We start from the raw sequence: 144,179 nt of genomic DNA, 5'->3' as shown, positions 1-144,179 counted from the left end.
TAAGAAGAAATACCATTGGAATTTTGTTGATTGTAGCTGATTTTAAGATGTCACAATGAACTGAGTAAGATCATTTTGAACATCATCTTTCTTATGACTATACTTATATTCTCACAAAAGTTCTATAAAATATATTTGTCAATTTAAAATTTTTGTACCAAAATGTTTGGAAAATTAGATGCTTCTTTTTAATGTGTGTTGGTATGACTTGAATTATTATTTTCTAAAATTAAAAGCCTTGTATCTATGTGTAAATCGTTTCACATAATATCATTTAATCCTTTGTGTTATTATTGTTGATTTAAAGCTTAGTTATTATTTACCTTTTCTTTATAAGGATTCCATCAACATGCATGCTTTTATGTTTTCCAGAAAAAGATGCGTTTGGATGAAAGTATAAGAAAAAATAAAATCTTTCACTGTCAAAAAAAAAAAAGAAAAAAAAAAAAGAAAAAAAAAAAGAAAAAACTACTACTCATAGTGTGTGCAGAACAATGACATGGGATTAGAAGTCAACCTTACTTGGGGCGCCTGAGTGGCTCAGTTGGTTAGGCATCTGACTTTGGCTCAGGTCATGATCTCGTGGTTTGTGAGTTCAAGCCCCACATCAGGCTCTGTGCTGACAGCTCAGAGCCTGGAGCCTACTTCAGACTCTGTGTGTCTTTCTCTCTCTGCCCCTCCCCTGCTCATGCTCTGTCTCTTTCTGTCTCTCAATAATAAATAAATATTCAAAAAAATAATAAAAAAAAAGAAGTCAACCTTACTTTCTTATGGGACATTAGGAGCCAAGGCCACCTGCTACACCAGATCAGTGGTACCTCCTTGGAGAAAGGGGATACATCAGAGGAAATAACTTGTCCTTAAATTTGGAGTATCATCAACAAAACAGATAGTTTCATACCCAGCTGTATAAGAGAAGCTCCTCACTCCCAGTTGATAAGACTCACCCATGCCCTAAGAGCCTTACTGTATTATTTTAGTGCCTCACTGCTAAATATAGCAGATAATCAAGGATCTAGAGACATTTAAGGAAAATCTGCAAGATGAAAGAAAAAAAAATGTGAGAAAACATAATGCAGACAAAAAAAAATCACACTAAGAGAAAAAAGTGTACAAATATACTTGTAGAGATAGATAAACAAGAACAGGATGTTATAAAGTAAGAATAATCTGATAACTAGAACTTTTAGAAGTTGAGATGCTTAGAGTCAAAATTAATAAGAAAATGGAAGGGATAGGGTGCCTGGGGGGCTCAGTCAGTTGAGTGTCTGACTTCAGCTCAGGTCATGATCTCATGGTTCATGAGTTCAAGCCCTGCATCAGGATCTCTGCTGTCAGTACAGAGCCCATTTCAGATCCTCTGTCTCCCTCTCTCTCTCTGCCCCTCTTTCACTTGCATGCTCTCTTTAGAAAATAAATTTTAAAAAAATAAAGAAAATGGAAGGGATGGAAGCTACTGTAAATAGAATCTATTAGAAGATAAATGTAAATGATAAACAGGTGAAAGACCCTGGTAGATCAAACCACAAAGGTTTAAAAAGCCAATTATTGGGGCACCTGTGTGGCTTAGTCAATTAAGTGGTTGGCTCAGGTAGTATCTCCTGGTTTGTGAGTTCAAGCCCTGCATTGGGCTTGCCGCTATGAGCCTGTCAGCATTGTGCCTGCTTCAGATCATATCTCTCTCTCTCTGTCTGTCCCCCATTCACACACTCTCTCTCTCAAAAACTAAATAAAACATTATAAAATTTAAAAAGTCAATTATTAAGAGATTGAGAAAAATAAAACAGAGGAAATGGGTGAGGGGGGCAAAAATCAAAGAAATCATATTAAGAGGTTTTTCCAGTACTGGTTAGCATTCTTTTTCAAATTAAAATGGATCCTTGAGGGGCGCCTGGGTGGCTCAGTTGGTTGGGTGTCCAACTTCAGCTCAGGTCATGATCTCACGGTTCTTGAATTCAAGCCTCATGTCGGGCTCTGTGCTGACAGCTCAGGGCCTGGAGCCTGCTTTCAATTCTGTGTCTCCCTCTCTCTCTGACCCTTCCCCGTTCATGCTCTGTCTCCCTCCATCTCTCAAAAGTGAATAAACATTAACAAAAATTTTAAAAAATGGCTCCTTGAGTATCCATGCATAAAATAATCATATTGTTTTGAAATTTTAGGGCCAGGGAAGAAGTGATCTTATAAGCATCCAGAGAAGAGGAGAAAATTAGCAAAGAGAAAGAAATCACATAGAAAGGAACAAGAATATGGATGTCCTTGTGTTTCTCAAAAGCCACATTTGATACTAGAAGGATCACTGACATAAATTTTTCAACCTAGATAAACTATTAATCAAGTGTGAGGACAATTATAAACACTGTCCAGCATGAAAGGCTCAGGAAATTTATCAGATGATGCTTTTCTCAGGGAGCTACTGGAAGAGGTACTTCTGCAAGTCAAGGAAGTAAATCAAGACAGAGAAAAGATATGGGATCCTAGAAATGAGGGCACTGACACAGGTCACTCAAGGAAAAGTTCTGGATAGATGACCTTGTAGACCTAGTGAGAAACCTGTCCAACTTATGTCAGGAGAATTGACAACCTGGAGGACAGTTTTCAGAAGAGACAGAGATAGAGACAGAGAGAGAGAGAGAGAGGCAACTGATGGCTCAGTCGGTTAAGCGTTCAACTTTGGCTCAGGTCATGATCTCACGGTTTGTGAGTTTGAGCTCCACGTCAGGATCTGTGCTGACTGTGTGGGGCCTGCTTGGGATTCTCTTTCTCTCCCTCTATCTTAGCCCCTCCTCCACTTGCATGTACGTATGCGAGTATGTACATGCACATGCACACGCTCTCTTTCTCTCAAAATAAAGTTTTTAAAAAAGAGAGAGACTCATAGGATTGATGGTTTGATAACATATGTAATGGAGTGTTCAGATACACCAAACAATAAACAAACAAAAAATATGAAAAAACATAGGCAATTTTTAAATCATGAAAAGAAAAAGAAACAACATATAAGAAGATAATCTTGGAACAGTCCCTGACTTTGCAGTGAAGAGCGCGAGCAAAGCCATAAATCTGTAAATTGAACGGTTTACATTAAAGTGTGATGAACTATGTTGATAGAAAGGAGGGACAGGAAGTGGAGAAAAGATGTAACATAACTAGATCTGCAACTGTCATAAAAGAAAATGGACAAGGTCTAAAACTGAAAAATCAAGAAATTGCAGTATAAGCAGGTTTAAAGAGATGCAGGAAAGACTGTCCAAATCACTGAAAGTAGGTGCTTCTGAGAGAGGGACGGGATGGAGACAGCAGTTGTTTAGGATTGTTGCTTGGATGCACTGGACAAAAGCCCAAATTGCAGTGACTTAAACAAGAGTCTGCTGTGTGTTTTCTATTCAGAGGAAGGTGACAAGGTCATGGTGTCGCTGAGGCCCCAGATTCTTTCAATTTTTTATATGCAGTCTTCCTTGGCACACAGTTTTTGTTTTCATAGATTCAAGATGGCTTTCTTTTTCCTTATTTTTTAAAAAAATGTTTCTCTATTTATTTGGAGAGAGAGCACAAGTGGGGAAGGAATAGAAAGACAGGGAGACGGACAGAGTCCAGGGCAGGCTCCATGCTGTCAGTGCAGAGCCCCACGCAGAGCTGGGACTCACAAATTCTGACATCATGACCTGAGCTGAAATCAAGAGTCTGATGCTCAACTGACTGAGCCAGCCAGGTGCCCCAAGACATCTTTTGTACCCTCAGGTTCTTGCAGTTGCATTCCTGGCAGGTAGAAGAGAAAGAACAAATTCTAAAAGGCACATGTCAATGATCTTCCTTTTTTAAAAATAAGAGCCTAAAAAAATAATAGTTTTATTGATACAGTGTTAGTCACAGCCTTTACAGTTCAGCTATTTAAAGTATCTCATTCAGTAAAAAAAATATAGTATGCATGCAGTTCAAAAAATTTTAATATATTCGTGGAGTTGTGCAACCATTGCCACAATTAATTTTAGAACATTTTCATGACCACAAACGTTCTAGTGGGGAACATTCTGTGCCCACTAAAAATCACTGTCCGTTTCCTCCCAAATCCTTGGTCCTACGTGACCAAGTACATACTTTCTGTCTGCGTAGCTTCTTTCTCTTGACATATGTTTAATAATCATTCCTATAGGGGCACCTGGGTGGCTCAGTCGGTTGAGCATCTGACTTCAGTTCAGGTCATAACTTCGTGGTTTGTGAGTTCTAGCCCTGCATCCAGCTCTTTGCTGACAGCTCAGAGCCTGGAGCCTGTCTGGGATTCTATGTCTCAATCTCTCTCTGCTCCTCCCCCACTCGTGCTCTCTCTCTATTTCAATAAATGAATAAACATTATTTTTTTAAATTGTCCATGTAATTATATATGTCAGTGATTGGTTATGTTTTATTATTGAATAACATTTCATTAGGTTGACATACCACAATTTGTGTATACACTCAGCAGCTGGTGATTTTTGGTTTGCTTCCACTTTTTGGCTCTTATGAACAATGCTGCTGAGAAAGTCCATGTAGAAGTTGCAGGCATGGAAGCCTACCTACCCTGAATGAGTGGGGTTACATGCCCTCAGCTTACCATGCCACAGGTAGAGACAGGAATTTGTCCTCTGCAGCTTGGAATTGAGGGGGTGATGAGGAATACTGGCTTCTTGTCCCTTCCCTTTCTTGGGACATACTATATGCCTGGATTGAGAGATGAGGGTAGAGGGGGCCATATTTTCTTGACTTCATTCACCCAGACTGGAGCTTTCCTCCTGCCGGGGAGGAGACAGGGCGGATAGGATGGGTAAGAAGGAAGTGTTTCTGGCTTGAGGGTCACAGATTCTCACTGTTCCTATGAAGATTTAGTGGACTGGGCACCTGGGTGGCTCAGTCAGGTAAGCCTCTGACTTTGACTCAGGTTATGATCTCAGGGCTCATGAGTTTGAATCCTGAATCAGGCAAGCCTGAGCCCCACTTCAGGTGAGCACTGCTTCTCTCCCTCTCTCCCTTTCTCTCTCTCTCTGATATTCATGGGATTCTCTCTCTCTCTCTCTCTCTCTCTCTCTCTCTCTCTCTCTCTCCATCTGTCTCAAAAATAAATAAATAAATAAATAAATAAATAAATAAATAAATAAATAAAAGATTTACCGGATTTTCTTGAGTAAACCCTTCTTTGTTTGCTATCTACCTTTAGGACAATTTTCAGAAACTTTTATTTTTGTAATATATTTTTAAAGTGTATTTATTTATTTATTTATTTATTTAATTCATCTCTGCACTCTGGAGAGGGGCAGAGAGAGAAGGAGACACAGAATCTAAAGCAGGCTCCAGGCTCTGAGCTGTCAGCACAGAACACAACATGGGGCTTGAACCCACAAACTGTGAGATCACGACTTGAGCAGAAGTCGAAAGCTTAACCGCCTGAGCCACCCAAGGAAGTGCCCCAAGTGATTGTTGTTTTTACAATTTTTACCAGTTGTGGTTGTTTGTCTTGAGAATGGGTCTTTGGGGCTCCTCGCAGTACCATTCTAGAAGTGAAACACTGTAAATTTTTTTTCCCCTTATAATACTCATGGTATTTATTAGACCATTTAATTTTTAATCATAATCTTGAAACTCCTTGCATGGAAAAGCAAAATCTCAGTGTAAAGCAAAACTTCTGCTTCTGGCTATGATGAATAGCAAATGTCAGACAAAATCTTGCACCAAGAGGGACTCTAAAAGCTTGATTTATAAACACATGGCTGTTTGATGGTCAGCGAACAAGGCAGGCAGGACTTGAAGGGCTGAGATCCTGACCAGAAGGAATCACCAGGAGATGAGCCTAGCATTGTTAGCCACTTTCCTCCTCAGAGACATTTGCTGATTTGCAGATGGTGCAGCTTAGAGCATATCCAGTGTCCTCATGGTCTGGTTCTTTTGCAGCCTCTCAGCTCATAGGGGTGCAAACCGCAGTGCTCTGTCCAGTCCCAACCTTCCATCATCTATCAGTTGGTTTCTTATAAAGGATACAGATGGACAGCCAGATGAGGAGGTCCACAGGGTGAAGTCCAGCAGGTCCCAGTGCAGGAACTTCTCTGCATGTGGAACATACATAAGAGCTTTCTAAAAAGGAACTCAAGAACTTCGGCTACAATGTCCTGGGCCAAGGTTGTGACAGACAGATGGCAGCTCCTGTCTGTGAAGGAGGCTGGGAATGAGCACCTTAACCTGATATATAAACACCCCACATAGAGATGGTAGAAAGTGGGTTTAACTAGTATTGTTCCCACATAAGGGTTAGACTACTGCGTGCTTCTTAAAATCATGTGTATAAATGATTACAGTGGAATTTAATTTCAAAAGTATGAAAACAAATTCAGTTGCTGTGTCATTTTACAATATTTTCTCTTTTGTTACAGGTTGGCTCTAAGTTTTTACTTTAACAAGGTTGTGTGTGTGTGTTGGGGGGGGGGTTTCCCCTCCTTTTCCAAAAAAAACAGGCATTGGGATGGTATTTTTAAGGTTCTTATGTATTTAAAAATGTTTTTCTTGACTACTGTTTGCTTAAATGAATTGACTGAATATATACAAGTCTTCTTCATTTTTTTTTTTTTTTTTTAAGTAGGCTTTATTCCCAGCACAGAGCCCAGCGCGGGGCTCGAACTCACGACCCTGAGACCAAGACGTGAACTGAGACCAAGACTCAGCCACCTGACTGAGCCACCCAGGTGCCCCTGCATATACAATTCTTAAGCCAAACTTTGCTGTAAGATTTCGGTTAAATGATGCTGAGATTTTGATCAAGTGTGTGGGCAACTTGATTGTTATCCTTTATAAATGCCTTTAGCTGTTTGCTTTTGCCTATTGGATTATTTCTCAGTCTTTGAAAGATATGACCAAATACTGTACATCCTGAATCATTTTTCCATGAGACATATTGTGCCTTTTCAATTGGTAGATTTAAGCATGACTTTATTTTAGGAAAGTTGTCTTTAATTCTTTGATTTGTTTTGAAGTTTTTTTCTATTGCATTTGCTCTTGTCTTCAGGGACAAAATTTATGTATATATTGGATCTCTTTTTTCTCCACATCCTCTCCAACACTTGTTGTTTCTTGTCCTGTTAATTTTAGCCAATCTTGGGGCGCCTGGGTGGCTCAGTCGGTTGAGTGTCTGACTTCAGCTTAGGTCATGATGTCACAGTTTGTGGGTCTGCGCCCGCATCAGGCTCTGTGCTGACCACTTGCTCACAAAGAGTAATGCAAACTCACAACTTTATTTTCCAAAACTCATTTGTCTTCATGCAGCAACCCCCCCCCTCCCTGCCACATCACGTTTCTGCCAGGTGTTTTGCTTCAGTCACTTGCAGTTTACAGTGTAGTTTTTCCAGGAAAGCCTAGAAACCTTGGCACTCTGTGACTCCTGTCTCTTCCCTTCTCCCTCATAGAGGGAAGGTGTGCAGCTCCTGGTCTTCCCTCCATCTCAGCTACTGGTCTCCTTCCCAGTTACGTTGGGCACCATGTCCTCATTCCTCTCTGGCCCCTTGGGACTTCTGGTTTTCCTAGAATGTATGCTCTCTCCTTGGGCCTGGGCCACGAAGGGTTTGTGAATATGTCATGGTCTGCCCACCTGGCATCTCCCACACCATTTCCTAGTTTCTGAAAGGGGATTTCTCTGAGGGCTGTGTGCTCTCTCTGGCCTACATTTGGGATAGCGAGGCATGCTTTCTTCTACTTTCAGATCCCTCCACCTACTAGTATCTTCTGTTAATTCCTCATCATGGGAAACAGAGTCAATAAGATATGTGTGTATATATATATATATATATATATATATATATGTAAATACATGTGTATATATAAATACTATATACATATATCAATGCTATAAACTGAATGTTTGTGTTCCCCCAAAATACATATGTTGAAACCTGATCCCCAGTGAGATGGTATTTGGAGATGAGGCCTTTGGGAAGTGCTCAGTTGATTAGAATGTATTTAGAGCTCTGGTATAAGATCTCAGAGAGATCCCTCCTTCCTCTTGCCATGTGAGGACAGAGTAAAAAGATGGTTTTCAATAAACCAGAAATAGGTCCTTATCAGACACTGAATCTGCTGACTGCATCTTCGACTATACAGCCTCCAGAACTGTGAAAAATAAATGTTTATTTTTTTCAACCACCCCTTGTATGGTATGATATTTTGTTATATCAATCTATATGTATTTATTTACCTCTCTCTCTCTCTCTCTTGATTTTAAGGAATTGGCTCATGCAATTGTAGAATCTGTTAAGTCCAAAATCTGCAAGGCAGGATAGAGACCCAGGGAAGAAGTGATGTTGCAGTTTTCAGTCTGAAGTCAGCTTACAGGAAGAATTCCTTCTTCCTTGCTTTTCTCTTAAGACCTTCAACTTATTACATGTGGCCCACCCACATTGTGGAAGTAATCTGCTTTCCTCAAAGTACTGATTTAAATGTTAATTTTGTCTAAAAGATACATTCACAGCAACATCCAGACGGTGCTTCACCAAATATCTGGGTACCATGGCCTTGCCAAGTTGTCACATTAAATTAACCTTTATGGGATTCTCCATTTCTCCATTTCAGTTTCACATTAAAATATTCATGTTCTTTAAAATTGTTCTTACATTACCTCACTGTCTTCCCTGTGTTATAGTATATGGGGCAAAATTTATTTTCTGAATTCATGAATGCTCATGCTTTTGGGAGCTCAACAAAGCTTTTCTCTTTCAGAAAAACCTATTTTCTGTCATAAAAGATCCTTTGTTTAAGGGCCATCATTCTAACTTGAAATTCAGAGTTGGCTGGTAACTCCTTATTTTGTGGCCATGTTGCCACAGGGAAACCTATGAGGATTAAATAGTAAAGGCATGGTAGTGGCTGATAGCAGGAGTGTTATATATAAATAAATATAACATAAATAAATAAATAAATAAATACAAAAATAAATACATATTTATTTATTTTATTTATTTTAGAGAGAGAGTCCGAGTGGAGGAGGGGGAAGAGGGAGAAAGAGAGAGGATCTTAAGCAGGCTCCACACTCAGCACGGAGCCCAATATGGGGTCTGATCCCATGATCCTAGGATCATGACCTAAGCTGAAATCAAGAGTGGGATGCTCACCTGACTGCACTACCCAGCAGGAGTGTTCTTGAGAAATATTTAGCAATCCTTGGGCACATACATCCACCCATTATCACAGCCACAACCTGTCAGCAATGTTGCACCTGTACTAGTGACTCTTAGTTCAGTGTCAACTCCAGGGAAATGGAAACTCACAGAGAAGACTGGTCATGTCTGAAAGATGGCATCTATTATGCCTGTGGCCTTTGGATCTCAGGAACAGAAAAAACATATCAAATTGGCTTAAATATTGGGGCATTTTATTGTTGGGCTGGTTGCTCCAGTGCACACGCTCTTTCCATTTCTGGCTCTGCCATCCTTACTGTTTCATGCTCTCTCATAGCCACAAAATGACCTCGATAGTTCCAGGCATCATGCCCCAATGTAAGCTCCTCTACTGGTACAGGACCACACATTACCAAAATTATTTTTTAGGAGCTCAGACTTTGTTTTCTTTTTCCTGTGATCTTGGTCTTCACAGGACCTGTTCACTAGCCCACTCCTTAAAAAAATCATACTTAGGAGAACAGGGTCTGATGATTGGAATATATAAACTGGAATACACCCTTGGAGTTGCAGGACAGAGCTAACTTTTCCTGAGTCTTGTGGGGAAAAGGTGGATACTTGTGCAAAACTGGGGTCCTGTTACTAAGGGAGAAGTCAACCAACAGATGCTGGTCTAACCATCTCAAGGATTGCTCCAGTCCTGTGAGTTCTACCCTCATTATAGGGTAGAATACATACTTAGCCTTTTATAGTTCATGCCTCGACATGGATTAAAAAGTGTGGGAGAAAGAATTAGCACCTACTGGGGAAAGAGAAAAAAGGCCATTATTAGATATGGGACTGGAATACTGATGGAGGCTGGAAAAGTGGGGAAGCCCTGCTACCTCTATCATCTTATTGAGGCCACCAAAGTTGCACTAACTTGATACATGGGTTAGGTAACACACTCTATATTGTATTGTATTGTATTATTTAAAAATTTTTACTTTTTAAGTAATCTCTACATCCAACACAGGGCTTGAACTTATAACCCTGAGATCAATTTCACATGCTTCAGTGACTGAGCCAGCCAGGTGCCCTTTTTCTTTTCTTTTCTTTTCTTTTCTTTTCTTTTCTTTTCTTTTCTTTCTTTCTTTCTTTCTTTCTTTCTTTCTTGAAAAATTAAAAATTCCTTAACTTTTTTATTCCTGGTACCACTACAACAAAGCACATGGCAATATACCTGATGTAATGAAAAGAAAAAGAAGACAACATTACAACAGACAAAAGACCTTGAGAATGTACATCTAATTGACACTACATTGCGTTAATCAATACATTGCACTTCTTGCAAACAAAAAGGGTTTCCTGTTTAAGCTGCAGTAACCTTTCTGACTATGGATCATTGCTCCTTGTGTGACAGATTTCTATAGTTCCTCTAATGCATCTGAAATGACTGTCTCAAAGTAACCTGAAGCTTTCCTGACAACTCCCAGCTCCCTTTCCTGATAAGAACTATAGCCCTTCTCTTCTGAAAAATTTTAAAACCTTCTGCTACCATATCCATCACTTCCACCACCAGATCCATAACCACTGCCACAGGGACTGCCCAAGCTTCTTCCACCAAAACTAACCCTCTTCATGGCTCCATGATTGTTGTTGTACACTATAGTTTCCAAAAGCATTATAGTTCCCACCACCACTATGGTTACCATCTCCAAAATTTCCTCCTTCATTGTAACCATCATATCCTTCAACGTCACCACCATAACCACCTCTTTGGTTTCCATATCCTGGTCTACCACCACCATAGCCTCCTCTACTACTATAACCCTCCATAGTTGCCACCATTACCTCCAAATACATTATATCCACCATCACCTCCTCCATAACTACCTCTGCTGTCATCACCTCCACCACCATAGACTTTTCTTCCACCAAAGTTTCCTCTATGACCCATAAAGTTGCCAGATCCACCTCCACAACCTCTTTGTGATCCAGCAGACTGCATTTCCTGTTTAGAAAGGGCCTTTTTCACTTCACAATTAGGCCCATTAGTTGTGTGGTATTTCTGAACAATTTTATCAACTGTCTCATGATCATTAAATCCTCTCTTTTTTCCACTCTGCCTGTCCTCCATAACTTTTATGGTTTCAGTCTTGCCATACTTTTCAAAGTAGACTCTCAAGTTATTTTCTTCTATATCTTCTTTAATACCACCAATGAAAATTTTCTTCACAGTTAGATGGGCACCAGGCTTTGCAGAATCCTCTCTAAATCAGCTATCTTTGGTTCTACTACACATCCATCAACCTTGTGCGTTTGAACACACATTGCTGCATTCACTTCTTCCACACAAGAGTAAGTCATAAAACCAAAACCCCTAGAAAGTTTTGTTTGGGGGCCTGTCATCACCACACAGTTTGTAAGTGTATTCCATTTTTCAAAATGTTGTTTTAAACTATCACCTATAATTTCAAAGCTCAAACCACTAATAAACAGTTTTCTCAACTGCTCTGGTTCCTTTGGATCATGGTCCTCCTCCCTCTGAGGGCTGGAGTTGAGCTGGGTCCCACTGGGTGGTGATTTTACTTCCATTCTGAGACCAAACTCACCTTTTACAACTCAAGTTCAATATGGGCTCTTTTTTTCTTTTTAAATTACAAAGTTATATATGCTTGTTGGGAAAAAAAAAACCCAATTAATAAAGAAATGTACAAAATAACAGCATTCTCAATTAACATGCAAAATAAATATCCTCTGTATTATTTTACTTCATGTTTGTAGTTTCAAATACAGTTCTTCCCGATTTGTCTACACATGTACTAGTAAGTGCATGTTTATATTAAAAAAAAATAAGTAGTACCAAATATACTTTCAGCTATTTACCTAGTGTCTGATAGAATAATAATTCCATCTGTCATGGATCATTGTTCCTTCTGTTGCAGATTTCTACAGTTCTTCTAATGCATCTAATTTTTTAAAAGTTTTTAAAAATTTTATTTATTTTGAGAGAGAGACAAAGTGCAAGTTGGGGAGGGGCAGAAACAGAAAGAGATAGAATCCAAAGCAGACTCCACACTATCAGCACAGAGACTGATGTGGGACTTAAATTCATGAAACATGAGATCATGACCTGAGCCGATGCACCCCTGGATCTAATTTTTTAATGTTCTCAACCAAGAGAAGTTCCAGGCAGCCCTTCCAAGTAATCAGACCAGGGCTAACAAATAAAACTGTGTGGTTGATGCACATGTCCTATTTTGTGCTCTCCTGACATGTGGTTATTGAGTCCTCAAAATGCCACTAGTGCAGCTAGAACTGACGTGATAATTTTAATTAATTTAAAGTTGAATCAACCAATACCACAGGAATACAATTATGAGAGAATATTATGAAAACCTATATGTAACAAATTGCACCACCTAGAAAAAATAAATGAATTCCTAGAACATATAGACTATAAAAACTGAAATAAGAAGAAGTAGAAAATTTTGTACAGACCCATAACCAGCAAAGAAATTGAGTCAGTAGTCAAAACACTCCCAAGAGGCACCTGGGTGGCTCAGTTGCTTAAGCATCTGACTCTTGACTTTGGCCCAGGTCTTGATCTCATGGTTTGTGAGATCCAGCCATGTGCTGGGCTCTGTGCTGACAGCATGGAGCCTGTGTGGGATTCTCCCTCTTCCCCTCTCTCTATGACACTCCCCTGCTCATGCTCTCTCTCAAAAATAAAGAGTTCCTGAAGATGGTGGCATAGGAGGATGCTGAGCTCACCGCATCCTGCTGATCACTTAGATTCCATCCACATCTGCCTAATTTATCCCGATAACGACCAGAAGACTAACAAAACAGACTGTCCAGAGCCAAGTGTAGACGAGAGTCCTACAGAAGAGGGTAGGAAGGGCAGAGAGGTGGTGCGCGCTACATGGACTGGCGGGAGGGAGCCAGAGCAGTTGGAGGGGCAGCCAGCCCACCCAGCAAGGCAGAGCCCCGAGTCTGGCTTGCAAAAATGGAGACGCCAGACAGAGTGTGTTCTGACAGCCAGCGGGACTTAACATCTGGAATGTTGTAAGTCAACAGTCTGCTCAGAGAGTGGGAGGGAGAGTTGTTGAGCCCTGGAGGACAGAGGTCAGCTTGGCGGGAAACAAAGATGCTGGGAAGCGTCTACTCCCTCGCCCATCCCTCAGCCAAAATCCCAAAGGGAACCAGTTCCAGTCACAGAACTTGCTTGCACAGTGCAAACACCTAATGCTGTGCTTCTGAGGATCCATCCCTCTGATGGGTCTGCCTCCCACCTGGTGCTGCAGGTCCCCTCCCAAAGCAGACACCCAAGGCAAAGAGAGCTGAGCCTACCCCTCCCCAACCCCTGTGCACCTTGTGGATCCACCCCAGCTAATATGCCAGATCCCATTGAAGCAGTACCACAAGACTGACAGTGTGCAAGTAGCCCCGACAGAGGCCACACCAGTCCACAGTGAGTTCTGCCCCTGGGAGAGGGGAAGATAAGGTACACACCAGTGGACTGTGGCCCCAGGGGTGGGCTGGGGGCAGACATCAGGTCTGACTGCAGCCCGCCCACCAATGTAAGTTACTCAAGACAGCACAGAGGAAGACCCCTGCAATACCCCGCCACTCCAGGGACTATCCAAAATGACAAAACGGAGGAATTCTCTTCAAAAGAAACTCCAGGAAGTAGTGAGCTAACGAACTGATCAAAAATGATTTAAGCAACATAGCAGAAAACGAATTTAAAATAATAGTCATAAAATTAATCTCTGGGCTTGAAAAAAGTATAGAGGACAGCAGAGAATCTATTACTACAGAGATCAAGGGACTAAGAAACAGTAAGGAGGAGCTAAAAAAGGAATAAATGAGCTGCGAAATAAAATGGAGGCGACCACAGCTCGGATTGAAGAGGCAGAGGAGAGAATAGGTGAATTAGAAGATAAAATTATGGAAAACGAAGAAGCTAAGAAAAAGAGAGATAAAAAAATCCAGGAGTATGAGGGGAGACATAGAGAAATAAGTGACATAATTAAACAAAATAATATATGCATAATTGGGATTCCAGAGGAGGAAGAGACAGGGAAAGGTGCTGAAGGTGTACTTGAAGAAATAATAGCTGAGAACTTCCCTGAACTGGGGAAGGAAAAAGGCATTGAAATCCAAGAGGCACAGAGAACTCCCTTCAGACATAACTTGAATTGATCAGCATGACATATCATAGTGAAACTGGCAAAATACAAGGATAAAGAGAGAATTCTGAAAGCAGCTAGGGATAAACATGCTCTAACATATAAAGGGAGACTGATAACACTCGTGACGGATCTGTCTACTGAAACGTGGCAGGCCAGAAAGGAATGGCAGGAAATGTTCAATGTGATGAACAGAAAAATATATGCAGCCAAGAATCCTTTATCCAGCAAGGCTGTCATTCAGAATAGAAGGACAGATAAAGGTCTTCCCAAACAAACAAAAACTGAAGGAATTCATCCCACTAAACCATCCCTACAAGAGATCCTAAGGGGAATCCTGTGAGACAAAGTACCAGAGACATCACTGCAAGCATGAAACCAGCAGACATCACAATGACTCTAAACCCATATCTTTCAATAATAACACTGAATATAACTGGACTAAATGTGCCAACCAAAAGACATAGGGTATCAGAATGGATAAAAAAAACAAGACCCATCTATTTGCTGTTTACAAGAGACTCATTTTAGACCTGAGGGCACCTTCAGATTCAAAGTGAGGGGATGGAGAACTATCTATCATGCTACTGGAAGTCAAAAGAAAGCTGGAGTGGCCATACTTATATCAGACAAACTAGACTTTAAATTAAAGGTTGTAACAAGAGATGAAGAAGGGCATTATAGAATAATTACAGGGTCTATCCAACAGGAAGAGCGAACAATTATAAATGTCTATGTGCCGAACACGGGAGCCCCCAAATATATCAAAAAATCACAAACATAAGCAACCTTATTGATAAGAATGTGGTAATTGCAGGCAACTTTTTATTTTTTATTTATTTTTAATTTTTTTTAACGTTTATTTATTTTTGAGACAGAGAGAGACAAAGTATGAACAGGGGAGGGTCAGAGAGAGAGGGAGACACAGAATCTGAAACAGGCTCCAGGCTCTGAGGTGTCAGCACAGAGCCCGACGTGGGGCTTGAACTCCCGGACCGTGAGATCATGACCTGAGCTGAAGTCGGATGCTTAACCGACTGAGCCACCCAGGCGCCCCTGCAGGCAACTTTAATACTCCACTTACAACATTGTATAGATCATCTAGAAACAGGATCAATAAAGAAACAAGGACCTTGAAAGATACATTGGATCAGATGGACATGACAGATATATTTAGAACTCTGCATTCCAAAGCAACAGAGTATATTTTCTTCTCGAGTGCACATGGAACATTCTCCAGGATAGACCACATACTGGGTCACAAAACAGCCTTTCATAAGTATACAAGATTTGAGATCATACCATGCATACTTTCAGACCACAATGTGATGAAGCTTGAAATCAACCACAGGAAAAAGTCTGGAAAACCTCCAAAAGCATGGAGGTTAAAAAACATCCTACTAAAGAATGAATGCATCAACCAGGCAATTAGAGAAGAAATTAAGAAATATATAGAAACAAATAAAAATGAAAATACAACAATTTAAATGCTTTGGGATGCAGCGAAGGCAGTCCTGAGAGGAAAATACATTGCAATGCAGGCCTATCTCAAGAAAGAAGAAAAATCCCAAATACAAAATCTAACAGCACACCTAAAAGAAATAGAAGCAGAACAACAAAGACACCGCAAATCCAGGAGAAGAAGAGAAATAATAAAGATCAGACCAGAAACAAACAATATAGAATCTTAAAAAACTGTAGAGCAGATCAACGAAACCAAGAATTGTTTTTTTGAATAAATAAACAAAATTGATAAACTTCTAGCCAGGCTTCTCAGAAAGAAAAGGGAGATGACCGAAATAGATAAAATCATGAATGAAAAGGAAATTATTACAACCAATCCCTCAGAAATACAAGCAATTATCAGGGAATACTATGAAAAATTATATGCCAACAAACTGGACAACCTAGAAGAAATGGACAAATTCCTAAACACCCACACACTTCCAAAACTCAAACAGGAAGAAATAGAAAGCTTGAACAGACACATAACCAGCGAAGAAATTGAATCAGTTGTCAAAAATGTGCCAACAAATAAGAGTCCAGACCCGAAGGCTTCCCAGGGAAATTCTACCAGACATTTAAAGCAGAGATAATACCTATCCTTCTCAAGCTATTCCAAAAAATGGAAAGGGAAGGAAAACTTCCAGACTCATTCTATGAAGCCAGTATTACTTTGATTCCTAAACCAGACAGAGACCCACTAAAAAAAGAGAACTACAGGCCAATATCCCTGATGAATATGGATGCAAAAATTCTCCATAAGATACTAGCAAATCGAATTCAACAGCATATAAAAAGAATTATTCACCATGATCAAGTGGGATTCATTCCTGGGATGCAGGGCTGGTTCAACATTTGCAAATCAATCAATGTGATACATCACATTAATAAAAGAAAAGATGAGAACCATATGATCCTGTCAATCGATGCAGAAAAGACCTTTGACAAAATTCAGCAACATTTCTTAATAAAAACCCTCGAGAAATTCGGGATAGAAGGAACATACTTAAACATCATAAAAGCCATTTATGCAAAGCCCGCAGCTAACATCATCCTCCATGGGGAAAAACTGAGAGCTTTCTCCCTGAGATCAGGAACATGACAGGGATGTCCACTCTCACTGCTGTTGTTTAACATAGTGTTGGAAGTTCTAGCATCAGCAATCAGACAACAAAAGGAAATCAAAGGCATCAAACTTGGCAAAGATGAAGTTAAGCTTTCACTTTTTGCAGATAACATGATATACATGGAAAATCTGATAGACTCCACCAAAAGTCTGCTAGAACTGATACATGAATTCAGCAAAGTTGCAGGATACAAAATCAATGAACAGAAATCAGTTGCATTGTTATACACTAATAATGAAGCAACAGAAAGACAAATAAAGACACTTATCCCATTCACATTTGCACCAAGAAGCATAAAATACCTAGGAATAAGCTTAACCAAAGATGTAAAAGATCTGTATGCTGAAAAGTATAGAAAGCTTATGAAGGAAATTGAAGAAGATATAAAAGAAATGGAAAAACATTCCGTGTTCATGCATTGGAAGAATAAATATTGTCAAAATGTCAATACTACCCAAAGCTATCTACACATTCAATGCAATTGCAATCAAAATTGCACCAGCATTCTTCTCAAAACTAGAACAAGCAATCCTAAAATTCATATGGAACCACAAAAGGCCCCAAATAGCCAAAGTAATTTTGAAGAAGACCAAAGCAGGAGGCATCACAATCCCAGACTTTAGCCTCTAATACAAAGCTGTCATCATCAAGACAGCATGGTATTGGCACAAAAACATAGACCAATGGAATAGAATAGAAACCCCAGAACTAGACCCACAGAAGGATGGCCAACTAATCTTTGACAAAGCAGGAAAGAACATCCAATGGAAAAAAAGACATTCTCTTTAACAAATGGGGCTGGGAGAACTGGACAGCAACATGTAGAAGGATGAAACTAGACCACTTTCTTACACCATTCACATAAACAAACTCAAAATGGATGAAGGACCTGAATGTGAGACAGGAAACCATCAAAACCCTAGAGGAGAAAGCATGAAAAAACTTCTCTGACCTCAGCCGCAGCAATTTCTTACTTGACACACCCCCAAAGGCAAGGGAATTAAAAGCAAAAATGAACTATTGGGACCTCATGAAGATAAAAACCTTCTGCATTGCAAAGGAAACAATCAACAAAACTAAAAGGCAACCAATGGAATGGGAAAAGATATTTGCAAATGACATATGGGACAAAGGGCTGGTATCCAAAATCTATAAAGAGCTCACCAAACTCCACACCAGAAAAACAAATAATCCAGTGAAGAAATGGGCAGAAGACATGAATAGACACTTCTCTGAAGAAGACATCCAGATGGCCAATAGGCACATGAAAAGATGCTCAATGTCGCTCCTTATCAGGGAACTACAAACCAAAACCACACTCACATACCACCTCATGCCAGTCAGAGTGGTTAAAATGAACAAAACAGGAGATTATAGATGCTGGTGAGGATGTGGAGAATTGGGAACCCTCTTGCACTGTTGGTAGGAATGCAAACTGGTGCAGCTGCTCTGGGAAACAGTGTGGAGGTTCCTCAAAAAATTAAAAATAAACCTACCCTATGACCCAGCAATAGCACTGCTAGGAATTTACCCAAGGGATACAGGAGTACTACTGCATAGGGGCACTTGTACTCCAATGTTTATAGCAGCACTCTCAACAATAGCTGAATTATGGAAAGAGCCTAAATGTCCATCAACTGATGAATGGATAAAGAAATTGTGGTTTATATACACAATGGAATACTACGTGGCAATGAGAAAGAATGGAATATGGACTTTTGTAGCAACGTGGATGGAACTGGAGAGTGTTATGCTAAGTGAAATAAGTCATACAGAGAAGGACAGATTCCATATGTTTTCACTCCTATGTGGATCCTGAGAAACTTAACAGAAGACCATCAGTGAGAGGAAGGAAAAAAAAAGTTAGAGAGGCAGGGAGCCAAAACATAAGAGACTCCTAAAAACTGAGAACAAACTGAGGGTTTGTGGGGGGTGGGAGGAAGGGGTGGGTGGGTGATGGGTATTGAGGGCACCTGTTGGGATGAGCACTGGGTGTTGTATGGAAACCAATTTGACAATAAATTCATAAATAAATAAATAAATAAAAACAAAAACACTCCCAAGAAAGAAAAGTCCAGAACCACATGGCTTCACAGGGTACACTACCAAACATTTAAAGAAGAGTTAATACCAATTCTCAAACTTTTCCAAAAAATAGAAATGGAAGGAGAACTTCCAAATTCATTCTATTATGCCAGCATTACCTTGATACCAAAACCAGACAAAAATTCCACTAAAAAAGACAATTATTGGCCAATATCCTTGATGGACATGGTATTTCTCAACAAAACACTTGCAAATCTAATCCAATAGTATATTAGAAGAATCATTAACCATGATAAAGTTAGATTTATTCTCTGTCTATAGGGCTGGTTCAGTATTTTCAAATCAATCAACTTGAAACACCATATTAATAAAGGAAAAGATATATTCCATATGATTCTTTCAATAGATGCAGAAAAAGCATTTGATGAAATACAACATCCATTCATGATAAAAATCCTCAACAAAGTAGGGTTAGTAGGAACATACCTCAATATATAAAAGCCATATATGAAAGACCCACTGCTAATATCATTCTTAATAGGGAAAAACTGAGAGCTTTCCCCATAAGTTCAAGAACAAGACAGGGATGTCCACTCTCTCCATTGTCATTTACCAGAGTATTGGAAGTCCTAGCCTCATCAATCAGACACAACAACAAATGAAAGGCATCCAAATCGGCAATGAAGAAGTTAAAGTTCCATTATTTGCAGATGCCATAGTACTCTCTGTAGAAAATCCAAGAGACTACACCCCAAAACTGCTAGAATTAATACCTGAATTCAGTAAAGTTGCAGGCTACAAAATCAATGCACAGAAACCTGGTGCATTTCTATACACCAATAATGAACCAGCAGAAAGGGAAATTATGAAATCAATCTTATTTACAAAATCACACTCAAAATAATAAGATATTTAGTAATAAACAAAACCCTGAAAACTGTAAAACACTGATGAAAGAAATTAAAGACGACACAAAGGAATGGAAAGACATTCCATGCTCGTGGTTTAGAAGAAAAAAAAACATTGTTAAAATCCCTGTACTACTCAAAGCAATCTACACAATGCAATCCCTATCAAAATACCAACAGCACTTTTCACAGAGCTAAAACAAACAATTCTAAACCTTGTAGGAACCACAAAAGACCCTGAATAGTCAAAGAAATCTTGAAAAAGAAAAGCAAAGCTGGAGGCATCAAAATTCCAGACTTCAAGCTATAAATCTTCAGTATGATCAAGATAGTACGATACTGACACAAAAACAGACAAATAGATCAATGGAACAGAATAGAAATCCAGAAAGAAGCCCATAATGAGATGATCAATTAATCTTTGACAAAACAGGAAAGAATATCCAATGGGAAAAAGTCTTACCAACAAGTGTTGTTGGGAAAACTGGACAGCAATATGCAAAAGAAAGAAAGGGGATCACTTTCCTACAGCATACACAAAAATAAATTCAAAATGGATTAAAGACCTAAATGTGAGACAGGAAACCATCAAAACCCTACAGGAGAAAACAGGCAGCAACCTCTCTGACCTTGGTCACAGCAAATTCTTACTTGACATATCTTCAGAGGTAGGGGAAATAAAAGCAAACATGAACTATTGGGACCTCATCAAGATCAAAAGCTTCTGCGTGGAGAAGGATACATCAACAAAACTAAAAGGCAACTGACGGAATGGGAAAAGATACTTGCAAATGACATATCAGATAAAGGGTTAGTATCCAAAATCTATAAAGAACTTATCAAACTCAACACCCCAAAAAACAAATAATCCAGTGAAGAAATGTGCAAAAGACTTGAATAGACACTTTTGCAAAGAAGACATCCAGATGGTGAACAGACACATGAAAAGATGCTAAACATCACTCATCAGGGACATGCAAATCAACACCACAATGAGATACCACCTCACACCTGTCAGAATGTTACCAACTAAGGAAACAACAGATGTTGGTGAGGATGCAGAGAAAGGGGAACCCTCTTGCACTGCTGGTGGGAATGCAAACTGGTGCAGTCAATCTGGAAAATAGTATGGAGGTTTCTCAAAAAATTAAAAATCAAACTATCCTGTGATCCAGCAATTGCACTATTAGGCATTTATCCAAAAGATACAAAAATGCTGATTTGAAGTGGCTATTACACAGTGTTAATAGCAACTCTATCAACAATAGCCAAATTGTGGAAAGAGCCCAAATGACCATCAACTGATGAATGGATAAAGAAGATGGGGTGTGTGTGTGTGTGTGTGTGTGTGTGTATATATATATATATATATATATATATATATATATGACTACTACTCAGGGATGAAAAAGAATGAAACCTTGCCATTTGCGACAATGTGGATGGAACCCGAGGGTATTATGCTAAGCAAAATCAGTCAGAGAAAGACAGATATGTGATTGCACTCATATGAGCAATCTGAGAAACTCTACAGATGAAGATAGGGGAAGGGAGGGGAAAATAAGATAAAAGCAGAGAGGCTAACGGCTAACTATAAGAGACTCTTAAATACAAAAAAGAAACTGATGGTTGCTGGAAGGGAGGTGAGTGGGGGGATAGGCTAAATGGGCAATGGCAGGAAGAAGGGCACGTGTTGGGATGAGCACTGGGTGTTATATGGAAGTCATGATTCACTGGAATCTACTACTGAAGCCAAGGCTACGCTGTACGTTAGCTAACTTGAGAATAAAAAAAGAAGAAAAGAAAAGAAAAGAAAAGAAAAGAAAAGAAAAGAAAAGAAAAGAAAAAGTGCTCAACATCACTCATCATTAGGGAAATACAAGTCAAAACTACAATGAGATGCCACCTGACACCTGTCAGAATGGCAAAAATTAACAACAGAGGAGACAATAGGTGTTGGCGAGGGTGTGGAGAAAGGGGAACCTGTTGCACTGTTGATGGGAATGCAAACTGTTGCAGCCACTCTGGGAAACAGTATGGAGGTTCCTCAAAAAGTTAAAAATAAAACTACCCTATGACCTAGCAATAGCACTACTAGGTATTTACCCAAAGGATACAAAAATGCTGATTTGAAGGGGCATCCCGATATTTATAGTAATGCTATCAACAATAGCCAAATTATGGAAACAGCCCAAATATTTATCAACTGATGAATGGATAAAAAAGGTGGTATGTATATACAATGGAATATCATTCAGTCATAAAAAAGAATAAAATCTTGCAATTTGCAAAGACGTGGATGGAAGTAGAATATTATGCTCAGTGAAATAAGTTAGAGAAAAATACCATATGATTTCACTCCTTTGTGGAATCTAAGAATAAAACAAACTAGCAAAGGAAAAAAAAATGAGAGAGAGAGAGACCAAGAAACAGACTCTTAACTGTAGAGAACACACTGATGGTCACCAGAGGGGAGGTGGGTGGGGGATGGGGTAACTAGGTGATGGGTTAAGGAGTGCACTTGTGATGAGCACCGGATGTTGTATGTAGGTGTTGAATCACTGTATTGTACACCTGAAAGTAATAGAACACAGTACATTAACTAACTGTAAATAAAACTTAAAAAAAACATGCTCAGGAAAGTGGGGAAACCTTTTGAATTTCAGTAGACACAGGTGGCTAGTGGCCACTAGAATGATCAGTGGAGAGCTGACAAATGAAAAGTAGCACAGTCGCTGCAGACTAAGACAATATCTCTTCCAGGAAAGCAAAGTGCTCTCTCATCATCCATGTAGAAGTGAAACTGGGGATGAGAATTTTTTTCAGAATGCAGAATAATGCTCAGAGCACAGTGATATTTTTCTTGTCTAGTTTTAATTTATGATTAAAGTATCTTTCCAAAATTCTGGAATGATAGTTGAACAATGTACTTTGCATTTCTCTTTCAGGTGTTGTGTTTTTGAGCCTCACAGCAAAGAGCGTGGGCCAGCTCAGAGGTACAGCGTGAACTGAGAGTCAGAGTGGTGAAGTCTGGAAATCATATCTGTTCTTCTTGAGCCTCTTGGTGACTAATGTCCTTAAATCATTGTAAGTGGTTCAACGGCATGGATTTTCAAAATACCTCTTTGTTAATTTCCTTAGTGCATTACACACCTGTTACAATGGCTTAAAGAAGTAAAATGCAACTGATTCTGGCAAGTGCTGGGAGGGAGGCAAAGGAACTGGAACCCTCATGCATTGCTAGTGGCATAACCTCTTTGGAAGACAGTTTTGAAGTTTCTCATGAGGTTGGACACAGTCTTGTCACACAATCCAGCCATTCCACTCCTAGATACTCAAAAAAAATGAAAATATACACAAAAACCTGTATGTGAATGTTTTAGTGGTTTTATTAACAATTGCCCAAACTGGAAACGACCCACATGTGCTTTGTGTGGGAAAAGAACAAACACAGGGTGGTTTGTGCACAGCATGGAATACATCCCATCAGTAAAAGGGAAAGAGGACACAGCAACAGAAGCGAATCTCACATGTGTTCCAGTGCGTGGAAGGACCTGGATACAGAAGGCTGTGTGCCCTGGGGTTCTGTTTATGTGACGCTGTTGAAAAGGCTCAGCTTTAGCTATAGAAAGCAGGCCAGGGTATGCCAGCGTCTGTGGGTGGGGACACAGTTGATTAAGAAGTGGCACAAGAAGGATGGCAGATGTTGGAAGTGTTCTCAGTGACCGCTATGGTGGTGGTGATGGGACCACACATGCCTGTCAGCCCTCACAGCCTTTTACAAGAAGAAAGCATGCGTTTTTACCGTATGTAAATTAACCTGATTCACTCACTCAATTTATGTGAATAAAACAAAGGAAAAAATCCTCAGTCAACAGATCTAAAGAATAAACTACAATTCAATATAGCCTAACCATTTGTTATGTCAGAAAAAATCTTTATATATCTATATCTTTATGTATATATCTATATCTATATCTATATCTATCTATCTATATATATATACCTACATATATACATATACAGATACATAAAACACTGATAGGAAAGCATGAAAAGTACATAATTATTCAAGGAGGGAAATATTCACAATTAGCTGTTTTCATCACCTTAAAATGAAAAATGTTTTTTTTTCTTTCTGCGTTATTTTTAAATTTTATTTATTTACTTATTTAATTAATTTATTTTTAAATTTACATACAAGTTAGTTAACATATAGTGCAATGATGATTTCAGGAGTAGAATCCAGTGATTCAAAACAAAAAAAAATATTCTTGTCCTAGAAGTCAGAAATCTCAAGTTCAATGTCAATCCCACCTTGGCTGTATCTTTAAAAATGCCTAAATCCACCCTGTTACTATTCCTTTATCTGTAAAACTATATTTAACTTGTCTGCCTCTTTCACAGGCAGGTTCTGATAATCATTTAAATGTGAAGGTTTCCTGGGGCTTCTGGGTGGCTCAGTCCGTTAAGCATCTGACTCTTGATATTGACTCAGGTTGTGATTTCATGGTTGTGGGATTGAGCCCATAATCCAATCCCACATTGAGCCTTGGGTCAAACCCCTGCACTGGGCACAAAGCATGCTTGGGATGCTCTCTCTCCCTCTGCCCCTCTCCCCTGCTGACGCTTTCTCTCTCTCTCTCTCTCTCAAAATAAATAAGTAAATAAACATTAAAATAATAAATGTGAAGGCTTCTTTTAGATGTATTATGAAGTAGTATTTAGCTTATTTATTTCTTACTCATGAGTAATGTTTATGGCAACAAAATATAATTCAAATAGTACAGAAAGAATTAAAGGAAAAAGGAGGGGCACCTGGGTGGCTCAGTCGGTTAAGCATCTAAGACTCAGGACATGATCTCGTAGTTCATGAGTTCAAGCCCCACATTGGGCTCTGTGCTGACAGCTCAAAGCCTGCAGCCTGCTTCAGATTCTGTGTCTCCTTCTGTCTCTCTGCTCCTCCCCCACTCATGCTGTCTCTCAAAAGATAAATAAATGTTAAAAAAAATTAAAAAAAAGGAAAAGCTCATTCATACACACACATACGCGCGCGCGCACACACACACACACACACACACACACACACACACTCCTGTACCTGGTTCAGCCTTATCTGTTTGAGCATGATTGATCTGTGTAGCCTGAGTGTCTGAAGCCCTTGATGCTCCTAATGACAGGCAGAGCTTGAGGCTCAGGTCTGCCATTCTTCCCTTGCAGGATATAGTAATAGGTACCACTCTTTCCTGTCTCAGAGCATTCTGCACACAATTATAACAATGGTAGTAACAGGTGTTAACCACTGACACCAGCTTCTCCAAATCAGGTTCTGTTCAAGAGGTCTCACATTTATTCATTTGTTCAATTCTTACAATCCTTACAAAAACCCTCTACGATCGGTGCCATTGTTTCCCTCATTTTACAGGTGAAGAAACTGAGGCACAGAGAGACAAAGTCATTGGCCAGTGGCTCTCCTCTGGATTTGGACTCTTGTCCTTCTTGCACCAGGGTCCCTGAACTTGCCTGGGGTGCTGAGCACCTCTCATTCTTTACGCTCTGTTAGACCCATGTCATTGTCACTGGTTCTGCAGCCACTGCAAGTACTGGAGAAGGTGGTCTGGGTGTTTATCCTCCAAGGTCCTCTTGGGTAAGGCAAGGTGCTTTTCAACTTTGTGTTATTGCCTGGTATGCACCAGGTGCTCCATAAGTGTTAGGAGAACAAGTGCCTAAGTGAGTCAGGGAGTAGAGTGTCTATCCAGAGGAATTGAGACCAGGATCTCGAAGAGATCACACTGCCCATGGCAGCATCACCCATGATAGTTGAGATATGGAAACACCCTAAGTGACCATAAATGGAAGAATGGATAAAGATATACTCTATCTAGGTGGGTGAGGGGTATTGAGGAGGACACCTGTTGGGATGGGCATTGGGTGTTGTATGGAAACCAATTTGATAATAAATTTCATATTAAAATAAATAAATAAATAAATAAATAATGAGAAAAAAGATATACTCTATCTATCAATCTATCATCTATCATCTATCCATCATCATCTGTTATCTATTATCTATCATATAGCTATCATCATTTATTATGTATTATCTAGCTATCATCATCATCTATTATCTATCATCATCTATTATCTATCATCTATTATCTTTTATTATCTGTTACCTGTCTATGTATCTATCATCTATCTATCTATCTATCTATCATCTATCTATCTATCTATATCACATGATGGATATTATTCAGCCACAAGAAAATAGGAAATCCTGGGGGCACCTGGGTGGCTCAGTCAGTTAAACATCTGACTCTTGATTTCGGCTCAGGTCATGATCTCACGGCTTGTGAGATTGAGCCCTGCGTCAGGCTCTGTGCTGACATTGTGGAAACTGCTTGGGATTCTCTCTTTCTCTTCCTCTCTCAAAATAAATAAACATTAAAAAAATAATGGAAATCCTGCCATTCATAACATGGATGGACCTCAAAGACATTATGCAAGGTGACATAAGTCAGACAGAGAAAGACAAATACTGTATGACATCACTCATATGTGGAATCTAGAATAGTCAAAATCATAGAAACAGAGAGTGGAATGGTAGTTGCCAGGGGCTGGGGAGAGGGAAAGTGGAGAGGTATTAGTCAAGGGTGTAAAATTTCTGTTATGCAGGATGACTAAGTCCTGGAGATCTGCTGTACAGCACAGTGCCTACAGTTAATCATTCTGTGTTGTGTTTATTAAATATTTATTAAATATTTATTTACCAATTATTATTTATTCATTTAAATATTTATTTAAAGGGTAGATTTTGTATGAAGTCTTCTTCCTATAGACACAAAATATTAACAATAAAATAACAACAACAGCAGCAGCAACAAGAACAATAATAAAGGAGTGGGAGGGAAGTTTGGGGGGTGATAAACAGGTGGATTTGATGGCAATGATAGTTTCACAGGTGTTTTTTTTTTTCTTTTTAAATTTTTATTCAAATTCTAGTTAATATACAGGGCAACATTGGTTTTAGTCCTTTTTTTAATGTTTATTTTTGAGGGAGAGAGAGAATGAGTGGAAGAGGGGCAGAGAAAGAAGGACAGAGGATCTGAAGTGGGCTCTGTTCTGACAGCAGAGAGCCCAATGCAAGGCTCGAACTCAGAACCATGAGATCATGAACTGAGCTGAAGTCGGACACTCAACCGACTGAGCCACCCAGGCGCCCCTTCACAGATGTATTCTCACTTCAAGAAAGTGGTTAAAACAGACCAGCTGGTGATGAGCAGACCCTACTCTGCTTGCCGACTGCCTCCACGTAGTGGCTTGAGAGAGCAAGGATCTATAGTGTGATGGGCCAGTCCTGCTCCTGATTCTCCACTTGCCAGCTCCGGTGGATCCTCCATTCTACCCTCCTATTTGTCATCACAACACTCAAACAGCAGCTGTGAGAGCCGGAGGGAACATCCACTGAGCACCAGCTTAGTTTCCCCCAACTCCCCTCCCCAGTGGGACACTCAGAAGAGTGCAGACATCTCTGGCAGCAACCAGAGATAAGAACACTCGTTTGGTTTGGAAAATCCAGCAATATGAGTAAACATTAGTCTCTAACTTTGTCTGTGATGCAAGCTTGTTCACTCCATGCTAGGCCACATCCTTCCTGCCCATGCTGGGCTGTGGCCACTATAAATTCATCAAGTTTCCTCTTGGGCTGTTTCTGAGGCCTGCATCTGGGTGAGTCCAGCTCTGTGACACTGTGTGGATGCAAGGGACTGGGGAGAAATGGGGAGGGGATGTCGAGGGCCAGATTTTTCTTGGTTAATGCACTAGGGATTCTTAGGCCAGCTTGAAAGTTTGTCCTTCAACGAGGATTTGGAATGTACTCTGATGTTTCTCATTATTGGGCTTTATGTGTTTGTGCAAGTGTGTGCCTAGGGGCAGGGGTGAGGGCCAGGACAGCAGACACAGCTTAGACCCACGACTCTGGGGGATTTGCCGAGCAGTCCCCCAGAGGTTGGATGGAGAGGATGTGTATGAGGAAATGAACATCCTAGACAGCAGGGACACAGGAGATAAAGGTTGGGATAGAGTACACTAGGGTTAGGGAAAGGGGGGCACTGAGGACAGGTACAGACAGTCTGGGTGTGGATGAGAAGATTGGTGGAGGGGGACCAGGGATGGATCCATCTGGAGGCGGCCCACCACCCCTCAAATGCATAAGGAATAGACTTGGCAGGTGTGTGGAGCCAGGAGTGAGATACAGAGAGAGGTGAGCATGTCTCTGTGTCTTGCACACTAATCTGTGGTCATTCTAAATTCTAATTTAAAGTGTTCCATAGCTCCACAGGCTCTCTCCCTCCCATCAGCATCATTTATGCCTTTAGGTTGATGCTGTGATTTTCCAAATTCATTGTGAAGGGACCAATCCCAAACACAATGAGCGCGTTCATCTATCCAAAATCTGGGAAAGGTGGAAGAGAAAAAGTTGTAGCAGCTGACCTCTGCTCTTTGTGGAACCCTAAATTTACGTAGGGAAACTGAGCTCAGTGAGCTCTGTAATACACGGCTGTGTGTGGCAAATGCTGGGAAAATGTTTTTTGCTTTTTAACCATCTATTTTACAGTCTTTGATCTTTTTTGTTTTGGATCTGACTGACAAACCTAGTTAAGTGATGGAAGAGATAGTTACACACCTTTCCACTCTGTGAACAGTGCAGTGTTAGGGATGTGATAAATCAGTGACCCTGATCTAAATCCTGGCTTTGAACCAATTTTTTTTTTCTTTCTGTGAAACCTTGGACAAACCCCCTAGTTTCTAAGACTGAGTTCCTAAAAAAAAAAAAAAAAAAAAAAAAAAAAAAGACTAAGTTCCTCTTCCACAAAACGGGCTTAAAAATATACTCATGTCATACAGCTTTGTGAGAGTTAGATAAGAAAAAGGATTAGTGCAGGACCTTAGCCCACAAGAGACTCTCAATAAATGTCAGTTCTAACAATTATAATTGTGAATTTTGCAAGGAGACCTTAAAGAGATGTTATGTGTTTATTCCACCCACCCCACCCCCGCGGTACCTAAGTTTCATTTCATTTGTTTCTATCAATCAGTGGATCAATAGACGTGCACTAGAAAACCATCCCCTTCTCTGCCTGCTTCTGTGTTCTTTCTCTGTCCAGCCATGTGCTGCTCTGTTACCATCATAGTTACTCATTTCCTGGGTCAAAACAAAAACGGGGAACCAGAGCCTTTCAATTAGAAGGAACTTAAGAGCCATATTTTCCACTCTGTCATTTTATAGATGAGGAAAGTGAAGGTGAGGAGTAATGAAGAGTTTATCGTAGGCCATAGCCCAGTAATTGGTGAGAACAAAATTCTCTCGGTGACATTTGGAGGTGACATCACAGAGCAGTTGGTTTGGGCATGTATAAGGCTGTTAATGCAGTTGCATTTGTGGGTTTAATTACTGTTTCTGTCCACAGGGACACCTTTCTTCCATGGCTCAGGACACACTCCTGAGTCAAGCTAACAGGAGAACATTCTGGTAGGTATTTGGTTCATTTTTTTTCCTTTTGATGTTTATTTATTTATTTTGAGAGAGAAAGAGAATGCGAATGAGCAGGGGAGGGGCAGAGACAGGGAGAGAGAGAAACCCAAGCAGGCTCCAGGCTCAGCATGGAACCCGATGTGGGGCTCAGTCCCATGACCCCTAGATCATGACCTGAGCTGAAATCCAAAATTGGGCACTTAACTGACTGAGCCACCCAGGTGCCCCTGGTTCACTTCTTAAAATTAAAGATGGCAACTCACAGTTGGGTTATAGTTTTTGTTTTGTATTCTGGATTTTTCATAGTTTCATTCTCTCTAAAGAGGGCAGAATTTAAAAATGACTCTCCTTACCTGTCTGTTTCCACTGTTCCAGCTTCCCAGTGTGGACCTATGCCCAAAGACCCTGACCAGAGCCACGGATGAACATGGCAAGTGTCCGCTGCAAGTTGGCCCGTTACCTGGAGGATTTGGGGGACACAGACTTTAAGAAATTCAAGATGCACTTAGAAGACTACCCTTCTCAAAAGGGGTTCAGCCCACTCCCTCGGAGTCAGACAGAGAAGGCAGACCACATGGATCTAGCTACTTTGATGATTGACTTCAATGGTGAGGAGAAAGCATGGGCCATGGCAGTGTGGATTTTTGCTGCAATCAACAGGAGAGACCTTTATGAAAAAGCTAAGAGGGATGAGCCACAGTGGGGTGAGTGGAAGGAAGACAACATTTTTAAAAATTGTGATAAAATACACATAACATAAAATTTACTCTCTTACCATTTCTAAACATATGGTTCAGTAGTGTTAAGCAGAGTCATGTTGTGCAATCAATCTCCAGAACTTTTTTTCATCTTACAAAACTCTGTACCCATTAAATAACAATTCTCCATTCCCTTCCCCTCAGCCTCTTGAGCCACCACTTTCTGTCTCTATGAATCTGACTACTCTTGGTACCTCTTATAAATTGAATCATAAAGTATTTGTTTGTATGTGGCTTATTTTATTTAAGATAAAGTCCTTGAGCTTCATCCATGTTGTCACACATGACATGATTTCATTCCTTTTTAAGGTGTAATAATATCCCCTGGTATATGTATACCACATTTTGTTCACCTATTCATCCATCAGTGGACATTCAGATTGCTTCTAGCTTTTGATTCTTGTGACTAATGCTGGTAGGAACATGTGGGTACAAGTTTCTTTGAGACCCTGCTTTCAGTTCCTTTGGGTGTATGTTCAGAAGTGGAATTATTGGATGATATGGTAATTCTAGGTCCAATTCTTTGAGGAACTCCCATAATGTTTTCCACAGTGGCTGCACCATTTTGCACTCACATCAACAGTGTACAAGGGTTCCAATTTTTCCTCATCCCCAAAACTTATTTTATTTTTGTTTTGATAGTAGCTATTCTAATGGCTGTGAGATGATATCTTATTGCAGTTTTGAGTTGCATTTCCTGATTGGCTACTGATACTGAATGACTTTTCATGTGGTTTTTAACCATTTGTTTATCTTTGGAGAAATGTCTATTCAACTCCCTTTTCCCATATTTTAATTGGGGTATTTGTTGTTGCTGTTGTTGACTTGTGAGGACTCTTTTTATGTCCTGGATATTAACTATTTATCAAATATATGATTTGCAAATATTTTCTTCCATTCCATGGATTGCCTTTTCACTCTGTTGATGGTATCTTTTGATGCAATAAAGTTAACCTTTGTTTTTTAATAATTCCATTTATCATCTTGGCTTTATCCTCTTTCTTCCTCTCATGATACTGCCATGAGACATTGGAAGAAAGCAGTTTGGTTTCCTTCTAGCTCCTTTAAAAATCAAACTCATGGCCCATTTACCCCCTAGGAACTGTGGACATGTTGGGGGTAGAGTTTTTCTTTCTGGCTTGATGTTTTGAACAAGGGAAGGGTACAAGAAAGGGCTCAAAGGAACCTAGAAGATCACAGGATGATGATGTTGAGCTAATAGAAAGGAGGAATAAAAATGAATCAACAGATCAGGAGAAGTATGGCAAATGGGTCAGTGATATGGACATAATGAGGGAGAGAAACATGATAATGGGGGCATGAGGTGGGGATGCACAGCAGCAGGATGTTATAAAAAATGCATATAATAATATAATTAAAATTGTGTCCTTACTAATATACTAATTAACCAAATTAAGGTGTAATAATCATAGTGGCAGAAGTGGTTCGCTTAAGCAGTTTTTATGGATTTTGGTAATTCCTTGTAAGAACTCCATGAGGCTGGCATTTTTTTAAAATTTTATTTGTAGGCTCTACACCCAACATAGGTCTTGAACTCACAACCCCTAGATCAAGAGTTGCATGCTCTACCAACTGAGCCAGCCAGGCGCCATGAGGCTGGCACTTTCAAATGAACTTTCAGTTTCATTACTAAATAAGACACTCCAGACACAAAAAGACAAACACAGTATGATTCCATTTATAAGAGCTACTACAGTGGTTAAATTTATAGAGACAGAAAGTGGTTGCTAGGAGCTGCAGGCAGTGGGGAATGGGGAATTGTTTAATGGTTATAGAGTTTCAGTTTTGCAAATAGAAGATCATTCTGGAGATTGGCCAACAACTTGAAGTGAGTCTGAAAGAGATTCTGGTTGCCTGAGACTCTGTTTCAGTCAGATCCAAGACCTGGATTCAGTGCCAGGTGTGCCTTGGGCTGGATTCTGGCTCTTAACTACTATGCTATCTTGGCTTCTGTAACTGGGCTCTGAGATGGAAGAATTATAACTAGGGTTAGAAGTCTGTTTTTGTTTTTGTTTTTGTTGAGGGGGAGAAGATTGTAGGGTTAGGTTTTAGATTAAGAATTAAGTCATGGTTTTGGTTTGAGTTAATGTTTAGATTTTGTTTTGTGACCGAGTTATCAATAGCATTTGCACTCAGAATAAGTAGACACCTACCTGGAATCTTTAAAAAAATTTTTTTAATGATTATTTATTTTTGAGAGAGAGAGACAGAGTGCAGCATGGGAGGGGCAGAGAGACAGGGAGACACAGAATCGGAAGCAGGCTATAGGCTCTGAGCTGTCAGCACAGAGCCCAACGTGAGGCTTGAATTCATGAACCATGAGATTATGACCTGAGCTGAAGTTGGACAGTAAACCAGCTGAGCCACCCAGATGCCCCCTTACCAGGAATCTTTTATGTTGCTCTTGGGTTCCTGCTCATCTAAAATTATCTCTCAAATATTTCCCCTGGTTGCTTAGCACTTGTTCTATTGTACTTTAATTTCTCTGGTGAAATGCTTATTTGGGATGTGTAATTTAGTGACTGTTTAGATCTATGATTCTCAACTGTAGATGCATGTTGGAGCTTTCGAAATATATTGATGCTACAAACAGAAGAATGAAACTGGACCATTTTCTTACACCATTCACAAAAATAAACTCAAAATAAATGAAAGACCTAAGTGTGAGACAGGAAAGCATCAAAACCCTAGAGGAGAAATCAGGCAACAACCTCTTTGACCTCAGCCACAGCAATTTCTTGCTCAACACATCTCCAAAAGCAAGGGAATTAAAAGCAAAAATGAGCTATTGGGACTTCATCAAGATAAAAAGCTTCTGCACTGCAAAGGAAACAATCAAGAAAACTAAAAGGCAATTGACAGAATAGGAGAAGATATTTGCAAATAACATATCAGATAAAGGGTTTTTATCCAAACTATATAAAGAACTTACCAAACTCAACACCCAAAAAACAAATAATCCAGTGAAGAAATGGGCATAAGACTTGAGTAGACACTTTTCCAAAGAAGACATCAGATGGCAAACAAACACATGAAAAGACGCTCATCACTCATCATCAGGGAAATACAAATCAAAATCACACTGAGATATCACCCCACATTTGTCACAGTGGCTAAAATTAACAACTTAGAAAACAACAGATGCTGGTGAGGATGTGGAGAAATGGGGACCTTCTTTCACTGTTGGTGGGGAAATGCAAACTGGTGCAGCTGATCTGGAAAACAGTGTGGAGGGTCCTCAAAAAATTAAAACTAGAACTACCCTATAACCTAGCAATAGCACTACTAGGAATTTATCCAAAGGATACAGGAGTGATGATTCAAAGTGGTGCATGTACTCCAATGTTTATAGAAGCACTTTCAACAATAGCCAAATTATGGGAAAAGCCCAAATGTCCATCAACTGATGAATGGATAAAGAAGATGTGGTTTATATATACAATGGAATACTACTTGACAATGAGAAAGAATGAAATCCTGCCATTTATGACAACATGGATGGAACTGGAGGGTATTATCTTGAGTGAAATAAGTCAGAGAAAGACAGATAACATATGTTTTCACTCATATGTGGATCTTGAAAAACTTAACACAAGACCATGGGGGAAGGGAAGGGGAAAAATTAGTTTCAAACAGAGAGGGGGAAAACACATAAAAGACTCTTAAATACAGAGAACAAACTGAGAGTTGATGGGGGTGGATGGGGGAGAGGGGAAAATGGGTGATGGACACTGAGGAGGGCATTTGTTGGGATCAGCACTAGGTGTTGTGTGTAAGTGATGAATCATGGGAATCTAACCCCCAAACCAGGAGCACACTATATACAATGAATGTTAGCTAACTTGAAAATAAATTTTATATATATATATATATATATATATATATATATATATATATATATATTATAGAGACTAAGAATGTGGGTATATATATATATATATAATCTGTTTATTTAGTTTTGAGAGAGAGCGAGAGAGCACATGAGCAGGGGAGGGACAGAGAGAGAAGGAGTCACAGAATTTGAAGCAGGCTTCAGGCTCGGAGCTGTCAAGCACAGAGCTTGAACCCATGAATTGTGAGATCATGACCTGAGCCGAAGTTGGAAGTTTAACCGACTGAGCCACCCAGGCGCCCCACTGACAATAAATTATATTTAAAAAAAGAAATATATATGTATATATATATATATATATATATATATACACACACACACACACACACACACACATATATATATATATATATATATATAACTTTTATTTTATATTTATTTATCTATTATTATACACAATGGTGCTGGACCCTACCTCAGATAAATTGAAAAATAATCACTGTGGGTGGAGTCCAAGAATCAGTATTTTAAAATATGTTTTTATTTATTTTGAGATAGAGAGAGGGAGCAATCAGGGGCAGGGAAGAGAGAGCAGGAGAGAGAGAATCCTAAGCAGCTTCCAGGAGTCAGCACAGAACCTGACATGGGACTGGAACTTCTAAACCATGAGATCATTACCTGAGTCAAAATGAAGAGTCTGACACTCAACCAACTTAGGCTACCAGGTGCACCTCAGAGTCAATATTTTTAAAGCTTCCTAAGTGAATCTCAAGTCAGCTGGGATAGTGAACCACTGAGTTAGACAAACTTGATTGGTAATTCTTACTTTGGGAGACTAAGAATGTGGGTATGACTAATTTCAGACATTTGGGGGCAGGGAAGGATAATCCTGCTGGTCCATAGCCATCTTGGGGATATTTAGACATTTAAAAGTGCATGAATGCCACGAAGTGGATGTCCAGCTGCACACCTGTCATTTGCAGCTCTGAGCTCTGTTTTTGTTTGGGAGAGATCTGGAACAGGGGACTTTGAGCTGTGCCAGCTGTTGGGTACTGGGTCTGAATTTTGTCACCTTAGTCAGGAGTCCTGGCTTTTAAATTTGTATTTCTTTTTCCTTTTGTTTTCAGATAATGCACATGTGGTATACCGGGAAGAAAGCCTTGAAGAAGAGTGGATGGGTTTATTCGGGTACCTATCCAGAATCTCTATTTGTAAAAAAAAGAAGGGTAAGCAATGGGAATAGTGCTTCCCATTGGGTTTGGAAATCCTGCTTTGGAGGCTGGGAAGCTTGTTCATCCTATATGTTCCTGCTCCTTGGGGGTACAGAGGCCCATTTCAGGAAATCCACTAGAGCTGAAGAAACAGATCAGTGTTCACATGGCTCCTTGCAGTCCCAAGGGAAGTCACTAAGGGGAGGCGATTGAGTGTTTCAGGTTTTAAAAAGTATGGGATGCCGGCCTAAAGGAATAAGATAGAAGAAAAATAAATGACTTTCTGGGGGCACCTGGGTGGCTCAGTTGGTAAAATTGATTTTGGGTTAGGTCATGATCTCATGGTTCATAAGTTCCAGCCCTGCAGCAGGCTCTGAGCTGACTGTGAAGAGCCTGCTTGGGAGTCTCTCTCTCTCTCCCTCTCTCTCTCTCTCTGCCCCTTCCCTGCACTCTCTCTCTTTCTCTCTCTCAAAAATAAATAAATAAACATTGTAGAAAAGGATTTTCTAGTAGGTGACAGTGCCTGTGGCACCTTGCTGTTCTTCTGCTCAGCTGTGTATAGGAAGATTTTGACATCCTAGATTTTCTGGGACCGTCTGTACCTGTGCAGTGAAGAGAACCTTTACTTTCCATTTCTTAGCTCTGGTCATCACTCCCTATGGACCAGAGACCCTTGTTGAGAGCTCTCGTGTGCTTGGGCTTCTCCCAAAGTCTACCTTTCTGTTTTGCCTCAGATTACTGTAAGAAGTACAAAAAACATGTGAGGAGCAGATTCCAGTGTATCAAAGATAGGAATGCTCGTCTGGGTGAGAGCGTGAACCTCAACAAACGCTATACCAGGCTGCGTCTTGTCAAGGAACACAAGAACCAGCAAGAGAGGGAACATGAGCTCCTGGCCATTGGCAGGACTTCAGCCAAGATGCTGGACAGCCCTGTGAGCTCCCTGAATGTGGAATTACTGTTTGAGCCTGACGACCAACACTCTGAGCCTGTTCACACGGTGGTATTCCAGGGAGCAGCAGGCATTGGGAAAACAATACTGGCAAGGAAGATCATGTTGGACTGGGCATCAGAGAAAATTTACCAGGACAGGTTTGACTATTTGTTTTATATCCACTGTCGGGAAGTGAGTCTCGGGACACGGAGGAGCCTGGGAGACCTGATTGTCAGCTGCTGCCCAGATCCAAACCCACCCATATGCAAGATTGTGAGCAAGCCTTCTCGGATTCTCTTCCTCATGGATGGCTTCGATGAACTTCAGGGTGCCTTTGATGAGCACACAGAGGCGCTCTGTACAAACTGGCAGAAGGTAGAGCGGGGAGACATTCTCCTGAGCAGCCTCATCAGAAAGAGGCTGCTTCCCGAGGCCTCTTTACTTATCACCACGAGACCTGTGGCTCTGGAGAAACTACAGCATTTGCTGGACCGGCCCCGTCATGTGGAGATCCTGGGTTTCTCAGAGGCCAAAAGAAAGGAATACTTTTTCAAGTATTTCTCAGATGAGCAGCAAGCCAGGGAGGCCTTCAGGCTGATTCAGGAGAATGAGATCCTCTTCACCATGTGCTTTATCCCCTTGGTCTGCTGGATTGTGTGCACTGGGTTGAAGCAGCAGATGGACAGTGGCAAGAGTCTTGCCCAGACATCCAAGACCACCACTGCAGTGTACATCTTCTTCCTCTCCACTTTGTTGCAATCCCGCAGAGGGAACCAGAACCACGATGTCTCTACTAACCTCCGGGGTCTCTGTTCCTTGGCCGCAGATGGAATCTGGAACCAGAAAATCCTGTTTGAGGAGTGCGACCTTAGGAATCATGGCCTTCAGAAGGCAGATGTATCTGCTTTCTTGAGGATCAACCTATTCCAGAAGGAAGTGGACTGCGAGAAATTCTACAGCTTCATCCACATGACCTTCCAGGAATTCTTTGCTGCCATGTACTACTTGCTGGAAGAGGAGGGACAGGGAGACACAGGGAGCTTGCTGTTGAGTGGTTCCAAGCTTCCCAACCGAGATGTGACAGTCCTTCTGGAAAACTATGGCAAGTTTGAAAAGGGGTATCTGATTTTCGTTGTCCGTTTCCTCTTTGGCCTTGTCAACCAGGAGAGAACCTCCTACTTGGAGAAAAAACTGAGTTGCAAGATATCTCAGCAAATCAGGCTGGAGCTGCTAAAATGGATTGAAAAGAAAGCCAAGGCCAAGAATCTGCAGATCCAGCCCAGCCAGTTGGAGTTGTTCTACTGTCTATATGAGATGCAAGAGGAGGACTTTGTGCAAAAGGCCATGGGCCATTTCCCCCAAATTGACATCAATCTCTCTACCAGAATGGACCATGTAGTTTCTTCTTTTTGTATTGAGAACTGTCAAGGTGTGGAATCACTTTCCCTGAGGTTGCTTCATAACTCTCCAAAGGAAGAGGAGGAGGAAGAGGAGGAGGAAGTGCAACACTGTGAGGTGGACCACTGTGTCCTCCTAGATCCTCATGCTGCCTATACTCACCGGTAAGACAATTTGGCTTCAGGCAGGTGGTAGAATGGTAGTGTTGCCTTCACTTTCTAGTCACCTTTCTCTGGGCACTTTCTCTCTTCCCACTTCTCAATTGTCTTTAAAATGTGGTTGCAACAGAGGCACCTGGGTGGGTCAGTCAGTTAAGCATCAGCCTCTTGATTTTAGCTCGGGTCATGATGACATAGTTCATGAGATCGAGCCCCACATCGGGCTCTGCACTGACAGCATGGATCCTGGTTGGGATTCTGTCTCTTCCTCTCTCTCTGACCCTCCCCTGCTAGTGTGCGTGCTCTCTCAAAATAAGTAAATAAGCATTTAAAAAATGTGGTTGCAACAGCTACATAATAATGCCACCACCACCCATTTCTACCAGACTCCTTCAGCGGCAGAGATTGACTAGTAGAGGAAAGGTAAGTGGACAAATGGATGAGAAAAAAGCCAACACCACCACCACCAACAACAAAATAAACGTTTGGTGGATGTGAACTCAGTGCAAGGTATTACGTGGGGAAGAGAGTTGAATGCAAGTGTTGTGAACTCAAATTTGCTTGTAATCTACTTGGGGCTCTAGTGCATAGTATCCAGTCAATTCCCAAGCAGCAAAACAATCACAGTGACTGTCCCAGGAACAGAGAGGATAGAGGGCCTTCGGTGCTGGAGGGAGAAGTTTCTCAGAGGAGTGAGGTTGGAGCTTGCCATGAATGATCTGTAGGATGTGAGTGAGTGTAGGAGAAGGTAAAGGGATTTTGGCAGTGGTGTCTGTGTAACAAAGTATAAATATGGTCTGAGGAGCAGTGTATGTAGGAGACTATGGGGGACTGACATGACTTCATTGGAACAAATATAATGAGAGAAACTGAAGGAAATAGGGCTGGAAAGGAGAAGGTATTTTTAAGCTTTCACACTGTGTTTATAACAAGGAAGTCACCAAGGTCTTCCTCTTCAAGAGCACCCTCTTCAAGGTCTGTTCACCGACTTTGCAGGGGATTGGAAGCCAGTTTCTGTGTCTGTACAGCAAAGCAGTTCAGTTCCCTGACCTCTGAAATCCCTGCTTGGACAGCGCCACAGCTACGGTGGGAAGGTAGATGCTCTGCATGTGCTTGAGTTTAACCTGCAAAAACAAAACAAAACAAAACAAAAACAAACAAAAAAAAACAATCCCCCCCCCCCAAAAAAAAAACACTCGACATGAGACAAAATTAAAGAGATAGGGGGCTGGCCCTTCTACTAGGAGCAATGAATTTTCATCTCCCTCTGTCCCTCTTGGCAGCACTTCCAGGATGATATTTATTTATCATTTGGTCATCAAGGACCACCCACTGGGGCTTCAGTGTCACTGAGACCCAGGCCCTGCTCACAGTGATGTAAGGTTTGGTTGTGGGGACAGTTGGGACACAAGAATGGACTATAGGGAGGAATCAGCTATGGCAAGAACACCTGCAGGATGCACCAGAAGCCCACCGTGGGGAGCCCTTGAGCAGCTGGACTCTGAAGGATGGATCATGAGGAGCCAAGCATGGGCAAAGGCAGCTCAAACAGAGGGGATAGTGGGTTCATAAGGCAGGAGTTGGGGAAGCAGGATATGTCTCTATGGTGGGAAATAGTTCAGAATAGCTGCAGGGGGGTGGGAGGGGGGGGGAGAAAGAGACAGGAAGTGAGGGAAGGAGGCATACCTGCTCATTAGGGCCCTAAAAACCAGTCTGAGAAGAGACCTGACCATGCTTACACAGCCATGGAGAAGGCTTGCAGAGACTTAGACTAAAAGTCCTGATAAAAAGCCTGACACCCATCTTGCTAGATGACAGTTATGTTCTTCAGAAGGTAGGAGCTTGCTTTGTGAGTTCTGGAACCTTCTGAAGCCAGCAGCATGGGCATCCACCTCATGCTTGTTAGAAGTGCAGAATTGCAGGCCCAGTCCTAGACCCACAAAGTCAGAATCTGCATTTCAACATGAGCTACACATTGGAAGCACTGGAAGTCTTAAAAACATTGATATGCTTGGTCCCATCTCAGAGATTCTGACTTATTCCTATGGAGAGGCCTGGTCTAGGGGTTTTTGAGAGCATCACAGATGCTGTTATGTAACCAGTGTCAGAACTAGGCTCTGAATCACTTCCAGAGTGTCCATGGCCTTGGGCAGGACAGCTGACCAATGAGAGGGGAGGAGAAGGACATCTGACAGAGGGGATAGGGGGTGCACAAAGGCAGCCAGTCACAGGCTCAAGCCATTTCCATAATAAGGTGTGTAGGACAGTCGTACCAGGGCCCCCTAGCCTTTGTTATTCCTCAGTATGCAATCTTTGTTTCTGTGAGTCATTTCTTTTTTTTTTCTCTAAGTTTATTTATTTATTTTGAGAGAGAGAGAGCAGGGGAGGGGCAGAGACAGAAGGAGGGAAAGAGAATCCCAAGTAGGCTCCACACTGTCAGCACAGAGCTATATTCAGGGCTCAATCCCATGAACTGTGAGATCATAACTTTAGCTGAAATCAAGAGTCAGATGCTTAACTGACTGAGCCATCCAGGCAACCTCTGTAAGTCATTTTATAATGCTTGGGAAGTCTTGGTCTGGTGCCAAGCCACTCCTGATTTTCCTTTCTCTCTTTCTTCCTTCCTTACAATTTCTAGGTTGGTGAACTGCCATCTCACTGTTAGCCTTTGGCAGGGTCTCTTCTCAGTCCTAAGCACTAGCTGGAACCTCACGGAACTGAACCTCAGTGACAATGCTCTGGGGGACCCAGGGATGATGGTGTTATGTGAGATGCTCCAGCGTCCTGGCTGTAATGTTCAGAGATTGTGGTAAGAACCTGCATGTGTGTGTGTGTGTGTATGTGTGTGTGTGTGTGAATGAGATTTAGGGAGGACTGGAGGAAGACCTCAGGGTCCAGATAAGTGGTTTATTAGTTTTCTAGGGCTGCTATAACAAAGTACCACAAACCCAGAGGCTTAAACAACAGAAATTCATTTTTTCACAGTACCAGAAGTCCAAGATGAAGATGTCAGCAGGGCTGGTTTCTTCTGAGGCTTCCCTCATTGGCTTACAGATGGTGGTCTTCTCCCTGTGTCTTCACACGGTCCCTGTATTCATGTCTGATATCCTCAAAGACACCAGTTGCATTGGATGGGGGTCAATTTAATGACCACTTTTAACTCTTTAAAGCCTGATCGCCAAATAGAGTCACAATTCTGAAATCCTAGGATTAAGACTTCAACGTATAATTTTTGGAAGGAATGGTGGACACAATTCAGCCTATAAGAGGTGGGAAGGCAGAATGAATTGGAGGCCAGTTGTTCAGGAAGTTTCAAATGGGGAAGAATGAAGGAGAAATGAAATTAAGTCATTTGTTGGTGATGTGGCAAAAAGTGCCTGACCTTCAAGGTCTTCCATTTTCTCACCGGCCATCCTCTTAGATGAGAATCAGAGAATTTCATCATGTATAACGGCTACCTAGGCTGGACCCCATCAAAACATTTTGTATACATTGAAATGTTACAGGGACTCTCCTTTAGCTTTCTTAATAAAGAGTGGTTGCTCTGAGCCCAAACTGTGAGTCAGACTTACATGCCTCAAGAGGAGCACACAGGTGTCTGAGCCATCACCCAAACTCTCTTCCATAACACATCTGCATTTTGGATGGGCTACACAGCCAGCGTTAGAGTCTACCACTCCAGGGTGTTTTCATAAATCCCTCTCTTGATCACCATACCCACCCCAACACCAAACTTATCAATTTTACCTCCTATACAAACCACTAGCCCAGGTCCAGCAACCATGATTACTTGCCTGGATTTTGTAATGGCCTCCAAGACCATCAGCTTCATGGGTCAGGATTCACGTTTATCTTTCCATTGTCCCTGAAATGTCAGGATAAGTGTCTCAGCAAACATTAGTGCTCAAAAATACATACTTAATGAATATTGACTGGTCTCCCCACATTCACTTTCACCACCTACAATTCTAGTCTCTATATAGAAGTCAGAGGGTTATTTAGAAAATTCTACTTTGATCATGCCATTCTTTTGCTTCTCTCTGCTATTTTGATAAATTACAAATCCCCTTCTTGCCTTCAAAGTCTGTTTTTGGCTCTTTACCTGTCTCTCTATATCTATCCCACGCCATTCTCCCCACCTCCCTGGTGGGTGTCCCTGTGTGATTCCAGAGAGTGAGACACAAACCAGGAGACATGGGTGATAATGATTTATTTTACCACAGTGATTTAGTCATACATTTACTTCTAGTTGGTGTGGAAATGGGGGCAGAAAGGAAGATTAGCAGGTTCTAGGATGATGAACTACTGTCCTGGAAAGGAGAATGTTATTCTTGCTCCTCTGACAGGGACACATAGTTGTTGTCGGTGGTGATGGTGATAGCGGTGTGTGTGTGTGTGTGTGTGTGTGTGTGTGTGTGGTTGTAAAACAAGTCAAGAATTAGAGCTTCCTGCTATTTCAGTGTAGGTGGAAGGCTGGGATTTAATCATCAAACAGAACAATGGGGACAAGATTAGCAAAGAGAAGTAGATGGGTAAAGCCCTAGAGTAGTGCCCACGTGAGGGATTTTCACAGTAAGTCTCAGGCTGTGTGCAGGAGTTCTGATAGGATGACACTTTACATAAGTTTGGTTAAGATTTTCCCTTTGTGACATGAGACCACAAGTGCCCCTGTTTGGTGCTGAAAACAAGCTTAGACTGGAAGGCAGTGATGAGATAAGCAGCCTGTGTTCTGATGCTTTCTGCTTCTGTACTTGGCATGAAGGTTGGGGCGGTGTTGCCTTTCCTATCAGTGCTGCTTCAACATCTCCTCGGTCCTGAGCAGCAATCAGAAGCTGGTAGAATTGGATCTGAGCCACAACAGCTTGGGAGATTTTGGAATCAGACTTCTTTGTGTGGGACTGAGGCATGTATTCTGCAATCTGAAGAAGCTCTGGTGAGTCTGAGATATTTTCCTTCGTGAGGAAAGCAGGAGCTGTGGCTTCAATGAGCCAAGATGGGCGATTTTATTTTATTTTTATTTTATTTTATTTATTTTATTTTATTATTTTTTTAAATATGAAATTTATTGTCAAATTTGTTTCCATACAACACCCGGTGCTCATCCCAACAGGTGCCCTACTCAATATCCATCACCCACCCTCCCCTCCCTCCCACCCCCATCAATCCCTCAGTTTGTTCTCAGATTTTAAAAGTCTCTTATGGTTTGGCTCCCTCCCTCTCTAACCTCTTTTTTTTTTTTCCTTTGCCTCCCCCATGGTCATCTGTTAAGTTTCTCAGGATCCACATAAGAGTGAAAACATTTGGTATCTGTCTTTCTCTGTATGACTTATTTCACTTAGCATAACACTCTCCAGTTCCATCCACGTCGTTACAAAAGGCCATATTTCATTATTTCTCATTGCCACATAGTATTCCATTGTGTATATAAACCACAATTTCTTTATCCATTCATCAGTTGATGGACATTTAGGCTCTTTCCATAATTTGGCTATTGTTGAGAGTGCTGCTATAAACATTGGGGTACAAGTCCCCCTAGGCATCAGCACTCCTGTATCCCTTGGGTGAATTCCTAGCAGTGCTACTGCTGGGTCATAGGGTAGGTCTATTTTTAATTTTTTGAGGAACCTCCACACTGTTTTCCAGAGCAACTGCACCAGTTTGCATTCCCACCAACAGTGCAAGAAGGTTCCCATTTCTCCACATCCTCGCCAGCATCTATAGTCTCCTGTTTTGTTTATTTTAGCCACTTTGACTAGCGTCAGGTGATATCTGAGTGTGGTTTTGATTTGTATTTCCCTGATGAGGAGTGACATTGAGCATCTTTTCATGTGCCTGTTGGCCATCTGGATGTCTTCTTCAGAGAAGTGTCTATTCATGTTTTCTGCCCATTTCTTCATTGGATTATTTGTTTTTTGGGTGTGGAGTTCGGTGAGCTCTTTATAGATTTTGGATGCTAGCCCTTTGTCCAATATGTCATTTGCAAATATCTTTTCCCATTCCATTGGTTGCCTTTTAGTTTTGTTGGTTGTTTCCTTTGCAGTGCAGAAGGTTTTTACCTTCATGAGGTCCCAATAGTTCATTTTTGCTTTTAATTCCCTTGCCTTTGGAGATGTGTCAAGTAAGAATTGCTGCAGCTGAGGTCAGAGAGGTTTTTTTCCTGCTTTCTCCTCTAAGGTTTTGATGGTTTCCTGTCTCACATTCAGGTCCTTCATCCATTTTGAGTTTATTTTTGTGTATGGTGTAAGAAAGTGGTCTAGTTTCATCCTTCTGCATGTTGCTGTCCACTTCTCCCAGCACCATTTGTTAAAGAGACTGTTTTTTTCTGTTGGATATTCTTTCCTGCTTTGTCAAAGATTAGTTGACCATACTTGTGTGGGTCCAATTCTGGGGTCTCTATTCTATTCCATTGGTCTATGTGTCTGTTTTTGTGCCAATACCATGCTGTCTTGATGATTACAGCTTTGTAGTAGAGGCTAAAGTTTGGGATTGTGATGCCTTCTGCTTTGGTCTTCTTCTTCAAAATTACTTTGGCTATTCAGGGCCTTTTGTGGTTCCATGCAAATTGTAGGATTCCTTGTTCTAGCTTCGAGAAAAATGCTGGTGCAATTTTGATTGGGATTGCATTAAATGTGTAGATAGCTTTGGGTAGTATTGACATTTTGACATTATTTATTCTTCCAATCCATGAGCACGGGATGTTTTTCCTTTTCTTTGTATCTTCTTCAATTTCCTTCCTAAGTTTTCTATAATTTTCAGCATACAGATCTTTTACATCTTTGGTTAGGTTTATTCCTAGGTATTTTATGCTTCTTGGTGCAATTGTGAATGGGATCAGTTTCTTTATTTGTCTTTCTGTTGCTTCATTATTAGTGTATAAGAATGCAACTGATTTCTGTACATTGATTTTGTATCCTGCGACTTTGCTAAATTCATGTATCAGTTCTAGCAGATTTTTGGTGGAGTCTATCGGGTTTTCCATGTATACTATCATGTCATCTGCAAAAAGTGAAAGCTTGACTTCATCTTTGCCAATGTGGATGCCTTTGATTTCCTTTTGTTGTCTGATTGCTGATGCTAGAACTTCCAACACTGTTAAACAACAGCAGTGAGAGTAGGCATCCCTGTCGTGTTCCTGATCTCAGGGAGAAAGCTCTCAGTTTTTCCCCATGGAGGATGATATTAGCTGTGGGCTTTTCATAAATGACTTTTATGATGTTTAAGTATGTTCCTTCTATCCCGACTATCTCAAGGGTTTTGATTAAGAAAGATGCTGAATTTTGTCAAAAGCTTTTTCTGCATCGATTGACAGGATCATATGGTTCTTATCTTTTCTTTTATTAATGTGATGTATCACATTGATTGATTTGCAAATGTTGAACTAGCCCTGCATCCCAGGAATGAATCTCATTTGATCATGGTGTATAATTCTTTTTATATCCTGTTGAATTCGATTTGCTAGTACCTTATTGAGAATTTTTGCATCCATATTCATCAGGGATATTGGGCTGTAGTTGTCTTTTTTTTTTCTGGGTCTCTATCTGGTTTAGGAATCAAAGTAATGCTGGCTTCATAGAATGAGTCTGGAAGTTTTCCTTCCCTTTCTATTGTTTGGAACAGCTTGAGAAGGATAGGTATTATCTCTGCTTTAAATGTGTGGTAGAATTCCCCTGGGAAGCCATCTGGTCCTGGACTCTTATTTGTTGGGACATTTTTGATAACTGATTCCATTTCTTCGCTGGTTATGTGTCTGTTCAAGTTTCTATTTCTTCCTGTTTGAGTTTTGGAAATGTGTGTGTGCTTAGGAATTTGTTCATTTCCTCCAGGTTGTCCAGTTTGTTAGCATATAACTTTTCATAGTATTCCCTGATAATTGCTTGTATTTCTGAGGGATTGGGTGTAATAATTTCCTTTTCATTCATGATTTTATCTATTTGGGTCATATCCCTTTTCTTTCTGAGAAGCCTGGCTAGAGATTTATCAATTTTGTTTATTTTTTCAAAAAAACAACTCTTGCTTTCATTGATCTGCTCAATAGTTTTTTAAGATTCTATATTGTTTATTTCTGTTCTGATATTTATTATTTCTCTTCTTCTGCTGGATTTGGGGTGTCTTTGCTGTTCTGCTTCTATTTCCTTTAGGTGTGCTGTTAGATTTTGTATTTGGGATTTTTCTTGTTTCTTGAGATAGGCCTGGATTGCAATGTATTTTCCTCTCAGGACTGCCTTCGCTGCATTCCAAAGCATTTGGATTGTTGTATTTTTATTTTCATTTGTTTCCATGTATTTTTAAATTTCTTCTCTAATTGCCTGGTTGACCCACTCATTCTTTAGTAGGGTGTTCTTCAACCTCCATGCCTTTGGAGGTTTTTGAGACTTTTTCCTGTGGTTGATTTCAAGCTTCATAGCATTGTGGTCTGAAAGTATGCATGGTATGGTCTCAATTCTTTTATACTTATGTATAAAATGTGACCCAGTATGTGATCTATCTTGGAGAAGGTTCCATGTGCACTTGAGAAGAAAGTATATTCTCCTGCTTTGGGATGCAGAATTTAGAACTCTGCAACCCAGAGATGGGAGATTTTAGCATGAGAATGACCTTCACTGCTCAGAAGATTTCCCAGTGTTTATCAATAATTCAGTCAGTTAGTGTTTCCTGTGGGAAGCGCCACATACCAAACCTTAGAAAGGAAGTTAAATAATCAAATATATCATGCTTGCCTTTAAGGTATTTATAGTCTAGCTGAGAAAATAAAACCCCCATAATGCATTGTTCCAGAAGGGTTTTGGGACTTTATGACAAGCCCTTAGTCTCCACACTAAATAGGAAAAGAGGTGCTAACACAAGAGTGGCAGACACTTGATATTTTATGCAGCTCTCACTAAATGATTCTGGGAGACTTGAATTTTGAAGAAGAGAAAACACTTCAAAATGGTAAGGCCAAGTTATACCCATTTTAATGGCAAAAAAAAAAAAAAAGTAACGAGCATGAGCCTGGGTGGCTCAGTCCATTGAATGTCCACCTCTTGATTTCAGCTCCATTCAGGATTCCAGGGCCATGGGATGGAGCCCTGGGTCGGTTCCACGCTGAGTATGGAACCTGCTTAAGATTCTCTCTCTCTCTTCCTCTCTTTTCGTCTCCACTCCTGCTTTCTCTCTCTCTCTCTCTCTAAAATACAATTAAAAAAATAAAACAAAATGAAAAACAGGTGTTGGTGAGGATATGGGGAATTAGGAACCGTCACACATTGCTGATGGGAATGTAAACTGGTACAGCTGGTTTGGAAAACAGTACGTCAGTTCCTCAAAAAATTGGAAATAGAATCACTATATGATCCAGCATTTTCACTTCTGGCTATATATAGGAAAGAGCTGAAATCAGGCTCCCAAACATGTATCAGTACACATGTGTCTATAGCAGCATTATTCACAATAGCTGGAAGGTGGAAACATCTCAATACCCATGGATGAATGGATTAAAAAATGTGGTATAGGGTGGGGTTGGGGTGGCATTTGGGGTGGAGGAATGTGGTATATGCATGCATACAGCCTTAAAAGGAATTTAAATGAATCTTGAGGACATTATACTCATTAAAATGATCCAGATTAAAAAGTGCAAATATATATGATCTGGCTTATAGGAAGTACCTAAAATAGATTCATAGAGGCAGGAATACAAATAGTGGGTCCCAGGGGCTGGGGGAGGGAGGAACAGGGAATTTGTGTTTAGTGGATACCAAGTTTCAGTTTGGAAAGATGAAAAACTTCTGGAGATGGATGGTGGTCATGGTCACACAACAATGTGCATGTACTTAAATGCTACTGAATTGTGCACTTAAAGAGAGTAAATTTTATGTCGCATGTATATTTTAACACAATAAAAGTAAGTATAGGGAGCTGAAAAGATGTGGAGTTGGCATGGGCTTGGATGGTACTTTCTATTACACCAAATAAAATGAAATAAAAAGTTAGCATAGAGTTTAGGCCCACTTTTCCCATGTATGGATGGGAGTAGAGGTAGCATCAGATCACGTGCATCCTTGACTCACAGAGGTAAGAGAAGGTTTATGACATTCTGCCATCTTTATGGAAGGTTGGTCAGTTGCTGTCTCACATCAGCATGTTGTGAGGACCTGGCATCCGTCTTGAGCACCAGCCAGTCCCTGACCAGACTCTACTTGGGGGAAAATGCGCTGGGAGACTCAGGAGTTGGAATTCTATGTGAAAAAGCAAAGCATCCACAATGTAAGCTGCAGAAACTGGGGTAAGTCTTCATGGGTATCTCAGCAGAAAAGCATGTTCTCTCCATGGATGTATGTTTGGAAAATGTGGATGGGGGTTGCGGTATAAAAGACTATACGATGGAGTTGAGGGTAGAGAATGGAGGAGACAGACTAGATACTACCTTCTGCTAGTAAGGTATTTATGACTACAGAATTGGAAATTCTTAGAGTTGAAAGAAACCTTAGGGATTGTGCAGCCCAATTCTCCACCGAGTGAAACACTTTTTTCTAAGACATTCACATGGATAGTAACCGGTTTTGTGTGTGAACACTTCCAAGCACACCAGTCATTGCTGCACAATGTGGCCACTGCAGAGCAGAGAGTTCTTATTTCTATGCAGCACCTTCTTTGGTTTCTGTGCATTGTTCCCTGTTCTGCACCACCTCCCCCCCCTCCCCCCCGCAACTCCACTGGGTTCTGCTGAGAGATGCGGATCTCAATTCCCCAGAGACAATACTCACACTCTAGGTCTTCTCATCTCTTGCCTGGATGACTCTAAATGCTCAGGTAGGATATGGCTTCACATCTTTACCTATGTAGTCATGCTGTCCTAGGTAAGAGCTGTTCTGTTATTGTTTCTATTTGAAGTACATTGCCCAGATCCAAACCTGATACTCTTAATGATGTATGGTGGAATTTTCACCTCCCATGCCAGGGTACTGTACTGTCTCAGGGGGAACTTGTTATTTCCTTGTTTTTGGCAGTCATATCAGATCACAAGTTCACATGTGTAAATAATAATGTGAAATTCTGGTAACCAAATATCTGCAGACACCAACTGGGTGTCTTATAAGTCAATTCCATTTTGACGCTATATACTCAGAGTTAGTGCAGACCCCCACCCCTTCAGGGCTCAGTCATACATGTTCCACACACTGGCAATGCTAGATACCGATTGCAAGCAGTGGGCACAGGTTACTTGCACTTCCTTCTGACTCAGCTATGAATTGGTGGTTTCCATGTTCCCCTCCTCAGGTTTGAAAATTTTCTAGAATAGTTCACAGAAGCCAGAGAAACAAAACTTACATTTACATTAATGATGAAAGATATTATGAAAAATACAAATAAACAGCCAGACGAAGAGTCACATATGGTGAGGTCCAGAAGGGTCTGGAACACAGGAACTTCTGTCCCCATGTGGTTGGGACAGTCTACCCTCCTGGTACATGGATGCATTCACCAGCCCAGAAGGCTCTAAATCTTATTTTCCAAGACATTTTATAGAGTTTAATCTCCAGCCTTCCTCCTTTCTCCTTCCTTGAGGTTGGTGGGTAGGGCTGAAAGTTTCAATTCTCTAATCACTTTGTCATTCTGGTGACCCACCCCATCCTAAGGCCACCTATGGCCTCCCTTTAGTCGTCTCATTAGTATAAACTCAGATGTGATCAAAAAGGGCTTCTCTGAGGGTCGCCTGGGTGGCTCAGTCACTTAAGCCTCCAACTCTTGATTTTGGCTAGGTCATGATCTCACAGTTTGTGAGTTCAAGCCCTGTGTTGGGTTTTGCACTGACAGTGGGAAGCCTTCTTGGGATTCTCTCTCTCCCTCTCTGTCTGCCCCTCCCCAGTCCCTGCTCTCTCTCTCTCTCAAAACAACAAATAAAAATTTTTAAAAAGGGGTTTCTTTGAATAACAAAATAGACAGATAGGAAATTCTTTAATTTCCACTTAGGGGGATTAAAAAAAACACATTTAGGATATTTCAAGGGTTTTAGAAGCTCTGTGCCAGGAAATGGGGACAAAGACCAAACATATTTCTTATAATGGCACAAAAAATATTTACTGATAATCATGTACTTAAACATGTATCATTGCTCTTCCATGATCTTAACATAGTTTATCTCAGCGGCCTCATAAAAATTATGCCAAGTAGGTAGGTATCAGTGTCTCCAATTTAAATTAGGAGGAAGTGAGACTAAGAGCGCTTAGGACCTTTGCCTTGGGACACCCAGCTGGATGGCTGTGGAACCCACTGTCTGCTCCCTTAACTCCAGTAAACACTGTCTCATGATGTGTTGCTGCTGCACTTTCTAGAGGGCTTCTACATCCTGCTCTCTCCGACCTGTGTGGACCTCACATTTACCTCTGCTAAATTCCATCTTGTCTTTGTTTTGACTGATTGTTTAGGCATCTTTGAATTGTGATTCTGTCCATGTTACCTCTACCTACAACAAGCAAATTGTAAATGTCTTCATTCACATTACTGATGTAAATACCAATCAGATCAGCACCAAGGCAAAATAGAGCAAGAAGGTTCTTTACTGAGGAATAATCCATTAATCCATAATTAAAACCTCTATATGTTCATAACACTCTGATGTCTCCTACCTGTCACATCAGCCCAACCTCACATATCACCGTATCTCTTTCCTTGAAGAGGCCTTTATTGAATGCCTCCATATCCTCTCCTTATTAGTCTACCTCAGCAATTTGGCTTCTGCTGCTCTTGGTTTGTTCAACAGATATCTTTTGGCTACTTTGTTTCTGGTCACTTGTAGGTGCTGACAGTGGCAGTGAGTAAGAGATCAAGAGTCTGTTTTTACAGACATTCTTATGGGGGCTACAGACACTAGACTCTAGACAGTCAGACAATATACAACACACGTAAATAGTATAATAAAAACTGCAATCACGATGAGGGCTACTTTCTTGCCCACCTTCAGATCAGGTGCCATTGGATCAGGTACTACATGAAGTGAAAGTGTGAGCCATGCGGAAGCCAGGGGAGAAGAAATACTCCAGGAAAAGAACAGAAGGGAAGAGGCCCAGAGCATAGACTCTCTGGTGGCCCTCTGCGGTCCTGGCTGTAACTTGTACATCTTTCCCAGTTTTTATTTTAGTTGACATCTGTTGCCTTTAATTCCACTCATCTTCTTCCTGAAACTCTTATCTCTTGTTTTTGGGGTGCTACTCAGTCTTTCCTGCTAATTTTATAGCTTCCTCTTCTTTGGGTCCTGCATTGACTTTGCTTCCTGTGGTCTGGGGATTTCACCACTGGTTTTCTTTTTCGTTTTTTTTACTGATGTTTTTACACTCACTGGGAACTTTCATATGCCCCTTAGTTTCAAAAACAACATGTATAGAGATGGATCAGAAAAACAGGTCTTAAACTTATATATTGCTTTATTGCTTATTAGCCTTTAAAAATAGATTTTTATATCTTAGAGCACTTTTAGATTCACAGCAGGGTTTGAAGGAAGGTACTGAGACTTCCCACATACCTTCTGTCCCCACCATACATAGTGTCCCCCATTATCAACATAATTAGAGTGATACATTTGTTATAACTAATGGCTGACACATCATAATCACCCAAAATCCACAGTTTACATCAGAATTCACTCCTAGTTATGTACATTATATGAGTTTGGACAAGTGTATAATGACATGTGTCTACTACTATAGTATCACAGAAAGTGGTTTCACTGCCCCCATATCCTCTGTGTTTGCCCTATTCATCCTTCCTTTTTGCTCATCCCTAGCAACCACTGTTTTTGCTTTTTAATTGAAGTAAACATACAATGTTATATTAATTTTAGGTGTGCAACAAACAGATTTGGCAATTCTATACATTATGCTATGCTCACTAAGATAAGTGTAGTTACCCTCTGTCACCATACAACGTTATTACAATCTGATTGACTATATTCCGTATACTGTACTTTTCATCTTCATAACTAATTTATTTTATAACTGGAAGTTTGTACCTCTTAATCCCCTTTACCTATTTCACTCACTCACCTACCCTCTGGGAACCACCACTTTGTTCTTTTGTATTTTTGATTCTGTTTTGTTGTTGTTGTTGGCTTGTTCATTTGTTTTGTTTTTTAGATTCCACATATAAATGAAATATATGGTATTTGTAAATGGGATAGTTTTCTTAGTTTTTTTTCTTCTACTTCATTATTAGTATGTAGAAATGCAACAGATTTCTGTATATTAATTTTGTATCCTGCAACTTTACTGAATTCATTTATCAGTTCTAATAGTTTTTGTGGTGGATTCTTTAGGGTTTTCTATATATAGTACCATGTGATTGGCAAATAGTGAGTTTCCTTCTTCCTTACTACTCTGGGTTCCTTTTGTTGTTGTTGTCATCTGATTGCTGCAGCTAGGACTTCCAGTACTATGTTGAATAAAAGTGGTGAGAGTTGACATCCTGTCATGTTCCTGATCTTAGAGGAAAAGTTCTCAGTTTTTAACCATTGAATATAATGTTAGTTGTGGCTTGTTCACAAATGGCCTTTATTATGTTGAGGTATGTTCCCTCTAAAGCCACTTTGTTAAGAGTTTTTATCATGAATGGATGCTGTATTTTGTCAAATAATTTTTCTGCATGTATTGAGATGGTCATATGGTTTTTATCCTTTCTCTTGTTAAAGTGATGTATCACATTGATTTACAAATTGGTTTGTGATTTACAAACCAATCAATTGGTCATTGATTTACAACTTGGTTTGTGTGATTTACACATTGGTTTACAAATATTGAGCTACTCTTGCATCCCTGGAATAAATCCTCCTTGATCATGATGAATGACTTTTTAAGTATTGTTGAATATTTTGTTGAGAATTTTTTCATCTGTGTTCATCAGGGCTATTGTCCTGTAGTTTTCTTTTTGTTGTGTCTTTGACTGGTTTTGGTATCAGTGTAATGCTGGCTTCATGGAATAAATTTGGAAATTTTCCTTCCTCTTCTATTGGGAATAGTTGAGAGGGATAGGTACTACTTTTCTTTAAATGTTTGGTAGAATTTATGTGAAGCCATCTGGTCCTGGAATTTTGTTTGTCTGTAGTTTTTTGATTATCAATACAATTTCTTTAATTGGTCTCTTCAAATTTTCTGTCTTTTCCTGATCCAGTTTTGGAAAATTATGTTTCTAATAATTTATCTATTTTTTTTCCTAAGATGTCCAGTTTGTTGGCATATACATTTAAATAATATTCTTTTATACTCATTTGTACTTCTGTGAGGTTGGTTGTTATTTATCCTCATTCATTTCTTATTTTACTTTTCTGAGTCCTCTTTCTTTCTTGATGAGTCTGGCTAAAGGTTTATCAATTTTGTTTGTAAATTCAAAGAACCAGCTCTTGATTTCATTGATCTTTTTCATTGTTTCTTTAATCTCTATTTCATTCATCTATGCTCTAATCTTTATTATTTCCTTATTTCTACTAGCTTTTGGTTTTGTTAGTTCATCTTTTTTATTTTTCTCTTTCCCGTGTTAGGTTAGGTTGTTTATTTGAAATTTTCCTTGTTTCTTGAGGTAGACCTCTATTGCTACTAAGTTTTCTCTTAGAAAAGCTTTTGCTGCATCCCGAAAATTTTGGATTGTTGTATTTACATTTCCATATGTCTCCATGTTTTTTTTTTTTTTAAACTTCCTCCTTGATTTCTTGGTTGAGCCATTCATCGTTTAGTAGCATGTTGTTTAACCTCCATGTATTGGTGATCTTTCCAGATTTTTTCTTGTAATTGATTTCTAATTTTATATTGTTGAGGTCAGAAAAGATGCTTGATATCACTTTAAACTTCTTAAAGTTACTGACAATTGTCTTGTGGCCTAACATGTGATCTTTCCTGGAGAACGTTTTATATGCATTTGAAAAGAATGTGTATTTTCCTATTTCTCATTGGAATGTTCTATGTATATCTGTTAGGTCATCTGGCCAATGTGTTGTTCAAAGCCACTATTTTCTTTTTGATTTTCTGTCTGGATGATCTATCCACTGATGTAATTGGGGTGTTAAAATCCCTTATTATTGTATTACTGTCATGTTCTCCCTCTGTGTCTGTTAATAACTGCTTTATGTTTTAGGTGTTCCTATGTTCGGTGCATAGATACTTATAATTGTTATACCCTCCTTTTCAATTGTTCCCTTTATCATTACATAGTGCCTTTCTTTGTCTCTTGTTACAGTCTTTGTTTTCAAGTTTGTTTTTTCAGATATAAGTATTGCAGCCCTGTTTTTTTTTTTTTTTCTTCTTTTTCTACTTGCATGGTATATGTTCATCTTTTCACTTTCAGTCTGTGTGTGTCTTTAGGTCAGAAGTGAGTTGTTTCAGGCAGCATATAGATGGGTCTATTTTTTTTTATCCATTCAGTCAGCCTATATGTTTGATTGGAATACATAACCTATTTATATTTAAAGTAATTATTGATAAGCATTATTTATTTCCATTTTGTTAATTGTATTCTGGTAGTTTTTGTAGTTCCTTTCTTGTCCTCTTGCTCTCTTCCTTTGTGGTTTGATGGCATTCTTTAGTGTTGTGCTTTGATTCTTTTCTTTTTGTGTATGTGTGTGTGTGTATTTATTTTGGTTTTTGATTTGTGGTTACCATGAGGTTCATATATAGCATCTTATGGATATAACAGTCTTTGTTAAGTTGATGGTTGCTTGAACACATTCTAAAAGCACTACATTTTTACTCCCCTCCCATGTTGTATGTACATGATGCCATATTTTATATCTTATTTTAAATTTTGTGTATCTCTTGACTGAGGTTTGTAGATATAATTGATTTTACTACTTTTGTGTTTTAACCTTCATACTGGCTTTGTAAATGATTAGTCTACTACCATTACTGAATGTTTGCTTTCACCGGTGAATTTTTTTCCTTTTATAATGTTCTTACTGCTAGTTATGTGTTTTCTTTCCACTGAAGACATCCCCTTTAACATTTCTTGTAAAGCTGGTATAGTAGTGATGAACTCCTTTAACTTTTGTTCATATGGGAAATATTGTATCTCTCTATTCTGAATGATGATCTTGCTGGATAGAATATTCTTGGTTGCAGAGTTTTTCTTTCCAGCATTTTGAATATGTCATACCAGTCCCTTCTGGCCTGCAATACTTTTGCTGAAAATTTTTAGAATTCTTTTGATCATTACTTTGTTGTCATTTAAATTATTATGTGTCCTTGTGTGAACCTCTTTAGGTTCATCTTGTTAGGAACTCTCTGGGCTTCCTGGACCTGGATCTATTTCCTTCCCCAGATTACGGAATTTTTCAACTATTATTTCTTCAAATATGTTCTGTCTCTTCTCCTTCTGGGATCCCTAGGATGTGAATGTTATGCTTGACAATGTCACTGAGTTTTCTTAACCTATTGTAATATTTTATTCTTTTTTCTTCTTGCTGTTCAGCTTGCTTGCTTTCTGTTACGTTATCTTTTAGATGGTTGATCCATTCCCCTGTATCCTTAAATCTGCTGTTGATTCCCTCTAGTGTATCTTTTAGTGGATTGGATCTATTGTATTTGTATTGGATTGTATTGGATTCTTTATCCTGGCTGGTTCTTTTTTATATTTTCTATCTTTCTGTTGAGGTTCATCCACTCTTAAGTCCAGTAAGTATCTTTATGACCATTACTTTGAATTCTTTATCAGGCATATTGCTTATCTATGTTTTACTTAGCTCTTTTGTTGTAACTTTGTCTTGTTCTTTCATTTGGAACATATTCCTCTTCCTCCTCATTTTGTCTGACTCTTTGTGTTTGTTTCTATGTATTAAGGAGGTCGGCTATATCTCCTGGTCTTGAAAGCAGTGACCTTGTGTAGAAGAGATCCTGTGGTTCCCTATGATGCAATGTTCCTGGTCAACAGAACCAGGCATTCCAGGGATGTTCTCCTACGTGGGCTGCACACACCATCTTGTGGCTGCTGTGGGTGAAGTGAGCAGAGTTTGGTTCTTGCTCTGTTGAAGGGCCTTCTGAGGCTGCCATAGTCTCATAGGTAGGTGAGGTCTGCAGTCAGATTAGCTGTTTGTACTTAGCCTCTCTGCGACAAATGTACGTTTATGAAGTGGCAGGGCATTCTTCCTGTGTAGTCAGCTAAAAGGTTTAGTTGCTAAAACTGTGGTCATGCTGGTGTGTGTGGGTTATTTCCCTATCTTCCCAGGGCAGGAGTCACCTTGGAGTAGTGGGACTACTTGCTGGGGCTGCTTGCTGTTTGTGGTGGGGCAGGAGCCACTTTGGATGGACACTTACTGAGGTGGGTGATTTGGATGTGGTGAGTCTGCAGAAGAACACAGCAGGGCATGAAGTATTACCAAGATAGGTGGATACTATCCACCATAATGTTAATGCTGACTCTTGCACGTTTCCAGCTACCTAGGCTTGGGAAAAAAAAGAGAAATGGTGCCTACTAGCACTTTTGTTCTCAGAGAAATCTTCTGAAGACCACTGCACCTCCAACACATGTTTTGAGATTAGTAAATAAATTTCTGTCACGTATTCCCAAGACACTTTTCAACTGCTGCTTTTGTGCTTGGGCAAAATTATTTATTATGCTGGCTATTTTTTTTTTAATTTAAGTTTATTTTTTTTTAGTAATCTCTACACCCAATGTGGGGCTTGAACTAACAAACCTGAGATCAACAGTCACACATTCTTTCAACTGAGCCAGCCAAGCACCCCTATTATTCTGTCTATTCTAAGGTATGGATTAAATTTACCCTTGCCCTCTGGTCAACTGATTTTTAATATACCCAGAGTTAAGTCACACTGACTTTCAAAGCCAGAGTTTGTGGTGACTTGTTTTCCCAGTGTGGGTCTTCCATGCTTGGGGTGACTGGTGTGAAGTCTGCTTCTCTTCCTTTTCCATGTTTGTAGTATCCCTCTCATTTGTAGTTAGATTTTCCAGGAATTTCCTTCTTAACTAGGCCTCCATGTCTGCTATCCATTTCCATGTGGCCTCCTCTCTGTGGAATGTCTTTTCTGTCAGTTTTCAGAGTTTTGGGTGATAGATGAAGCTGTTGCTGTGTCTGTGGACAAGATGAATTCAGGATCGTCCTACTCCATCACCTTTTTAAAACGATTTTATTTAGGGGTGCCTGGGTGGTTCTGTCAGTTAAGTGTCGGACTCTTGATTTCAGCTCAGGTCATGATCTCACAGTTTGCGAGTTCAAGCCTTGTGTTGGGCTCTGTGCTGACAGTGTGGAGCCTATTTGGGATTCCTCTATCTCCTTCTGTCTCTGTCCCTCCCTCTAAATAAATAAATAAATAAATAAATAAATAAAGGTTTTATTTCAATTCCAGTTAGTTAACATACACTATAATATTAGTGTCAGGTGTACAATATAGTGATTTGGCACTTATGTACAATACCCGGTGCTCATCACAACAAATGTACTCCATAATACCCATCACATATTTAGCCCATCCCCCTACCCACCTCCCCTCTGGTATCCATCAGTTTATTCTCTATAGTTAGGAGTCAGCTTCTTGGTTTGTTTAACTCTCTCTCTCTCTTTCTCTCTCTCTCTCTTCCTTTGCTTATTAGTTTTGTTCTTAAATTCCACATATGAGTGAAATCATGTGGTATTTGTCTTTCTCTAACTGACTTATTTCACTTAGTATAATACTCTTTAGCTCCATCCAGGTCATTGCAAATGGCAAGATTTCATTCTTTTTGACAGGTGAATGGTATTTCATTATATATATCACTTCTTTACCCATTCATCAGTTAATAGACACTTAGAGACTGTTTCCATCATTTGGTTATTGTAGATAATGCTGCTATAAACATTGGGATGCATGTATGCCTTTGAATTAGCAATATTGTATTTCATGGGAAAATACCTAGTAGTGCAATTTCTGGATCATAGGGTGGTTCTATTTTTAACTTTTTGAGAAAACTCCATACTGTTTTTCAGAGTGGCTTCACAGTTTGCATTCCCACCAGCAATGCAGGAGTGTTCCCCTTTCTCTGCATCTTCGCTAACACCCCTTGTTCCCTGAATTATTATTTTTAGCCATTCTGACAGGTGTGAGGTGGTATCTCATCGTGGTTTTATATTGCCCTGATGATGATAGATGTTGACCATCTTTTCACATGCCTGTTAGCCTTCTATATGCCTTATTTGTAAAATGTCTATTCATGTCTTCTGCCTTTTTCTTAACTGGATTCTTTGTTTATTGGGTGTTGAGTTTTATAAGTTTTTAAATGTATTTTGGATACTCATCCTTTAACATATATGTCATTTACAAATATCTTCTCCTATTCCATAGGTTGCCTTTTAATTTTGTTGGTTGTTTCCTTTGCTGTACAAAAGCTTTTTATTTTGATGAAATCCCAATAGCTTATTTTTGCTTTTGTTTACCTTGACTCAGAAGACATAACTAGAAAGAAGTTGCTACAGCCAATGTCAAAGAATTTACTGTCTATGCTCTTCTCTAGGATTTGTATGATTTCAGGTCTCATATTTAGGTCTTTAATCCATTTTGAATTTGTTTTTGTGTGTGGAGTAAGAAGTGGACCAGTGTTCTTTTGCATGTTATTGTCCAGTTTTCCCAACACTGTTGAAGAGACTTTTTCCCTTTGGATATTCTTTCCTGCTTTCTTAAAGATTAATTGACCATATAGTGGTGGGCTCATTTCTAGGTTTTCCATTCTGTTCTATTGATTTATGTATCTATCTTTTTTATTTTTTTATTTTTTTTATTTTTTTATTTTTTAATATATGAAATTTACTGTCAAATTGGTTTCCATACAACACCCAGTGCTCATCCCAAAAGGTGCCCTCCTCAATACCCATCACCCACCCTGCCCTCCCTCCCACCCCCCATCAACCCTCAGTTTGTTCTCAGTTTTTAACAGTCTCTTATGCTTTGGCTCTCTCCCACTCTAACCTCTTTTTTTTTTTTTTTTTCCTTCCCCTCCCCCATGGGTCTCTGTCATGTTTCTCAGGATCCACATAAGAGTGAAACCATATGGTATCTGTCTTTCTCTGTATGGCTTATTTCACTTAGCATCACACTCTCCAGTTCCATCCATGTTGCTACAAAAGGCCATATTTCATTTTTTCTCATTGCCACGTAGTATTCCATTGTGTATATAAACCACAATTTCTTTATCCATTCATCAGTTGATGGACATTTAGGCTCTTTCCATAATTTGGCTATTGTTGAGAGTGCCGCTATAAACATTGGGGTACAGGTGCCCCTATGCATCAGTACTCCTGTATCCCTTGGATAAATTCCTAGCAGTGCTATTGCTGGGTCATAGGGTAGGTCTATTTTTAATTTTCTGAGGAACCTCCACACTGCTTTCCAGAGCGGCTGCACCAATTTGCATTCCCACCAACAGTGCAAGAGGGTTCCTGTTTCTCCACATCCTCTCCAGCATCTATAGTCTCCTGATTTCTTCATTTTGGCCACTCTGACTGGCGTGAGGTGGTATCTGAGTGTGGTTTTGATTTGTATTTCCCTGATAAGGAGCGACGTTGAACATCTTTTCATGTGCCTGTTGGCCATCCGGATGTCTTCTTTAGAGAAGTGTCTATTCATGTTTTCTGCCCATTTCTTCACTGGGTTATTTGTTTTTCGGGTGTGGAGTTTGATGAGCTCTTTATAGATTTTGGATACTAGCCCTTTGTCCGATGTGTCATTTGCAAATATCTTTTCCCATTCCGTTGGTTGCCTTTTAGTTTTGTTGGTTGTTTCCTTTGCTGTGCAGAAGCTTTTTATCTTCATAAGGTCCCAGTAATTCACTTTTGCTTTTAATTCCCTTGCCTTTGGGGATGTGCCGAGTAAGAGATTGCTACGGCTGAGGTCAGAGAGGTCTTTTCCTGCTTTCTCCTCTAAGGTTTTGATGGTTTCCTGTCTCACATTCAGGTCCTTTATCCATTTTGAGTTTATTTTTGTGAATGGTGTGAGAAAGTGGTCTAGTTTCAACCTTCTGCATGTTGCTGTCCAGTTCTCCCAGCACCATTTGTTAAAGAGACTGTCTTTTTTCCATTGGATGTTCTTTCCTGCTTTGTCAAAGATGAGTTGGCCATACGTTTGTGGGTCTAGTTCTGGGGTTTCTATTCTATTCCATTGGTCTATGTGTCTGTTTTTATGCCAATACCATGCTGTCTTGATGATGACAGCTTTGTAGTAGAGGCTAAAGTCTGGGATTGTGATGCCTCCTGCTTTGGTCTTCTTCTTCAAAATTACTTTGGCTATTCGGGGCCTTTTGTGGTTCCATATGAATTTTAGGATTGCTTGTTCTAGTTTCGAGAAGAATGCTGGTGCAATTTTGATTGGGATTGCATTGAATGTGTAGATAGCTTTGGGTAGTATTGACATTTTGACAATATTTATTCTTCCAATCCATGAGCAGGGAATGTCTTTCCATTTCTTTATATCTTCTTCAATTACCTGCATAAGCTTTCTATAGTTTTCAGCATACAGATCTTTTACATCTTTGGTTAGATTTATTCCTAGGTATTTTATGCTTCTTGGTGCAATTGTGAATGGGATCAGTTTCTTCATTTGTCTTTCTGTTGCTTCATTGTTAGTGTATAAGAATGCAACTGATTTCTGTTCATTGATTTTGTATCCTGCAACTTTGCTGAATTCATGTATCAGTTCTAGCAGACTTTTGGTGGAGTCTATCGGATTTTCCATGTATAATATCATGTCATCTGCAAAAAGCGAAAGCTTGACTTCATCTTTGCCAATTTTGATGCCTTTGATTTCCTTTTGTTGTCTGATTGCTGATGCTAGAACTTCCAGCACTATATTAAACAGCAGCGGTGACAGTGGGCATCCCTGTCGTGTTCCTGATCTCAGGGAAAAAGCTCTCAGTTTTTCCCCGTTGAGGATGATGTTAGCTGTGGGCTTTTCATAAATGGCCTTTATGATCTTTAAGTATGTTCCTTCTATCCCGACTTTCTCAAGGGTTTTTATTAAGAAAGGGTGCTGGATTTTGTCAAAGGCCTTTTCTGCATCGATTGACAGGATCATATGGTTCTTCTCTTTTTTTTTTGTTAATGTGATGTATCACGTTGATCGATTTGCGAATGTTGAACCAGCCCTGCATCCCAGGAATGAATCCCACTTGATCATGGTGAATAATTCTTATATGCTGTTGAATTCGATTTGCTAGTATCTTATTAAGAATTTTTGCATCCATATTCATCAGGGATATTGGCCTGTAGTTCTCTTTTTTTACTGGGTCTCTGTCTGGTTTAGGAATCAAAGTAATACTGGCTTCATAGAATGAGTCTGGAAGTTTTCCTTCCCTTTCTATTTCTTGGAATAGCTTGAGAAGGATAGGTATTATCTCTGCTTTAAATGTCTGGTAGAACTCCCCTGGGAAGCCATCTGGTCCTGGACTCTTATTTGTTGGGAGATTTTTGATAACCGATTCAATTTCTTCGCTGGTTATGGGTCTGTTCAAGCTTTCTATTTCCTCCTGATTGAGTTTTGGAAGAGTGTGGGTGTTTAGAAATTTGTCCATTTCTTCCAGGTTGTCCAATTTGCTGGCATATAATTTTTCATAGTATTCCCTGATAATTGCTTGTATTTCTGAGGGATTGGTTGTAATCATTCCATTTTCATTCATGATTTTATCTATTTGGGTCATCTCCCTTTTCTTTTTGAGAAGCCTGGCTAGAGGTTTGTCAATTTTGTTTATTTTTTCAAAAAACCAACTCTTGGTTTCGTTGATCTGCTCTACAGTTTTTTTAGATTCTATATTGTTTATTTCTGCTCTGATCTTTATGATTTCTCTTCTTCTGCTGGGTTTAGGCTGCCTTTGCTGTTCTGCTTCTATTTCCTTTAGGTGTGCTGTTAGATTTTGTATTTGGGATTTTTCTTGTTTCTTGAGATAGGCCTGGATTGCAATGTATTTTCCTCTCAGGACTGCCTTCGCTGCATCCCAAAGCGTTTGGATTGTTGTAGTTTCATTTTCGTTTGTTTCCATATATGTTTTAATTTCTTCTCTAATTGCCTGGTTGACCCACTCATTCGTTAGTAGGGTGTTCTTTAACCTCCATGCTTTTGGAGGTTTTCCAGACTTTTTCCTGTGGTTGATTTCAAGCTTCATAGCATTGTGGTCTGAAAGTATGCATGGTATAATTTCAATTCTTGTAAACTTATGAAGGGCTGTTTTGTGACCCAGTATATGATCTATCTTGGAGAATGTTCCATGTGCACTCGAGAAGAAAGTATATTCTGTTGCTTTGGGATGCAGAGTTCTAAATATATCTGTCAAGTCCATCTGATCCAATGTATCATTCAGGGCCCTGGTTTCTTTATTGACCGTGTGTCTAGATGATCTATCCATTTCTGTAAGTGGGGTGTTAAAGTCCCCTGCAATGACCACATTCTTATCAATAAGGTTGCTTATGTTTATGAGTAATTGTTTTATATATCTGGGGGCTCGGGTATTTGGCGCATAGACATTTATAATAGTTAGCTCTTCCTGGTGGATAGACCCTGTGATTATTATATAATGCCCTTCTTCATCTCTTGTTACAGCCTTTAATTTAAAGTCTAGTTTGTCTGATATAAGTATGGCTACTCCAGCTTTCTTTTGGCTTCCAGGAGCATGATAAATAGTTCTCCGTCCCCTCACTCTCAATCTAAAGGTGTCCTCAGATCTAAAATGAGTCTCTTGTAGACAGCAAATAGATGGGTCTTGTTTTTTTATCCATTCTGCTACCCTATGTCTTTTAGTTGGCGCATTTAATCCATTTACATTCAGTGTTATTATAGAAAGATATGGGTTTAGAGTCATTGTGATGTCTGTATGTTTTATGCTTGTAGTGATGTCTCTGGTACTTTGTCTCACAGGATCCCCCTTAGGATCTCTTGTAGGGCTGGTTTCGTGGTGACAAATTCCTTCAGTTTTTGTTTGTTTGGGAAGACCTTTATCTCTCCTTCTATTCTAAATGACAGACTTGCTGGATAAAGGATTCTCGGCTGCATATTTTTTCTGTTTAGCACACTGTAGATATCATGCCAAGCCTTTCTGGCCTGCCAAGTTTCAAAGGAGAGATCAGTCACGAGTCTTATAGGTCTCCCTTTATATGTGAGGGCACATTTATCCCTTGCTGCTTTCAGAATTTTCTCTTTATCCTTGTATTTTGCCAGTTTCACTATGATATGTCGTGCAGAAGATCGATTCAAGTTACGTCTGAAGGGAGTTCTCTGTGCCTCTTGGATTTCAATGCCTTTTTCCTTCCCCAGTTCAGGGAAGTTCTCAGCTATAATTTGTTCAAGTACCCCTTCAGCACCTTTCCCTCTCTCTTCCTCCTCTGGGATACCAATTATGCGTATATTATTTTTTTTTAGTGTATCACTTAGTTCTCTAATTTTCCCCTCATACTCCTGGATTTTTTTATCTCTCTTTCTTTCAGCTTCCTCTTTCTCCATAACTTTATCTTCTAGTTCACCTATTCTCTCCTCTGCCTCTTCAAGCCGAGCCATCGTGGATTCCATTTTGTTTTGCATTTCGTTTAAAGCGTTTTTCAACTCCTCGTGACTGTTCCTTAGTCCCTCGATCTTTGTGGCAAGAGATTCTCTGCTGTCCTGTATACTGTTTTCAAGCCCAGCGATTAATTTTATGACTATTATTCTAAATTCACTTTCTGTTATATTATTTAAATCCTTTTTGATCAGTTCATTAGCTGTTGTTATTTCCTGGAGATTCTTCTGGGGGGAATTCTTCCGTTTGGTCATTTTGGAGAGTCCCTGGCGTGGTGAGGACCTGCAGTGCACTTCCCCTGTGCTGTGGTGTATAACTGGAGTTAGTGGGCGGGGCCGCAGTCCGACCCGATGTCTGCCCCCAGCCCACTGCTGGGGCCACAGTCAGACTGGTGTGTGCCTTCTCTTCCCCTCTCCTAGGGGCGGGATTCACTGTGGGGTGGCGTGTCCCGTCTGGGCTACTTGCACACTGCCAGGCTTGTGTTGCTGGGGATCTGGCGTATTAGCTGGGGTGGGTAGGCAAGGTGCACGGGGGCTGGAGGGGCAGGCTTAGCTCGCTTCTCCTTAGGTGATCCACTTCAGGAGGAGCCCTGTGGCAGCGGGAGGGAGTCAGATCCGCTGCCGGAGGTTTGGCTCCGCAGAAGCACAGAGTTGGGTGTTTGCGCGGAGCGAGCAAGTTCCCTGGCAGGAACTGGTTCCCTTTGGGATTTTGGCTGGGGGATGGGCGGGGGAGATGGCGCTGGTGCCTTTGTTCCCCGCCAAGCTGAGCTCTGCCGTCCGGGGGCTCAGCAGCTCTCCCTCCCTTTGTCCTCCAGCCTTCCCGCTTTCCGAACAGAGCTGTTAACTTATGACCTCCCAGACGCTAAGTCGCGCTTGCTGTCGGAACACAGTCTGTCCGGCCCCTCCGCTTTTGCCAGCCAGACTCGGGGGCTCTGCTTGGCCGGCGAGCTGCCCCTCTGCCCCGGCTCCCTCCCGCCAGTCCGTGGAGCGCGCACCGCCTCGCCGCCCTTCCTACCCTCTTCCGTGGGCCTCTAGTCTGCGCTTGACTCCGGAGACTCCCTTCTGCTAATCCTCTGGCGGTTTTCTGGGTTCTTTAGGCAGGTGTAGGTGGAATCTAAGTGATCGGCAGGACGCGCTGTGAGCCCCGCGTCCTCCTGCGCCGCCATCTTCCGGAACCCCCCCTGTATCTATCTTTTTTGTGCTAGTACCATATGGTTTTGATCACTACAACTTTGTAATGTAACTTGAAATCTGGTATTGTGATGCCTATAGCTTTCCTTTTCTTTTCAAGTTTGCTTTGGCATTTGTGTGTGTGTGTGTGTGTGTGTGTGTGTGTGTGGTTCCATACAAACTTCAGGATTGTTTTGGCTCTGTGAAAAAATCTGGTGGTATTTTGATAGGGATTGTGTTAAATGTGTCAATTGCTTTGGGTAGTACAGACATTTTAATTATATTTGCTCTTCCAACCCATGAGCATGGAATGTCTTTCCATTTCTTTCATCCTCTTCAATTTATTTCATCAGTGTTTTATAACTTTCAGAATACAGGTCTTTCACCTCTTTGATTAGGTTTATTCCTAGGTATCTTATTGTTTTATTTATTTATTTATTTATTTATTTATTTATTTTTGTGCTATTGTAAGTGGGCCGATTGCTTAATTTCTTTTTCTGCTGATTCATTATTGGTGTATAGAAATTCAAAAAAATTCTGTGCGTTTTTCTTGTATCATGTGACTTTTTTGAATTTATATATCAGTTATAGCAACTTTTTGGTGGAGTCTTTCAGGTTTCTTATAGAATATCATGTTATCTGCCAATAGTGACAGTTTTACTTCTTTCTTGCTGGTTTGGATACCTTTTATTTCTTTGTGTTGTCTGATTGCTGAGACAATTGGCATAGTACTGGATTTCCAGTACTACGTTAAATGACAGTGGTGAGAGTGGATATCCTTGTTTTGTCACATCTGTAGAGGAAAAGTTCTCACTGTGTCCCCATAGAGAATGATATTAGCTGTGGGTTTTTCATATATAGCCTTTACTATGTTGCAGTATGTTCCTTCCAAACCTATTTTGTTAAGTAATTTTATTATGAATGGATGTTACATTTTGTTAAATGCTTTTTCTGCATATATTGAAAAGATCATATGGTTCTTAGCCTTTCTTTTATTTATTTGGTATATCACATTGATTGATTTGTGCATATTAAACCATCACTGCTGCCCAGGAATAAATCCTGTCTGATCATGATGAATAATTCTTTTAATGTACTCTTGAGTTTGATTTGCTATTATCTTGTTCAGAATTTTGGCATTCATGTCCATCAGGGATATTGGCCTTAATTTTCCTTTTTAATGGGGTCTTTGGTTTTGGAATAAGGGTAATTCTGGCTTAATAGAATGGGTTTGAAAGCTTTTCTTCCATTTCTATTTTTTGGAACATCTTGAGAGGAATAGGTAATAACTCTAAATGTCTGGTAAAATTCCCCTGGGAAACCATGTGGCCCAGGATTTTTATTTACTGGGAGATTTTTGATACCTAATTCAATTTCTTTGCTGATTATGGGTCTGTTCAAATTTTCTGTTTCCTGATTGAGTTTTGTAGTGTGTGAATGTCTAGGAACTTGTACATTTCTTCCCAATTGTCCAGTTTTTTGACATATAATTTTTTATAGTATTCTCTTATAATTGTCTTTCTGTGATGTTGGTTGTGATCCCTTCTCTTTCTTTTTTTTTTTTTAATTTTTAAATGTTTCTTTATCTTTGAGAGATACAAAGCATGAGTGAGGGAAGGGCAGAGAGAGAGGGAGACACAGAATATGAAGCAGGCTCCAGACTCCCAGCTTTCAGCACAGAGCCTGACATGGGGCTCGAACCCACGAACTCTGAGATCATGACTTGAGCTGAAGTTGGATGCTTCACTGACTGAGCTACCTAGGCGCCCCATAATCTCTCTTCTTTCATTCGTGATTTTATCTATTTGGGTCCACTCTTTCTTTTTGAGAAGTCTGGCTAGGGGATTATCGGTTTTGTTTATTCTTTCAAATACAAAAAACAAGTTTTAGTTCCATTGATCTAGTCTACTGTGTTTTTTTTTTTGTTTGTGTGTTTGTTTCTCTATATTGTTTATTTCTGTTCTGATCTTTATTATTTCCCTTCTTCTGCTGGCTTTGGGCTTTATTTATTGCTCCTTTTCTAGCTACTTTAGGTATAAGTTTAGGTTGTGTATTTGGGAGCTTTCTTGTTTCTTGAGATGTATCTAGATTGCAATGTATTTTCCTCTTAGGACTTGCCTTTGCTGCATCCCAAAGTGTTTGGACTGTGTTTCATTTTCACTTGCTTCCATGTATTTTTTAAATTTCTTCTTTAATTTCCTGGTTTACCCATTCATTCTTTAAGGATGTTCTTTAACCTCCTCCATGTATTTGAGGTATTTCCAACACTTTTTCTTGTGGGTTGATTTCAAGTTTCATAGCATTGTGATCTGAAAATATGCATGCTATGATCTCAATCTTTTTGTACCTGTTGAGGGCTGATTTGTGACCCAGTGTATGATGCATTCTGGAGAATGTTCCATGTTTACTCGAAAAGAATGTATATTCTGCTGCTTAGGATGAAATTTTCTGAATATATCTGTGAAGTCCATCCAGTCCAGTGTGTCATTCAAAGTCATTATTTTCTTGTTGATTTTCTGCTTAGATAATCTGTCCATTGTTGTAACTGGGGTATTATTATGTATGCGATTAATTGATTTATATATTTGTCTTTCACATTGGGGGCATAAATATTGACAAATGTTATTCTTCTTAATGGATAGACCCCTTAATTATGATATAATGTCCTTCTTCATCTCTCATTACAGTCTTTCTTTTAAAATGTAGCTTGGCTGATATTAATGTAGCTGCTCTCCCTTTCTTTTGACCTCCATTAGCATGCTAGATGGTTCTCCATTCCCTCACTTTGAATCTGCAGGTGACTATAGGTCTAAAATGAGTCTCTTGTGGGCAGCATAAGATGGATATTTTTTTAACCCATTCTGATAACCTATATCTTTTGATTGGAGAATTTAGTATATTTACATTCAGAGTGATTACTGAAAGATATGAATTTAGTGCCATTGCATTATCTGTAGTTGTGGTGTTTCTGGTGATGGTCTCTGGTCCTTTGAAGTATTTGCTGCTTTGATTTTTTTCTTTTCCTCTCTCAGAGTCCCCCTTAGGATTTCCTGCAGGGCTGGTTTAGTTGTCAGGAGCTCCTTTAGTTTTTGTCTCAGAAAGTTGCTATCTATCCTTATATTCTGAATGACAGCTTTACTGGATAAAGTATTCTTGGCAGCATAATTTCCAGTCAGCACATTGAATATTTCCTGCCACTCCCCTTTGGCCTGCCAAATTTCAGTGGACAGGTCTGCTACGAACTTTATGTGTCTGTCCTTGTAGGTTATGGACTTATTATCCTTACCTGCTTTCAGAATTCTCTCTTTATCCTTATATTTTGCAAGTTTCACTATGATATGTCATGGTGTTGGCCTTTTTTTGTTGGTTTTGAAGGAAGTTCTCTGTGCCTCTTGGACTTGGATGCCTGTTCCCTTCCCCAGATTAGGGAAGTTCTCAGCTATTATTTGTTCAAATAAACCTTCTGACCCCTTTTCTCATTCTTCTTCTGGGACTCCTATGATACAGGTATTGTTTCATTTCATAGAATCACTTAATTCTCTAATTTTCCCCTCATGATCTAATAATTTCTTTTCCCTCTTTTTTCCAGCTTCATTATTTTTTCCTAATTTTAACTTCTATTTCACTTATTGTCTCCTCTGCTTCTTCAATCCTCACTGTCACTGTATCTAGTTTATTTTGCATCTCAGCTGTAGCATTTTTAAATTCATCCTGACTAATTCTTAGACCTTCGATTTCTGTATCAAGGATTTCTCTGGTGTCTTCTATGCCCAGGTATGAATCTTATGACTGTTGTTCTTTTTTTTTTAATTTTTATTTATTTTTGAAAGAGAGTGAAAGAGACAGAGTGTGAGCAGGGGAAAGGCAGAGAAAGAGGGAGAAACAGAATCTGAAGCAGGTTCCAGGCTCTGAGCTGTCAGCACAGAGCTTGATGCGGGCTTGAACTCATGAACTGTGAGATCATGACCTGAGCTGAAGTCAGACACCTAATCAACAGAGCCACCCAGGCTCCCCTTATGACTGTTGTTCTAAATCTTGTTCATCTATATTGCTTATATCTGTTTTGAGCAAGATACAAGCTGGATGTGATTTCTTCTTGACCTTTCTTTGGGAAGAATTCCTCTGTCTTGTCATTTTGGCTAAATTTCTGTTTTTTGCATGTTTTAAAAGCATGTTATGTGTCCTGCTCCTGAGATTACTACTATATAAAAGTGGGTTATACACTGTCCAGGGCTTGGAACTCCAGGAATTGTTGCTGGTGTATGCTGTGTGCACTCTGCTATTGTGTTTTGGCTGGTCTATCCCACTGGCAGGTCCTCTGAAGATCTCTTCCTTGCTTGCAGTGGTGAAGTGTTAAGTCCTTTACCTAAGTGTGCTTTGATTTGTTTGTTAAAATAACCCTGGGAGTAAAAAGCAAGGGGGAAAGGTTTATTCCAAAAATAGAGAAAAGGAAAAGAAACAAAAGAAACCCAACAGAGAATCAAACAACCAAAAGACTGATTTCAAAGGAAGAGAAATGAAAAAAAAAAAAGAAAAAAGCAGGAGAAAAGAAAACAGAATAAAAAAGAAAAGAATAAAAAAGTCTGATCAAAGAAAAAGAAAAAAAAAAAGGAAATGGGGAAAAAAGGGAACTATGAGCCTGATTCTAAAAGAAAAAGAGAACAGGGAGGAAAAAAGAACAAAGAGTTGTCTGTTGGTTCCTGGGGGGTGGGGGATAGTGGCCAGCTGTGCTGGTCTGGAGGAGAGGCTGGCCATGTTGGCTCAGAATCAGTCCTGCCCAGTAAATAAGCAGTTTCCAGGCACAGAGGGGCAGGGTTGGTGTAAGCAGGTCCTGCTTCCATTGGCGGTCCATGTGTTGCTCTCTGAAGCCCCACTATTTTGGTGTTGGGGGGAAAGTGGCACCACCCCAATCTCTTGACCTTGGAGTGGGGATCTCAACCCCCACTGTCCAGACAGCCATCATAGAAGAGCAAGGGAAGTCAGCTTGCTCTGTGCCAAAGCTCTCTTGCTTTTATTCTTGGGTATGCAGCTGGGATTCAAAACCTAAAGTCTTAAAGGACCTGACACAGCACGGATCCACTCCAGTCCTCTCCAGGTTGGAGAGTAGAGCCTCTCCATCCTGCTGATGAAAGGCCTTTGGCTGGAATCTGAAGGGTCTTTTGTCCTTGTGGAGGCAATAAACTCTTTTCCAAAAGTAGTCAAGGAAGAGGACTTTTCTCACCCAGTTCATCCCAGAGTTCTCTACACCACACTATGCACTCTGGGGCCAGCTTCTTCCACCCCAGGAGCACGAGCCTCAGCTCCATTCCAGAAAAAGTCATGGACTTCCAAAACCTCAGGATTTGAGCTCCAAATGCTATTTTCAAAAAAGAACTGGAGAACTCAATACTTTTTGATCCCCAGTCTGTGGTCCAGAGAAGTTTTCCTCTTGTGCTAACTTGATACTGCACTTTCTCCACCCCTTTCTCTTTTTCTTCTTTCATCTCTCCATGGAAGTTTCCATCCTCTCTGTGGCACTGCCATTTTTCTCTCCCCTAAATCACATCCTTGCACCTGCCATGCTGTCTCCCACCAACTGTAGAGATCCTTCTGCCCCTTTGCAGATTGATTTCCTGGGTGTTCTAAGTAATCAGACCTCAATATAGCTGTGTTTGAGGGAAGAGAATCACAGTCCCCCTACTTAACTACTCCCTGAAATGATTTTTTAAATATACTGTTATATACTGTTTGCTAGTATTTGATTGAGAAGTTTTGCATCCATGTTCATCAAGGATATTGACCTATAATTGCCTTTTTTAGTGAGTCTTTGTCTGATGTTGGTATCAGGGTAATGCTGGCCTTATAGAATGAGTTTCGTCTTCTTTTTCTATTTTTTGGAATAGTTTGTCAAGAATAGGTATCAAGTCTTTAAGTGTTTGGTAGAATTCCTCTGTGATGCCACTTGACTCAGGACTTTCGTTTGTTGGGGGATTTTTGGCAACTGATAGATTTTCTTTGCTGGTTATGGGTCTGTTCAAGTTTTCTATTTCTTCTTGTTTCAACTTTGGTAATTTATATTTTTGTAGGAATTTAAACATTCTTCCAGGTTGTCCACTTTGTTGGCATATAGTTTTTCATAATATTCTCTTATGATTGTTTCTATTCCAGTGGTGTTGCTATTTCTCCTCTTGCATTTGTGATTTTATTTATAGGGGTATTTTCTCTTTTTTTTTTCTTTTTTTAGGTAGGTATGGCTATAGCTTTATCAGTTTTAATAATGTTTTCAGAGAAACAGCTCCTGGTTTCATTGATCTGTTCTATTGTTTTATTGTTGTTTGGCTTTTGTTTTGTTTTGTTTTTAGTTTCTTTTTTTTTAATTATGAAATTTAGTGTCAAATTGGTTTCCATACAACACCCAGTGCTCATCCCAAAAGGTGCCCTCCTCAATACCCATCACCCACCCACCCCTCCCTCCCACTCCCCATAAACCTTCAGTTCTCAGTTTTTAAGAGTCTCTTATGTTTTGGCTCCCTTCCTCTCTAACCATTTTTTTCCTTCCCCTCCCCCATGGTCTTCTGTTAAATTTCTCAGGATCCACATAGGAGTGAAAACATGGAATCTGTCCTTCTCTGTATGACTCATATCACTTAGCATAACACTCTCCAGTTCCACCTATGTTGCTACAAAAGGCCATACTTCATTCTTTCTCATTGCCATGTAGTATTCCATTGTGTATATAAATCACAATTTCTTTATCCATTCGTCAGTTGATGGACATTTAGGCTTTTTCCATAATTTAGCTATTGTTGAGAGTGCTGTTATAAACATTGGGGTACAAGTGCCCCTATGCATCAGTACTTCTGTATCGCTTGGGTAAATTCCTATCAGTGCTACTGCTGCGTCATAGGGTAGATCTATTTTTATTTTTTTGAGGAAATGCAACACTGATTTCCAGACTGGCTGCACCAGTTTGCATTCCCACCAACAGTGCAAGAGGGTTCCCCTTTTTCCACATCCTCGCCAGCATCTATAGTCTCCTGTTTTGTTCATTTTAGCCACTCTGACTTGTGTGAGGTGATATCTGAGTGTGCTTTTGATTTGTATTACCGTGATGAGGAGTGACATTGAGCATCTTTTCATGTGCCTGTTGGCCATCCGAATGTCTTCTTTAGAGAAATGCCTATTCATGTCTTCTGCCCATTTCTTCACTGGATTATTTGTTTTTCTGGTGTGGAGTTTGGTGAGCTCTTTATAGATTTTGGATTCTAGCACTTTGTCTGATATGTCATTTGCAAAAATCTTTTCCCATTCCACATTTTAGTTTGTTGGTTGTTTCCTTTGCAGTGCAGAAGGTTTTATCTTGATGAGGTCCCAATAGTTCATTTTTGCTTTTAATTCCCTTGCCTTTGGAGATGTGTCAAGTAAGAAATTGCTGCGGCTGAGGTCAGAGAGGTTTTTTCCTGCTTTCTCCTCTAGGGTTTTGATGGTTTCCTGTCTCACATTCAGGTCCTTCATCCATTTTGAGTTTGTTTGTGTGAATGGTGTAAGAAAGTGGTCTAGTTTCATCCTTCTGCATGTTGCTGTCCACTTCTCCCAGCACCATTTGTTAAAGAGACTGTCTTTTTTCCATTGGATATTCTTTCCTGCTTTGTCAAAGATGAGTTGGCCATACGTTTGTGGGTCTAGTTCTGGGGTTTCTATTCTATTCCATTGGTCTATGTGTCTGTTTTTGTGCCAATACCATGCTGTCTTGATGATGACAGCTTTGTAGTAGAGGCTAAAGTCTGGGATTGTGATGCCTCCTGCTTTGGTCTTCTTCTTCAAAATTACTTTGGCTATTCGGGGCCTTTTGTGGTTCCATATGAATTTTAGGATTGCTTGTTCTAGTTTCGAGAAGAATGCTGGTGCAATTTTGATTGCAATTGCATTGAATGTGTAGATAGCTTTGGGTAGTATTGACATCTTGACAATATTTATTCTTCCAATCCATGAACAGGGAATGTTTTTCCATTTCTTTGTGTCTTCTTCAATTTCCTTCCTACGCTTCCTATAGTTTTCAGCATACAGATCTTTTACATCTTTGGTTAGGCTTATTCCTAGGTATTTTATGCTTCTTGGTGCAATTGTGAATGGGATCAGTTTCTTTATTTGTCTTTCTGTTGCTTCATTATTAGTGTATAAGAATGCAACTGATTTCTGTACATTGATTTTGTATCCTGCGACTTTGCTGAATTCATGTATCAGTTCTAGCAGACTTTTCATGGAGTCTATCAGGTTTTCCATGTATACTATCATGTCATCTCTAAAAAGTGAAAGCTTGACTTCATCTTTGTTGATTTTGATGCCTTTGATTTAATTCTGTTGTCTGACTACTTATGCTAGAACTTCCAACACTATGTTAAACAACAGCTGTGAGAGTAAACACCTCTGTCATGTTCCTGATCTCAGGGGGAAACCTCTCAGTTATTCCCCATGGAGGATCATATTAGCTGTGGGATTTTCATAAATGGCTTTTATGATGTTTAAGTATTTTCCTTTTATCCCAACTTTCTCGAGAGTTTTTATTAAGAAAGGATGCTGAATTTTGTCAAATGCTTTTTCTGCATTGATTGACAGGATCATATGGTTCTTATCTTTTCTGTTATTAACGTGATGTATCACAATGATTGATTTGCAAATGTTAAGGCAGCCCTGCATCCCAGGAATGAATCCCACTTGATCATGGTGAATAATTCCTTTTATATGCTGTGAATTCGATTTGCTAGTATCTTATTGAGAATTTTTGCATCCATATTCATCAGGGATATTGGCCTGTAGTTCTCTTTTGTTACTGGGTGTCTGTCTGGTTTAGGAATCAAAGTAATGCTGGCTTCATAGAATGAGTCTGGAAGGTTTCCTTCCTTTTCTATTTTTTTGGAATAGCTTGAGAAGGATAGGTATTATCTCTGCTATAAATGTCTGGTATAATTCCCCTGGGAAGCCATCTGGTCCCAGACTCTTATTTGTTGGGACATTTTTGATAACTGATTCCATTTCTTTGCTGGTTATGGGTCTGTTCAAGTTTCTATTTCTTCCTGTTTGAGTTTTGGAAGTGTGTGGGTGTTTAGGAATTTGTCCATTTCTTACAGGTTGTCCAGTTTGTTGGTATATAACTTTTCATAGTATTCCCTGATAATTGCTTGTATTTCTGAGGGATTGGTTGTAATCATTCCATTTTCATTCATGATTTTATCTATTTGGGTCATCTCCCTTTTCTTTTTGAGAAGTCTGGCTAGAAGTTTATCAAATTTGTTTATTTTTTCAAAAAACCAACTCTTGGTTTCATTGATCTGCTCTACAGTTTTTTTTTTTTTTTAAATTCTACATTGTTTCTGGTCTAATCTTTATTATTTCTCTTCTTCTGCTGGGTTTGGGGTGTCTTTGTTGTTCTGCTTCTATTTCCTGTAGGTATGCTGTTAGATTTTGTATTTGGGATTTTTCTTGTTTCTGGAGATAGGCTTGGATTGCAATGTAGTTTCCTCTCAGGGCTGCCTTCACTGCATCCCAAAGTATTTGGATTGTTGTATTTTCATTTTCATTTGTTTGCATATATTTCTTAATTTCTTCTCTAATTGCCTGGTTGACCCACTCATTCTTTTGTGGGGTGTTCTTTAACCTCCATGCTTTTGGAGGTTTTCCAGACTTTTTCCTGTGGTTGATTTCAAGCTTCATAGCATTGTGGTCTGAAAGTATGCATGGTATGATCTCAATTCTTGTATGCTTATGAAGGGCTGTTTTGTGACCCAGTATGTGATCTATCCTGGAGAATGTTCCATGTGCACTCGAGAAGAAAGTATATTCTGTTGCTTTGGGATGCAGAGCTCTAAATATATCTAACATGTCCTTCTGATCCAATGTATCATTCAGGGCCCTTGTTTCTTAATTGATCCTCTGTCTAGATGGTCTATTCAATGTTGTAATTGGAGTAGCAAAATCGCCTGCAATGACCACATTCTTATCAATAAGGCTGCTTATGTTTATGAGCAATTGTTTTATATATTTGGGGGCTCCTGTATTCGGCGCATAGACATTTATAATTGTTCGCTCTTCCTGATGGATAGACCCTGTAATTATTCTATAATGCCCTTCTTCATCTCTTGTTACAGCCTTTAAAGTCTAGTTTGTCTGATATAAGTATGGCCACTCCAGCTTTCTTTTGACTTTTAGTAGCATGATAGATAGTTCTCCATCCCCACACTTTGAATCTGAAGGTGTCCTCAGGTCTAAAATCAGTCTCTTGTAGAACAGCAAATAGATGGGTCTTGTTTTTTTATCCATTCTGATACCCTATGTCTTTTGGTTGGCGCATTTAGTCCATTTACATTCAGTGTTATTATTGAAAGATGTGGGTTTAGAGTCATTGTGATGTCTGTAGGTTTCATGCTTGCAGTGATGTCTCTGGTACTTTGTCTCACAGGATCCCCCTTAGGATATCTTGTAAGGCTGGTTTAGTGGTGATGAATTCCTTCAGTTTTTGTTTGTTTGGGAAGACCTTTATCTGTCCTTCTATTCTGAATGACAGACTTGCTGGATAAAGGATTCTTGGCTGCATATTTTTTTCTGTTCATCACATTGAAGATTTCCTGCCATTCTTTTCTGGCCTGCCACATTTCAGTAGACAGATCCATCACGAGTGTTATCAGTCTCCCTTTATATGTTAGAGCATGTTTATCCCTAGCTGCTTTCAGAATTCTCTCTTTATGCTTGTATTTTGCCAGTTTCACTATCATATGTCATGCAGAAGCTGAGTTCAAGTTACGTCTGAAGTGAGTTTTCTGTGCCTCTTGGATTTCAATGCCTTTTTCCTTCCCCAGATCAGGGAAGTTCTCAGCTATGATTTCTTCAAGTACACCATCAACACCTTTCCCTCTCTTTTCCTCCGCTGGAATCTCAATTATGCATATATTATTTCGTTTAATTATGTCACTTAGTTCTCTAATTTTCCCCTCATACTCCTGGATTTTTTTATCTCTTTTTTCTCAGCTTCTTCTTTTTCCATAGTTTTATCTTCTAATTCACCTATTCTCTCCTCTGCCTCTTCAATCCGAGCTGTGGTCACCTCCGTTTTATTTTGCAGCTCATTTATAGCATTTTTTAGCTCTTCCTGACTGTTTCTTAGTCTCTTGATCTCTGTAGTAATAGATTCTCTGCTGTTCTCTATACTTTTTTCAAGCCCAGCGATTAATTTTATGACTATTATTTTAAACTCATTTTCTGTTATATTGCTTAAATCGTTTTTGATCAGTTCGTTAGCTGTCGCTAGTTCCTGGAATTTCTTTTGAGGAGTAGTCTTCCATTTCGTCTTTTTGGATAGTCCCTGGAGTGGCAGGAACTGCAGGGCTCTTCCCCCATGCTGTCTGGAGTAACTTGTGTTGGTTGGTGGGTGGGGCCATAGTCAGACCTGATGTCTGCCCCCAGCTCACCGCTAGGGTCACCGTCAGACTGGTGTGTACCTTATCTTCCACTCTCCCAGGGGCAGGACTCACTGTGGGGTGGTGTGGCCTCTGTCTGGGCTACTTGCACACTGCCAGTCTTGTGGTGCTGCTTAGCTGGGATCTGGCGTATTAGCTGGGGTGGATCTGCAAGGGGCACAGTGGTGGGAGGGGCAGCCTCAGCTCGCTTTGCCTTTGGTGGTCTGCTTCCGGAGGAGCCCCTCTTCCATGGGCCTCCCATCTAAGCTTGGCTCCATAGAGTCTGTTCTGCTAGTCTTTTGGTGATTTTCTGGGTAAATTCGGCAGATGTGGGTGGAATCTCAGTGATCAGCAGGACGTGGTGAGCCCAGCATCCTCCTACATCACCATCTTCCCGGGCCTCTGGGTTATTTTTTCTGTATGTAAATTTTCTACCCTGCAACTTTGATTAGGTCTAATTTTTTTTTTTTGGTTGAATCTTTTGTTTTATATATATATAAAATCACATCATATGTAACTAGAGTAAAATCTACCTTTTCCTTTCTAATTCTGATGCCTTCTATTTATTTTTGTTGCCTGCTTGTTCTGACTAGGATTTTGAGTATTAGGTTGAATAAGAATGCAAAGAGTGGGCACTCTTTTCTTGTCCCTGATCACAGTGGAAAGGGTTTCAATTTTTCACCATTGACTATATTGTTAGCTATGGGCTTGTTATATATAGCCTTTATTATGTTGTGATACATTTCTTATATGCCTAATTTGGCAAAAGTTTTTTTAATCTTGAATGGATGTTGAATTTTGTTAAATGTTTTTTCTTCTATTGAGAAAATCAAATTGTCTTTCATTTTATTGCTCTAATTTATCACATTTATTGATTTACATATGTGAAACCATCCTGTCATCCCAGGGATAAATTCCACTTGACATGGTGAATAATCCTTTAAATGTGCTGCTGAATTCAGTTTACTCTTATTTTGTTGAGAATTTTTGCATCTAAATTCATGAAGAATATTGGCTTGTGGTTTTCTTGTAGTATCCTATGTAGTTTGGTATCAGGGTAATACTAGCGTCAAAAATGAGTTTCTCTGATTGGGAAAGTTTGAGAAGGATTGCTGCTAATTCTTTAAATGATGATAAAATTCATCAATGCTGCTATCTGGTCCTAAGCCTTTTTTTTGTTGGGAGTTTTTTGATTACTATTTCAATCTCCTTAGTAGTAGCTGATCTGTTCAGATTTTCTATTTCTTCTTGGTTCAGTTTTGGTAAGTTGGATGTTTCAAGAATTTTTCCATTTCTTCTAAGTTGTCCAGTTTATTGGGTGTAGTTTTTTATAGTAGCCTCTAATGCTCCTTTATATTTCTGTGGTGTCAGTTGTAATGTCTCTTCTTTCAATTATAATGCTGTTGATTTGGGTTCTCTCATTTTTTCTTGGTTTGTCTAACTAAAGGTTTATCAATTTTGTTTATCTTTTCAAAGGACCAACTCTTGTTTTGTTCATCTTTTTTTATTGTTTTCCTGTTTTCTATTTTTTTTTTTTTATTTCTCTCTAATCTTTTTATTTTATACCTCTTGGTAACTTTGAAGTTTAATTTTTTTTTAATTTTTTTTAACATTTATTTATTATTGAGACACAGAGCATGAGCAGAGGAGGGGTAGAGAGAGGGGAAGACACACAGAATCTGAAGCAGGCTCCAGACTCTGAGCTGTCAGCACAGAGCCCAACACGGGGCTTGAACTCACAAACTGTGAGATCATGACCTGAGCCGAAGTCTATCGCCTAACCAACTGAGCCACCCAGGTGCCCCACCTCTTTGTAACTTTGGGTTCAGTTTGTTCTTATTCTAGTTCCTTGATATGTGAAGTTAGATTTTTTTAGGGTCACTCAATTTTCTTGATATATTCATTTATAGCTAAAAACTTTTGAAATAGAACAGATTTTGCCATATTTTATAAGTTTTGGTATGTTGTGTTTCCATTTTTGTTTTTCTTTCTTTTTTGTTTTTTTTTAATTTCTCCAGCAAATTTTTTAAACCTGTTGGCTGTTCAGGAGAGTGTTATTTGATTTCCATGTATTCTTGGATTTTCAGTTGTTCTCCTGTTATTGATTTGTACTTTCATACCATTGTGGTCAGAAAAGATACTTGGCATTATTTCAGTCTTTTTGAATTTGTTAAGACTTGTTTTGTGGCCTAACATATGATCTATTTTAGAAAATGCTCTGTGTACATGTGAAAAGAATGTGTATTCTGCTGTAGTTGGTGTGAATGATCCAACCACAATCTATTGTCTTCCAGCAGTGTAGGCTACTAGTCCAAGATCCCAATGTTGGCAGAGTTTGTTCCTCCTAGGGCTGTGATGAAGAATCAGTTTCATACATCTCTTTCAGTTTCTGCTGGTTTGCTGGCAATGTTCCACATCCTGGGCTTACAAATGCATCACCTCTTAGCTTTCATCTCTACATGGTATTGTCTCTGTGTTGGTGTGTGTCTTTGTATCCAAATTTCCCTGTTATAGATATAGAAGGTACCAGTCAGGTTGAAATAGGGCTCACTTTCTTGACTTCTTCTTAACCAATTGCATCTTCAATGACCTTACTTTAAAATAAGGTCACATTCTGAGGTACTGGGGGTTCAGACTCCAGCATATGAGGTTTTGGGGAACATAATTCAACCCATAATACTATCTGTCAAAACCAGAATCATAATATGAATGCTTTCTTATTATTTCTTCTTAAATTTATCAGGGATTTATTGCCATGCTGGTATATACAGATCTATAAATTTGGGCATAATATTACATAATATTCATTATAGTGATTTATTTAAGTTCTTATTGAATAGTGAACCTTTGGATGAATTTGTCCCTTTTTACTATTACAAGTAACTATGAAAAACATATTTGTTTTTTAAAATTTTTAAAAATATGTTTTCAATTTATTTTTGAGAGAGAGAGAGAGACAGAGCATGAGCATGGGAGGGGCAGAGAGAGAGGGAGACACATAATCTTAAGCAGGCTCCAAGCTCTGAGCTGTCAGCATAGAGGCCCCCACGGGGCCCAAACACACAAACACACAAACTGTGAGACATGACCTGAGCCAAAGTCGGACGCTTCACTGACTTAGCCACCCAGAAAAAAATACTTGTTTATATAACTTCATGTATGTGTGGATATTTCTTTTGCGATGGATACCTATAAGTGTAATTAATGAGGGAACACTTGTAGGCATTTTATATTTTGTTAGGCATAGCCAAATATCTTGAACTTTAGAACTTTATCTCTTGTTGCATTTTGCACCCCCTACCCCCAATATTACACAACTGCCACAAGGTAAGCATTTGCAAAATTCTTTAATTTTTATAACTTACTCCCCACCCTCATCCCTTTGTTGCCTGCCTGTCCTTTCTTTACTGCCTTGTTGAACAGTGGCACTTTCCAGAGGCTGATCAGCCAATAAACACAGGAAAATCCTCGATTTTCTTTACTTTCAGTTCCTTCTACCTTCTTTTTTCTTTTTACAAACACCGGAGGAGTTTTCTAAAATACAGATTTGATAATATTGAGTCATTTATTTAAAACAAAAACAAAAACAAAAACCTCCAAAGTTTGTGTTTCTTTGCATGGTAAGTGAAACTATCTGTGACCAGCTCTAGATCACTGTTTCTGCCCTTTCACCTAACACAACCTTCACTCCATTTTGAGTCATATTGAATTCGCTTTTAGTTTTAGGAACCTGGCCTCTTTCACCCTTCCTCCTCTTGCTTACTGCCTTCCTTTTGCCTGTATGCAAAATACCCTCCCACCCTCACAGTCCATCTAAGAAGCTTCTTCTTATTCTTCAAGTAATTTCCCTGTTACTCAGCTTTTCCATTTAAAAATAAGGATAAAAACAATACCTGCATCTTGGTTTTGTAGTAATTCAATGTGATAATCCTATTTAAAGTCATTGTCTTGGCAAAACATATAGTAAACCCTCAATAAATGTTAAATTTACTTCAATATTTTTTGGAACACATATTTATAACCTAAGGCATATCATTAGTAAATTAAAAAAAAAAAAAAAAAGACAGGAGCACCTGGGTGGCTCAGTTGGTTGAGTGTCAGACTTCGGCTCAGGTCATGATCTCATAGTTTGTGGGTTTGAGCCCTGAATCAGGCTCTGTGCTGACAGCTCAGAGCCTGGAGCTTACTTCGGATTCTGTGTCCCCATCTCTGCACTTCTCCCACTTACACTTTGTCTCTCCCTCTTTCTGTGAAAAATAAATAAATGTTTTTAAAAAAATTAAAAAAAAACCCAATAATTTAACAATATAGTACATGGCAAAATATCTGTGCTCAGTGAATGTAGAACTTAGTTGAATGGATTGCTTGATACCAAGATGTACAATGTTGGTTACATCTGTTGAATCAAGTGGATTGGTTAGTAGAATTGGGTGTTCAACTGACTAAACATTTTATTATGCACTCCACGTACCCATCACTCAGTCTCAATGTTATCAATATTATCAATGTTTTGACAATTCATATGTGACTCATTCTCAACAAAATCATCCTGTGCTTGTAACTGTTGTCACTTCATGGTGCACTGCTCCTCAAACATCTGTTTCATAATCTTTTCTAATCCTTTTCTGGGGAAGATGGCAAAGCTTGCCATTTTGTAACTTTCAAATGGTCTTTCCTTTCTTTTTGGATGACTATCTTCAGTCTTCTGGAATGTTGTTCATCTTTTCCAGTGTCTTAGTCTGTTCAGGCTACTGTAACAAAAATACCATTTTCTGGGTGACTCAAACAACAAACATTTATGTTCAAAGTTCTGGATGCTGGAAGCCCAAGATCAAGGTGCTTGTAGATCATCTGATTTCTGGTAAGAGCTATCTTCCTGGCTTTCAGACAGCCACCTTCCTGGTGTGTCCTCACATGGCAGTAGAGGCATGGGAACTCTCTGGGGTCTGTTTTACAAAGGTGCTAATCCCATCATGAAGACTATACCCTCAAGACCTATTTACCCCTTAAAGGCCATACTTTCTAATACTATCACATTGAGGATTAAGATTTCAACATATGATTCTGAGAGGACACAAACATTCAGTTCAGAACAGCCAATAATCCTGCAAATCCCTTGTACATGTTAAATAGAGTCCATCTGATAAAATTATTCTTAACTGGCCATTCTTAACTCACTAGAAGCCCCTCAGAACTTGCCTTTTGTTTGTTTGTTTGTTTGTTTTGTTTTGTTTTTACTCCTCCATTTTGGGCTTCATTCCCTTCTTTGTCTTGCTTATTCTATTTTTTAAATTATGATTCTTCCTTGACTGGGAAAACAAGTACTTCTGTTTTCTTTTGATCACCTGCTCATGCTACTTTTATATGTTTCTATTTTTCCTGATTCTAAGACATCTTGGAGCTTAAAGGCATGTCATTGTTAAGGATTGTGGAAGGAGAGAATATGATTGCATGAGATGTTCTTAAGTCAAGGTTTTGTTGAGACCCTAGCATATGTGGCTTTCTGTATACTGTATACCACCCTCTGAGCTTCTATGCTGGAGTGATGTAGCTCTCTACTTCAAAGCCCTCATGCTTCTGTTGGTGATAGAATATGTTCAACTTGACCCAAGTGTAGTACACCAAAAATCTTAATCCCACAAAGTGTAATGCAAATTTAGAGCTTTATTCTCTGAGAGACTCCTTCCAAGGCAGAAGCAAGAAGAATATGGATAGAAGGGGCAACAGAGGTGAGATTGCACTAGAAGGCTTAAGTCCAGGTCCCCCATCCACTGAACGCTTGCTCTTTGACCTTAAGAGAAACATATGCTTTGATAAACCTAAGATTTCTGATCTGTAACAGATACATAATAGTTATTGCGGCACTGCTAACTTGCTCAGTTAATGTGAGAGTCAAATAAAGCAAGTCTGTGCATTGTGGTAGGAATTATCAGTGACATACAACCTGGGATGCATTTCTTGAAGATGTGGTGGTAGGGAGCATGCATGGCAGAGGGAATATGCATAAGAAGGAAGAAGGATGTGGAAGGAATCTGGATTAATTTGCTTTTGCTCTGTCTCTTCTACTGATCCCAGCCAAGCATCTGCTGAGACTATTATTTGTCTCTTTTATGTGGCCAGAGACAAAGAGTCATGTGCTCCTCAGATTGTATCCAAGATGCTGGCTCCTCATCTTGAAGTTGAAGGATGTAGCTTTTTAGATAAGAAGAGATTCCTCTGGTGAGAGAGCTGTGCAATGTTCAAGGAAGTCTGAACACTGATGACTCTTTTTCTTGTTCCTTCTCCAGGTTGATGAATTCTGGACTTACATCAGGTTGCTGTCCAGCTCTGTCTTCAGTGCTCAGCACTAACCAGAAACTCACACACCTTTACCTAAGGGGCAATGCTCTTGGAGACACGGGGGTGAAGCTACTCTGTGAGGGCCTCTTGCACCCCAGCTGCAAGCTTCAGATATTGGAGTAAGTCCCTTAGCTTTTTTTTTTCATTTTTGCTTATTTATTTTTGAGTGAGAGAAAAGCAGAAAGAGAGGGAGAGAAAGGATCACAAGCAGGCTTTGCACTGCCAGTGCAGCTTGAACTCCCCACGTGGGACTTGAACTCACACACTGTGAGATCATGACCTGAGCTGAAACAAAGAGCAGCTTAAACAACTGAGCCACCCAGGTGCCCCAGTCCCTTAGCTTATTACAATGATGTGGATGCATGGTGGCTAAGGTGTGTATGTGTGTGTGGGGGTAATGATAGAATGATTTGTACCTGAGAAGTAATGATGTTCTCCTAAGGTTTGGCTTGTTACAGGATCATGCACCTGGGAAGAATTCTACTTCTCAGTGCTGTAAAGGTAAATACTGGATTTGGATTTGTGGATTTCACCACAAAAGAATAGAAAGATATGACACTTGTGTTTTAGGGAAATTTAGGAAGAGGCATAGAATTGGGGAAAAATCAATTCACAAACTACTATTCCTAATTTGATCTGCACAATCCAGTAGACTGGAAAAAAAAATACTATCATCTGAAAAGGAAAGAAGAATAACCACAGGCACAGAGGATTATTCTAAGTTTGTTAATCCTGTGTTTTTTGTGCATTTGAAACATTTCAGGCTGAGATCTGGGGCACCTGCTGGGATGGCTAAGGGGACATTTTCTTTAAATCACCCTGTTTCTTGCAGATTGGACAACTGTAGTCTCACCTCACACTGTTGCTGGGACCTTTCCACACTTCTGACCTCCAACCAGAGCCTGCGGGACCTGAGCCTAGGCAACAATGACCTTGGTGATCTGGGGGTCATGCTACTCTGTGAGGTGCTGAGGCAGCAGGGCTGCCTCCTGAAACGCCTGAAGTAAGTGTGCTCTTCAGAATTCACGTGGTGAGGTTCAGAGTACAAAGGACAGGTTGACCAGTTATCAAAACCTGGGAGGGCTTCATTTGTACTCAGACTGAGGTTTTTTTTTTATTTTTTATAAGTCATGTGAGTCATGAACCACATATTTAACTTCATCCAGACTTTATGCAGACATTAACTTTGAAAATCAAGTTTCAGTTCAGTGTGAAAAGAGTTTCCATTCATTTTCCTGAAAGAAACCCAAGCCCCAATGAAAGTTGCCAAATAGAATTACATGGCTATGCAAGGGACTGGACTTTGCAGAACTGGAGGAGTCCATGGTTCACTGTAATTGCCAAGGTCTTTGCACAGTGGGGTGTTGTAGGTTTTGTTTCTGAGGACTTCCAAATGGAAAGAGAGTTTCAGAATCAGCAAGATTAGAAATGCCACAGACATCAGTTCATCTGCATTGTGTTGGGTTTCCTTATTAGTAATATCACTCATTACCTCTTGAGTAAGAACTCCCTAGTGAGTCTCATACCTTGGTCAGTCAGGACAATCACAGTCTCCACTGAAGACATTTCCCTCACTTTGCTTTAGAGGCAACACCCTGGACTTTCTTCTACTTCATGAGCTGTTTCTGCTCAGTCTCCTTTGTGGATTCTCTTTATCAACCTGACCTGCACATGCTGCATCCCCAGGATGCAATCATTGAGCTAATTTTTCTTCTCTAAACTCTATCTTGTGTTTGCATCATCTAGTCTTCTGGCTTTATCATATATGTCCTGTGTCACCCAATTTATACCTGTATGAATTCCATGTCCAAATGCTAGTCTGACTTTCCATTTGTCTAATAAACCTAAACTTTACATGTCCAAATTCAAACCTGCATTATACCCCCCACCCCATCTAACACCTGCTTCTTCCCCATCTCCACCAATGCTTACTCATTGTGAATTGCTCAGGCCAAAAAAGAAATCCTGTGTCACCTTTGACACCTTTTTCTTATGCACATGTCCAACGTGTTGGCATGTCCTAATAGCTCTTCTTTCATAACATACCTGCTTGTTGATCTCTTCTTGCCAACTTCATGACTTGTACCCTGGTTCAAGCCATTGTCTCCTCTTATCTGGATTGTTCTGGTGGCATTCTGCCAGGCTCCTCTGCATGTAGTATTCTTACCATGGCAGATGGAAGGTGCAACTAAAACATGAGTCAGGGGCACCTGGGTGGCTCAGTCAGTTAAGTATCTGACTCTTGATTTTGGCCCAGGTCATGATCTCATGGTTTGTGGGATCAAGCCCCACCTCAGGCTCTGTGCTGACAGTGTGGAACCTGCTTGGGATTCTCTCCCCCTCCCTCTCTCTGCACCTCCCCTGCTTGCTTGCTCTCTTTCTCTGTCTCTAAACAAACAAACATTAAAAAAAGAATCAGTGATCATATTATTCCCACCAACATGCTCTAGTGACTTCCTATCACATTTCAAGATCCACAAACTCATAGTATTGTGTAAGGCCTCATGTGATCTGGCTCCTGTTGCTTCTGCAAATTCACCTTCTCCTAATACTTGTTCTTTGTGCTCCACTGATATCTTTGCAGTTTTGCAAAAATACTGTCACCTTTTCATGTGCTGTTTCTTCTGCCTAGAACTCTCTCCCCTTTGATATCCACATGTCTTGTTTCCATGTATCCTTAAATTCTCTGCCTAAAGGTCTTCTACGTGTCTGTCTCTGACCATCCTAATGAAAAGAACAGATCAGCATATCCTTCTTGTTTTTGCCTTTTTTTCTTATTTTCCTCTGTAGTATTAATCAGCAGCATACATACACGCTATATCATTTCAGCAGAATACTTACATGCTATATCATTTTCTTTTTCATTTATTATCTATATCTTACCAAGTAATATAAATTATATTATAACAAGGACTTCTGTTCTTGTTCATGACCTCAAGGCTAAGAACCAACTGGAATGTAAGTTTGAATAAACAGAAGTTTGGATCAGCATTGCATCCTTATGCAGACACAGTGGAGCATGTTTACTGCAGGAAAGCCAACATTCTCAGAGCTAAGATAAATAGAGGGACAAAGTGTAGGATATGTCAGGATGAAGCCAGGGACATTACTGTATGTGGAGTCCTGACCCACCCCAGAAGGACACTCTGGAGGTAAGGGACAAGCTTCAAATAGGCTGAAAAGCCCATGGATCCAATCAACCTATCTCATTAGCTCAGGCTGCCTTAAACAAACAGGCATTTATTTCTCACAGTTTTAGAATACAGAAAATCTAAGATCACAGTGCCAAGTAATTCCACTTCTAGTGAGAGCTTTCTTCCAGGCTTACAGAGGGCTGCCTTCTTCCTGTGTCCCTATATGGCAGAAAGAGAGCAAGACAGGAACAGGGAAACAGAGTGTGGGCATCTCTTATCATAAAGGCAGTGATACCATCATGAGGGCCCACCCCCATGACCTCATCTAACCCTAATTACATCCCAATGGCCCTATTTCCAAATACCATCACATTGAGAATTAGGGCTTCCGTGTATGAATTTTGGAGAATACAAACATTCAGTTCATAACACAACCAAATCAAGGTTGTTAGAAATGATGCAGGACAAATGGTATGATTTCTTAGCTAAGTTGCAAGGGAAACTTACAAAAATAAAAAGGGGGAAGAATGTATCAAAGAACACTTTAGAGGCTGCAATGTGTGAGCTTCATATGGCTCCTGATTCAATAAACATAATATAAAAGTGTATCAGTCAGTTGAGGAAATTTAAACACTGATTGGACATATGTTGATAATAAGAAATTATTGTTAATGTAAAAAAATTTTTTTTAAGTTTATTTATTTTGAGAGAGAAAGAGAGAGCTTGAGCAGGGGAGGGGCAGAGAGAGGGAGAGAATCCCAAGCAGGCTCCACACTGTCAACACAGAGCCTGACACGGGGCTCAAACTCATGAACTGTGAGATCCTGACCTGAGCCAAAATCAAGAGTTGGGTGCTTAACCCACTGAGACACCCAATTGTTAACTTTTTACAGTGTGAAAATGGCATTGTGGTTGTGTTTTAAAAAGGCTTCATTTAGTGTCACATAGTTAAATATTTATAGATGTATGAAATGCTGTGTTTGTAATATCCATTGATGTGAGGAGTAGGGGGGCAATAGATAAAACAAGATTGGCCATGAGTTATTAATTGTCAAATCTGGGTAATAAGCATATGGGGATCCCTTATACTATTTTCTCTAAATTTACATATGTTGAAACATTTCCAAACTTGAAGGTTAAAAATATAACAGAAACAACATTTGGCATGAGGTGTAGCATCAGAGACCTTAGAAGTGTGTTAGGTTAAGGGGAGTAAGGAGATGAGATTTATTAGGCAAAAACAAACAAACAAACAAAAAAAACCCAAAACAAAACAACTCTGAGAGTGTTCTTTGAAGAGTAGAACCCAAGGCTCTTTTTTGCTTTTTACAGGTTGTGTGGAATGTATTTCAATTATGATACAAAATGTGCATTAGAAATACTTCAAGAAGAAAAGCCTGAGTTGACCATTGTCTTTGAGCCTTCTTGGTAGCAGTTGAAGCTGGCCACCAGTTGCCAGCGTTTTGGCTCCCTGCTGTCCCGGTGTAGACAAGTGGGAGGGAGCACTCCTCCATCCAGGGTTAAGACCATCACTCCACGATTCTTCTGGTCCAGTGTGGGACAGCGAAACCTTGCTGATGGTGCCTTTGTGTCGAGAATATGAGCATCTCCTGTACCCCTGGCTTGATGACACCAAGACAATGAAATCATCCAAATGATGTGGTTCTTATTGTAGAAACTCAGTCGAAGAAGATGTTCCTCTTGGTGACCTCATATGACTAACTCATTTAAGAAAGCACTTTTTCTCTTTTTACTCTCTCTAAATCTCCTTTCCCTCATATCTTTTTTCACTCCTCTTTGCTCTGTTTACTTTTACCCATATCATCACTCTTACATTATTTCCCTTTACTGAGGGTAACAGAAAAAGTAAACTATGTATTATGTTGCAATTTTGTGGCAGCAACTTATTTATTTAAAATTTTTGTAACAGGTATATTTTCTAATAAAATAATTCATGTTTATTTTACCTGGTGAAATTTCAAAAAATATAAAACCTTTTGTATTTATTGATTTAAACGCTCTCTTTTCCTTAATTAAAGGTACCTAGAAATCTCTCTACTTTAAAGATAAGTTAAATTGCTTTATGGATTTAAAAAATCTCTTTACCAAATGGTTCAGTTGTAATGCATGGGGAAAAAAAAATCACCTTGCTCTCATTCTGATGGTTGAAATTTCAGCTCTGGTAGGACAGGAAGTTGAAAATCATATACAGGACAGTATTAGAGTAGATGGGGCCTGTACTCCTAAATAGAAGTATTGTGTAGAAAATACATTTTGCCTTCAATTATAAGAGCTTATCTTGGATTTATCTCAGGAGCAGTTCATCTGTCACTCTTTGCATAGCATTAAATCATTAATAAATATTGACTAATTGCTTCTCTACACATGGGGTAACTCTTGAACCACACGGAATTGTTCAGGATGGAAACATTGCTTCATCTGTCAAATGAACTATCCAGACTTTGCTACTCAAACTATGGCCTATGGACTGTTGATATAAGGAGCTTACGCAAGAATGTAAATCAATCCCATTCCTAAGTATGCTTTTTAGATAAGGTGACTTTTTTTTCTTGGTAAGACTGTCTCAATAAAGAAAGAAGTATATGATTTATATTCTGTTAGAAACTTTTTTTTCTTTTCTTTTTTATTTTTTCTTTCTTTTTTTTTTTTTTTTTTTTTGCCTAGGACCAGCCCTTTTTAGTAACTTTGGTCTAGATTTTTGTTTTTTGCATCTGGGTGAAGTGAACTATCCCTGCTAGAGACGTCTTGACACACAGGGTAAAATGTAATTAAAGCACAGTTAAGCTTGAAAGAGGAAAAAAAATGGGCACGAGGAACTTAAAACTGAGTTAGGAATTTACCCCTCACTGACCCAGAGGAAGATCTGAATTAATACACATTCCACAATAGGACTATTAATTTGGAAATATCCATGAGGCTTTCCACACCAGCAGAACTAAAAAATAAGTAAAGTTGCTGGATAGAAGATCAATCTATAAACATCAACAGCTTGCGATTGGAAAAAAAAAAAAAATCATTCTCAACCATCATAGTAAAGATTGGATCAGGTATGAAGCAGCAATGCATACTAAAATCTAAAGAGAAGTTTAAATCAGAGCAGGATATTTCTGTAGTCTGAGAGTTATCTCTCCTCAGTTGGCTAATCAATTGCGAAAGAAGAATAGTAACTTTATAAAGAACAGGAACTAGATAGTACCCTGACCACCTAAAAAAAAGATCGATGGGTGCAAATGGATGTCTGCTTTTGGGTGAGATAACTTGAGAAGGAAATATTGTCACTTGTGTGTAATTCTGGCTGAGAATGCATACCCAGAATCTAATTATCAGGAAACACCAGATCAACTCCAAATGAGGAAGTTCTATTAAAAAAGGAGAGTTCTATCATTATTATTATTATTATTTATTGTTATTATTTTTAAGGCAGTGAGTGGGGGAGGAGAGGCAGAGGGAGAGAGAGAGAATCTCAAATAGGCTCCACGCTGACCATGGAGCTCAATGTGGGTCTTCACCCCATGACCCTGGGATCATGACCTGACCTGAAATCACTCAGCTGACTGAATAACCCAGTCTTCCCTTCACTGTGGTTTAGATTTGCATTTCCCCGATGATGAGTGATGTTGAGTGTCTCTTCACGTGTCTGTTAGCCATCTGGATGTCTTCATTGGAAAAATGTCTATTCATGTCTTGGTGCTCATTTCTTAACTAGATTATTTGTTTTAGTTTTAGTTTTAGGTTCTGTTTTTTTTTGGGGGGGGTGTTGAGTTTAGTATGTTTTTTAATAGATTTTGGGTACTAACCCTTTATCTGATATGTTATTTGCAAATATCTCCTCCCATTCTGTAGGCTGACTTTAGTTTTGTTGGTTGTTTCCTTCACTGTGCAGATTTTTTTTTTTTTTAATCTTGATGAGGTCTCAATGATTCATTTTGCTTTTATTTCCTTTTCCTGCAGAGACATGTCAAGTAAGAAGTTGCTGCGGCCTCAAAGAGGTTGTTGCCGGTTTTCTCCTCTAGGATTTTAATGGTTTCCTGTAAAGATACATTTTAAAAGTAGAGCTAAATGTACAGTAATGTGACTATAGTTAACAATACCATATCGTATTCTTGAAATTTGCTAAGAAGGTGGATCTTAAGTGTTCTCATCACACATGAACATACACAACAATGTAAAAGGGTGACTATGTGAAATGATGGACATGTTAAGTAGCTTGATTGTGGTAATTATTTCACAATGTATACTCATTTCAAAACATCACATTATACACTATATATTATATATATGTAAATAAATAAATTTGGATAAAAAAACAACAAATTGCATTGCATGACACGCAAGCATATAGACACAGATCAACAAACTAACAGAATGAAATTATAATAAAAGCATATTGTTTCCTTTGGGGAGAAAAATAAGTGTATAAACCAGTTAGAAGAAAATAGAGCAAAATATGTAAGATATAAGCTTAATATGTTTCTTGAAATAGACTTAAAATGACAAAGGTTGGTAAGTTAAATTATTTTAAAAAGTAAAATTTTTGAGTATTGTTGCAAAGTTAGAATTTTAGCCCTATCTTAAGCCCTCCTGTGCCGGGCTGGGGTCCACGTTTTACTCCAGCCATCATTGTGCTCACCAGCTGCACATGGATACAATGTGACAGACAGCATATCCCATCAGTGGACTGCTTTATCTCTCTGCCTTTCATCCTGGCAGCTTCTGTGACAGTGCATAGGGCACTTGCAGACGTGTCCCAGGCTCAATCTGCCAGGACAACAAAGCTAATGACCTGTGGAGCTGACTTTGATCATCTGGGTGGGGGCCATGATGAAGACCCCTACTTCCTTTCTGAGATAACATTCTACAAGCCCTTCTGAAGACCTTGGTGGGTTTGAGTCCCTGGATTTAGTTGTAGGGGCCAATTTATTAGGCTTCCCTGGCATTCGCTTTCCTTTTGCTATGGGTCCTACTGTGTTGCCTCACCCCACCCAGGCCATTCCAAGTCACATGTTAAAATCCTAACCCCCAGTACCTCAGAGTGTGACCTTATTTGGAAATAGGGCCATTGCAGATGTAATTAGTAAAGGTAGAAATATAGTGGAGTAGGATGAGTCCTAATTTATAACTAATGTGACCTGATATAAAGGAGTGGAATTTGGACACAGATATGCATATGGGGAAAACACCATGTGAAGGCAGAGATCTACAAGCTGTGTGATGCCAAGGATTTCCAGGAGACAACCAGAAGCTAGGAGACAGGCATGGAATGGATTTTTCCTCATTGCCCTTTGAAGGAACCACCTCTGCTGGCATATTTCTAACCTCCGCAACTGTGAGGTGATACATTTGTATCATTTAAACCACACAGTCTGTGGCAGCTCTAGTAAATGAATATAGCCTATAACAGCAAAATGTATAGTCAGGTTAAAATAGCACCATTCACTCTCAGAATTGAGGCTATCACTGGCATTCAGTGGACCCTTCCCAGTGACCAGACTTTGAAGAAATCCTTGTGGAAATGAAGGAGGTCCACCTTATGTATGTCCTCATCTTATTTAATTACAACTGCAATTATGCTTTTTCGAATAAGGTCATATTCTGAGGTGCGAGGCATTAGAGTTTCAATATATGAATTCTGGGAAACACAATTCAACTCATAAATCTACCCTCTCCCCAAATTCATGTTCTTTTCACGTGTAAAATATATTCACTGTCTCTCAATGTTCCCTAGAGTCCTAACTCATTCCAGCATCTAATTTCAGGTAAATATCATCTAAATCAGATTTGGGTGAGATTTGAGGGAAGATACATCCTTTCCAGCCTTGAATGTGTAAAATCAGACATCATACCATGTGCTTCCCAAATACAGTGGTGGGGCAGATGTAGGATAGATGTCCCCATTCCAAGGGAGAAGAATCAGGAGGGAAATAGGAGTCATTGGTCCCAAGCAAGTATGTGACCTGACAGGACACATTTCATTAGATTTCAAGGCTTGAGAATAATCCTCTGTGGTTATGCTCTGCCCTCCTTGTCTGGCCCCTGGAACTGAGGAAGACACAATCCTACCCCTGGGCCTGTACCTTCTGGGCCTGATGGCCATGGCAGCCTTGTCCAACTCTGAACCAGCTTTGGGATTATTCTTTCCTTTTCTTGAAGGTTAATGTATATTTCCAGATACATAGCTTTGTTGGCCCTTTTCCTGCCTGTAGGATCTTACATGACAGCGTTCCCTCATTTCATTCTGTATCTGTCGCCTTAAGCTTCCAAGCTGTCGTGTTTCTGTGGATAAAACATTCACAAAAATGTTGTTGGTCTGTGCAATTCACAGGGATCCAAACCATCAGAGAAGTAGGTCTTTCATAGATCTTTCCATATACCATACCTCTATTCCTGGCTTCAGCTAAGAAGGTTGATTTGGTAATGTCATTGCTGGAATGTGAAAATTATATGTATAGCTATTTATAAATATAAATAAACTGCTATTTAAGCAAGGTATGGTTTAAATATTTACTGTTTATCTAGTGCCAAACAATTGGACTAAGAGGTCTTAATGTTTCAGTACTTTGCCTAGTGGCTCCACCTAGTGGATCTGCTTATTTTCTATATAAGGTAACCCCTTCTAATAACAGTTCTGAATCTTTCTCATTCTTTTACAACTCATTTTTCTCCTTAGTTTGTTCATTACATAGTTTTTGCTACTGGGAGTGGTTGTGAATTCTCTGTCATGCTCCAAGGTTTAATGGGAATCAATCTAAGATTCATAATTCTTGGCTTCTTTTACAGTAAAATTCTTGGCTTCTTTTACAAATTCTTGGCTTCTTAGCATAGTGGTTACAATTGGGACTCTAGGTCCTAGACTACTACTGGGTTTATTATTATTAATAAGCAAGTCAGTATTTCATAGTGACATTTACTGTTTCAAAATAAGACGAAAGTGTTCTTAACTTCTTTGGCATTATTTATTTATTTTATTATTATTAGTTAATGTAATTTAGTATCAAATTAGCTAACATAAAGTGTGTAAAGTGTGCCTCTGATTTTTGGGATAGATTCCTGTGGTTCATAGCTTATGTACAACACCAAGTGCTAATCCCAACAGGTGCCTTCTTCAATGCCCATCACTCATTTTCCCTTCTTCCCCCACTCCCCATCAACCCTCAGTTTGTTCTCTGTATTTAAGAGTCTCTTAGGGTTTGCCTCACTCCCTCCCTGTAACTTTTTTCCCCCTTCCCTTCCCCCATGGTGTTCTGTTAAGTTTCTCAAGATACTCATATGAGTGAAAACACATGATATCTGTCTTCCTCTGACTGACTTATTTCACTTAGCATAATACACTCCAGTTCCATCCACGTTGCTGCAAAAGGCCAAATTTCATTATTTCCCATTGGCAAGTAGTATTCCATTGTATATACAAACCACATCTTCTTTATCCATTCATCAGTTGATGGACATGTAGGCTTTTTCCATAATTTGACTATTGTTGAAAGTGCTACTATAAACATTGGGGTACAAGTGCCCCTATGCATCAGCACTCCTGTATCCCTTGGGTGAATTCCTAGCAGTGCTACTGCTGGGTCATAGGGTAGGTCTATTTTTAATTTTTTGAGGAACCTCTGCACTGTTTTCCAGAGCGGCTTCCCCAGTTTGCATTCCCACCAACAGTGCAAGAGGATTCATGTTTCTCCACATCCTCGCCAACATTGCTGGTTTCCTGATTTGTTCATTTTAGCCACTCTGACTGGTGTGAGGTGTTGAGTGTGGTTTTGATTTGTATTTCCCTGATGAGGAGTGACATTGAACATCTTTTCATGTGCCTGTTGGCCATCTGGATGTCTTCAGAGAAGTGTCTATTCATGTCTTCTGCCCATTTCTTCACTGGATTGTTTTTTGGGTGTGCAGTTCGGTGAGTTCTTTATAGATTTTGGATACTAGCCCTTTGTCTGATATGTCATTTGCAAATATCTTTTGCCATTCCGTCGGTTGCCTTTTAGGTTTGTTGACTGTTTCCTTTGCAATGCAGCAGATTTTTATCTTGATGAGGTCCCAATAGTTCATTTTTGCTTTTAATTCCCTTGCCTTTGGAGATGTGTCAAGTAAGAAATTGCTGCGGCTGAGGTCAGAGAGATTTTTTCCTGCTTTCTTCTCTAGGGTTTTGGTGGTTTCCTGTCTCACATTTAGGTCTTTCATCCAGTTTTATTTTTGTGTGTGGTGGAAGAAGGTGGTCTAGTTTCATTCTTCTGCATGTTGCTGTCCAGTTCTCCCAACACCATTTGTTAAAGAGACTGTCTTTTTTCCAGAGTAAATTGGATATTCTTTCCTGATTTGTCAAAGATTAGTTGGCCATCCTTTTGTGGGTCTGGTTCTAGGGTTTCTATTCTATTCCATTGGTCTATGTGTCTGTTTTTGTGCCAATACCATACTGTCTTGATTACAGCTTTGTAGTAGAGGCTAAAGTCTGGGATTGTGATGCCTTCCACTTTGGTTTTCTTCTTCAATATTACTTTGGCTCTTTGTGTTCCTTTGTGAACTTCCTTGGCTTTATATTTTTATTTTATTTTAGATATAAAATATTGGTTCCTAAGCACATTGACATCATTATGTATTTACTTTATCCAGCTATCATCTCTCTCTATCATCTATCATCTATGTATCTATGTATCTTTCTATCCATTTATCATCTGTCAATTATCTATCTACCCATCTCTCTATTTATCATCTATTATCTATCATCAAATTTTTTATCTATCATCTATCTATATCATCTATGTATCTATCATCTATCTACCTATCTACATATCATGTGTCTATTATCTATCTATCTACCTATCATCCATCCTGTATATAGTTTCAAAATAATGACAAAATTCAAGGCCAGTAAATAAATGCATTATAAAATTTCTTTATGGTTCTTTTTGCCTGTGACATTTCCCTGTGGTTTGTACAGTGACAGTCTGGTTTGACGGCACTTTGAAACTCAGGTCTGTGTAGAGACCACACCCCTTTATGCTGAGATTGAAGCCTATTCTGATTCTTCTCCATTTCTTTTCTGACTGGATACCTTTAGATTCTGCTTTTTTATCTTTGAAGCTAAGTAACTTCACCAACGTTTTTCTCCAAAAACTGCATGTTCTGTTTCAGTTTTTGCCTTTTAATCCTCAGATTTAGTTTTCTTTCAATTTTCTACTGCACAGTACTCAGGCAAATAAGTAGTTTTATTTTCCTCCTGGACAGAGGGGACTGCATTAGCAGATTATGCTTTTGTTGATTTCTTTATTTATATTAACATTACTTCAAAAAACCCTGTGGAATGACACTTGTTTGAAGATGGATCTAATTTTCCAACTTAAACCCATCACACTGCATGTGGAACATGTATTAAGAAGACTTTGAAAGTAGAGAGAAGAGACCAGCGGGGGACCTCAGGACACAGGGAATGACACTGTGGTGAGGGCCCTAGGTTTGTGTCTCTTTGCTTGTTTGTTTTTAATTCCTCTATCCCAGACATGGAGCTGAAGAATCTCTTTTCAATGAGTGGTGCTGCAGCAATTGGATATCCACAAGCCAAATAAATAAACAAACCTTGGCCCAACCTTACATTTTGTGTAAAAATTAACTAAAAAACCAGTGTCTGGTTGGCTCACTTGGTGTAGCATGCAAGTCTTAATCTCAGGGTTATCAACTCGAGCCCCATGTTGGGTGTAGAGATTACTTAAAAATAATAAAAACTTTAAAAAAATGTACCATGGGTTTTATGTAAAATGAAAAACTATAAAACTTTAAAAAACAACATAGGAGAAAGTTTCTACAGCCTGGACCTACGGCATGGTGAGGTTTTAGGGATGACACAAAATGCATGACCCATAAAGGGAAGAAATTGGCAAATAAGAATTCATCAACATTTAAAATGTTTGCTCTGTGACTTTGTTAAAATTATGAGAAAAACAAGCTACAGATTTTGAGGGGGGGGGCAGTATTTCCAAGCTATGTGTCTGACAAAACAAACTTATGTGTAGAATATTTAGGAAATCTCAAATTCAACAACAGAAAACAGCTAGAAAACAGGCAAACAAGATACATTGAGGAAGATATACTGATGAAAGATGAAAAGTGTTCATCATTGATAGCCATTAGAGAAATAAGTAAAATCATAGTGAGACATCATTAAACATCTACCAGAATGGGTAAAATTGAAAAAAAAAATAGTGACAATACCAAGTGCTTGCAAGGATGCAGAGAAACTAGAATGCTCATATGTTGTTGGGAATGGTAAACTGTATTCCTGTCCTGGAAAGCTTGTGGCAGTTTTTTACAAAATTAGACAGATATTTACTGTATAACTCAGAAATTGCACTCTTAGACATTTATCCCAGAGAAACACAATTCTAATGATCACACAAAAGCCTGTTCATAAATGTTCATAGGAGCTTTATTCTTATAGACCCAAACTGGAGACAGCTCAGAAACTTTCAGTGGGTGAAGGAGTCGATGAACCGGTACATCAATACACTGGAATAACTATTTGGCAATAAAAGGGAGAAAAAAAAAAAAACTATTGATACTCACAACAGCCTGGATGAATTTCCAGATTTATCCTGAATGGGAAGTGCCAATCTTGAAATGTTCCTCTCTACATAATTCCATTCATATAAACTTCTCGAATTGACCAAAATGTGGAAACACAGAATAGGTGGGTTCATGCCAAGATTTAAGAGGGTGTGATGGGGCTGTGAGAGAAGCAGGTGTGGCTGTGAAGGGCAACATGAAGGATCCTTGTGGGAATGGAAATACTCTGTATCCTGTGGGTATCAATGTGAGTATGCTTGTTGTTATATTGCAATACAGTTTTGCAAGTTTTTACCACTGGGGGAAGTGGGTAAAAGGTCTATGAGCTACCTTTATTAATTCTTACAGCTGCATATGCATCTACAATTATCTCAAAATACAATGTTTCATTTAAAATAAACCCAATGTATACAAGATATTTAAACACACTGAAAGCAGTTAAAGACTAAAAGGAAATGATTTTCCTTTAACACACTAAAAATATTACTGTATCTGAAAGGGGAAAAAAAGTTAATAGTAATCACTAGAAAGTTATTATCCTGAAATAATATAATTTGACTACAGTAAGAAGTTTACAGAATGTTAGAATGATGTAACATACCAATTAGTAGAAGCATAAGCTTTATCTTTCATGATTGCTCTGTTTCTTGAAGGAACTCAGAGAAGTAAGTAATTTACTATTGTGATTAACCTGATTGAGGTAAAGTATCATCAGAAGCTTCAAACTGCTAAAATAGAAATTCTAATCTTTTAACATGAATGGATTTCCATTAGGGATCATGTTAAAACCACCAACTTCATTTCAGGAGATGTCTTATCTCACATAAAGAATGTTGCTAGATATAAAGTGTCACTGGTTTACCTCTAAATGATCCATTCCCTTCAGAAAACAGAGTGTAGTTTTAATAAAATGGGACTTGTAAGTTTTTATTACATTTATAATAAATGCTTTTCAGTTTTATAGGCTCTTTGAAGGAGCAATTTAGTTTCTTTATTAAAACATGACTTTCTTTCACAACTTTATATCTTTCAATTTTATGTTGCTACCACTCGGAATATAAGTGAAGATATTGAAGCTTTAATAAAGGTATAGAGTTATTTTAAAGTTATAGAGTTATAGGCATATATATGGGATGTAAGTTTGCAAAATCACAGGGAAAAGTACAGAATATTAAAATCTCTTTTCAATCTGATTCCTTCTCTATCCTGTCCATCATATAAAACCTCTCAAAACCAATCAATCGTTATATTAAGGTATATAACATATTTGGATATTAATAAAACAGGATTCATGATATTGCCTTTTCAGAATACAGCATAATAAAATCCTTTTACATTAACTTATTGGTGCAGTAGAGAGTATACCAACGTTTAATTTAACTTGGTGGATATTTAATCAGTCTTTTTATTATACCTAGCACATCCATATAAAATTGACAGACATACTGGCTTTATTTACATCATTTAAGTTGAATCCAAGCCCAACAGCAGAGGTTATTACAAATGAACTAAAGGCAGATATAGGCAATTATGTTTGTTTACTTTCCCAACTAAAGAACCCATTATAATAAACACAGTCCTATTTAAGAAGTTGATATTAAAGAAATAAGTAAGGCATTCTTTCTGCCCATTAAAAACTCACTATCTGCTGGGGAAAAGGGAGAAAAGATATACAAACATTCATAATCCATTGTGATGTGGCTATAACAGATATCTGTATCCAGAACAGATAATGCAGAGCAGTAATGGGACCAGTGGGGAAGAGCAGCCAACTCTGCCTGGCAGAGAGAACACTTCATGGAAGTGCCACTTAACCTGGAACTTGAAAGATGACCAGGAGTTCACCAAACAGATTAAAGACATAAAGACTTTGTAAACAATAGGAAGAACCCACACACAATGGCTACTCAACTTTAGTGTCACTGCACAAATTAATAGTTTAATTCTTCCTCACGTTATTCAATGACGATCTCAAGAAAAATACAGTGTTATGGTTAAGAAATAAGGAAATTTTCCCAATCTATTTTTAGATTAAGTCTTCCACAAAGACAAATTCAGACCTACTCATACAATTCTGATTCCTATCTTAGCTTGTCTGGGTACTTGGGAACAATTCTTATCAATTTTTCTAAGGAAGTCATATGGAAAATCTAGCATCACACATGTGTTTAGAGGGCACATAGACATCTTTTAAACACAAACTCTGCTTTAAATGGATATGCAGAACATGCCTACATCTTACAGCTATATAATGAAAATCAATGTGTTGTACCCAACTAACATTTATAATACTGAGGCAATTGCCTCAATTTCTTTTTTTAATTTTTTTAATGTTTTTATTTATTTCTGAGACAGAGACAGACAGAGCATGAGCAGGGGAGGGGCAGAGAGAGAGGGAGACACAGAATCTGAAGCAGGCTCCAGGCTCTGAGCTGCCAGCACAGAGCCTGACACGGGGCTTGAACTCACAGACTGTGAGATCATGACCTGAGCTGAAGCCAGACGCCTAATTGACTGAGCCACTCAGGTGCCCCGCAATTGTCTCAATTTCAAGAATGCAATCTTTATGCAATTTTTGGACAATTATACTCTACCAAATCCATGTGAAAAATTAGATATTAATCTCAAAGCACATTTTTCAACAAGTAGCTTCTTTACTTGACTAAACATATTTCAAATGCTGTAATAAATGTACCATTCCTAAGATAAAGAAGAATTGAGAAACAATGAAGTCAAATGAAGGATTTCTTTTTTCCTTTAATATCAGGTTATTAACTTCCATGATCCCTACTCTTGGCAGAAAAAATCAGTGCAATTAGCATCCACTAAGGGAACTTTTTCTGTACGCATTCTATATTTGATTCTATTTTACATATTCCATAGCCTATTTTCATATAATTATTATTATTTAAAGTATTTGTATTTATTTTGAGAGAGAGAGAGAGAGAGAGCACCTGTGTGGGTGAGTGAGCAAGAGTGGGGAGGGGCAGAGAGAGAGGGAGAGAGTGAATCCCATGTAGGCTGCACATTCACAGTGGACCCCTGACAGGGGGTTCGAACTCACCAACCATGAGATCATGACTTGAGCCAAAATCAAGAGTTGGATGCTTAACCAATTGAGTCACCCAGGCACCACTATTTTCATATTATTTTAATTGATTGTGGCTGTACTGGTGATAGTGGTTTTAAAGTACAAAAGGAAATACGGTGAAATGACAGGTAGGTTGTTAATTTACTCTTAGTTTTAGAATCAAATAGGTTTAGACAGAAATTCTTGGATGTTTAAATGAGAGAATTGAAGTATTTGAATTGATAAAAACATAAATAAGTAAGCCAATGTACCAGGCAGAGTGAAGATGCATTTAGTCATAAGATTGTAACAATTTTGATGTTATTGTTTTCTTTAGGGTACCTCATGAATGAGAAGTCATATACTTGCTTCTTGTCATTATTCTGGTCAGACATGGAGTCCTTACTTCACAAAAAGTGATGTGTGGGAATTATACTGACCTTAATCCATAAAATGACCACAGCTGTGCCTTCCTCTTGATTAGATTTGTATTCTGGATTCCTTTTGTAGAGTTAAGAATTGTGAGATGCCAAAGTCTTACAACTCTAACCCACACTTGAATCACTCAGCCTCATTGTGAGGCTGGTGCCAGGAGTGTGCATGTCGTATGTTTGTTTCGCTTGCTCATTTCTTATTAGGCCTCATGCATATGGGGTGATACAGGCAGGTGGGCTGCAGGCCAATGTTGGGAAGGAGACTCGCTCTTTCCTCTTTGCTTCTTTGGTGTCTTTCTTGTTCGTTTAATCTGCAGTAGATTAGGTAAAAGTGGTTGAATCAGCATTCTCCACTGGGTGGTGAGCAAAACCAGCATTTCCTCAGTGACATCAGCCCAGCTAGCAATACTCCTGACTCACAAGTAGGAGGTCAGAAAATTTATGCTTCCAGGGGTCTCTTCTCTAGGCCATCAGTTTAAAACATTCCTGTTCTTTCCTTGTGTTCTCCTAGTGCTAGAGGCTGCTCCTTTGTGCACTTTGTCTCCTTTAATATCTATCTAGCTAATAATTCCTTGTAGCAAATGCTCTTTTTTTATTTTTATTAAAAATTTTTAAGTTTATTTATTTTTGAGAGAGACAGAGAGACAGAGAGGAGCAGAGAGAGAGGGAGACACAGAATCTGAAGCAGGCTCCAGGCTCTGAGCTGTCAGCACAGATCCCAACTCAGGGCTTGAATCCACGAGGTTATGACGTGAGCTGAAGTCAGATGCTTAACTGACTGAGCCACCCGGTACCCCATGCCGTCTTTTTATAATAATGAAAATGGTGTCTACTTCCTGATGGTAGCTTGACTCAGAGCAATGTTTCTCCTACATTTAAGTTTAAGAATAACATTGCCAGCTGCATCACATTTACTTTTCATTAGTTCACTGTCTGTACAAAGCATGCAATTGGCCCCTCTCTTCTTTAGAGTTGATGATTGAGAGTCCTCATGCATGCAAATCAGCAAATGAACTGGACAAAAGCTGACTTCCCCTTGAGTCTGAGCCCCTCCTCACTCTTCACTGGACATTCTGTATTTCCCTAGGAGCCTCCTGAAAGCTCGCTTCATGTCCTTGTTCCTTAAAGTATAGATGAGGGGGTTGAGAGTGGGGGTCACCACAGTGTAGAAGAGAGTTAGAAATTTCCCTCCCTTCTGGGAAAAATGACTCCAGGGTTGGATATAGACAGTGGTGACACTGCAGTAGAAGAGAAAAACAACAGCCAGGTGGGAGGAGCAGGTATGGAAGGCCTTATTCCTTCCATTCTGGGACTGGATGGCCAGCACTGCCTGGGTGATACGGCCATAGGAGACAAGGATGAGCAGGAGGGGTCCCATCAGGAAGATGGCACCAATCACTGAGATCTGAAGCTCATTGACATGTGTGTCTCCACAAGCCAGGCGGATCAGTGCAGGGACCTCACAGACAAAGTCGTCAACCTGGTGGTGATGGCAAAAGGAGAGTTTCATGGTAGTGGGAGACTGCACCAATGTCCCAAAAACCCCACTTGCCCAGACCAGGAAAGCCAACTTGTGACACAGGGGTGGGTGCATGATTGCTCCATAGTGCAGGGGCCGGCACACTGCCACATAGCGGTCGAAGGCCATGACCAGCAGCAGAACACATTCTGAAGCTCCGAGTCCCAGGAAGATGTAGAGCTGGACTGCACACCCCAAATAGCTGATGGTCTTGTCCGAACTCCAGAAATTCACAAGCATCTGAGGGATGCAGCTGGTGGTAAAACAGAGGTCCAGGATGGAGAGGTGGGTGAGGAAGAAGTACATGGGGGTGTGGAGGTGGGGGTCCAGGTGAGACAGGAGTATGATGGTGGTGTTGCCCACTAGTGTGACTGTGTAAAAGATAGAAACAGCCATAAATAGGGTCATTTCTAGCCTAGGGTTATCTGAGAAGCCCAAGAGAATGAAGCCATCTGGGACGGTGCCATTAGCATGTCTATCCAGCGCCCACCTGAATCTACAAGGAACAACACATCAGTTAGAACACCACCTAAAAGAGGTAGAGAAAGGTGATATTTGATTTTAGAACGTCACCCTTTCTCTATTAATATTTTCTGTAAACTTTTACTGGCTGTTCTTTCATCTCTGTCCCTTTTTGGACATTTTCATCTGTTAATTTCTTCAAAGGTGGATAATTCTAGCAAACTCCTAGAACATGAGATTGTGGTAGGTCATTCTTTTAAACTAACCCTTGCCAGTGTGCCTGAGTGGTTCAGTTGGTTAAGTGTCTGTTGATTTTGGCTTAGGTCATGATCTCACAGTTTCAGGAGATTGAGCCCTGTGTAGGGCTCTGCACTGAGCATGGAGCCTTCTTGGGATTCTTTCTCTTTCCTTCTCCCTCTGCCTGTCCTCTGCTCATGCTCTCTCTCAAAATAAATAAATCAACGTAAAAAAATAAAACTAACCTTTGCACTATGAACAACTTATGGCAACAAACTGCACAGCCTAGATATAATGGAGAAAAATTTGAGAAACATACAAACTACCAAAACTGAATCAGGAAGACATAGAAAATCTGAATAGATCAATTACTATTATACAGACTGAATCAGTAATAAAAACATCTCCCAATAAAGAAAAGCCTAAGACCAGATGTCTTCACTGGTGAATTTTACCAAATATTTATAAAAGAAATAACACCAAACCTCAAACTCTTCCAAAAAAATCAGAGGAAGGAACACTGCCAAACTCGTTTAAAAAGGGCAGTATTGGGGCGCCTGGGTGGCGCAGTCGGTTAAGCGTCCGACTTCAGCCAGGTCACGATCTCGCGGTCCGTGAGTTCGAGCCCCGCGTCAGGCTCTGGGCTGATGGCTCGGAGCCTGGAGCCTGCTTCCGATTCTGTGTCTCCCTCTCTCTCTGCCCCTCCCCCGTTCATGCTCTGTCTCTCTCTGTCCCAAAAATAAATAAAAAACGTTGAAAAAAAAAATTAAAAAAAAAAAAAAAAAAAAAAAAGGGCAGTATTACCTTAATACAAAATCCAGATAAGGACACCAGCAGAAAAGAAAACTGCAGACCAATATCCCTGATGAATATAGGTGCAAACATTCTCAGTAAAATGCTAGCACACTGAATTCAGCAGCCCATTAAAAGCATTATGCCCCACGATCAATGTGGGACTTATCCTTGGGATGCAAGGATGGTTCAATATATGCAACTCAATCAATACATACAACATAAATACAATAAAAGAAAAAAAAGCATATTATTATTTTAATACATGTGGAATAAATGCTTGAAAAAATTCAGTATCTGTTAATGATGAAAACTCCTTAAAAAGTCTGAGTATCATTGACATTGTTGAGTATAGTCACATTAGTGTCAGGTGTACAACAGAATAATTCAACAGGTTTATACATTATGCAATGCTCAGAACAATTGTAACCACTATCTGTCTCCATACATCACTATTACAATATCATTGACTATGTTCCCTGTGCTGTGCCTTTTATGTTCATGACTTCTTCATTCCATAACTGGAAGCTTGTATTTTCCACTCTTTTCTACCCATTTTACCTATCCTCCCACCCTCTTCCCTTTTAGCATCCATCAGTTTGTTCTGTGTACGTATATATCTGATTCTGCTTTTTGTTTCTTTTTTTTTCCTTTTTATATTCCATACATGAATGAAATCATTGGTATTTGTCTTTCTCATTCTGACTTATTTCACTTAGCATAACACACTCTAGGTCCATCCATGTTGTCACAAATGGCACTATCTCATCTTTTTAAGATGACTGGATGATATTCTATTGTATAAGTATAACATCTTTCTTACCCATTCACTTATCAATGGACATTTGGGTTTCTCCAATATGTTGGCTATTATAAATAATGCTGCAATACAGTAAAATAAACAATCAACAAAACTAAAAGGCAACTGACAGAATGGGAAAAGATATTTGCAAATGAAATATTAGATAACGGGTTAATATCCTTAATCTATAAAAAACTTATCAAACTCAATACCTAAAAAACAAATAATCCAGTGAAGAAAGGGACAAAAGACATGAATAGACACTTTTCCAAAGAATACATAGAGATGGCTAATAGAGACATAAAAAGATGCTCAACATCACTCATCGTCAGGGAAATAGAAATCAAAACCACAATGAGATACCATCTCACCGCTGTCAGAATGGCTCAAATTAACAACTCAGGAAACTATAAATGGTAGTGAGGGTGCAGAGAAAGGGGAAACGTTTTGCACTGTTGGTGGAATGCAGACTGGTGCAGCCACTCTGGAAAATCGTAGGGAGGTTTCCCCCCAAATTAAAAATAGAATTACCCTACGAATGTAGGATATGTCATTTCATGTTAAAGGAAATGATTGCCTTAATGACATACTGTTCAAAGTACAAGATTTAAATTTGAAAAGGAAGTTTTTTTAAATATGCACTTTTATTTTTTAAAAAGCAGTATTAAGAGGCTCCTGGTTGGCTCAGTTGGTTGAGCGTCTGACTTTGGCTCAGGTCATGATCTCACTGTCCCTGAGTTGGAACCCCGTGTCAGGCTCTGTGCTGACAGCTCTGAGCCTGGAGCCTGTTTCAGATTCTGTGTCTCCCTCTCTCTCTGCCCCTCCTGAACTCATGCTCTGTCTCTCTCTGTCAAAAATAAATAAACATTAAGAAAATTTAAAAAAGATAAAAAACAGTATTGAAATCATTTTATTTGGAGTGGAGACCTAGAGCTGGAAATGAATTTCCTTAAAATCTAGTTCTTGAGCTTTATCGTTACACCCCCATGTAAATGAGGAAATTAGAACTCAAAATAATCTTGTGCATAATACGCACAAAAAATCTAGCGTAATTTTAGTGTTCGGATTTCTATGACACTCTCTGTTTCAGAATTAATTAAAAGCAGAATCGGGGGCGGGGGAGGGATCAGATTTGTGATTACAACAGGTTTGTGGTAGGGGGTAAGGTGAACTGCAGGAAGGTGGTCAAAAGTTACCCACTTCCAGTTATAAAATAAGTAAATAAAGGATGTAATATATAAATGATGCCTATAGATAACACTGCTCTATAATGTATATGAACTTTGCTAAGAGAGTAGACCCTAAGGGTTCTCATCAAAAGGAAAACATTTTTTTTTCTTTTCCTTTTTTTTGCTTTTAATTGTATCTATCTCAGTAAGGGACATAATGATTTCATAATATATGTAAGTCAAACCATTATGCTGTACAGTTAAAATTTATACTGTGATTTATATCAATTATATCTTTAATAAACTGGACAAAAACCCACCTATCTTTGTTATTCTTTTGACACTAGCATAGTTTGATTTTTCTACCCTTTTGTTTTTAGAATCAAGTTGAGTTTCTGCTTAAGTTGTTTTAGGTTGAAATTTATGTTTTCTCTCTGGAAAAAAACCCCAAAAGTCCACTTCTGTACTTATCCTGAGTCACATCTGCTTTTTTCTAGAGCAGAATTTGACATCTAATGTGTCATTAAGTGATATTTTCATTGATCACTGATGAAACCACCATACATTTGAGAGCTAATGATATATTTTATGACTTTGCATGCTCAGTGTTCTCCTTTTTGTGACAGAGGGTGGAAACAAACAGCCACTTAGCAGCTCTCTTCCCACATCTGGAAAAGCCTAGACCAGTTGAACTTAGCATATTAATTTAGCATACATATTTGTCTCATTTGGCCCTCACTCCATAAGTTGGCTGTGGTTTTTCCTAATAATACATGTCTACACATCTCGACTTCTTGTGTGATTAAATATCAAAAGTGTCCCAGGGACATTTTCAAACTGCTTATAAAACACTGCTGACTATGTCACTTCCTTTGGTGTTCTGTGACCCTGTGTGACAATCTCTGCTCATATGAGATATTATCACTACTGGAATTTATGCTACTGATGTTGTTTGTGCAAGCTGTGTTAGAGTAGGCTACGGACACTCTCTCCATTCATTGCAAGTCTTTCCTATGCAACCAGCACTGTGTGGTCCCACAGTCTGTGCTCTGGACCTCAACTCTGCCAAAACCCCAAGGCAATGGCTCTGTGGTTCCTCCTCAGGAGACTGGTCCCTACACTTGCCTTTCCTGACCCATCTGTCTTACCTGTCCAGTCTTGATAATTCATGTAAAACACCAGTCAGAGCCTAAAGAAAGTTGTGGTTACAGATGGTGATGAACATTGGAGAATCTAGGTATACATTTGGGCAAGCCAGACAAATCTAAAACAGAGCAGAATAACAACAAAAGGAGTACCCCCTGAGGAAAGAACAATGTGTCACCTGGACTTTGTGCACATTCTGGGGGACTAAGAAGTGTTTCTGTGTTGGATATTATGGATTCATGATAAAACTAGGTCCCCATTGCACCCTGCACAGAGATCTTTGGTTGTTCTCTAATTTCTCACAGTTCCCTGGTTTTCCTTTGCTGACCTCATTGGGCCTGTCCACATGCACTGCATTGGCTCCCACATTCCCCCCACTGCCTCCAGCAATTCTGATGATCCGAACATCATGGTGTCTGCTACCTGCGAGGTTTTACAGAAATTAGTTTTACACCAGCAACTTGGAATTTAGGAAAATATTCTTTTGGCTGCTACATAATCATTTAATACAGTTAACATTTCTCTCCCCATCTGCACCTAAATACTTGAATTGTCAACAATTTTCAGTTTGTTTCACCAATGCATTCCTGCTGAAGTTTTTTTCTGTTTTTGCTACTAATATTTAAAATCATTAATGTATTAATTAAATTAGTATATTAATTAAATTGATATTAACTATTAATAATGAAATAAATGAATCTCACTTTTTCAGTTGTATTTATCTAATTTCATGCCTAATCCCATTTTCATTCTCATGTGACAGTTATCTATATTCTCTTACAAATGGCTCAGCTAGATGTTGAGCCACTGTGGCGAGTGCCTGGCATTGGAAACTCAATGCAAATACCAAAGTACTCTACCCTTAACTGAAGATGTGGATTTCTGAAGTTTCTGAAAATCCAGAGAACCATTGATTAGGGAGAACACACACACTAATCTCAGCCTCTTTTGAGTTTGTGCTTGGAATATATTCCTTTCCCTCTCAGCCTCTCAGTCATAGCCATTCCCAAAAACATCCGTGAGGTTCCCACTGCCTTTTTTCATAGGATTTGATGGTATGGTATCTCAGTCCAGGCTTGATCACAACTTGATCAGTGGGGTAAATGACTTACCTCCAGAATACCATAGTTGTTGAAAGGGGCTTAGATTTAAAGACCTGCTTTTATTAACATCTTGGTGCACAGAATCATGGAGAGATCACAGCAACCAGTGCCCTGGAAATGTCCTGCCTATCCCAGAAAGACTCAGCTTGCTAAGACTAATAAAGCCGCTGGGACTTCATCTCAGATGGAAATTAGCCTTTCATCTGAATGTCTTCTGTGGTGAGTTCTCAGTCACCTCAGCACTTACCTGCAACTGCTCTGAGCCATTAGAGATGGCGGACCCATGGGGGCACACCACGAAGGATTTCTCTCCTGTCTTTCAATCTGCCTAAATTAGACTTTTTTTGTTCATAATCTAATTCTGTCAATGGAAGGCTCAATAAATCCTATTGGTCTTTGAAGTCTTCTGCTCAGTCTGGTTCCCATTCTCATGCTTTCCTCTGATGAGCTGTTTGGATTCAGAATGCAGTGGTTTTTTTTCCTCATGGACAAAAGACAAAGATGCTCAGAAAAGACTTTGATCCAGAGGAAAGGATTTTTTTAATATGTTACCTATTCTTTTTTTTTAATGTTTATTCATGTGTTTTTGAGAAAGACAGAGTTGGGGAGTGGCAGAGAGATAGAGGGAAAGAACTCCATGCAAGTTCTGCACTGTCAGTGCAGAGCCCAATGTGGGTCTCAGTCCCATGGACCATGAGATCATGACCTGAGCCTAAACCAAGAGTCAGATGCTTAACTGACGGAGTCACTCAGGCTCCCCATAGGTTATTTATTCTAAATTTTATATGTGCTTATAGAAGAAAATTGTAATACTAAGTTGTATATGTAGTATGTCCCTGCAATAGTCACTGTCATGGTTTTATGTGTGTTCTTAAGGTCACATGAAAACTGAAATATATAGATTTTTTAAATTAATCAGTTACTTAATTGTTTTTCCTAAAGGTGGAGAGAAAATGGAAGACTTGAAATCATTAAGGCGAGCAAATTAATCCTTGGGTTTTTACAATCTTCTCCTTATCAGCACAAAGACAAAAAAAAAAAAAAAAAAAAGGATAACAACCAAAAACCACATTCTGCTAGTGGGGCAAAACTGTTTTTAAAAAGATAAAAGTATTTTATAAGTTTTATCTCAGGTCCGTTAGCAATTGAGAATATCACTTTGCCTTTTATTTATTTATTATTATTTTATTATTTTTTATTTTTTTTACCTAGTGACTCTCTGTTTTATTTATTTATTTATTTATTTATTTATTTATTTATATATGAAATTTATTGTCAAATTGGTTTCCATACAACACCCAGTGCTCATCCCAAAAGATGCCCTCTTCAATACCCATCACCGACCCTCCCCTCCCTCCCACCCCCCATCAACCCTCAGTTTGTTCTCAGTTTTTAAGAGTCTCTTATTCTTTGGCTCTCTCCCACTCTAACCTTTTTTTTTTCCCTTCCCCTCCCCCATGGACTTCTGTTAAGTTTCTCAGGATCCACATAAGAGTGAAACATATGGTATCTGTCTTTCTCTGTATGACTTATTTTACTTAGCATAACACTCTCCAGTTTCCTTCATGTTGCTACAAGAGGCCATATTTCATTCTTTCTCATTGCCACGTAGTATTCCATTGTGTATATAAACCACAATTTCTTTATCCATTCGTCAGTTGATGGACATTTAGGCTCTTTCCATAATTTGGCTATTGTTGAGAGTGCTGCTATAAACATTGGGGTACAAGTGCCCCTTTGCATCAGCACTCCTGTATCCCTTGGGTAAATTCCTAGCAGTGCTATTGCTGGGTCATAGGGTAGGTCTATTTTTAATTTTTTGAGGAACCTCCACACTGTTTTCCAGAGCGGCTGCACCAGTTTGCATTCCCACCAACAGTGCAAGAGGGTTCCCGTTTCTCCACATCCTCTCCAGCATCTATAGTCTCCTGATTTGTTCATTTTAGCCACTCTGACTGGCGTGAGGTGACATCTGAGTGTGGTTTTGATTTGTATTTCCCTGATGAGGAGCGACATTGAGCATCTTTTCATGTGCCAAATGCTCTGGATGTCTTCTTTACAGAAGAGTCTATTCATGTATTCTGCCCATTTCTTCACTGGATTATTTGTTTTTCAGGTGTGGAGTTTGGTGAGCTCTTTATAGATTTTGGATACTAGCCCTTTGTCTGATATGTCATTTGCAAATATCTTTTCTGATTCTGTTAGTTGCCTTTCAGTTTTGTTGATTGTTTCTTTTGGAGTGCAGAAGCTTTTTATCTTTATGAGGTCCCAATAGTTCATTTTTGCTTTTAATTCCCTTGCCTTTGGGGATGTGTCATGTAAGAAATTGCTGCGGCTGAGGTCAGATAGGTTTTTTACTGCTTTCTCCTCTAGGGTTCTGATGGTTTCCTGTCTCACATTCAGGTCCTTCATCCATTTTGAGTTTGTTTTTGTGAATGGTGTAAGAAAGTGGTGTAGTTTCATCCTTCTGCATGTTGCCGTCTAGTTCTCACAGCACCATTTGTTAAAGAGACTGTCTTTTTTCCATTGGATATTCTTTCCTGCTTTGTCAAAGATTAGTTGTCCATCCTTTTGTGGGTCTAGTTCTGGGGTTTCTATTCTATTCCATTGGTCTATGTGTCTGTTTTTTGTGCCAATACCATGCTGTCTTGATGATTACAGCTTTGGAGTAGAGGCTGAAGTCTGGGATTGTGATTCTTCCTGCTTTGGTCTTCTTCTTCAAAACTGCTTTGACTATTCAGGGCCTTTTGTGGTTCCATACAAATTTTAGGATTGCTTGTTCTAGCTTTGAGAAGAATGCTGGTGCAATTTTGATTGGGATTGCATTAAATGTGTAGAAAGCTTTGGGTAGTATTGACATTTTGACATTATTTATTCTTCCAATCCATGAGCATGGGATGTTTTTCCATTTCTTTGTATCTTCTTCAGTTTCCTTCCTAAGCTTTCTATAGTTTTCAGCATACAGATCTTTTGCATCTTTGGTTAGATTTATCCCTAGGTATTTTATGCTTCTTGGTACAATTGTGAATGGGGTCAGTTTCTTTATTTGTCTTTCTGTTGCTTCATTATTAGTGTATAAGAATGCAACTGATTTTTGTACATTGATTTTGTATCATGCGACTTTGCTGAATTCATGTATCAGTTCTATAAGGCTTTGGTGGAGTCTATCAGGTTTTCAATGTATAATATCATGTCTTCTGCGAAAAGTGAAAGCTTGACTTCTTCTTTGTCAATTTTAATGCCATTGATTTCCTTTTCTTGTCTGATTGCTGATGCTAGTGCTTCCAACACTATGCTAAACAACAGCGGTGAGAGTGAACATCCCTGTTGTGTTCCTGATCTCAGAGGGAAAGCTCTCAGTTTTTCCCCATGGAGGATGATATTAGCTGTGGGCTTTTCATAAATGGCTTTTATTAAGTTTAAGTATGTTCCTTCTATCCCGACTTTCTCGAGGGGTTTTATTGAGAAAAGATGCTGAATTTTGTCAAATGCTTTGCCTGCATCAATTGACAGGATCATATGGTTCTTATCCTTTCTTTTATTAATGTGATGTATCACATCGATTGATTTGCAAATGTTAAGGCAGCCCTGCATCCCAGGAATAAATCCCATTTGATCATGGTGAATAATTCTTTTTATATGCTGTTGAATTTTATTTGCTAGTATCTTATTGAGAATTTTGCATGTATATTCATCAGGGACATTGGCCTTTAGTTCTCTTTTTTTACTGGGTCTCTGTCTGGTTTGAGAATCAAGGTGATGCTGGCTTCATAGAATGTGTCTGAAAGTATTCCTTCCCCTCTATTTTTTGGAATAGCTTGAGAAGGATAGGTATTATTTCTGCTTTAAATGTCTGGTAGAATTCCCCTGGGAAGCCATCTGATCCTGGACTCTTATTTGTTGGGACGTTTTTGATAATTGATTCAATTTCTATGCTAGTTATGGGTCTGTTCAAGCTATTTCCTCCTGATTGAGTTTTGGGAGTGTGAGGGTGTTTCGGAATGTGTCCGTTTCTTCCAGGATGTCCAATTTGTTGGCATATAATTTTTTATAGTATTCCCTGATAATTGTTTGTATCTCTGAGGGATTGGTTGCAATAATTCCATTTTCATTCATGATTTTTTCTATTTGGGTCATCTCCCTTTCTTTTTGAGAAGCCTGGCTAGAGGGTTATCCATTTTGTTTATTTTTTCAAAAAAACAACTCTTGGTTTCATTGATCTGCTCTACAGTTTTTTAGATTCTATAGTGTTTACTTCTGCTCTGATCTTTATTATTTCTCTTCTTCTGGTGGATTTGGGGTGTCTTTCCTGTTCTGCTTTTATTTCCTTTAGGTGTGCTGTTAGATTTTGTATTTGGGATTTTTCTTGTTTCTTGAGATAGGCCTGGATTGCAATGTATTTTCCTCTCAGGACTGCCTTCACTGCATCCCACAGCATTTGGATTGTTGTAGTTTCATTTTTGTTTGTTTCCATATATTTCTTAATTTCTTCTCTAATTGCCTGGTTGACCCACTCATTCTCTAGTAGGGTGTTCTTTAACCTCCATGCTTTTGGAGGTTTTCCAGCCTGTTTCCTGTGGTTATTTTTCAAGCTTCATAGCATTTTGGTCTGAATGTGTGCATGGTATGATCTCAATTCTTGCATACTTATGAAGGGCTGTTTTGTGACCCAGAATGTGATCTCTCTTGGAGAAGGTTCCATATGCACTGGAGAAGAAAGTATATTCTGTCGCTTTGGGCTGTAGAGTTCTAAATATTTCTGTCAACTCCATCTGATCCAATGCATCATTCAGGGCCCTTGTGTCTTTATTGACTGTGTTTCTAGATGATCTATCCATTGTTGTAAGTGGGGTATTAAAGTCCCCTGCAATTACCACATTCTTATCAATAAGGTTACTCATGTTTGTGATTAATTGTTTTATATATTTGGGGGCTCCCATGTTCGGCACATAGACGTTTATAATTGTTAGCTCTTCCTGATGGATGGACCCTGTGATTATTCTATAATGCCCTTCTTCATCTCTTGTTACAACCTTTAATTTAAAGTCTAGTTTGTCTGATATAAGTATGGCTACTCCAGCTTTCTTTTGACTTTCAGTAGCATGATAGATAGTTCTCCATCCCCTCACTTTGAATCTGAAGGTTTCCTCAGTTCTAAAATGAGTGTCTTTAGACAGAAAATAGATGGGTCTTGTTTTTTTATCCATTCGGATACCCTATGTCTTTTGGTTGGAACATTTAACCCATTTACATTCAATGTTATTATTGAAAAATATGGGTTTAGAGTCCTTGTGATGTCTGTAGGTTTCATGCTTGCAGTGATGTCTCTTGTACTTTGTCTCACAGGATCCCCCTTAGGATCTCTTGTAGGGCTGGTTTAGTGGTGATGAATTCCTTCAGTTTTTGTTTGTTTGGGAAGACCTTTATCTGTCCTTCTATTCTGAATGACAGACTTGCTGGATAAAGGACCTTTGTTGCATATTTTTTTTTCTGTTCATCACATTGAAGATTTCCTGCCATTCCTTTCTGGCCTGCCAAGTTTCAGTAGATAGATCTGTCACTAGTCTTATCGGTCTCCCTTTATATGTTAGAGCATGTTTATCCCTAGCGGCTCTCTGAATTTTCTCTTTATCCTTTTATTTTGCCAGTTTCACTGTGACATGTCGTGCAGAAGATTGATTCAAGTTACGTCTGAAGGGAGCTCTCTGTACTTCTTGGATTTCAATGCCTTTTTCCTTCCCCAGATCAGGGAAGTTCTCAGCTATGATTTCTTCAAGTACACCTTCAGCACCTTTCCCTCCTTCTTCCTCCTCTGGAATCCCAATTATGCGTATATTATTTCGTTTAATATTGTCACTTAGTTCTCTAATTCTCCCCTCATACTCCTGGATTGTTTTTTTATCTCTCTTTTTCTCAGCTTCTTCTTTTTCCATAATTTTATCTTCTAATTCACCTATACTCTCTTCTGCCTCTTCAATCCAAGTTGTGGTTGCCTCCATTTTATTTTGCAGCTCATTTGTAGCTTATTTTAGCTCCTCCTGACTGTTTCTTAGTCCTTTGATCTCTGTAGTAATAGATTCTCTGCTGTCCTCTATACTTTTTTCAAACCTAGTGATTATATTTATGACTATTATTTTAAATTCATTTTCTTTTACATTGGTTAATTCATTTCGATCAGTTCGTTAGCTGTCGCTACTTCCTGCAGTTTCTTTTGAGGAGAATTCTTCCATTTCATTATTTTGGATAGTCCCTGGAGTGGCGGGGAACTGCAGGGCTCTTCTCCCATGCTTTCTGGAGTAACTTGTGCTGGGGAGCGGGGCCACAGTCAGACCTGATGTCTCTCCCCAGCCCACTGCTGGGGCCACCGTCAGACTGGTGTGTACCTTATCTTCCCCTCTCCCAGGGGCAGGACTCACTGTGGGGTGGTGTGGACCCTGTCTGGGCTACTTGCAGACTGCCACTCTTGTGGTGCTGCTTTGATGGGATCTGGCATGTTAGCCAGGGTGGGTCTGCAAGGTGCACAGGGTGGGAGGGGCAGGCTAAGCTCTCTACTTTCAGTGGTCCATTGTGGGAGGTGCCCTTCGGCACTGGGAGGGAGGCAGACCCATTGGAGGGATGGATCCATAGAGGCACAGCATTGGGTGTTGGCGTGGTGCAAGCAAGTTCCATGACGTGAACTGGTTCCCTTTTACAACTTGATGTTTTAAAATACATATACATGTGAAAGGATTCAGGTAGAGACACTTTAAATTTTTTTTTAATGTTTATTTATTTTTTGAGATAGGGACAGAGTGCAAGCAGGGGAGGGGAAGAGGTAAGGGAGACACACAATCCAAAGCTGGCTCCCAGCTCTGAGCTGGCAGCAGAGAGCTTGAGGTGGGGCTCAAACTCATGAATCACAAGATCATGACCTGAGCTGAAGTTGGATGCCTAACCAACTGAACCACCCAGTCGCCCCCAAGTAGAGACACTTTTAAAGGGGAAAAACACCCAAGGAGATTTTCCATACCAGATGTTACAACTTTTATGAGGCCATACCCATTAAAAGCTAGTTATCACAAGGTGCAAACTTGCACGTATAGATAAATCAGTTTGAGGGATGTAATATACAATATGGGGACTACAGTTAACGATACTGTATTGCATATATGAAAGTGGTTAAGAGTAGATCTTAAAAGTTCTCATCATAAGGAAAAATTATAAATATGTGTGGTGTTGCTTATTAATTATTCTTATTGTAATCATTTTGAAATATATACTTATATCAAATTGTTATGTTATATACCTTAAAGTTATACAATGAATGTTGTATGTCAGTTACGTCTCAAGAAAACCAGAAAAAATACTGTGGTGATATTGGTGCAAAAATAGAAATACCCTGGTGAATGGGTGTGAATAAACAAATAAACCAAATAGAAAGTCAAGAAAGTAACCTCATTGCCTGGGCGATCAGAAGTAGAATTGTCATTAAGTGTAGGAAGAGCAGGTGAAGGTAAAAGAGACTAGGAGTTTGCATAAAGTCAGGGCTGTCCAACTAGACCTGTTCCCACAGTTATTATGCTCAGACATGCGGTGGTTTGATCCCAGAGTGAAGCTGAGCACTCCATGCGTCCAGTGCCTGCACTGAGAGTGGGTCTCACTGGCCACACCCGGCCTGGCTCTCCTGCCTCTTACTCTAATAGAAGTTCACCTTCCTAGAATCTACATGTCAGCAGTGATGGTGGTAGCTTGCTCCATTTTTCTTCCAGTTCAAGTTCTTCTATAAAACACTACTTCTTCAAACTGTAAGAGACTCTTAAATGCAGAGTAAACTGAGGATTGCTGAAGGGTAGGTGGCCAGGGGATGGGCTAAATTAATGAAGGGCCTTAAGGAGGGTACATGTTGGGACGAGCACTGGGTGTTATATGTAAGTGATGAATCACTAAATTCTATTCCTGCAAATAATAATACACTGTATGTTAACTAAATGGAATTTAAATAAAAATTTGAAACAAAGCAATACAGCTAATGTATTTCTGAAAATTAAAAAAGAATTCTGGGGTGCCTGCGTGGCTCAGTCAGTTAAGCATCCGACTTCAGCTCAGGTCATGATCTCATGGTTCGTGCGTTCAAGCCCTGCATCGGGCTCTGTTCTGACAGCTTAGAGCCTGGAGCCTGCTTTGAATTCTGTGTCTCCCTGTCTCTCTGTCCCCTCCCCCCCCCCCGCACATGCTCTCTCTCTCTCCTTCAAAATAAATAAAAACATTTAAAAAATTTAAAAAAATCTGACAAGTGCAAAAAATTGCTAATAATTGAGAACAGCACAAAGTGTCAGTGTGGGAGTTGATTGTATCATTTTATTATTTTTTTTTTTAAGAAAAGCTACTTTCTTATTTTCACCATTAAAAATTATAATCTAGGGGTTCCTGTCTGTTTGGTCAGGAGAGCATGCAACTCTTGATTTTGGGGACATGAGTTCAAGCCCCATGTTGGGCGTAGAGCTTACTTAAAAAATGTAATCTCAAGAGAGGAGAGGGTGGTGCCTTGCAAGTCTGGCATGAAGAGCCCAGGCAGGTGGAGCTGGGGGAGGAGGGGAGGAAATCCAGGAAGTTGGCAGCCCCAATATGTATCCTCAGCCTCCCTCTCTGCAAATTCATTCACCTTTAATTTTTTTTAATGTTTATTCATTTTTGAGACAGAGAGAGAGGCAGAGAGAGATGGAGACACAGAATCTGAAGCAGGCTCCATGTTCTGAACTGTCAGTCTAGAGCCTGACATGAGGGTCGAACTCACAAACCATGAGGTAATGACTTGAGCTAAAGTCAGATGCTCAGCTGACTGAGCCCCGCCCCCCCCAGGCGTCCCCTATTTACCTTTCTAATTGGAGCAACAGAGTGGCCACAGAGTGTAAACCTCCTGAGCATGAGGTGAGCACTTGAGACCTCAGGTCTGCCAGGACCTCTGGAGAAAGCATGGATTACAGATTTCTTGCCAGTCCGTGCCCAGTGAGAGCTGAGCATCAGGATGGAAACAACCAAGGCCCTTGAGTCTTTTGGATTGTTGGAGTCGAGCCACAGACAACTGTGAATCCCTGCCTAAAGGGGTGAGAGATTTATTTCTTGGAGACCTTTGAGCTCCTAGGATTTACTCCAAGCCTCTCAGCTCAGGTGTTGACAGTTTCTTCAGTAAGAACATTGTGACATGCTACTCACTGGAGCCTCATGGCCTGGAAGTCCATGGATGGATGACTGTCTCTTCCTCCCCTATGTTTCTGGCACCTGTGCTAGTTTGTCCCAGGTGTAGCTCTCATGCTCTAGGCAGGTATAGGTTGGGTCCCATAGGGATGCTCTTTATTTCCCTGTGGTTGGATTTGCCCCTCATTCCTCTCATACCTTCTGGTCCTCTTTATTTCAAGACCTTGTAGTGTGTAAGAGGAGCCTTCTGTAGTCAGGGTCTGTGGTATAATAAAAATATTTAGTCTTTATCTCTAGTGTTTGGCACAGAACTTCAAAAACGTTTCAGATTTCCTGAGCGAGAGGAGTGTCTTTTGTTGTTCATTAAAAATCCCTTTCAACCATACCTGGGTTTTTGCTAATGTAACTTACTGTGGGTCCTTGTGTAGTTTTAAAGGAGGGGCTGGCCCTACCAGAAAGATAAGCATGTGATTAGACCAAACTTTCTGCCTTATCCCCTACCTCTGAAGAGGGCTGAGGGGCTGGAGGAGAGCCAGTCACAAGTCAGTGAATTAATCAATCATGCCTATGTGATCAACTCCCCATCAGACTCAGGACACTGAATCTTGGCAGAAGTCCCCACATGATGTGCTGGGAAGGTTATGCACCTGCTCCTTAGGGATGGGACATGGAGGGTCTGCATCCTCCATCCTGAAGCTGAACCTTGCTCTATGCATCTCTCCCGTTTGGCTGTTTTTGAGTTGTATCCTTTATAAGAAAATGGTACTCATAAGCATAACACTTTTCTGTGGGTTGTGTGAGTTCTTTTAGCAAATCATCAAACCTAAGGATGGGTTGTGGGAAAGCCAGAATTTACAGCTAAATCATGCAAAAATTGTGGGTGGCCTCTGAGACTCTCAGCTGGCATCTGAAGTGGGGGGACGTCCTGTGGGACTGAGACACTTACATCTACAGGCTCTGTGGTAACTCCAGAGTTAGTGTCAACATTGGGCTGGATTATTGAACACATTATTGGGGGTGAACAATTGGCCAGCAAGTATGTAGGGTCCCAAATGCTTCACTCACTGTGTTACCATGAGTAAGTCACTCAAATTTCCATTATATGTAAAAATGCAGATAATAATTATATCTGTCTCATTTTGCTACTTTGAGATTTAAAAGGGTTACTGTTACATTCAGAGCAGGCCTAGGATAGAGTGAAGTCTATTTTCTTCTCTTTCTTCTTCCATCATCTTTGAGGGGTAAGTGTCAGATATAGGGTCATGTGTTAAAGGCTCAATTTCAGTTTCCATTCTACTGGATAGCATTCTCTGTGGATTAGAGGACTTACTTTGGAATGGAGTCCCTGGAACCCTACCTCCCAGGATAGAAAACTTAGTTCTGTGACCATAAATGGGCAGAAGGTACCTGTTTTCAACTTCATGATGTGTTGCTTAACTGTATCAGGAATTACCTTAATAGACACGCAAGCCTCATTTTAGGAATTACAGTAAAACCTTGGCTTGCAAGCATAATTCGCTCTGGAAACATGCTTGTCATCCAAAGCACTTGTATATCAAAGTGAATTTCAAGAACCACTGGCTCCGTTGTGATCCTGTGACATTCGGTGTCATGTACTGTTTGTATTGCAAGACAACCCTTGTTTATCAAGTTAAAATTTATTAGCAATGTTTTCTCATCTTCTGGAACACTCACAGAACAAGTTACTTGCAATCCACAGTTTTACTGTTTTATTATTGATGCCTCAGGTCCGAGAATGTCTGTGTTACTGTGAACTCATTTTCATTAAGCATCTTTCTGCACCTGAAACTATGTTACGTATTCTAATTAAAGAGTTCAGGTAAGAGTCGTACCTTTTGATAATTCAGAGCAGTGATATCAACATATAAACAACATACAGGTATATCAGTAAGAACACAGCCATGTGACAGAAACTATACTGTTGTTTTAATGGGAGGAATTGAACATAAAAATGTTAGGGATTGGCTCTCTGAAAAGAAAAAAAATCAACACAAAGTTTTCATGGGGAGAGTGCAGCAAACAGGTAGTTGGCTTTATTAGAACTTGGATGTTTGGAGGAGGCCCCTGGGGAGCTGAGTCCTAGCCTCTGGGAAGAGAGCACTGTTCTGGGTGGCTGGTGCTGTCCTTAAGGGGTAGAAAAGGCTGGTTCTGCAGTTTCTGTGGAAACGGAAGTCAGTCACTGCAGCCAGGGTGAAGCAGCCTTGCTGAGGAAGCTTAGAGACACAGATGAAACAGAGAAACTAGGTGGAGAAAGTCCTCTGTCTTCCAGTCCCACAGAGTGACTGGCATACTTCCCACTGGATGTGTTTATAGGAAGTAGCTGACAGACAAAATCATTTTTGTTCTCAAAGTCTTAACTTGGCTTCTGAGCTCTCAGATGCCTTTTGGGGGAAAAAACATTGGAAAGTTGAAGCATACCTCCCTCAGTATCTCTCAAACATGGTCGTTCAGTTTCTTTGGACTACTCATGCAGCCTTTGGGAATTTTAATCATTTAACTTTAGAATGAGGGATGAGACAGGATGGAAGCTTTGTGGTCCTAATCGTAGGAACTGTGAAAACAACATTATCTGGAAGATAAACAGCTACTCGATGAGCAAATCTTCCTTGTGGTGTGTGGCGTTTGACTTCGGCTCATGTCTTGATCTCACAGTTCATGGGTTTGAGCCCTGCTGTCACCAGAGCCTGTTTTAGATCCTCTGTCTCCCTCTTTCTTTTCTCTCCCCCTGCTTGTATACTTTCTCTTTCTCTATTTCAAAAATAAACATTTAAAGAAAATAAAATAAATTTAAAAAATAAAAAAAATATAGTGTTTCACAAACATAAATGAAAATCTGTCATCACAATCTGTCTGGCACAATATGTCTCTCTTAAAGAGCATTATTTGATTTTATACTAGCCTCTTACTCTCTTTTTGTCCTTTTAAAAATCTTGAGTCTTTAAACTTCTTTAGCTTATATTTCTTCATTCTCAAATCTTATGTTATAAAACTCTAATTTTTTCCCCATTTGGTTTTTCCTGTTTGGGTAACCTGAAAATGACCTTATAAATCAAATTTAATTTTTGGGACACTTTTCCCTCTGAAGGAATCCTTCATTTTTTTCTTTCATTAACAGTTAAACAGCCCAGATGGAGGGGAAGATGGCAGCATAGGAGGACGCTGGGGTAACCGCACATCCTGCTGATCACTTAGATTCCACCTACACCTGCCTAAATAACACAGAAAACCGCCAGAAGACTAGCAGAATGGATTCTCTGGAGCCAAGCACAGACAAGAGGCCCACGGAAGAGGGTAGGAAGGGTGGAGAGGCGGTGTGCGCTTACATGGACTGGGGGGAGGGAGCCGGGGTGGAGGAACAGCCCGCCAGCCAAGCAGAGACCCCGAGTCTGGCTTGCAAAAGTGGAGGGGCCAGACGGAGTGTGTTTGGACAGCGAGCAGGACTTAACATCTGGAAGGTTATAAGTTAACAGCTTTGCTCGGAGAGCGGTAAGCCTGGAGGACAACGGGAGGGAGAGTTGTTGAGCCCTGGATGACAGAGCTCAGCTCAGTGGGGAACAAAGGCGCTGGCCAGCGCCTAACCCATCCCCCAGCCAAAATCCCAAAGGGAACCAGTTCCTCCCAAGGAACTTGCTTGCACCCGCAAACACCCGACGTTGTGCTTCTATGGATCTGTTCCTCTGGCGATGGGTCTGACTACTTCCCGGTAATGCAGGGACCCTCCAGAAGTGGATCACTGAAGGATAAGTGAGCTGAGCCTGCCCCTCTCACCCCTGTGCACCTTGCTGATCCACCCCAGCTAATATGCCAGATCCCCAGCACCACAAGCCAGGCAGTGTGCAAGTAGCCCAGAGAGGCCACACCACCCCAGAGTGAATCCCGCCCCTAGAAGGGGAAAAGATGGTACACACCAGTCTGACTGTGGCCCCAGCAGGTGGGCTAGGGGCAGACATCAGGTCTGACTGCTGCCCCACCCACCAACACAAGTTATTCAAGACAGCACAGGGGAAGCGCCCTGCAGTTCTTTCCAAAATGACAAAACAGAAGAATTCTCAAAACAATCTCCAGGAAATAACAACAGCTAACGAACTGATCAAAAACGATTTAAACAATATAACAGAAAGTGAATTTAGAATAATAGTCATAAAATTAATCACTGGGCTTGAAAACAATATAGAGGACAGCAGAGAATCTATTGCTACAGAGATACAGGGACTAAGGAACAGTCAGGAGGAGTTAAAAAATGCTATCAATGAGCTGCAAAATAAAATGGAAATGACCACTGCTCCGATTAAAGAGGCAGAGGAGAGAATAGGTGAACTAGAAGATAAAATTATGGAAAAAGAAAAGCTGAGAAAAAGAGAGACAAAAAAATCCAGGAGTATGAGGGGAGAATTAGAGAACTAAGTGATGTGATAAAATGCAATAATATATGCATAATTGGTATTCCAGAGGAGGAAGAGAGAGGGAAAGGTGCTGAAGGTGTACTTGAAGAAATCATAGCTGAGAACTTCCCTGATCTGGGGAAGGAAAAAGGCATTGAAATCCAAGAAGTACAGAGAACTCCCATTAGACGTAACTTGAATCGATCTTCTGCACGACATATGATAGTGAAACTGGCAAAATACAAGGATAAAGAGACAATTCTGAAAGCAGTGAGGGATAAACATGCTCTAACATATAAAGGAGACCTATAAGACTCCTGACCGATCTCTCTACTGAAACTTGGCAGGCCAGGAAGGAATGGCAGGAGATCTTCAATGTGATGAACAAAAAAAAAAAAATGCAGCCAAGAATCCTTTATCCAGCAAGTCTGTCATTTAGAATAGAAGGAGAGATAAAAGTCTTCCCAAACAAGCAAAACTGGAAGGAATTCGTCACCACTAAACCAGTCCTACAAGAGATCCTAAGGTGGATCCCGTGAGACAAAGTACCAGAGACATCGCTACAAGCATGAAACCTACAGACATCAAAATGACTCTAAATCCATATCTTTCTATAATAACTCTGAACATAAATGTACTAAATGCACCACCTGAAAGACATAGGGTATCAGAATGGATAAAAAAACAAGACCCATCTATTTGCTGTCTACAAGAGACTCATTTTAGACCTGAGGACACCTTCAGATTGAAAGTGAGGGGATGGAGAAATATTTACCATGCTACTGGAAGTCAAAAGAGAGCTGGAGTAGCCATACTTATATCAGACAAACTAGACTTTAAATTAAAGGCTGTAACAAGAGATGAAGAAGGGCATTATAGAATAATCACAGGGTCTATCCATCAAGAAGAGCAAACAATTATAAATGTCTATGTGCCGAATACAGGAGCCCCCAAATATATAAAACAATTACTCACAAACACAAGCAACCTTATTGATAAGAATGTGGTAATTGCAGGGGACTTTAACACCCCACATACAGAAATGGATATATCATCTAGACACACGGTCAATAAAGAAACAAGGGCCCTGAATGATACATTGGATCAGATGGACTTGACAGATATATTTAGAACTGTGCATCCCAAAGCAACAGAATATAGTTTCTTCTCGAGTGCACAAGGAACCTTCTCCAAGATAGATCACATTCTGGGTCACAAAACAGCCCTTCAGAGGTATACAAGAATTAAGATCATACCATGCATACTTTCAGACCACAATGCTATGAAGCTTGAAATCAACCACAGGAAAAAGTCTTGAAAACCTCCAAAAGCATGGAGGTTAAAGAACACCCTACTAAAGGATGAGTGGGTCAACCAGGATTATTAGAGAAGAAATTAAAAAAATATATGGAAACAAACGAAAATGAAACTACAACAATCCAAACGCTTTGGGATGCAGTGAAGGCAGTCCTGAGAGGAAAATACATTGCAATCCAGGCCTATCTCAAGAAACGAGAACAATCCCAAATACAAAATCTAACAGCACACCTAAAGGAAATAGAAGCAGAACAGCAAAGACAGCCTAAACCCAGCAGAAGAAGAGAAATAAAAAAGATCAGAGCAGAAGTAAACACTATAGAATCTTAAAAAACTGTAGAGCAGATCAACGAAACCAAGAGTTGTTTTTTTTGAAAAAGTAAACAAAATGGATAACCCTCTAGCCAGGCTTCTCAAAAAGAAAAGGGAGATGACCCAAATAGATAAAATCATGAATGAAATTGGAGTTATTACAACCAGTCCCTCAGAAATACAAGGAATTATCAGGGAATACTATGAAAAATTATATGCCAACAAACTGGACATCCTGGAAGAAATGGATAAATTCCTAAACACCCACACACTTCCAAAACTCAATCAGGAGGAAATAGAAAGCTTGAACAGACCCATAATCAGCGAAGAAATTGAATCAGTCATCAAAAATCTCCCAACAAATAAGAGTCCAGGGCCAGATGGCTTCCCAGGGGAGTTCTACCAGACGTTTAAAGCAGAGATAATACCTATCCTTCTCAAGCTATTCCAAAAAATAGAAAGGGAAGGAAAACTTCCAGACTTATTCTATGAAGCCAGTATTACTTTGATTCCTAAACCAAACAGAGACCCATAAAAAAAGAGAGCTACAGGCCAATATCCCTGATGAATATGGATGCAAAAATTCTCAATAAGATACTAGCAAATCGAATTCAACAGCATATAAAAAGAATTATTCACCATGATCAAGTTGGATTCATTCCTGGGATGCAGGGCTGGTTCAACATTCGCAAATCAATCAACGCGATACATCACATTAATAAAAGAAAAGATAAGAACCATATGATCCTGTCAATCGACACAGAAAAGGCATTTGACAAAATTCAGCACTCTTTCCTAATAAAAACCCTCTAGAAAGTCGGGATAGAAGGAACATACTTAAACATCAAAAAAGCCATTTATGAAAAGCCCACAGCTAATATCCTCCATGGGGAAAAACTGAGAGCTTTTTCCCTGAGATCAGGAACACTACAGGGATGCCCACTCTGACTGCTGTTGTTTAACATAGTGTTGGAAGTTCTAGCATCAGCAATCAGACAACAAAAGGAAATCAAAGGCATCAAAATTGGCAAAGATGAAGTCAAGCTTTCACTTTTTGCAGATGACATGATATTATACATGGAAAATCTGATAGACTCCACCAAAAGTCTGCTAGAACTGATACATGAATTCAGCAAAGTCACATGATACAAAATCAATGTACAGAAATCAGTGGCATTCTTATACACTAATAATGAAGCAACAGAAAGACAAATAAAGAAACTGACCCCATTCACAATTGAACCAAGAAGCATAAAATACCTAGGAATAAGCCTAACCAAAGATGTAAAAGATCTGTATGCTGAAAACTATAGAAAGCTTAGGAAGGAAATTGAAGAAGATATAAAGAAATGGAAAAACATTTCGTGCTCATGGTTTGGAAGAATAAATATTGTCAAAATGTCAATACTACCCAAAAGTATCTACACATTCAATGCAATCCCAATCAAAATTGCACCAGCATTCTTCTAAAAGCTAGAACAAGCAATCCTAAAATTTGTATGGAACCACAAAAGCCCCGAATAGCCAAAGTAATTTTGAGGAAGACCAAAGCAGGTGGCATTACAATCCCAGACTTGAGCCTCTACTACAAAACTGTAATCATCAAGACAGCATGGTATTGGCACAAAAACAGACACATAGACCAATGGAATAGAGTAGAAACCCCAGAACTAGACCCACAAACGTATGGCCAACTAATCTTTGACAAAGTAGGAAAGAACATCCAATGGAAAAAAGACAGTCTCTTTGACAAATGGTGCTGGGAGAACTGGACAGCAACATGCAGAAGATTGAAACTAGACCACTTTCTCACACCATTCACAAAAATAAACTCAAAATGGATGAAGGACCTGAATGTGAGACAGGAAACCATCAAAACCCTAGAGGAGAAAGCAGGAAAAAAACCTCTCTGATCTCAGCCACAGCAATTTCTTACTTGACACATCTCCAAAGGCAAGGGAATTAAAAGCAAAAATGAACTATTGGGACCTCATAAAGATAAAAAGCAATGGCTGTCATTGCAAAGCCCACTTCAGATCTTCTGGCCGTCTTTTCTCTGCGCCTCCCTCACTCACTCTCTCTGAAAAATAAATACATAAACTTAAAAAAAATAAATTTATTTTTTAAAAATAAATTTTCATGTTTATTTTTTGAGAAAGAGAGAGTAAACGTGAGCAGGGGAGGGGCAAAGAGAGGGAGGGAGACACAGAATCCAAAGCAAGCTCCAGGCTCCAAGATGTCAGGACAGAGCTCAATGCATGGCTCGAACTCAAGAACCACAAGATCATGACCTGAGCCAAAGTCAGATGCTTAACCAACTGAACCACCCAGGCACTCCCAAAAATTGAATTTCTAAAAAATTAAAAATAAAACTACCCTATGAACCAGAAATTGCACTACTTGAAATTTAGCCAAAGGGTATAAAAATGCTGTTTCAAAGGGGCACATGCACACCAGTGTTTATAGCAGCACTATCAACAGTAGCCAAAGTATGGAGAGAGCCCCAATGTCCATCATCGACTGATGAATGGATAAAGATGTGGTGTATATATATATATATATATATATATATATATGTGTGTGTGTGTATATATATATATATACACACACATATATATATATATATACACATATATACACATATGTATATATATATATATATACATATATACACATATGTATATATATATAATGGAATACTACTTGATGATGAAAAAGAATGAAATCTTGCCATTTGCAACAATGTGGTTGGAACTAGAGTATATTCTGCTAAGCAAAATAAGTCAGTCAGAGAAAGACAAATATTATATGATATCACTCATATGTGGAATACAACAAACAAAACAGATGAACATAGGAGAAAGGGGGAAAAAGAGAGGTAGGCAAACCATAAGAGACTTCTAAATACAGAGAACAAACTGATGGCTGCTGGAGGGGAGTTGGTGGGTGGATGGGTTAAATGGGTGACGGGCATTGAAGAGGGCACTAGGTGTCATATATAAGTGATGAATCACTAAATTCTACACAGGAAATTATTATTATACTATATGTTAACTAATTTGGATGTAAATAAAATTATTATTTAAAAAAATAACGAAATTTCAGGAAATCTTCTTGAATGATCTGTCAGGATTACTTTCAGCCTCTTAAAACATAAAACCCAAATCAGTGCTGTAAACAAGATTGAAGGTTATCACTCTCACATCAGGAAACCTGGGGGTCAACAGGTAATGCACATCCATGATGATCAGGTGCCCTGACTCCTCTCAATGCTCCATCATTCTTAGTGTAAAGCCCTCACCTTCAAGTTTGCTTCAAGGTCACCCATGACTGCTAAGCCTCCAGCCATCAAGTCTACATTGCATGTATGAAAATGAAGAAAGATGGACAAGTATCTTCTGCCAGCTTTCCCAGCATCTCATTCATCTTATTGTCTTCCCCTATCAGGGAAACTGGAAAATTCAATTCCTTCACAGGGCATCTTGCCTCCTGGAGTGACAGGGACTATGGACAATAAGCAGAAGCCAAGATATCTGAAAGGAGGTAAGGAAGGTGATGATCAACATAATGCTAAAGGGACCCTGTTTTCCTCTCAGTCACGAGAGTTTCCATCTACACGATTGTCGCACTTTATGGCATAAAACTGTCTAGTCCATCTCTTTTTCTTCCCCAAATTCACAGACATTTAGGCCTCAGCATTTCTGGAAGTTATCCCAACTGGACATCAAGACAATTCCCAAGACATTCCACATCTCACACCCTGCTCTTTCAGGTAGAGAACACAGCAGAGCAATGTTGTCAGAGAATTTTCCCACTCCATCCCCCAAGCACAATGTCCCTTGTCTTCCTTTGAGTCAGGGTTCGTCTCCCTATAATGTTAGACAAAATGCTTCCTAAAACTCCTAGAACATAAAAATGAAACCACTGCCATGATCTCATCGTATTCCCACTCCAACATCTAGAACTACCCAAAGAGGATCAAGTCAAAATCTACAGAGGAGAAATGACTGCCCAAAGGTGTCATTATCCATGATGGGTTCTAGCACTAGCTTTTATTCACATGAATAAATTAACGTGAATTAACACGTGCACCACTTCATGCTGATCATCTACCAATGGGCTTTCTGGCCATCCCTTCCATGTGATGAATGGAATAGGTGGCTGAGCCATATGTAGTAGACAGAAAAAAATCAAAGTTATTACCCTATGCCGTTCACTATCCTGAGTGCTTAACAAAACAAAAGCAAACAAAAGACAACTCATGTTACACTTGTAACAGAGTGTGAAGGCCAGTACTATTGCTTCCTATACTTTTCTGATCTCATGAATGTTGCCCAGAGAAGATATGTAATCTGTCCAAAGACACACAGTGAGTGGCTGACCTTGGTACTGAAGTCTGTGCCGTGCCCACACTCTAATTGAATTACATGCTATACAAGTTACTCTTCCACTCTGACTTTATGGCAACACCCACCTTCCCTAAGGAGTTAAAAATCCAGAGTCCTCATTTCCCGTTATTGGTCTATTTCCTCTGGTCTTCTGGTATTCGAAGATTTACCCTTAATTGCGAGTATTTCATGCTCGCACAATACATCAATTACCAGCTAACCCCTCAGACACTAATTAAACAAAACATCAGGGATAACTTCTCAGCAGAGGAGGGCAAGGTTTTACTCTAAGTATCTTGGGAGAAAGAACAGAGTCCTTATAGAAATAAATGGAAAGAATGAGGTTAAGTTTATCCTGATGGTAATTTGGAAAAGAGCAGGGAGCAGGACACAGGGATGGCTTGTCACCTAAGAAACTTCTTCGGAAGTAACCTCTGCCACATAAACGTATAAGCTAGCTCTTCTGTGGCCAGGGGACCATGGCTAGAGCATATCTGCTGATCTCATTTGTTACTTGGATAAAGACCAGAAAGCACTGAGTTTCCCCAGTGAGCAGACTCTTCTTCTGGACTGAGAATAATCTCTCCACACTTGCTCAGAGGGTAAAACTCAAGTAAGGTCAAAGTCCCAGGAGCTTTATAAGAGAAAACACGTTTTGTCTTTCTGAAATACAAAAAGCTTTTCCAATGACTTCATCCGTAAATGTTCCTCTTCAGACAAGACCACCAGAAGCTAATAAAGCCTCATGTCCTTAACCAAGCCCTCTGTAGAAGCCAGAGAACCATGGATATGAGTGATTAGTCCTCAGCATGAATGCTGGTCTATGTTGGAGACCAAGGGGACATGAGATGGAGGACAGGTGAGTCAGTGAGTAGCGGCCACACATTAAGCAGCATATGTAAAATGGTGTACTTCAAGCTAGAAAAGACAGTCAGGAACAGAACAGGCTGCTCCTGCCTGTAGGTATACCAGTTGTCCAGTACTCATCAGAAGTGTGAATGTTGTTCACAGTGATGAGGGCCCTGAGGCTCATTTCTACTGCTGTTCAATATTTTCGACAAAGCTGAGTTATAGTCACAAAAACAATATTAAGCCAAGCATGGCCTTATACAGAGAGGAATAGAGTGAGAAAGCTAAATATTACCAGCCCCCAGAGAAAGAAAGCTTTGAGGTGAATTTTAGCAGCAAATTGAAATAGTTAAAGGACAAAAATAGGCAGTGGAATGTTGGTGGGGAAGCAGGTGTGTGCAAGAGGGGTGTTTAACAAAAAGTCACGATATGAAACAGGACTGTTGATACTTTGAAAGCAGGTATCATGCATCCAGGGTTAAGACATCTTGAGGGTCTAGAGGGAGGTAACTTCCTTCCATATAAACTAGGAACAGGGGGCTTAAATATCTTTCTACATGAAGTCATAGTGTTGTGCTGACCTGAGTGAAAAGGATGTTCCTAACCTTTGTAGATTTCTCAGTTTTCCCATCATTACTGAAGGAGGATATGAAATGGCATACATAGTTCTTGGTATACAGATTGAGAGGTGATGAGTGCTCATTCATTGCTGAGTTATCTCCCATTTGCTTTTACTTCTTGTTATGAAATACTTGTCTAATCTCTAGAACTAAAGCATTTTGAAAAGTTATACCTCAGCCCCCTCGTGTGGATATGGTTATCAATGCCCCTCAAACCCCTTTGTACATGGGAGCTTACAGAGGATGATCCAGTGAGTAATCAGTGAAGATGGTTTTGGAAAGAGGCAGAAGCTGAGTTGTACTATGTGATGTGAGACAGCATTCCTGGTAGGAGGACCCACAATAAGCAAAGGTCTAGACAGGATGAGCAAGCCTGTGGGTACACCTGGCCACTGATTATATGCAAGGGGCTGGTGGATGATAGCAGAGCAAATCTGAAGAGGGCAGGGCTGAAGTTATGCATTTAGACTCTTCCTCACTGGGCCAGTTCACTTCTTGATTTTATTCTGATTGACCTTCTATCCAAGAAATAAGCATGTCATTGGGAAAGAACCAGAAACATAGACAAACCCTGAGAAAAGTACTTTTGGTGTGTGTGATAAAAGAGCACCTGCTAGTATCAGTGAAGAGAAATGTTGTCCATCATTAAGCCTTAACCCAAGACTCAATATCTTGCAGTTTAATCCTGATTATGACCTGGACAGTTAAATAGGTCCTTCACCTGGTTATCTGGGTGGTGGAAAGTTTAGGCTGAATGTTAGATTGAAGAAAGGGATCTCTTGGACTAATTGGCAATAAAACCCCATGGTCTAGTCCTTCTTCTCCCACCTCATAAACTTATTTCCAGATTTTCTTTTCTGTTTGTTGTAGATAATATGTTCTGTTCATCTCCAAGGGGAAGTCCACAGCCAGCACTAGGCATTATGATAATATATACATGAAAACAAGATATATGTATGTATGTATGTATGTATGTATGTATGTATATACACATACATGTATATACACAGATATAGGTATAGATATAGATACACAATGAGGATTATGTATTATATACATGCATGTATATACACAGACATAGGTATAGATGCATAATGAGGATTATATATCATACACAGAATGATACAGATCACAGGGTTTTATCAATGTGTTAAAAAATCTCCCTGGCCTACCAATAGGTATCGGGTAAGTCCTGTGACTGAAATATCTCAGGGCAGCTGCTAACAGATAGGGATGTGACAGTGATCAGAAGAAACTGCAGAGGATTGAGTGAAAGAATATAATCCCTACTCTTACCACACAACTGTTTAAGAAGACGGTTGTTTAGTTTTTAGGTAATTGAAACACTTAGAGATATATCTGCTTTTAAGACCTGTGTCTTAGAAAGATGATTCCCTTGTAAGTGGAGTAATGGGCTGGATAAGGAAAGAATTGTCTATGGGAAGACAATTATCAGGCTCTAAGTGGGGTCCAGATGGTCATCCTGGCCAAGGATGGCAGTGGCAAGGATGAAGATAGCTTGTACTATAACCTTAGACTAGTAAAGTCAATAAGAATGCCGTGGATAAAATGTAGACAATGAGGAACATTACCAGAAATAACCTGAACACTCTGAGTCAGGGTAACTGATGCAGAGGCAATCAGGAATGAGAATGAAGGTGCTGGACTGAAGTTAGAGGAACAACTGACAGGTTAAGTTTGGGATATACCAGTTGACAATGTCAGAAAGGAGGGGCATCCGGGTGGCTCAGTCGGTTGAGCGTCTGGCTCTTGATTTTGGCCCAGGTCATGATCTCACAGTTCATGAGATTAGGCCCCGTGTCAAGCTCTGTGCTGACAGCATGGAGACTGCTTGGGATTCTCCCTCTCTCCTTCTCTCTCTGACACTCTCCTGTGTGCTCTCTCTCTATCTCTCTCTCAAAATAAATATGTCAACTTAAAAAAAAACAATGTCAAAAGGGAGATTAGATATCAGTGAAGAAGTGACAGCTAGAGACACAGATCTGGAAGGACTCTGAGCGTAATTGTGGCAGATGTGGAAATTATTGTGTTTATCCAGGGAAGCGAGGCAGTGCCTTGGAGAACACCTCTATAAGGGTGATAGGAAGATAGAAGGAGGTCAAGGGGGTCCAGAGACTGGATCCAAAGCAGAGTTCTAAGTGGAAAGGGCTGGACCACAAGCCATCAAATTCAGAGAAGGGTCAGGTTGGGCTGATGTCTAGCTTTGCGGGCCACCAGCTGTGTGTGTGCCCATGGGTGCCTGGTACACTGAACCAGAAGTTAGAGGAAGTGCCTCCTCTTCAGTCCCCTCACCACTTTCCCTTGGATGACATTACTGTCCTGTTTCTGTCATTCTCTTCATCTCAGTCATGTGCATGGATACTGTTGCTGCTTTCCAGGTCACCAGCGGCTTTTTTTAAAGCAAAGAGAATAATGATTATGAGCAAGAGCTTAGCTTTCAATCTTGGCTTTATCACTTGCTGCTATTTAGGTAATGTAAAGTAGACCAGTCATCTTCCCCAAGCCACTCTGTTCAACAGCAAAATGGCGGTAAAAACATCTCCCTTACCGAACCGTTAAAGCACTAAGTAAGATAATCACATAAAGTTGTTATCACAGCACCTGGCTCATAGTGAGTGCCCAATAATTTGCATTAATTACTAACTATGACCTATACCTACCCATCCATCTTCTTTGGTTCTTCCATCCTTTTATATCTGTCCTCACCATCCTTATAACTTTTCCCATTCTTGTCCAGTGTAGACTCTGAGAAGAAACCTTGGAATGAGAAATCAAAGAAAGGGAGATGGTGTGATCACTTTTCATCTAAAAGGTGGGATAGCCTGATTTTCCCTTGCCCAGCCCACTAAATCAAAAATGGTGCCTTGAGCTCCCATTAGAGATAAAATAAGTGCATTGTGTAAGATTCACCTTAGAAGTACTTTCGACAGAATAATGGGAAGAAGTGTAATAATTGGGTGTTCCACAAGAACACTTAAATCCTAGAATTTGAATTGTTTTCAAGTAATACCAGGGGTGTTTGTTTTGTTTTGTTTTGTTTTCTTTTGTTTTGTTTTTGAGAGAGAGTACAAGTAAGGAGGAGAGAGAGAGAGAGAGAGAGAGAGAGAGAGAGAGAGAGAAGTGGGGCTCATGCTCACCCAGTGTGGGACTCAAACTCATGAACCATGAGATCATGACCTGAGCCGAAGTCAAGTGCTTAACTGACTGAGCCACCCAGGTGCCCCAAAGTAATACCAGGGTTCTTAAGAATACAAGACTTGGAGGGGAAGGGGGGCACTTGTTTATTGCAGCACCACTGAATAGATCTCCATGAATATTATAGTCTATGCATAAAGTATCAAATAAGGGACTAAAAATGAATCTTTCATAAATTACTCTCACACAGGATTTAACTTCTTTTCGGTCTCATCCTGGACTATACCACCCTGCATCCTGGAAAGTGCACAGTCCTACAAAGAGTGTAGGAGGTTGGGGGCTGATGAAGCTCAGTGGAAAGGCCCCATGCATCAGCAGGTGGAAATCCAGGTGCTTTCTAAAAAATACAGAATCCAGACATCAAATCAGCTGTGTGCTCCAACGAGGAGAGGAAACAGCTGCTTGGTAAAGAGGTTGTACAGGGAGATCCAAACGTCACTCAAACTGCCCAATAAGTGTTGGCTCTGGAGGCAATCAGAACCTTCAGTAGCCAACTCCAGGGGCTATGTTCCTGACAGGGTGCAATATCTTTCTCCCTATGCTCTGGGGTCTTATTAGGTGCCTGGACCAAGTCAACCCCTGCAGTGACTTAACTCCTTCACTCCAGGGTCTCGAAGGATCTTGGTATGTGACTTTTTTCTGTTTGTTTTTATGTTTTGTTTTGTTTTGTTGTGTTGTGTTGTGTTTTGCTTGTTTTGAGTTTTTTTTTTTTTTTTTTTTTTTTTTTTTTTTTTTTACTGCAAAGTGAGTGATAGTGCTGCCTATGTGTGGGTGACCATGGGAGAGAGACCAGCATGTGCAGAAAGCCAAAGAGCACCTGTTCATGATGAACAGAGACAGATGCAAGCCTTAGTAGGTGAGTCAAGTGTGTTCCTATCTTGCTTTATGCCACTTCTCACCTCCCTTCTACCAACACTTCCAAAAGGCAAAGGAAGAAAACCTAAGAAAGAAGTCAATTGCCTGTCAGTGAGTTTGCAGAGAGAGGTAAAACATTCTGATAGTTATGGGAGATATGACAGACTTTGACCAAATTGGAAGAAAATTGTTATTTATGGTGTACATTCACAAACATCATGTTGATCTATCATTTCCAAAACTTTGCATTTGAGGGAAGTATTTTCTCCCTGCATCGCAGATGCAGAAATCAAAGTTCAGAAAGATTAAATGGCATAGTCAAGGTCACAGAGCATAGGAGGCAGAATAAAACCCATGTGCATGTGCTGTGCCTCCTGATCCTGACTTCCCCATGTCTCAGTGTCTCTATGGAGATGACAGGATGCAACGTCTGTAGGAAAGCTCAGGCACAGGCATGAGGAAGACAGTTATCTTATGCTCTCAGGTTTTATTCACTTTGACTTTCTTGACTCATCACAGGCACAAAAACATGCCTCAACATGAGAGGTCATAACCACAGCATTCTGCAGGAACCCCTTAAAGACTTCATCCTTCTAGGTGTTTCTGACAGGCCATGGCTGGAGCTCCCTCTCTTTGCGGTCCTCCTGGTGTCCTACATTCTGGCCATGTTGGGGAACATTGCTATCATCCTGGTGTCTCGACTGGATTCTCAGCTCCACAGCCCCATGTACATCTTTCTCGGGCACCTATCCTTCCTCGACCTCTGCTATACCACCACCACAGTCCCTCAGATGCTGGTCAACATGGGGAGCTCCAGTAAGACCATCAGCTATGCTGGCTGCACAATGCAGTATGCAATTTTCCACTGGTTGGGATGCACTGAATGCATTGTCTTGGCTGCTATGGCGCTGGACCGCTATGTGGCCATCTGTGAGCCTCTCCGGTATGCCGTTATCATGCATCGTCCTCTCTGTCAACAGCTCGTGGCTGTGGCCTGGCTCAGTGGCTTTGGCAACTCTCTTGTTCAGGTAGTGCTGACGGTGCAGCTGCCTTTCTGTGGGCGGCAGGTGCTGAACAACTTCTTCTGTGAGGTACCAGCCATGATTAAGTTGTCATGTGCTGACACAGCCATGAATGATACCACACTGGCTGTGCTGGTAGCTTTCTTTGTGCTGGTTCCCCTAGCTCTCATCCTTTTCTCCTATGGTTTCATTGCCCGAGCAGTGCTCAGGATCCAATCCTCCAGGGGAAGGCACAAAGCCTTTGGGACCTGTTCCTCCCACCTGGTGGTGGTGTCCCTCTTCTACCTGCCAGCCATCTACATGTACCTGCAACCCTCTTCCAGCTACTCCCAAGAACAGGGCAAGTTTATCTCCCTCTTCTATTCCATAATCACCCCCACCCTCAATCCTTTTATCTACACTCTGAGGAACAAGGATGTAAAGGGAGCCCTGAGAAAGCTCCTGTCAAGGATCTGGAGGCTCTGCAGATTAGGCTCTGAGATGTGACAATGTCCATTGGTTACAGAAACCCGGGAAAATGTATTGTGTGATTAAGAAGTCCACAGCCAGAGTTAAGTTTTTAGAGACATTTGGGAGCCCCTCAAGTCCTCTGTCAAAGCATTTTGGCTTCTGTGTGGTCATGGTGCCTAAAATCCCACCTCTCCCAATAGTCTTTAGTTCTAAGACACCGTATACTTTTAGGAATCATTTAAACACAATTGGTGTGCAGTAAGTTTTTGTCAAATTACTTAATTTCTACTTTCCTAATTCTTGCCCCCTTTTTTTCCCTCCCACTTGTTTCTTTCTGATCTTCCCTCTTCCTTTTTCATTACTCCTAAGTGTGCATAATGTGAACCTGAAATGTAATCTTATATTACTTATAATAATTTTGTTTGTCTCCATATACTTAAATCTCCATAAATTTTATGTAACTTTAAAAAAAAATTCCCCAAATTAAGGGGATTGCTTTCTTCTTCTTGTGACTTTATGTGATGTGTTTGTTGTTGTTTTTTCTACAGTTCAGGTTTTCTTCTATAGAAAGTTTTCCACTCTATTGGCTGAAAGCAAGCATATTTATTTTGAACGTGTAAGACTCTATATTAGAGTCAAATAGCATAATATCTTATCTAAAAAGCCAATGCTGGACTTGAGAATACAAGATATGTATACAATCAAGGTTAGGGACAATGAAACTTTAACTAACAAGTTCAAGGTCATTGTAACAAGTAACATTTGTAGAAGCCTTCCAAGATGTAGGTACTAGATTAAGTGTATTTGTGTATGCCATCTTATTTAATATACTCCCATGATGTGAGCTCTTTTATAACTTTCCATTGTCGTATAAGAAATGGACTATTGGAGAGGTTGCAATAACTTGGTCATGGCCACTCTAGGAACTGAGACCAGCACTAAAGTCCATATTGTCTGCCTCCTTTAGCAGAACGGAGTCATGATACTAGGACTCTATATTTGCACTTTTGTCACCTTTTGTATTTATTACATTTAATGTACTCATTTTTATCTCCTTGCCATGAGCATGCCAGATACTAATATAACCTAGCAGAGACAATAAATAATAATAATAATAATTATTATTATTTTTAATAATAATAATAATAATAATAATAATAAATGTATGACAATTAGGACAAAAGGGAAATTGAAGTCTTTCTGAGAGTAAAGGCAATAAGAAAATATAAATCACAGAGCTACAGCATTTGATTTCAGAATTGTGAAAGAACCACGACTATTCCTATTTCCAAAACCACAATTAAATTTTTCCCTGGGTTGCCATAGAGCAGCCACTGGGTAACAGCTAAAAGCCCTTTAAAACTAACTTCGTTGGGAATGCAAGCTGGTGCAGCCACTCTGGAAAACAGTATGGAGGTTCCTCAAAAAACTAAAAATAGAACTACCCTACGACCCAGAAGTTGCACTAGTAGGCATTTATCCCAGGGATACAGGTGTGCTGTTTCGAAGGGACACATGCACCCCCATGTTTATAACAGCACTATCAACAATAGCCAAAGTATGGAAAGAGCCCACATGTCCATCGATGGATGAATGGATAAAGAAGTGGTATATATATATATACAATGGAGTATTACTCGGCAATCAAAAAGAATGAAATCTTGCCATTTGCAACTACGTGGATGGGACTGGAGGGTATTATGCTAAGTGAAATTAGTCAGTCAGAGAAAGACAAAAATCATATGACTTCACTCATATGAGGACTTTAAGAGTCCAAACATCTGTTTTAAGAGACAAAACAGATGAACATAAGGGAAAGGAAACAAAAGTAATATAAAAACAGGGAGGGTGACAAAACATAAGAGACTCATAAATATGGAGAACAAACAGAGGGTTACTGGAGGGGGTGTGGGAGGGGAGATGGGCTAAATGGGGCATTACACATGTAGATTAGATTAGATTAGAGTAGATTAAGGAATCTACTCCTGAAATCATTGTTTCACTATATGCTAATTTGGATGTGAATTTTAAAAAATAAAAAATAAAAGTAAAAAAAAATAAAATAAAAAGAACTAACTTCGTGAGCATGTATAATAATATATAAGAGCTTTCTCTTCTAACTTTGCCTAATGGAACAGGACCAGACACAATTCAGTGAAAGCAATGTGACATGACCCTGAAGAGGGTCAATTCATACACACAGCTATGTCACAACCCAACCTCATTTTAGAACACATTTGAGAGGACTGAGGACTGTGTTTCTCAAAACAGAGGTGCTAGATTAAAGATATCTCAAAGTATTTTCTATTTCTGGGGTGCCCAGGGGGCTCAGTCAGTTGAGTGTCCAACTTTGGCTCAGGTCATGATCTTGCTGTTCATGAGTTCAAGCTCTGCATTGGGCTCCGTGCTGATGGCTCAGAACCTGGAGCCTGCTTAAGATTCTGTGTTTCCCTCTCTTTCTGCCCCTCACCCACTAGCACACTGCCTCTCTCTCTCAAAAAGAAATAAACATTAAAAATTTTAAAAATATTTTCTCTTCCGTGCAGTGATATATGAAGACTATTAGAATGAGCAAAAGTGATATTTTAGATCTTCTAAGGCAAGATGATAAGAAATCTGGCAGCTTCCAGCTAATTAACATTCTTTCTGTGTCTGTAAGTCACCAGGTGAGAAGGCTAACTATCCTAAGAGCCATGTTAAGGAGACTGTGGATGGATGCTGTCATCTACAGCTCTACCTCTGTCAGGCTTCCAGCCAGTTCTCCACACCTAAGTGGAGCTATCTATCCTAGACCCACCTGACAGACTTTCCCACCTAGTGACCTCGGTAGACACAACATAGAGCAGAATAATCTCCTAACTGAGCTCTGCTCAAAGTCCTAACCAACAAAATAGTCAGGTATAATAAAATGGTTGTTAATATAAGCCACTAAATATGGGGATGGTATGGCAGGCAGGTAGGTCCTCTACTGAGGACCCGTAGAATTTTCAGTATCACAGTTCTGTAAAACCACAAGATGAACATGGTGAATTTCCCAAAAGCGTCAATAGTATTAGATGTTTTAGGAGAAAATACTTAAATAATTCAACTGATAATTAAATGAAAGCATGTTTCCATTATGATAAACTGGCATAATAGATAGAAAAACATAGACAAAATTTTGTAATGAAACCCAAGACTTCAATTAATTTGCATGCTTTGGTGCACTGCTGTATATTATGATAAGTTTCCCATCATTCACTTCTCTCTGCTTTTATGAGTACACTATGGGAAAGTGTGAGAAACACTCAAGAAGAAAACAGGATAGGATGTGTGCTTTTCAGGTACTCATTCAAAAGTATCACTCTGCCAGAAAAGCTTTGGAAACCTATTCGTGTGTGTTGTGCATATAGTGAGACTCTTTCTTTTGTGGGGGAGGGGGAAGGTAAAAATTAATTTTATTATATTGCATGATGAATTGCCCCCAGTGCAACATCCTATTGCTATACATTTCAAAAACATTCACATACTAAACAAAATTTTAGTTGATAAGTGGAAATGAATGATTGAAAAGTCTTTATGCACCTCACACATACAATATGCGGCTAGCTGAAATTGTCTGTCAACTAGCATTTAGATGTAAAAATCCTCATGCTAGTGTGTTAAATGCAAAAGCAATCAGACAATCATTTAGCTGCAGTGTCTACGGGAGGCTTTCAGACAATGCACAGACATGTGCTGCCCACAATGCAAGGTGGTGGAGGACTGAAACACGCAATATTTACATCTGCAGTGGATTTAGTCTTTATGGCTGGACTGAACTCCACAGCTGCTAGGTTTCAATCAATAGTGATTTAGACTTTGTGCAACAGCAGTAACAGAAATCCTTTTTTTCCCCTTTAAGAATAAACTCAATCACCTTTGGCAAATTTTATACCCATCTTACATGTTTAAAATTGTGTTTCTGGGGCGCCGGGGGGCCTCAGTCATTTAAGAATACGACTTCGGCTCAGGTCATGATCTCACGGTTCGTGAGTTCAGCCGCCCCACATTGGACTCTGCATTGACAGTGTGGAGCCTGTTTGGTATTGTCTCCCTCTCCCCTTCTCTGCCCATCCCCCACTCACTATTTCTCTCTCTCAAAATAAACTTAAAAAATAAAAAAATATATATATGTTTTCACTCTTATGTGGATCCCGAGAAACTTAACAGAAGACCATGGGGGCGGGGAAGGAAAACAAATGGTTAGAGACGGAGGGAGCCAAACCATAAGAGACTCTTAAAAACTGAGAATAAACTGAGGGAGGGGAAAGTGTGTGATGGGCATTGAGGAGGGCACCTGTTGGGATGAGCACTGGGTGCTGTATGGAAACCAATTTGACAATAAATTTCTGTTTTTAAAATTTTTTTTTAACGTTTATTTATTTTTGAGACAGAGAGAGACAGAGCATGAACGGGGGAGGGTCAGAGAGAGGGAGACACAGAATCTGAAACAGGCTCCAGGCTCTGAGTTGTCAGCACAGAGCCCGACACGGGGCTCGAACTCACGGACCGCAAAATCATGACCCTAGCCGAAGTCGGCCGCTTAACCGACTGAGCCACCCAGGCGCCCCAATAAATTTCATATTAAAAATAAAATAAAATAAAATAAAATAAAATAAAATAAAATAAAATAATTTTGTGATTGCTGTGTAGGCTGACTTTATTAATATTATTTTGGGGGTTTTCTAGCCTCTAAGTATGTACAGTATGAGGCAGTAATTTCCTAGAGGGCAGGCACTTCTGTAAAGATTTCACACACCCAAATAAGATACTTTCTTAAAAAAATGCATAAACATATAAACATATCAAAATGCAGATCATTGCAGATCACTTTGGTTTCTGTTGGTCACTGAGACACCAAGTGACTTGTTACACATGCCTATCTTCTCATTTCTTTCTTGCAGTGTGGTGTCACAGTATAGTCTGAGGCACTGCTCAGTTCCCACTGGTTTATTGTAAGACTTCATGTTTTACCTCCTGAAACTTCCTTTTATCCTGGATGGGAGATATATATCTGCTTACTCTGGTGTTAGACTGATCCTCTGGGCCCCTCATATCTCAGGATATACCAGACTGTGTCCCAGCCACATGGGAGACAGGCTGTTATAGTGTGTGTATAGGGAGTGTCTTAGTCTGCTTGGGCAACAAATACAAATACTGTAGACTGGGTAGCTTCACAATCATTTATTTCTCATGGCTCTAGAGGCTGGGGAGTCCAAGATCAAGTTTCTGGCCAGGATAACTGATGGCCGCCTTCTCACTGTATGCTCACATGGCAACAACATTGAGAGATATTGACAGAGAGAGATATATAGTCTCTCTCATGTCTCTTCTTATAAGAGCACTAACCCCACCATGAGGGCTCCATTCTCACGACTGAATTACCTCCCAAAAGCCCCATCTCTCAGTGTCATAATATTTGGGGTTAGAGTTTCAACATATAAATTTTGGGAGGACATAAACATTTAGGCCATAGCAGGAAGCCATGGTAAATCACTCCAAGACTTTTCAGATAATGTGAAGACAACCTCATCCTCTGAAAGTCATTCTAGAAAAGTTGTCTAACATCTGAGATGAGTTATGGGCAGATGTAATCTATTTTAACTATGATTTATAAGCATATTTTCATTATCAAGACCAAGCAAAGTGCCTGGTAGAAACCTTATTACCTAGAGAGTAAGCAAAGAAAGCTAAGAAAAGAATCATAGGCTTTTTTATAGCAGAGTAGCAGCCAAACAAATGCATCTAATGAGTCTAGGTGCAGAATCCTGAACTCTCATTATACAACAGAAATGCTCTTACGGTGGAAATCGATGTAAGTGAATGAATAAGACTCTTACAGAAGGTGGTGATATCAACTGAGGCTCTGCTGATTCCTCCTGGACTAAGGATGTTTGACATTCCAGGGAGACTTTGCAAGGGCAGAGAAAGCACTGGCTCATGGGCATAAGGATTATACTCTAATCTTCTGTTACCTTTCCTGATTCTTTTTTTTCTATAAGAGCACATCTCTTGTGGGCTTTTAAAAAGTGTTGCATAGAGGGTAGTTAAGACGGCAGAGAAGTCAGGGTATCCTGGGCTCAAAGACAGCTGTATTGAGGTCATATTACTCAGAACACCCAGGAAGCTGATCTGCAGAGTGGCAGAAGGATCTCCACAGTTGGAGGAAGACAGCTTGGCAGGAGTGAGGTGTGCAGATGTGAGCTGTGGGAGAGAAAGTGACAGACCTGTGGAGGGGAGGTAATCCCTTCTGTGGAGAGACAAAGGGGAGAGAAAGAAACAGGGGTTGAGATAGTGAGGCATTGAGTTAGCACAAGAGGAAAACCTCTCTGGACCACAAACTGGGTAGAAAGAAGTACTGGGTGTCCCAGTTTTTGTAAACAGCGGTGGAGTCCAAACTCAGAGGTTCTGGAAGTGTGTGACTTTCTCCAGAGCTAAGTTGAAAAGTGTGCTCCTGGGGAGAAGGAGGGAGTGCATTGTGTGATGTAGAAATCTTCGGGATGAACTGGGAGAGAACAATCCTTTTCTAGGAATACTTTTGGAAGAAGGTTTATTGCCTCCCCAAAGGCAAAAGACCATGCAGGTGCTAGGAAAAGGCCTTTCACCCACAGGGTAGAGAGGGCCTATCCAGAGAAGGGGAGCTGATCCGCACTGTGTCAATCTTTAAGACCTGGGTTTTGAATCCTAGCTGTGTGTGTCAAGGAGAAAGCACAGGAGAGTTGTGGCTCAGGGCAAGCTGACACTCTTAGTATTCTGTGAGGGATGCCTGAAGAGTGGGGGATGATGAGATGGTCTGTGATGAGAGATTGGGGTGGTACATTTTATCCCCCAACACCAACACAGTGGGACTTCAGAGAGCGGCACAGCAGCCCCCAGTGAAGGTAGGACCCGCTTACAGCAAACCTTGCCTGGCAACTACTTATTTACTGGAGCAAGACTGACTCAGAGTCTACATAGCCAGCCTCTCTTTCAGACCAGCATAGCCACCACCCCCTAGGTACCAACAGATAAAACTTTTTTCCTCTCTTTGTTTTAAAATGTATTATTCATTTTTTTATTTTATAAGATTTTATTCTACTTAATTTATTTTTTAAAATTCAAATCCAAGTTACTTAACGTATAGTATAATAACGATTTCAGGAATAGAATTTAGTGATTCATCACTTACATATAACACCTGGTGATTATCCCAACAAGGGTCCTCCTTAATGCTCCTTGCCCATTTCACCAATCCCCCCACCCAAACTGCTCTAGCAACCCTCAGTTTGTTCTCTGTATTTAAGTGTCTCTTATGGTTTGCCCCCTTCCTGTTTTTAAATTATTTTTGCTTCCCTTCCCTTATGCTAATATGTTTTGTATCTTAAATTCCACATATGAGTGAAGTCATATGATATTTGTCTTTCACTGACTGAATAACTTTGCTTAGCATAATCCCTCTAGTTCCATACAAGTACTTGCAAATGGCAAGATTTTATTTTTTTTTTTAATTAATGTTTATCTTTGAGAGAGAGAGAGACAGAACACAAGCAGGGGAGAGGTACGGAGAGAGGGAGACACAGAATGGAAAGCAGGTTCCAGGCTCTGAGCTGTCAGGAGAGAGCCCTACGCAGGTATTGAACCCATGAACTGTGAGATCATGACTTGAGCTGAAGTCGGATGCTCAACTGACTGCTCCACCCAGATGGCCCGAGATTTCATCCTTTTTGATCACTGAGCAATATTCCATTGGGTGTGTGTGTGTGGATAATTTCTTTATCCATTCATCAGTTGATGGACATTTGGGCTCTTTCTATATTTTGGCTATTGCTGATAGTGCTGCTATAAACATTCACGTGCACGTACCCCTTCAAAATAGCACTCCTGCAATGTTTATAGCAGAAGTTTCAACAATAGCCAAATTATGGAAAGAGCCTAAATGTCCATCAACTGATGAATAGATAAAGAAATCGTGGTTTATATACACAATGGAATACTATGTGGCAATGAGAAAGAATGAAATATGGCCTTTTGTAGCAATGTGGATGGAACTGGAGAGTGTTATGTTAAGTGAAATAAGTCATACAGAGAAAGACAGATACCATATGTTTTCACTTTTATGTGGATCTTGAGCAACTTAACAGAAACCCATGGGGGAGGGGAAGGGAAAAAAAAGTTACAGAGAGGGAAGGTGGCAAACCATAAGAGACTCTTAAAAACTGAGAACAAACTGAGGGTTGAAGGGGGGTGGGAGGGAGGGGAAAGTGGGTGATGGACATTGAGGAGGGCTCCTGTTGGGATGAACACTGGGTGTTGTATGGAAACCAATTTCATAATAAATTTCATATTAAAAAAATAGCACTCCTGTATTCTTTTGATAAATATCTACTAGCGCAATTGCTGGGTCATAAGGTAGTTCTATTTTTAATTTTTTTGAGGAAACTCCATATTGTTTTCCACAGTGGTGTGCCAGTTTTGTTTTATTAATTTTTGAGAGAGAGAGAGAGAAAGAGAGAGAGAGAGAGCATGAGTGAGTGAGGGGCATAGAAAGAGGGGGACAAAGGATCTGAGGTGGGCTCTGTACTGATAGCAGAGAGCTCAGTGTGGGGCTGGAATTCATGAACTGTGAGATCATGACATGAGCTGAAGTCAGACGCTCAACTGACTGAGCCACCCAGGGGCCCCATTTTCTTCTCTTTTTTTCTCCATCTTTTTTTTTTTCTCTTATGAAGGCAAAATTTTCAACAGAATACTGGAAAATTGAATTGAACAGTAAATTTAAAGTGGGATTTATTCCTGGGCTTCAGGAGTGACTTAATATTCACAAATCAATCAGTGTGATACACCAGACGAATGAAAGAAAGGATAAGAACCATGTGACCCTTCAATAGATGCAGAAAAAGCACTTTTATCTTTATGATAAAAAGCGTTAAAGAACAGGGATAGAACGAATATACCTCAACATCTCAATATTATCCTCAATGAGGAAAAACTGAGAGCTTTTCCCCTATGATCAAGAACATTACAGGGATGTCCACTCTCACTACTGTTGTTGAACATTTTGTTGGAAGTCCTAGCTTCAGCAATCAGACAATAAAAATAAATAAAAGGCATACAAATTGTTAAAGAACAAGTCAAACTTTCACTTTTCACAGATGATGTGATGCCCAATATAAAAATCCCAAAATGCTCTATCAAAAAACTGCTATAACTAATACATGAATTCAGCAAAGTAGCAGGATATAAAATTAACATATAGAAATTGGTTGTATTTCTAAACACCAGTGAAGCAGCAGAAAGAGAAATCAAGGAATTGATTTCATTTACAATAGCACCAAAACCCATAACACACCTATAAGACATCTAGGCATAAACATAACCAAGGAGGTAAAGTACCTGTATGCTGAAAACTATAGAATGATTATGAAAGAACCTTAAGAAGACACACAAAAAAGGAAAAAAAAAACATTCCATGATCATGGATTGGAAGAACAAATATTGTTAAAATGTTGATACTACCTAAAACAATCTACACATTCAATGAAATCTCTAAAATAACACCAGAATTATTCACAGAACTAGAAGAAACAATCCTAAAATTTGTATGGAACCAGAAAAGACCATGAATAGCTAAAGTAATGTTGAAAAAGAAAATCAAGCCTGGAGGCATCACAATTCCAGATTTTAAGGTGTATTACAAAGCTATAATCATCAAGACAGTATGGTACTGGCACAAAAACAGACATATACATCAATGGAACAGAATAGAGAACCAGAAATGGACCCACAGATGTATGGCCAACTAATATTTGACAGAGCAGGAGTGTCAAAGGGAAAAAAAAAGTCTCTTTAGCAAATGGTGTTGACAAAATTGGACAGTGACATGCAGAAGAATGAAACTGGACCCCTTTCTTAGACCATACACAAAAATAAATTCAAAATGATGGACGACTTAAATGTGAGATAGAAAACCATCAAAATCTTACAGGAGAAAACACGCAGCAACCTCTTTGACTTAGTCTATAGCAACTTCTTACTAGATGTGTCTCTGGAGGCAAGGGAAATAAAAACAAAATGAACAATTGGGACCTCGTCAAAATAAAATCTGTACAGTGAAGGAAACAATCAACAAAACTAGAAGTCACAGAGGGGATGGAAGAAGGTATTTGCAAATGACATCTCAGATAAAGGGTTATTATCCAAAATATATAAGACATCAAACTCAACACCCAAAAAAACAAATAATTCCGTGAAGAAATACACAGAAGGCATGAATAGACACTTTTCCAAAGAAGACATCTGGATGGCAAAAAGATACATGAAAAGATGCTCAACATCACTCATCATCAGGGAAATACAAATAAAAACCCAAAGAGATATCACTTCACACCAGTCAGAATGGCTAAAATTAACAACACAGGAAACAACAAATATTGGTGATGATGGAGAGAAAGGGAATCCCTTTGTCCTGTTGGTGGGAATGCAAACTAGTGTAGCCACGCTGGAAAACAGTATGGAGGTTCCTCAAAAAATTAAAAATAGAACTACCCTAAGCCAGCAATTGAAATATTAATTATTTATTCAAAGGCTACAAAAATTCTGATTTGGAGGGGCACATGCACCCCAATGTTTATAGCAGCTCTATCAACAATAGCCAAATTGTGGAAAGAGCCCAAATGTCCATCAACTAAAGAATGTATAAAGAAGAGGTGGTATATATGTATATATGTGTGTGTGTGTGTGTGTGTGTGTATACACGCACACACACACACATATACACACAATGGAATACTACTTGGCAATAAAAAATAATGAAATCTGGCCAATTGCATCAATGTGGATGGAATAGAGTGTACTATGTTAAATGAAATAAGTCAGTCAGAGGAAGACAGACATCATATGTTTTCACTTATACGTGGAATTTAAGAAACACAACAGATGAATGTAGGGAAAGGGAAGCAAAAATAAGTAAGAAGAGAGATGG

The 144,179-nt window shown here is 39.7% G+C and overlaps 3 protein-coding genes and 1 pseudogene across 5 annotated transcripts; 2 read left to right on the top strand and 2 right to left on the bottom strand.

Moving 5' to 3' along the window:
• Positions 1 to 10,645: 10,645 nt before the first annotated feature.
• On the bottom strand, positions 10,646 to 11,702 carry LOC122199933 (annotated as a pseudogene).
• Positions 11,703 to 27,119: 15,417 nt separating this feature from the next.
• NLRP3 (NLR family pyrin domain containing 3) lies at positions 27,120 to 87,205 on the top strand. 3 transcript variants are annotated; one of them, XM_042931434.1, is made up of 11 exons: positions 27,120 to 27,614; positions 29,357 to 29,418; positions 29,797 to 30,125; positions 35,160 to 35,258; positions 35,978 to 37,739; positions 40,372 to 40,542; positions 42,496 to 42,666; positions 47,824 to 47,994; positions 82,095 to 82,265; positions 82,979 to 83,149; positions 86,613 to 87,205. In XM_042931434.1, the coding sequence occupies exons 3-11, from the start codon at positions 29,843 to 29,845 to the stop codon at positions 86,710 to 86,712; spliced, it is 3,099 nt and encodes a 1,032-aa protein (XP_042787368.1). In that variant the 5' UTR covers positions 27,120 to 27,614; positions 29,357 to 29,418; positions 29,797 to 29,842; the 3' UTR covers positions 86,713 to 87,205. The 3 variants fall into 3 exon arrangements, with proteins under 3 accessions (XP_042787368.1, XP_042787376.1, XP_042787387.1); XM_042931442.1 differs by lacking the exon at positions 27,120 to 27,614 and adding an exon at positions 29,176 to 29,190; XM_042931453.1 differs by lacking the exons at positions 27,120 to 27,614; positions 47,824 to 47,994 and having other exon boundaries at positions 29,199 to 29,418.
• Positions 87,206 to 100,416: 13,211 nt separating this feature from the next.
• On the bottom strand, positions 100,417 to 101,328 carry LOC122199923 (olfactory receptor 2H2-like). Its single transcript, XM_042905312.1, has one exon. The coding sequence runs from the start codon at positions 101,287 to 101,289 to the stop codon at positions 100,417 to 100,419; it is 873 nt and encodes a 290-aa protein (XP_042761246.1). The 5' UTR covers positions 101,290 to 101,328.
• A 30,937-nt stretch (positions 101,329 to 132,265) lies between these two features.
• Positions 132,266 to 133,234, top strand: LOC122229822 (olfactory receptor 2B11). The gene has a single exon (XM_042955330.1). The coding sequence runs from the start codon at positions 132,266 to 132,268 to the stop codon at positions 133,232 to 133,234; it is 969 nt and encodes a 322-aa protein (XP_042811264.1).
• The last annotated feature ends 10,945 nt before the right edge of the window (positions 133,235 to 144,179 follow it).

This window comes from Panthera leo, chromosome A1 (assembly GCF_018350215.1).
Source record: "Panthera leo isolate Ple1 chromosome A1, P.leo_Ple1_pat1.1, whole genome shotgun sequence".
NCBI classification, from domain to species: domain Eukaryota; kingdom Metazoa; phylum Chordata; class Mammalia; order Carnivora; family Felidae; genus Panthera; species Panthera leo.
The sequence above is the reverse complement of the archived record's forward strand: the minus strand, read 5'-3'. Positions and strand labels throughout refer to the sequence as shown.

Excerpts from the sequence above, each read along its gene's own strand:
- NLRP3 (XM_042931434.1), top strand. The coding sequence starts at position 29,843 with ATGAACATGGCAAGTGTCCGCTGCAAGTTGGCCCGTTACCTGGAGGAT. Across the intron at positions 42,667-47,823 it reads TGCAATCTGAAGAAGCTCTG|GTTGGTCAGTTGCTGTCTCA; the intron begins GTGAGTCTGAGA and ends TCTTTATGGAAG. Across the intron at positions 82,266-82,978 it reads TGCAAGCTTCAGATATTGGA|ATTGGACAACTGTAGTCTCA; the intron begins GTAAGTCCCTTA and ends TGTTTCTTGCAG.
- LOC122199923 (XM_042905312.1), bottom strand. The coding sequence starts at position 101,289 with ATGACCCTATTTATGGCTGTTTCTATCTTTTACACAGTCACACTAGTG.
- LOC122229822 (XM_042955330.1), top strand. The coding sequence starts at position 132,266 with ATGAGAGGTCATAACCACAGCATTCTGCAGGAACCCCTTAAAGACTTC.